The sequence below is a fragment of the Rhopalosiphum maidis genome, chromosome 4 (genome assembly GCF_003676215.2).
Source record: "Rhopalosiphum maidis isolate BTI-1 chromosome 4, ASM367621v3, whole genome shotgun sequence".
Taxonomy (NCBI): Eukaryota; Metazoa; Arthropoda; class Insecta; order Hemiptera; family Aphididae; genus Rhopalosiphum; species Rhopalosiphum maidis.
Window position 1 is genome coordinate 28,345,593 of NC_040880.1, and position 109,443 is coordinate 28,455,035.

Below are 109,443 nucleotides of genomic sequence, written 5' to 3' on the forward strand. Positions count from 1 at the left end.
GTTCTTTGTTATTTATTATTATAGCTGTTGACGAATAAAAGTTCACTTCTATCATATTTCACTCGAAACTAACATATATATCAGAGTTATTTGGACATTATTATTTTAATTTAATATTGGACAGACGACGGTTAACCACCATTTACGAACTGAATTTCAGTCTTTACCCACTAAAAAGGCCACTACTTCGCCCAATGCTTATACCATATTAGCTCATAAACTCATTATATGATGTGAATTTTTTTCTTAAACCTCTTGGTTATTACATGGCATCGTCATCTGAGACCCTGCCAAAGTGCCAAGTGCTCAAATAATATGACAACTATTCAAGCTCTGAACATCTGCCTTTGTGTCATTACCGGAGCAACGGGAGCAACGACATGTACCAATGAAACTTTTAAATCTAATCTTAAAATCATTTCAGTCAATGCAATCGCTTTATACTTTTTTATTTTATAAACGCTACCAAGTAAAACTTTATTCAAATCTCAATCAACTCATCTCACAGCTTGTTACAAACGCGGTTCTCGGAAATCTACTCAGACGACTCAAATGGAACTAGTGTATTGATCTGATTATCTAATATACCGAATTATCAGAAGTCTCTTATTCCTTTCATGGCATTCACAACGATATTTTTTTAATAAACTACTATATCGTACCTACTATATTGTAATTTTTCAAAATAAAATTATTTCTTTAATATGTTTATGTGTACGTATATAAAAAAAATCTTATTTACGATGATTACTGCTATGAATTAATAACTTGAACAATTATGTACGCAACTATTTAATAAATATATATAAAAACTAAAATAATAATTGCCGCATATTATTTAATTAGATACGCGTAATTGGACTCGTGTATACAATTAATTGAGTATGTAGAATAAGTATTTAACTCACTATGAATGAACATTATGCTGCAGTGCACATCTTATAAAAAGCATAATATTATGCATTATGCACTTAATTCCACGATGTTACAAAATATATGCAATATTTTTTAAGCTTCGTGCATGCCGGAAATACTACAATAAGCGTGTATATATATATATATAAGTACATACAACGTTATAACAAACATCATAATGTTTCATTCGTACGACTAGAACGGATGATTTTCAAATGTGTCAATTAAAGAAACCGCTATACCCACTAATAATTATAAATAGAAAACAGAAATATTCCGCATATTTGTCTATACGATAAACGTGGTGTTCCAATATTGGTCAGTCCACTTTCGACACAATATATAGGTATATAGTAATTATAAATATTAATATTTAATATCAATAATAATATTATATAGTACGGCTAATTATAATACGTACATACCGTTATATTATCGTAGTATGTTTAATATATAAGTATTATGTATGACTTCCGAACGGATCCAAGGACGTATTTGAACGAGGATTGCATTCGCGTCCCTCACCTAGTCCACTATTTTTTTTTTTTTTAACTTTTCACTTACGCTGCTATAACTTAAAATTTTGTTTTATTTTGTATGGACGTCTTTCATCAACAATGGCTCGTTTTCTCAAATCGAATACTCCATATCTCAAATTAACGACTGAACGATGATTAATTTATTATTTTTTTAAATTATTTAAGAATAAAAATTAAAAACCTTATTTTGTGCTTTTATACTAACCTGATATCACTTTTAAATACCATTATTTACATTCAATATAACGGACCTACAGATTATGAATTGAGTATGTTAATAAAATTATAAAAAATTAATGACTCTTTTTTTTTTCAGAAGTCAAGTTTCATGATAATTGATTATAGTAATTGTAATATTATTTATTACTGTAGTATTAATCAAAATTTTAATATTGATATAAAAACCATGAACAAAATATATTATCATTTGCAAAAAAAAATCACTTTTTGTGTACGAAAATAATAATATTAATTATTAACTACATTCATTTCTATGAATAGTGGAACTTTCAAGTTTCAAGCATGATAAATCATCCTTACTGCTTATTAGTTGGCTATATGTATATTTTCGCTCATTGTGTATTGGTAAATTTAGTTTTATATGTGTACAACATTATTATAAAAATATTCTACAATTGTATTGCGGTTTTTGAAATATCTATATAAACGTCATTAATGCCAGCTCATATTACTTTCTGTGAATTGTCTGCTCTCCATTCGGGACTTGGGTTTTTCATTTAGAATAATGGTGTGCTCGACTTGCATAAACAGTGGTCAAGGTTTCTAGTCTCTTATCTGGGGTGGCGTATGCTTTGTGTGTGTGTGTGCTGTGGTGGCAAGGGAAGGTGGTGGTGAACAGTGATGACTATAATATAGGAGCAGGAGAGAGGTCGATAAACCCATTTTTTTTTTTGGATTTTTATGCACAGTAACACGCATTGCATCGGCGGTACGCTGTGCATGTGCATGCGCATTTCACGTATAATGTATATAATAAAAATATTATCGGGAGCAATATAGCGTATATATGTGATTACGACGGCGAATACGACGATATTGCTTTCTTGGGCATTTCGTGATCATACACGCCCCTTCCCCGCTTGCGCTACAGCACTCCGCCCTCAAAGTCCGCAACCAGTACCGGAGAAATTAAATTTAAAAATGAATATACATTTTTTTACGGGGGATCTTCAGGTAACACACGTGCGTTTCTGCAGACGGGTTCATCGTACGACCCGCACGGATTACACGAATCGCGCATAATATATAACATTTATTTATATAATAACCTCCGTAGACAGCCGTCGCCCTTATATTATATTGCACTCGTCCCTCTATGTGCACAACACATCGACTCGGTATGCAAGTCGATCTCATTTTAACAGTTAGCACCCAATATCGCGAAGAAGGACTGGTTCAATATATTTTGTACTAATATGTGACTTGCCGTTAAATTACTTATCCATTTAGATACAATCAAGAAGGTTACTATTATTCCAAATGTTTAGTTCAATAGCAAAAATAATGAACTATATATTATAAATTAATCTTATAATAATTGAATTTCTATAAAACATATTGTTTTAAAAATATGATAAGTATATACTACAATGAACGGCTAATAAGAAATTGTATTACAATACACAATATTTAAAAATTATATACTGAATTATGATTGTTAAACGTTATGGTGTACAACCAAATATTGTAGTTTATGTTTATACACACATGACGTATTACTAAAGATTTATAAATCAAAAAGAATTGTATGTATTATTTTTATATAATATATAATAATAAAATTAATAAATATTAAATATTATCGTAAGTAAAAGTGCTTGGAAAACATGTAAAAAATGGCGGAAGTTAGTAGGTCACCTATTATATTGGCCCTGGTGGTAGTTTATTATATATTAGACTAGTCCCGCTAAGAGTATTGATTTTTTTTAGATTTTTTTAGAATAAGAATTTTCTATATGAAAATCCATAATTTGCTAGTAGTCTTATATTTGAATGGACTTTCATAGTCAAAATGATGTTTTAATTTTTTAATATTCATTTTTAATTGCATAATTCAAAGAAAACTAATTTTCTGAAAAAGAAAAAATTAAAAATTTATGCTGTCGTTTAAAAAAGTTAATAAAACATGAATTTTTATACATTTAAAGACGTTAATACGTTTGAGACAGCAAGTGTTTAGTATTAAAATAATCACCCTGAATTATTATAATCACATGTACCGTGATGATAATTATTATAAAATATGACAGGTTAAATAATATACCTACGTCCTACATAATAACATAATATACTATTATAGTGCGTACGAAAATTCAAAAAACACGCAGTAACACGATATTAATTAATAATAAATTAACTATTGGGTTCTTCCGTGTTACTTTGTGCTAAAGCCCTTAACTTCTTTACTAACTCACGCCAAATTAGAATTTATAATTTTGTTAATATTATAATATGTGCACCTACGGATCATCATTATTTTTATGATCGTTTTCAATTACACATAACTACTGCACGTGTCGTTTCTTTGTAATACTAGTAGGTATACGAAATATTATAATATTATGTAGATACTCTAGGTTTATTATTGCATGCATGCATATTTGGAATATTTGACACATCGTCTTATTTTATAATATTTTATGAAGTTTCTAATTACAAAATTTGACATTTTTCAATCGAATCTAAAATAAATCAATCGTCTTGACGATATAAGTCGTAAAATGGAAAGGTTATAAAAATTAGTATCTAATAATTATATATTTAAAAACAAAAACGTGGATTGGATATACTGTATAGATATATAATAGAATATGATTCAATGTAATTGTTATTTTGTTATATTTTATTTTCAACATCATAAAAATACGCTGATTAATTATTGAGTGGATACCTATTACATATACTTATTAAAAATTTGACTGCATCCGAATTGATTCCCAATATTTTAGGTAGACGGCATACAGAGGAATTGGTTCCGGATAAAAACTTTCAAAAAAGGCAAAGTATAATCTAATACAATTTATAGTAATGACACCAAGTTCAACAGTTGCTTCTATTCCGCACATCCAAACATCTTTCAATTCATTGATGTATTAAAAAAAGTATAAATTGAAATATAATATATGTAAAATTGCGAAGTATAGGAAAACTACAAAATCTTAAATCTAAAAATAAGGAAATATATATGTGTGTGTGTGTATAATAAATAGAAATGGACAAATATAAAAACAATAAAATAAATAGATTAGAGTTAAAAATGTTTGTTATACATTTTTACCTCAATATTACACAATACTTATTTAAAAAAAGAAATTGACAAATTGAAAATATATAATGTTCATTATTATTTATTTTATATTTTTAATTAATAAAAAATATTATTATTACTTACTATGTCTACCATGACAAAAAAATTATAAAAATAAAAGTGGAAAAAAATCATAATTTTTAACCTAAATAATATTATGTTAACACTCTTAAGTATAGAATGGGAAGAAAAACTGAAAATGCTTTGATCCGAGAACTCAAGAACTAACTTGGAAATACCCTTTGTAAGTTTGTAACAAACCGGAAACCGATTGGATACACCGAAGAATCTGATAAACATATTTTTAAATTTGTATGCCAAAACGTATCTAAATTTAAAAAATATATTTTAATACAAACTATTAATTTAATCTTTTCAATATATATATATATTAATGGAATATATTAACGTAGACAAATTCTAAGTAATATCACATAGTATAACACAATATTATACGTACTAAATAATGCATTGGTTACATAACATAATATTATATCCATAATTTAAACTTAAAATTATTAATAAAAATATGTAAAATTGATATATAATATTATTTATATTATGTATTTGTGTAACGTGTATTGTTCAAAGATAACTAATAAACATATATATCTAATAAACATACCAACCAACATAATAAAATATGTGTGGTTTAGACTTTGGTTATATCGCAGCTGCTTTATCTAGTACAATATTACATTTGAAACTATTTAATATTGTGCCGTTTACCACTATCAATAAATTGATGATCATGCATAATATTTTATTATACAGAGTGATTCATCAAGCATGATCACCCCTCTTTTCTCCGATAATGTAGTTATTTAAAATCGAATTTTTAGAATTTTCATATGTAGGAAATTTAAGACTCTATTTACAAGTTTTCGAGATTTTTGTATTTTTTTGTGTGTCATGTAGAGATATAAATTTCTGTTTTTTATAAAACTACCCCACTTTTAAACAGTAAATAATTCATTAAATATTTTTTTTTTTTTAATATTTGGTATATCAAACTATTAACAAGTACTTTTTGAGTTATTTTACTTTGTGTAAGAATAATATATTAGGTTCGTTTTGATGGTTTTGGATATGATAATTTATAAAACGTTATTAGTTATATTAATTTATTAATATTTATAATTTATAGATATCATATCTAATGAATACTTTATTGAATATGACATTTATTTTATATTTTTATGAAATTATTTTTTATCCTTATAATCCCAATAAATTTTATCTCATACTCGTATTTGAATATCTGAAAAAAACTACTCGATTGATCTTTAAATTAGACACATCAAAAAAAAAAAAAATCATTCACTAAATGATTAACAGTAAAAAAGGGCGCTATCAATAGAAAAATAGAAGTTAGTATCGCCACAGGACACTCATTAATTAGTACAAAAATCTCAAGAATTTTAAAATATGGTCTTTATAAGTATGCTAAAATATTTCAAAAATCAGAATAAATTAATAAATAAATGAAAAATTGGAGTGATCAGGATTATTGAATTAGCTCGTATGCATGTGTATACAGCAAAGTAATTAATTTATAACAACATTGTCATTGAACATTTTTATGAAAATTAGTGTTCGGACAATGTAGGCCATTAATTATTATTTAAAATAAAAAAATTCTTCAGTGTGTTTGGTATGTATTTTGTTTATGATTTCGAAGGTTCAAATAATAACAACTAATGAGTATTTTATATTAAACAAGTATGCAATTTCAAAGGTATGTGCGCTATTTTCATTGAAACTGCATAAATGAATAAAACATTTAGCATTTTTTGAAAATGAAGTATTATATTTCATTCATAATTACCTATAGATGCACTTATTTTAATAAAATATGTACTCGTATATGCGTATTTTATTTTAATGTTATCATATTGACTTTTATAAAGTTAATAAATCTAATCAAATTAACTGTCTGAAAATGATTACACAACTCTTTAAAATTAAAACCGTCGTCAATATATTATTACTTTTCAAAGTGCATCATAATAATGTTATAATTTTATCTTTGTTTTAGTATTTTATCGATTTTTATGCGTCTCATATTGGTGTTGCATTTAAAAGTAATTCTATTTTATATTTTAATTGAAATAATTTTATAATACTATAATAGTTCAGATATCGATAATGTATACATTATATAATATAATAGCTACAAATTTAATCGGTGTACGTTTTATGTTCGATAATAATAATATTTATATATATAACTATGTATATACTCGTATATACGTAAAGTATATATGTTTAATTATAAACTCAAAATAAATGTCACGAGTGAAAAGTGTTGGGACTTATAAAGATTATTAGCGCTATACACGCGATTGTTTATGTTGGTTTTTAAGTAATTTAGATCACTTCAATTTGATCAAGTGTTTTACGAAATATATAATATAGACAGAATTATGCCACAACCAACTGTGACTACATTATGAATTTATATAAATGGAAAAACGTTTTTTTTTTTTTTGTAAAAATTTTTTTGCAATGTCAGGGGCGTGGCAATTATTATTTTACTCTTAGTTTCACGCGATAATTATATATTTGATATAGTGATATAACATGAACAAACGTTTTTATTAATTGAGAGAGTTTCTTTTGTACGAATGTCAATCACCGCAAAATACAATATTTTTCTCTAGGAAAATAAACATTTTGCCTGATAGGTTAGGACTAAACAGTAAACACGTCCTGTCTTTGTACTAAAATACACATATTATTCAATTGCAAAATACGCGCATAACATAACAACATTTTTATATTTTATTTCTTTTTTTTTTTCAATCACGCCACTAGCGTTTGTGGCTTTCAAGTTGGAGTGTATCAATTATGTGGTTTATTATCAAGATCTTCGAAATGAATAATCCGTCATTGACAAAAAAAAAAAAAAAAAACACTTGTCAATGTTTATTCAAAATCATTTGTATGTGATCACCTATTTGTAGTACAATTAGCATTATGCCACAACTAATCGCTCTACGAGAAGGAGTACTTATTAAATAATGGTTTTAATCTACGTTAATCGCTCCAATTGAATATATTTGGTTACTGTTGTGTTATGTACTCTATACTGCAATAAGTAAATCGATTATTTAGGATAAAATGGTTAAATCCAAAAAATTTAAACTTTTGGGAAATTAAAAAAAAAAAACTATACCAGCACTTAGCAGTTAGCAGTTAACACTAATCGCGCACATAAGTTAAATGTTAGAATATTACCATTGTTTAACATAACGAATTTGACTCCTCTTAAATGTAAACGAACCGTTCATATTTAGCAATAGAACATAAACATATATATGTATATATGTATACATTTGCTTAAAGTCAAATTCTGATAAACCGTGAATATTATCACTTTTCATTGATAAATAATTCTAATAGCTAACTATTTTAAACTAGTACATAAAATTGCAATAAAAATAATTATAAATAACTACAAATGGTTTACAAATAATTCCTAATCAATAATCACTAATCTTCAACTAAATCGTTCACAAATCGTCGATTCGAATAACTCATTAATTGCTTGAATTAAATTTATTTTTTATTAGAAATAATGTATTTAATTTTCATGTACTCGTGTTGTAAGACATAACTTGATTCATAAATTAAAATGCGTGCATACTTGACAGCATAAACACAACAAATGTAACGTTAATAATTATTAGCCATTATGGATAATTTAATTAATCTACACGCATAGTGTAATTGTAAACAGTTATTATTATTCTTACTAATTTATTTTTCTTTAAAATATAGGCTGATCTAAAAAAAAAATTAATGTAATTATGCAAGATATATATTAAAAATGCAGTGGTGCCAAATTCCGAGAAATAAAAAAAAAAGTCTAAAATCCGCCCTTTTGTAAAATCAAACGAAACTAAATAGTAGCTACTACTGTAATAAATTATAGTATTTAAATTCTCGAATACACAACACGACACTGCGGGTCGTATATTTTATTAAATATTAATTTATTATAATTGTATAAATATACACATCAAGTTATATTAAAGAATTCCATATTATGTACAATGATATTTGTCATTTATGAATATCGCAGGTTAGCTTAATTGTTGTTAAATAGTTTGTATACTCAATATCAGGTCGTCTGTTATAAATGGCTATATATTTGATAAGTATGTTGGGCGTTACCCGGAAATTTATTTTTTCAAGATTTCAGTTAATTTTTTAATTTTATAATTTAATAAAATTGTAAATAAACAAAATGTAATATTATACTCATCTGTTTGAATATATAACTAGATTGTATATAATAATAATTACAAATAGTCATAATTTAATATATTTTTTTTTTAAATTTAATTAACACATTTCGAACTAATAGAGCAAAAGAGCGATCAACCAAATGATTTTGTTTAAGATTTTTTTTTTGTATTGTATGTATAATAATAATAGACTTATAATATTAACGAAATAATATAGACAACTTAAATGAAATAAAACGTGTAAGTGAAATAATATATGTATTCTATTTGCATAAGTTTTATCTTGTCTATACATATTTAAACAAATATGATTAATATAAATATATACAATATATAGCAACTATATCTTTGTGGCAATGCGCAACCAAGTTTATGTTCATTGACTATAGATAAATACTCGAGGGTCTTTAAATTTAACATTTTTTTGGTCATTATGTTTTTAATCATATAAATATACCCACATAGATTATATTATAATTTTATTAGAAATGTTTTTTGACTAATCTAATAATACTATGTGTGAAAAAATACACGGATTCGAAGTGATTAGAAATATTCACGATTCAAAAGTAATGGCAATTTCTTGTTATAAGAATCGTATGATCGTACCAACCTTTTCCTAAGTCACATCTTTGATCTCCCCGTAAAATCTTATTAACGGTCTTTTTTTCATAGGCGGAGATTTGATTGAATTTTAGGGGGGCTATACTTGGCAATATTGTTGCAAAATAAACACCTATTTATAAATATTAGTGAGTAATATTATAAATATTTTAATATTTTGAAAAATTTTCATTTTTTTTGGGGGGGAGGGGGGTTAAGTTCCCCCAAACAATATAATTCTATACGCTGATATATAAATTAAGTATCTATCTTTGTTTTATTCAAATTATGATTCTTCTCAATTTTGTGGGTAATTTTTTCATTGACTTTTATGAAAAGGAAACATATAACTAGCTTGCAGCCACCTCCTTCCTTTCATTTAATGGCACACAGAATTTTATGTTTGAAGTAGGTACCTACGAAAGATTGTAGTAAATTACTATTTTAAAGAAATATGATGAATTGATGAGTAATGAAAACAAATATGGTTGATAAAAAAAAAATAAATATATTTAAATTATAAACAAAATGTGACTTATACTTTAATAGTCAGAAGTCATAACTCACAAATGTTTACTGTAGTCAATAAATAAAGTTGTTTACAGACCATCTTTTCTTATCGACTAAAATTACTCTATCAATAATTAATAATATAGACATATAGCATACCTAATATAAACAAATTCATAATAAACCATAAATTATAAACTGAATTTTTTTTTTCATCTAATGAAAAAAAAAAATATTGAAGGTTATATTTTATTTTATTTTAAGCTCTTATAGTTATATATTTTATATTAATATAAGTAGTGGTTATTTGTCAATATAAATCATTTAAAGTAAAATAAAAGTAAATATTATTGTACGTTGAATTTTTAAAATTTAAATTGCTGCAATAATTTTAACTTAACAATAAATATTATTATCCAACTAGTCCCAGGGGCCAGGGTTATTATGCGTATAACGTCAATATTTTTTATTATGAAATATGTATCAATGACTACAGAGCAATAGATATTATGCATATCAAAAGTTTTAAAATTAAAATACAATATTTAAATACCTTGTAAAATTTAACAACATGACTGTCGCATGAACTCATTATGAGTTAAAATTTGTCACTAATTTGATTAATCAGAAATATTATAGCTAAAAGTCCTCCCACAACATACAGTCATATTATTATTATATTAAGAATATTATACATCACAATATATTTTACAATTTTGTTTATAATATCCTCTATCTGTACTTAATTTTATTTATTTATTATTATATTATTATATAAAATGTACATAGTACTTACTTATTAATTATTGTACGATATAGTTATATATTTTCCATTTCCATTTTATTATTTAACTATGTTTTAAGCATTTATTATAGACGCGATATTTAGTTAAATATTTGATATATTTATTATTTAGGTATGCTTTGTTTTGTTATATTTGTAATTCTTAAGTACTTATAAAACAAACATAACCGATCATACATGGTATATTTATTAAATTAACTATTGACTATCGTACCAGTTTAAATTATCTTAGACTTTGTGTGCATTCAATATTAAATAAATATGCTTTAATTATTACGAGTCATATTAGTAATCATATTGCATATTATACAATATACATACAATACAGTTTTATTCTTGGAATACTGACATTTTATTCTGTAATCATATTATTACTCATCAATCCAGTTTTTATATAATAAAATATAACATGATGATTTAGTGTTTAATATTATACCACAAGGACTTATGTTTAATTTTTTTTTTTGTATTGTACAAAAATAGGTACGGATTAAAGTATTTGATCATTATTCTAATAACCAAGAAGTATTTGTGTTTTGTTTAAATTATGATTATTAATAATGAAATACATATTATAGTATTATAGTATAGTATAATAGTATATACTATTAGGTACACCTAGTGTATTAGTTTTTTTTTAAATGTAAGCATGATATATATTTGTTCAACTTCTTCTAACGATAATTTTTTTTTCAAAAAATGTATAAGTACTTATAATATTACACTATTGTAAATAAATTGTGATCTAAATCTTTTACTTTCATTTTTTTAAGTAATGATACTATACAATATTCTGATATTTCTAGTTCTCCTGGTTAAATAATAAAAATATAACTGTGCCAATGCATTATATAATAAAAAAATATATATAAAACATATACAGAGTGATTCACAAAGTATGTTCACCCTTTTATTTTCTCCATTAATGGAGTTACGTCTATTATATATTATTATAGTAGTTGCTATAATTATATTATAATCGATATTACATATACACATACAATTTAAGTTAAGTATACAATAGTATAATACTAAATAATATTATATATGGGTTGAAATAACATAAAGACCATATTTTAAAATTCCTTAAATGACTTTATTATTTAATGAGTATTCTATGAAGATACAAACTTTTATTTTTAAAATAGAAACCACTATTTTTTAAATTAAACCTGAAAATTTTGGCTTATCAAAATTAAAATTCTAATGAGTTATTTAACTTTGTTTACTAAATGATCAAATCCAAAATAAATAAAGGTTTGCATCATTATAAGACATTGCTTAAATAGTATAAAAAATCTCAAGATTTTTAAAACATTTATTATTAGAGGAAAAATGGGGGGGGCATGGCTGATGAATCACTCTGTATGCAGTTATCGCTTAGCAAAAATACATTGGTTCTAAAAATACTGTATACTTTATATATTCTATTCTATAATAAACAGGTTATTAATTATGTCATTAATTTTTTTTTAATTTATGAAAGAATGACAAGTTTTGGAATTTTAACCAATTATTAAAGCTTAAAGCGATCAAAATAAAATAAAAAATACATGAGTGTAATCATGTCAACGGCGAGGATTTTAGATTAGACGTGGATAAATCTTCAACTTTTTTTTTAACATTTTAACTGAAATATTGAAGGTCCAAGACCTCCTATGAATCGAAATTAGCCACAACGTTTGTTATAATGTTTGTTTTACGCACCAGTAAACATCTGTATAAAAAAAGGTGCATGGCGAAAGGAAGTAAAAAATGTTGCTGAAATAATTAGTGATCATTGACTGAAAACAATTTATTCGTGATGCATATCGTTATTAATCGGTTATACGAAAACAGCGATTTAATAAAAAGATATATCATGATAAAATACCTACGTAATCGAAAAGTATAATTATTTTATTTTATATAATTATATAGGCATTAGGCATAAATTTATTTTTTTTTTACTATCAGGGTAGGTCGTATTTTTTCATTTAAAATAAAATAAATTGTTTGAGATTTAATTATATTTATTTTTTGGTTAGAATAATTTCGCTTTTAGATCAACTTTAAAACACAATTAGATTATGTTTTTTGTTTTAATAAAACAAATAATGACAACTAAAACTCAATAAAATATATTAATATTAATAGTATTTACGTATCGGACTTTTCATGCCTTAGAAATTATAAAAAAAAAATATGTTAGTTATACTGAGAGTTATTTAGTTAGTATACGTATAGTTGGTTCACGGTATCACACTATCACGGAGTCTATAAAACTGTTTGATATGCATTTTATTTTTTAAGATGGGTATATTATAAATATAATAATAATAATAATAATAATGTTTTATTGTATTATATAACATATAATACATTCAATAAACGTAGAAATATTTTAAAATACTGTAAATAGTACTTTAATAATTATCTATGACTCAAGTTTAATACAAATTTTGTAGATAACTGATGGATCGTGATAAAAAAAAAAAAAACTTAATATATTATTATAATTAATAATTAATAACTTAAGATATTAATTTTTTATAAAGTGTTAATGGTTTTAAAATTTTAAACACAATATTTACCTACATTTTTTACTGTTTGAAAGTTTTAAACGTAAACGTATTTTTAAGCGTTTTAATACCTGAAAAAGCATTGAAGACAGATGTTTTAAATATTATATATGTTTTTAAACCAAGTTGCTTAGAATATATCATGGTAGATTTGTTTGATATTTTCAACTAGAATATGACTTTTCGTAACCAAGAACTTTTGTTGTGCTGGTGACGATTAATCGTTTGGTAGAAGTTACATACTAATATATTTTGTAAACAGTGTAGTATAGTAACAGAATAGTTTCTATCTCAATATTGCAATATAAGGTTAGTCAATAATAATAATATAATATAACAAACGATTGTTACATAAATAATTATTCTCATGATCAAGACGCTATAACATAGTATTAACCAAATTATTTCGTATCTACAATACTAGGACTGGTAATATTCAACTTTTTGTACAGTATTTACAAAATTTTATTTTTTGAAGTTTGATTTATAATTAGATGTGCGGTGTAATTAATTATTATTTAATTAAATATTATTTAGTGCGTTTTACAGACAATTTTATTAAATTACAGATGCCATTGTATAAGTATTACAACAATGCGTTGTAACTTAAATAATTATTTAGTTGACATTACAATTTGGAATAGTTGTAACAATAGTTTCATGAATACCAAAATTTAATAAAATGTTATCATTTAATTATTTATAGTTTTTTTTTTTAATTTATGTGCAAATAAATTTATAAGTTTAAATTGAAACAATAAAATATAAATCAAATGAAGAGTTTTATAAAAAATACATACAAATATTGTTATAACAACTCTAAATAAAATACATTTTTTACCATTATATACCTAAGATACTATAATATTGTGATTTTAAATTTGTATCTTGAAACTAAAATCGACATTACAATTAAATTGAAAGTTTTTATTACACAGGGAGTGAATAGATAATGGATTATAAATTTGACAATACCTATTTATTTAGAGGCATGGTGTTAACGGGGCGAAACCAAAAATAAAAATTAATGAACAATGTATATTTGTAGCTAAGTACGTGCTAATATAACATGCAATCAGTAAGCTGCTAACCGAGACGATATTTGTCACTAAATTATATGGTATGATAGTATGATACGCATATGGTCATTTGGAAAACTTCAGGTACAATCATTTTAAACCGATTCGGAATGAAAATAATACAATTTAAATTAAATAAGTGCGAAAGTCAAGGCGACCGTCTGTCAGCGTCCGTGAAACGTCCTTGTTGCGCGTGAAAAGTGACAGGTCACATTGAAGATTTTTACTTATTCAGTTCATATTTACGCGTACAGCCATCCATGAACAACTGACATTACTACAAAACACAACAATACCAAAATCGTACGTTGTTGTTATCTAGTTTTGGTTGTAACAGACTCGCTATGATTATGGATTTATTGGTTGTTTTATGATACCTAAAGTAAATGTAAACAAACAAATATTTTCTAAAAAATTCATTTTCAATTTAAATATTGATCATATTATGTTTATTGTTGTTAGTGCATAACTCCCAAGTACCCCTCTATGTGTTCTAGAGTGCGATAACTGCGAAGAAAAGATGTACGTTTTTGCAATGAATGTATAAGTTCTAATTGATTATCACTAATATTCTGAAGGTCACTGTTGTGAAGAATATTGTTAATGTTTACCTCTAGTTAGTTAATACCAAATCAATCAACTATTATGTATAATAATTAGCTACTTAAAGTATTTAAATTATATAAAAAAAAATCTTCTCTTCTTTTAATATCAATTTTTCCTAAGTAAATTACTTAATTTCTAATAACGTACATTTAATTAAGTCTCTTTTATAATTTATCATCAAGGCTTTAAAATTTAAAAACTTAATTAATTTCTTGTAAAAATTAATGGTTGAGATACAACGATTTAAGTTAAGCTTTCATTGAAAAACTAAGTACATTAGGTATGTACTGTGTATACTAATTACTAACATCGTAATACGTTTGTGTGTGCAGATTTTTCCATAATTTCTCGATATTATAATTTTAATATAAATTGAAAAATAGGATTAGATTTTTTTATTTTAGTTCAAACAAATGCATAATGAACTATTTATAATACTGTAAATAATCGTCGGCGGTTCGAGGCAAATTGTTAGTGAGCCATCAATAAAGAACACATTACACCTCTTTATATTTTAAAATGTATGGATTATATTGGAATTGGAAAACAATAAACAAACAATACAATTTTAATTCGATCGCTTTGTACGTAATATTGCTATATTGGATAGTGCAGGACAGTGGTGTCTATTTAATTATATTAAGTATTGTTAATTTGGTAGTAATAATACATTTTAAATGTATTTGTCATGTTAGATTCTGATAAGCGAGGATAGTTGAGTTAGTTTAATATAATTATATATTTTTTATTGTCAAAATAAATGTTATGCAAACATTTTATAGATTCGAAATAAAAATAATTGAGTGATACAAAATAAAGAATTTTAATATTTATTATAATTTATATGCAGGAACGCATGCGGGAAAAAGTTTTGAGGGGTGTTTTTAGAAAATCAATTATTGAAAAGTCGAATTTTTTTTTAAATTAGGTATACTTACAATACTTTTTTCAAATATAAACATTGATATAATAAAATTAACATTAAAATTGAATTAGTAAAAACTATACAAAACCGCAGATATTTCGAGAGGTGTTCATACACCCGAAATACTCCCCTGTGCCTAGCTGTTATATGTAATGGAATGGAAATAGTCTTCACTATCTATCTGTTTTTTCTGCATAATCCCAAGAAATAGAAAATATCCAATATCTTCATATTTGTCTCTTGTTATAAATTACTCAAAAATGAACAAACTTTATAAATTTTCTAAATTTTATATTTTTGATAAAATAATATTATGATTTATATATATATAATTTTATTTTTGGAAAATGTTATTACATTAAATACTTGCATACAATCTTAACATTGTATATTACTCGAACAAGTAAATATTTGTTCGATGTTCAATATATTTTATTAATAACAAGTTTTTGAAAAGTATTATGATACATGCATGCAAAAAATAAAAACACCTATTGACGTATTCAATGTTTATAATATATTGAGTTTGCCAAAAAAATATAAGATGAATACAATATTTTAAAATCGCGTGTGATTTAAACTTAAAAAATATATTAATACTTATTGAAATAATGATTCTAACACTATATTATAAGAATTATATAGTTGTTAAAATGATTTAATAATCACACTGTATAGTAATACATTTCTTCCACGCAAATTCTGATAGTGAATGCAATATTATGGTCGGTGTGACTACAGCCAACGTTGTCACACAAATTTTAACAATAAATATTGATAGAGCATTATTAATTGTTAGGTATGTATTAAAATAATATAATTTATAAATAAATTATACGACTACGTACCTCAAAGTTGTAGTTCTTAAGGTCAAAGTCACTTTGGAACGTTATCAATGTTAATAATAGTAGTTTATAATCTGTCATTTAGTGAACCAGACGAATTTCTTGCAATATTTCTTATGAAATATGTATGGATAGATCCTTTATTGCAACTATAAGTATGAACGGATAAACTCAAGACGGCAGCGAATTTGCGGTCAACTTTTACAGCCAGTATTCTGGCTCCTTCAACTTTTTACATATTTAAACCATAAATAATACATCATTACAGGGGGCGTATTTATGGGATTCCTGAGTGGGGAGCTGCAGCTGAAGGGAGGATTCTAACTTCTGAAATGTCTGCGAACATATTAGATACTGGAGCTATAAATGTATTGATTTTACAATGATTTGTGTTTTTTTTTTTTTGAGTAGCTGTATACGATTTTAAGTAGAAAAAAAGCTTTAATATTTCAACCTTAAAAGTTATTTTTAGTAGCAGACTGATTTATTTCTTACTTTTTAAAGGTAAAAATTTAAAATTCAGTATTTTTCAAAATTATTAGAAAACATTTAAATTAAATAAATTTTTATATAAACTGACAAACAGTTATTGCTCAGAATCATTTTTTATATATGCTTATATATTATACATATATGTGAATAATATATTAACTAATAATAGACCAAAATATACCTAAATACCTAATATACTACCTATTCTAATAATTATCAAATTGAATAATAATATATATATTATCATAATATTTAATAGTTTGAGGAACCGCATGTACATAATATGAAAAAAATGATACGTGAAGGGAAAAATCAGATTATATTATTGATTTTTTTTTTTAGGTATGTTATTATTAAACACAAGAACATAATGAAAATATTATACTAATTAATTATTATCAAACAGCAACCAAGGATCATCGTTGTTGAAAAATTGTAAGTTTGATTACGAAATAAACCATTGGTTGGAAATTCCGAAAAATGGTTTAACAAAACGTTGCAAATTATTGATACCTAATTATTATTATGCATTGGCAAGTTAATACCGGCTGCCCATTTTTATTTCCGGTTTGTAACAAAAACTGGGATGTATCAAATTCTGAAAATAACGCCGGTAAAATCATGCAGATATTTGCAGTTAATTGGACAACGTTGTGTCATCGGTTCTAATGAGCAATATTGACAGGCATACCATACATCGTATTACCATAAAAAAAACACGCGATAACCGTATATATGTAATAATTATGTATAATATGCCACGCAGTTGTCTATTTATCTAACAATATAAAATAATTAAAATTATAACGCCATAATTACAAGTTGATATTAGAGACTAGGGTTTAAATACCTAGCTATTACCAAATTTAAAAAAAGAGAATATTTATAAAATTTAATTTTTGTAAAATATGAACAGTTAATATTGTTCGAAGAAGATTTTACAATACTAATATTATTTGTCATAAGAATACGTAAAATGTTAAAACTTACTATACAATATTTGATAAAAAGTATATCCAATTTCATATTACGTTCTATAAATCTATTTACTATTATATTCATCGTATATAAATAAATTTTTTTCAGCACAACTTCTTTAATGGCTTTTACCTGAGGAAAAAACCTAATATTATAGAACTAATAATATATCAATATTAAGTACCATATTTTTCGTCATCTTGTTCAGTATCTAAAAAAAGCGTTATAAGTGAAGCTAAGCATTAAAAGTTAAAAGGTTAACGATTTATTAATATGGGAAAATACAAGCTAGTATCATAAGACGATTATATTACATAGTTAAGTACGGTCATCATCTTGACCAAACTGTACCATTATTATTTTAATTTGTTGATCTGTAAATAAGGCGGTTACGCTGAATTCTAATGAACAGAAAAAAATGCAAACGTATTACACGGTTTTTAACGCGCATAAACTAAATCGCGAATTTAGTATTATAAACTATAATTTATTTTACTTTGATATATAATATAAATATAACTACATAAGAATAGGAAGCACATAAAAACGGATTTCCTTAATACACACGCCGCATTGTATTTAACGAGAAAATCACAAATTACAATCTTGTATAAATAATTATCACACATGAATTATTAATTAATATTTTATACTTTAATTGTTTAAAAATTTAAATTGTATTGCTCTTTTATATGGTATAACATGTTATCGTTTGTTTATTAAAACTAATTGTAATATAAAAATCATTAACTTATTATATCTACGTACAATATCGCATAACACAATCTTTAGCATTTTAAACTAATTAATGCGGTTCTTTTGTTTTTTCTTAAAATTAGAAAATAATCCTCGTTTTTTATAACTGTAAATAAACCTGAAAATGTAAATAAAATTGTTTTTTCTTCTTTATTATACAATATTATTAGTATGAAAGTACGAAAATATATAGTATATTATTAAATTAAATATAATTCTACATCGAAAATGTATAATATAATAAATTAACAAATTGAGTACAACAATTATTCAATCATCTTTGATATCATTGTTATCATTAATTTATAAGTATTGTGAATGATGTAAGGTTATATGCGTTGTATTTTACGGTTACTGACATCATACTATAAAAATTATGGTTAGAACCTATTAAATAAACACATATACATTGAAAATAGATATATCAATTAACATTATACTGAGAAAATTAAATTAAAAGTAAAATAAATACAAATTATCAAACACAACACAGTGTCACAGTTTAATTATATATAAGCTTCTAAAATAAACGCAGATAAGTCACAAATAGTATTATTATGATGTTTGCTGTGATCAGTTTAATTTCTTTCAGTGAAAATCTTCGTTTTACTGCGAGGGTACGCAAACGAGCTTTTAATCGACAAAATAATTGTACTTTGTAAATAACATTTTGTTGTTTAAATATATTCAATATTTTTTTAAGAATAGAAAACTTAATTAAACTAAGCATACTCGTGTACCGCAAACATATAATAATTATATACTAGAAGAAAAAAACTCGGTGCAATAGTCCATAAATTATAATTAATAAATGTGGTTCGGAAAGAAATGCAAGGGGTATTTACAATAATAGAATATAATTAATTAGATACGTAATATGCTGTACTGAGAGAAAATCTATGTACTAATGATTAACGATTTCTTAATAATCATATTAATGGCAGAATTGTTACCGTGGTTAAACTAAGTGCAAAGTACCTTTATATGTCTAATCTATATCTAATATATTTTTAGCTATCGAAGTATTTTTTGCCAATAACATTTCACAATTTAATTTAAACAGCTAACCACCCCGAGGCCTTCATTTTAAACATAATATAATATAATATATAATAGAATGTGACACGAACGCCATTCTGCAACTCTCGTTCGAGGAACTCCATTATTATTTTTTGTTTGATATTATAGTACATAGGTACCTACGCTGTATATTTCTATACGTGCTTAACATAATCTCCATGGTATAAAGTTCTATTGTTAATGTATGGGCTCCAATATTTGCAGAGATTTGCAAAGTTTTCTCTGTGATTCACTGTTCTGCGTATAAATCCATGTTTCGCGTAGACTGCGTACAAAAGAAAATACAGACTGCAGTTCGCAATGCGTATCCACCATTGATCACCGCAGGCCTAGTCTTACCTTTCTATTTTTGAGAAGTAAAATAGTTTGTCGCTCTATTTTTTACTTTGGCGAAAAAAACCATTGTCGTTAAACAAAAACCAAAATGCTATTTATATAAATATCAGCTATATAGGTTACAATCGATATCATTTCGTTAAGGGTTATTTTACAAGAATTTCGTTTTCAGTCAAATTTCCAGTGGTATGTAATTATTAGGTTGATTTTATCTTAATGGCATAAATATATATTGTTTAAAAGTCCCATGATAGTTAGCGGTAATGTAATGATGTAATCATGTAATTTAGTAGGTATATTGATCGATAACCGTTTGTTTCGCTTTTACCCTGCTTGAAATTATGTGACAAATTCATAAAAATACCATTATAAAGAAAAATAATAATAATTTTAATATGTAAAAGATACATTTTTTCTTCAAAAACTGAAAAATTCACACTATTTTTATATAAACACCATAAACAATGACAAATAGTAAACATTTGTTAATATCATTGTAATTAATATAATTACTTCTACATTTTAATTTTTAAGTAATATCACTCGTGAGAAATATTCACACATAAACAGCAATAGTGGATCTTCAAATGAACAAATCTTGTAAACAATACATAATTTAATTTCAACATTGTTATTTTTTTCGTTACGGTGAGTTATAACTTATAATAGATGCGTGTACACGCTATACACGTTAAACTGTATGATGAAAATTGTTATCATAACTACATCGAAATATAATATGCATGAGTTCATTTTTGTTAATTGAGATTTTAATTATTAATTTTGTCAAAAAAAAAAAATTATTTTTTAAAATTAAAATCATTCATATAGTCTGGAAATCGTATTAAACGTGTTGTATTTTATATTTTTATGTAAAACGTATAGACAGTGTCTATTAGACACGCATTATATAATGTATAAGTGCGTACAATGCTGTACTATGTAAGGCACACCCAAATGGCCTGTAAACATATACCTACAGGGCTACAGCTACCTAATTGTTAAATATTTAATTTTGATATCACTTGGATTAAAAATATTCAAAAATGATTTTACGATATTTGACTAAGGTTTATTAAGTATTTTACACGATTACATTAAAGCGTTTCAAAATCTAATGAAAAAAGTATTAAGCACGATGATTATAATAATAGACGTGTTTATTTATATTAGTATCTGAACGTCGTATATTAGATTTTGTCGTAATCTTACTCGGAGATTGATTGAAGGACATACATTGATGCACTCTGCTTGTTAGGGCGCTTTGCAATCGTCACCATATTACACAGGGGTCCTTTTACTTACCAGTGAGTCGGACCAATTTCGCAAAAAATGCATGATTAATAAGAATGATGTGCATAGCCAATAACAACTAATCATTTTACCGAGGCCACGCTAATCTTATAGTTTTGTAAATAATGTTCTCATTCAATTTGTAATACTGTTATACATTTATTTTATTCCGTTATATTTCTTACGTAATGCTGTTTAAATGCTAAATTACGTTAATTCATATAAATATATACAATCATTGTATTAGTTTATATAAATCAATAATGAAAAAAAAATATTTCTACAATATATTATGAAAATAAATACGCAAATCCGTGTGATAACAAGTGGTTGTGATATAGTGTTTGAAAATATAAAATTTTATGTATATATTCATATATATAGGTATTATTCGCAATCGGTTGACGTTATATAAATGCGCAATGCCGACGAATTGTCGCGTGACGTGCGTTTCGTCAATGTCATTTTCAGATTTACGTGTTTGTGTCACTGTTTAATTTTCGACCGATACGTCATATAATCATAATATTATAAAATATTATATTCATGGATTGCAAACGATTAAAATATCAAATTATATATGTACGACTCACGAATCAAATGTATTTCACTGATTGCTGTTGCAGTAATTTATTATAACGCATATAGTCGTATCTGACTATGATTTGACTATAATATTTACACTATGGCGGTATGGCACTATGCGTATCGGGTGGCAAATTAATTACATTACAATACACAGATATGTCATCGAATTATATTTCACAATAGTTTGAAAAATTGTATATTATTCTGCAGTCTTTTTTTGCTAATCATCAAAACAATAAATAATTTAAATCTTATAAGCCAATCGTCGTCTAATATACTATCTTGTATATAACTTGCTTTTAATTGATAATTGTAATTTATGTACGGCACGAAAAGTATAGTATTAAAAAATAATAATAATTGTAAAAAAAAATCATCTCAACATTAAAATCTTTTTTCAGCGTTTAATATAACAAACCTTTAAACAATGAACTAAATTTAATTTAATATGCATAATAAAAGCAAGAATATTGTTCACAGTTATTCACTATTCATCACAATGTATCTTTTTAAATAGAAAAATTTAAATAACAAAACGGATAGCAGGTAGAATATATTTTTTTAATTTTTATGCATTGAAAAACTATGAAAAATCCATAACTAACTAAGAACTTAGAAGTATTACATACTATGTTTGATTACTAATATTTTCGGGACCCAGTCCTCTTATTTCTATCAAACAAATTAAAATATTAGAAAAAAAATATGATAAAAACAATACATTTATTAAATCATTTAGTAATTAAAATACAAACAAAAATAACGCCAATGAAATTAATTAACTTAAGTTAGTTAAATTAAGTCAATGTTGTAAGAACCTAACTCTATAAGTTATTATTTTAACTATAGTAACTAAACATACAAAAACTAAGTATTTAGAAAAATGTATTAAACATTTCAAATAGATATATAATGTTATTGTATTTAAAATATACGTTTATTATGTGACTAATTCGCCCACCTCTCGTTTCACATGCTGAGTATAGGTTAGTACTAGATGTTAGACTACTAGCTGTTCATATACTTCTTAACCTCATTAACAGTAACAAATATTATTATAACATTGATGTCAAAAAAAATAACGATTGGTGATGCCTATTACATATATACGTACTTAGTATAGGTACAAATGTACAATATACATTGTATTATATTTATTTATTTATTAATTGAAATAAAAACGAGTTGAAGAAATTCAAATATGTTAAAACTTAAAACTAATAACAGACAAACAAAAAATGATGTAAACAACAAAAAAATAGTAAAAATGATAAAAAAATAATTCAAATAATAATAACATTTATAACATAACGTAGAATATTTCTTAGTAACATAGACAAATTAATATTTACATAATTATTTCGTCAAAATAGAAATGACAAAGCCCAAGTAAAGTTTTTTGAAGGATTATTATTCATTAATTTTCCTCGCCCAACCCCGAAATCGCCTAATGAATAACCTACAGATATACATATCAGACTTTAGTAAACAAGCTTAACACACACAAATATATCAGTAAAAAAAAATGTATAGATTGGTACATTACTACGGCATTAAACCCTTAATGTACCTACTCACAATTTTCAGCGGGTTGAGGTATTATGTATTATGTTCTCGTCCTATCATTACATAATATATAAATTGTAATCACCGAGTAAATACCGTAAATAAAACTGTCCCACAAATCCATCCAAATAACCAACCATCATAGCTTTATACTAAATACACACACATAATATTTTTTCGGGCCGGAGAGGGAAGGTGACGCGGACGTTTATTAAATCAATGCTGCAGCACTAAATTTCTAGATATCGACCCTATTCGGCTGCAGTGCCTATACCGCACGATGTGTGACCACTGTGGCCAGGTCCACATACATTGTATAATAATAAATAATGATACCTATATAATATCATACATACGCAGGTATATTATAATATACGACCGTACATTATTATAATATAATGTTTGAGCGGTGACTGTATATAAACACGCCAAAGGGTTGAACGTCGTGACGTCTGATCGGGGGTGAGGTGTTACTATTGCCGCTAGTACATATTATTACATATTATACATTCACGACCGGTGTATCGTCAAAGGGTGTTGCGGAGGCGGCTGCGGCGGCCGGTGAGGAGCAACTGCAGCGCAATCAGCGCAGCCCGAGGACGACGGCGGCGGAACCGTATTCAACACATGGCCGGCGTCCTCGTTCTCCGCCGCCGATGCCGCCGTCGCCGCCGCTGCCGAGTGCCCAAGTGCCGCAGACACTCGACGGTCGACAGTCGCCGACACACCGTCATAGAACGAGCGCGCGTCTCGTTAGCAGTTCTCACACACGACACGCCGCCGCCACCGTCGTTAGCCGTAGTGCGTCGCTATCGAAGACCCGACAACCATCATTGTCGTAGCGCCAATATAATAATAATAATAATAATAATAATTAATAATACAACTTCAAATTATAATAATATTTAAATAGTATTAATAGTATTTTCAGTTCTCGGAAGTGTTGTTTCGATCACGTAGATCGGCGTGAATTTTTTAATCGTTTAATATTTTTTTTTTCAATTTTTGTGATTTTTTTTTTATGTGCTAGAAACGAACGCAGCAATATAATACGTCGTCGGTAAGTTAAAACCTATAATAATTTTCCGAAAATATTTACTGCGATCCCGACATATTATAGGTTTATATTACTATTACTGTTATCATGTAGTTGCTGATTTAAATTCATCTTTAGATGTCCATCATCGCCGTACATAGGGACGTTGTTTTTAGTAGATTTTCGTAATTTATTATATTCATTTCGGATATTATGCTGTTGTATGTCTATTTTTATTTTGTTCGCAAATTACATTCCAACTCTTTTTACGTCTATAATATTATTTGTATCTATTTTTGTTTTCATTCCTATGCTCGCTTTAATTATGGGTACATCGTACATGTCTAAAACGTATTGTTTCGCAATTTTTGTTAGTGTAAAAATTTGAAATCAACTTTTGAACTGATTATATTTGAGCAGATGCAGTGGTGCAAATCACTCAGTTTCACTTGTGTGTTCCAATCTCTCGTTTTTGAATAATATATATATATATATATATAATATATTTTACGTGGTTGCCCTAAAAATATATATTTTGAGCATTGTTTCGGACGATCTACAATTTTGCTTTCATTGGTGAACCGTCATATTTGAATATAAGTTTCGGATTATATTATATCAACGTTTACAGTGCATTTTCATGTATACATTTATATATAAATTTTAAAATTTCGTATTCCGTGATTGACATACCTAATCAAAATGCACTTTAAAGTGAAAATTACACCTAAAACATGGGATTTCGTTTTTTTTATAATAATTTGCTGATGCCTACGGTATTTGTTGGTTAAGTTACCTGGTTTTGTACGCGTAATAAAAAATAATATTGGTTACTTACAATTTGATGTTTTCAACGATTTTTTTAATGTCAATTCTGCGACATCGGGCGTAAAGACTAAAGGGCAAAAGGCCATTTTCTCCCCTACAGCGGATCAACAAATCGCGTGACACCCGACCCTGGTGGCTATTCGGTTCGCACGCGAATTCGTCGACTTTAATTATATCGAGGCGCTGCGTTCGGAATATTAATTGCAACTGTGCGTCTTGATATAATATATAAGTTCTGTGGTAATCGTCCCAGTGATGGTGTGTATTTATAAAAATCCTGTAATCGTCTTAATGTGTTTATTTAGTATTGTGTGTATCTAGTTGTGTATTGCATACAATGCTGTCTGGTTACATACAACGCGATGTTTTGGGAATTTATAAAAGTATAGGTATACACGTGTCGGTAAATACCGCAGAAATTGACAACAGCGGCCGACTGCTAGATCGCTGGACGACACGCACTGCGGACTTATTGCGAGATGTCAGCTGTCGAGTTACTGTTTGCCGTGGCGCCAACATTACTTCTCCGTCAGCTTAGAACCTTGGATATCCTCTCTCCTATCAGCCCATATTGTCGAAGAAAATTACATTAACTCTTTTTTGAGAAATTTGAGTTTTTTTTCATTAAAAATGTACACATTTTTTTTTAACGAACAATAAAGTGCTTCGGTTGAGTTTCCATGCGCGTGCATTAGCGTTTTGCATACAATACCTAGCTATATTTTTACGATTTTACTGCATTTCCATAACGCGTCGCACACAGTATATGGTATATCTACATAAATGAACTCGGTGGATATTATTTACGAGCCTATTGACGTATGTAAATACAAAAATCGACCCCAGTATATATAATATATGTATAACAAACTAGCCACGCGCGGACAACAATCGATCGACTGTATAATACGCACAACCAACCTACCTATGTATTTTAATAATATTACAAACGCGCGTACAACAATCTGTTTGCCATCGGTGGTTGCTATGTATCGTGTAAATGTGTGTGTGTGTGTGTGTGTGTAGTATATTCTTATTTGACGTGTAGCAAGCTGTCACATAGAGGGTGAATTTCATAAGTATTGTCGCATATATACGTATATAAATTTAAGCCCTGTAAACTGTACACGAGTGTATTAGAAAATGATGTGCCTACCTGGTTATTATAATTGAAATGATACAACCTTAGCTATACAAGACCCACATATCTACGAGTGTAGTCTGAGGTAACGTCATTTTTGATGGTATGAAGGAAGGCTGACAACAAAATGACATATTTTTCAATCGATTAATTTTAAATCGAGAAAAAAATAATAAAAATAACGTCACTCAAGTGGGGATACTACCCAGCTATCAGTACAATCTATTGCGAAGAACGTAAAGTAAAATAATACGCAACATATATTATATTATAACTTATCGATCCTATTCATAGGACCCTGCTGCAATATAAGGCGACGAGCAAACAGGCAAAACGCACGTATATATAATACATTAATACATTATTATGCATTAATATTTATTTGGCGGCATGGTGCGTGCGAGAGAGCATTCCGAAACAAATTCATCGCACGAAACTGCAGTAATAATAATATCATATACTTGAGAAAGATGTCGTTCGCAACCCGGATTTCTATGTACATATATATACAATTCTACTGACTTTTCGATGCGGCAGCAAGAACAAATAAAGCGACAGACACACGTATACTGCGTAATACATATACTGTAGTACGTCAGTATACGTATATATATATATAATATGATATAATATCCCTTTCCGGCACGACCAGTCCTCCACTCCAGCGATCGGATCCAAAGACCGCTGGTACATGCGTTATTTTATGGTGCACCGTTCTAAAATAACTCTTCAGTCGTGCGTAATATATTGTGACCGTCTGCCAACATTCGGTATAATATTATTATTATACTGTGTAGATGTTTTGTCAAACGATTCGATCGGTGAATACCACGTGTACACTGTACACATCACTACACGAGCACTCGGCAACAACCCGTCTCGAGCAGCGAGTTCGCCCCGTCACCGCCAACGCCGTTGTCGTTAGTTATTCATATCATGGTGACATTGGTGACCAGACGTGCTTTTTTTTTTATTGAACTGTGTTTTTTTTTACGATTGTCCTCATGTCCTTGACAAGTATTGAGTATATGCAAATACAAAAACTGTACTCCGAACGAGGGGTGATTTTCTAATAAAGGAAACGCACAATTTTTAAATATACATTTAATAATTTATTAGTCTTTACTCTATAGTTTTTTATCTATTCACATAACATAATTTACCAATTTACCATTACAAATATCAAATATGATCGAAATAATCCCATGATTTTGTTTCTAACCCGTAAATATTATATGGGTATTGGGTATACGTTATATTACTTATACTGTGTGTTGTTTAGTGTGTGTATTATAGTGAAAATTAATAACGAAATTGCTGGCAATAGATTAAACGAACTACAATGTCGTTTAAAATATACCGCAATTAACATGAATATGCGAACGTCTCGGCATTTATTAAATGGTGTACAATAATTTATTCCGATACGGTAAAATGTTTGATCGCAGTTATAGTTTTAGTATTTCGCGCGGCCGCCAAGTGTTTTATTCGAGTCTTTTAATAATAAACTATACGTACGGTTTCGGCGTTTGAAGGATATTATCGTCTAATGGCTATTACTGAGAACGCATAATATATTAAATACATTGTATAAACTGCGATGGGTTTCGTTGAATTCTATTTTCTCTTTTCGAAAAGAACAGCAACAATAATTTGTATGGGTCGTCTTTTATCAAATACGAGTTGGCATCCATAGAGTCGGTTTATTTTTTTTTTTTGCACATGGTACACCGAGTATGAAAAGGTTAGATATTCGATATCCAACACTGGTGAAAACCATTTTACAAATAATTTTTCTGGCCGCTGTACCGAGGGTGGACATTTACAATTGTCCGCACCGAGTACGTTCATCCATGACTTCTCAGTTATCGTCTGCTGCTCTGCGCCGAACGGATAGGAAATTCGAAAATACCTTGTCCGGGTGCGCACGCGTAGAAAGTGTATATCACGTGGTCGACATATACCGGTATACACATATATATATATTGTTATATACATAACTTGGGTTGCCTTATAGTGTATATACAGTATACACTAGGTATTTCCGAAAACCGGTTGCCGTATCTCTTTCTAAATAATAATAATAATAATAATAATAATAATAATATCACATAAAATATGATGCACATAAACAAACGTTCTTCTATCCACCGTTTTCATTACAATACACATCATCCATACAATGCATGTATTATAAAACGAAAACATTTCCGTTACATAAGTATATGCGTATTATATTATTATTGGAGTAGACCGCGATGTGCGTATGTTTTCTCGAATCCTACGGGTCTTATTTATTCGGATTTTTGCGTTTCAGCCGTATCCCGCCGCGATTCGGTTGTGTTATTTAGACGACCATCATAATGATATATTAGTATCATCATCGTCATTCGGATATAATAATATATGAACCGGTAAAGCGTACGAAACGGCCTGATTATTATTATTCGTAGACGCGTTATTAAAATTATATCATATTATTAATTATGCGTGTTTATTATATGCCTGCGTTTTTGTTGTATTCTCCATCGCTCTCTTCCCGCTATATACTGTATTGCTGTCTCGTCCGGTCCAGACGTCCAGCTCATTGTTATTGTATTCCGTCCGATTCACGTAATGTATAATACGTGTTTTGTCACCACTGGGCATTCTAACACATACGCACTCGCACAATACCTGATACCAGACTACCGGCGCTATACGCAATATTGTGGTTGTTATAATATTATGTCGTGGAAGGACATTATTTTTCGTTTGAATGGTATTTTATTCGTCGTGCCAGTACATAATTTCATTTCTGTGCCCACTGCCCGGATGTGGCAACCAAATGAATATTATAAATAAGTAATTTTCCAAATAGAAAATCTATAAAAAAAACTGTCTAAAGTTTGTTGTTTTTGAATCATTAATGCAGATATGGTTATTGAATAATGAAATGATATTTCTATAAAATTATCATTTATTAATACTTATTATATATTTTTAGATTGTATGCATTTTTAAAAATTGATTTTATATTAATTTTATTACATATTATAAAAGACATTTTTTTAAATATTTTTTTATAAAGACGTCTATCAAAATAAGGATATTATTTCTGGTTACAGACGATTCAGTGTAATATTAATCATGTTATAATTTTATATTATGTAAATAGTTACCAATAATCCACTACTGCTAAATAAATAAATTAAACATTTACATAAAAATTGGAATATTGATCTTTTGTCCCTTCTTTACAAATCGTTATAGCTGCAGTAATATAATAATAATTGTATATATTATGTATTTCTATTGACCAAATTAAGTTAATTTAAATTAAAGTATATAAACTAACCTCGCAAAACGAACACCTGTCGGCCATGATGATATAGGTCGTGTGGAATACCTATACTTTATTTTCCTAAGCTGAATGTGGAGATATAAAATGTGCGTACTTAATCGTTTGACGAGAATACATTAATTACTTTGTTACATACTCGTGTGTAGTAAAGTTTACATCTTTATTTATTATCTGTTTTTTTTTTTTTTTTTATCAAAATTGAGCGCAGTTTTATAGTACCTGAAATGTATATGACTTGATAAAAATAATGTCATAATACAGCTATTGTCCACATAATCGATGTTCACATAAAAATATATACATATTATATACAATATCTTCCTTTTAATCTTTGTTACTTCAATTCAGGCTTTAAAACAAAAACATTGGCTGGTATAATGCAAATACGATTTGTAATAATATAGATATATTAGTTACACATGAATTAAATTTATTTTGACTTATCCAATAATAACCTATTAATTTATCATACACGCATGTACAAATGAAATAACTATTTCTTTGTAAATATACGTATACAGTATACTTACATTTAATTTACTTTACAAAATGTAGGTATGACTGATAACACTTTTGCAATTAAAATTAACGTCACAAAAGAGTTGCATCTCGCTCGTGTCTAAGAAATTATAACCCTTTTTGACACCTTGACCGTAGGTGTTTGTAATCAAATATATATATACACATTATGCTCCTATAATAAATAATATAAATTGATTACGGTGTATTTCTATGAAATGTAAGAAATAGTACCACATCCCTACCTATGAGCCGCAGGTAATGTTGCCAAGGCAGTGTATCATGTATTTAATCAATTTGCCCAGGCCTTTAAAATAACAATAAACAAGGTTTTTACATTTAAGCCGTCTAGACAGGTTTTTAGTTTTTACTTGCTAAACATGTATAATTATATATATTTATATATAATATGTATTATGTACTACGTAAATTATTTTATTATACATACATATATTATCTGTACGGTCTGATTAAATAATAAATTATAATTTTTTCCTGCCTTGGAACACTAGGAAATAATATTTTAAGTTGATTTGGCGTCTAATGTGTTAATTATAGGTACATACTACATTACAATACTAGGAATATCTTTCATTTTCTAGGAACTATTATATAGGTACGGCCCCATTCAGATATTATAGTATTCTATGTAACATAACTATTCAACTAACCTAAGTTATACCATCTCGTTATTTAATCTCAAGTATGACTTACCAGATTAAACAACAATCTAGATTGAAATATAATAATTTACATAGGTTATAATACAATAAAAAAATAAGACAATATTACAATTGAAGGAAATCGATTAATGTTTTTCTAGGAAAATGAAAATAAGTCCAGGAAAAAAATCTTATAAAAAAAATTAAATAATCAATTTATAATATTATATAAGTTGTGTGTGTATTCATTTGGGGTGCGTTACTGGGTGACTTCCTCACCCATGCGTTTCCTAACTTCTTACATCACATTTATTTTATATGGTATATGTATTGTAATTATTTTTATACAGATTGCAAATTATCATGTATTAAATTTAAAAAAATATAGCCATGTGTCGAAAACTTGTAAACAAAAAGTTAAAATCTACTGTTCACTTAAATATTTAAAATACTACTATATACTATTTCCTTCACTTACATGGAATGTTAACTTCGCGACTTTGTCTAAAAGTCATATAGAATTATAGAACAATTAATAATTTGGGTGAGCATTAAAACATAAGATTTTTAAACATGAATAGAAAAAAGTTATACAACTATTTGGAAATTAATTAAAATAATGTATGAGATAGTTGCAGATCACAAAATTAGATTTAAACAAACTAGGTGAGCATATCGATAAATAAGAAAAAACTATGAAAACCAATTTAAATGCTTTATATAATCGTTTTAGTGAGAAGAAAATTGAGCTAATAAATATACTTAGTATTTTTATAATGATTATGTATAGCTAAAAATATTAAGTGACAAAAACACATAATATTTTTATAAATGGAAGATATTTTTCTTTTCAAGAATTTTCTTCCGTTACTTAATTTCCGGATACTTCTTTTCATTTTTCCTCAATTCTTTGTTTTCCACCATCATTTTTCTACATGATTTGTATCCATTGTTATCCTTATCATGATCACACTCTGTGCGTTAGTTGTGCTCTTAATACTATTATCGTTCAAAGTGGTAACTATTATTATAATATCTACTAATATAATATAATACATTTTAGACTTATGTATATGGCCTACTTTTTACGTTAGAAGATTCATTCAACTAATATATTATTGTTTTGAAAAATTCGATCTTTTATCAAATTTTTAGAAACGCGGATTACAAATCTACCACATATAACATCGTGTTGGATTTCAAATAGGATTTATAACGACGTATTAGGCGTATAAGTATAATACGTTTAAAATGTGAGACGATCTCACAAATCGAATGCGATACGTTTTTATTGTCTAAATCTATATTCTATACCGGAGAATTGATCGCACTATTTTGAATATAAATTATCGAATTTGTTTTTTCACTTTGGATTTATATTTTATACATTTAATATAACGTTATATTGATTGTTTTATTTTCTAAAACTATGGAATGTAAAAACATAGTAAAATATGCGATAATGATACTTACAATTCAAATTTGAAGAACAGTAATTATTAGATTATCAAAACAATTATTATTCTATAACTTTTTAATGGTTGTTACGATTAACAAATTTTTACATTGAAATTAAAACAATATTATGCTAATAGAACAGATACGTCTTTATAGCAGTCATACAGTAACCACTATAACCTGAATTATTATACCTCTATGGTACCGGTGCGGTGGTATATTATAATATATTCCACTACACTTAAAATGCCACTATTATAGGCGTACCGGTTTTAAATAATATTATAAATATACTACGGCTATCATCTTGCTTTATTCCCATGTCCAACTATATTGCCATAGAATATTATAGCCACTTGACTACGCACTGACATATTATATGGAACATTTTGTACATATTTATTTGCAAATACATTTGATATTATATCGCATTATTAAAATGTTGATGTAGACATATATATATATATATGGTATCTATACATATTATACACGTTCACTGTATAAAAGTCAATTTATATACACACAAAACACTGCCATTTTAATGTAAGCCCGCCGAAAGGCTACTGTGTCAAAGCTCAAGGGCTCGACAGTTTTCATGATTTATATAATAAACATAACATCGAATATAACAGGTAAAAACCTAATTAATAAATGGGATATAAAACGGATGTACCTATACATATACTTACATCGATATTGGTCGATTTCAAAAAACGGTAAACGACATTTAAATATACCTAATTTTTTAATTTATGAATATCCTATAAATGTTGACATTATAATATTATAATGTATAACGTAAATTTGACAAAGAATTTATTTTCAAATTTTTATACTCGTATTAAATTTTCGTGGAGTAATTGAGGTGCTTTTTTAATCTGTTATAAATACACTGATAATCAATACGCATAGAATACGTGTAGTCCAATTGACCATGTGTATACTATTTACAGTATACATAGTGCATTATAGATTATCACATATACTCTGTTATAGGTTACCAAAACATATCAGTGTTTAAAAGAAATACTTAATACTCAACACACGTACATACGATAGGAACTTAAGTGTATATTATCTTTTTCTTACAATGTCGGCCCACGGACCACTGTCTGTTATCAATCTATTCCTTGACGGGACGAATCATATAATATGATCATATATATTGCCTACGCAATACGCCGATCACATAAGACTTAACCAAACAATATTATATTTTGTATAATCAATTCTCTTCGACATAGCAATGCAAATAGGATTTTCGTTGTAAGCTAATGCCGTACGGAACTTGTATTTTTTATATGTCCAGTAATGATAATCGTTTTAAATGTGTCACGAAAATCGAAAAGCGGAAGACGCTGGCGGCATCGCGGCGAGCACTAAGTCGTATTGCAATTTATAATGCAACGCGTGCAGTGCGGTTGTCGACACTAGACGGATTTCCGTCAGATTATCCGATACAGCTGAGAATCCTCTAGACGGTATTATATTTTATAAAATATTATTTCTCGTATTTACACACTTATAATGTAAAAGATCTGTTCAAAATTTTTGTATTATCTATGATATAATACTTGAAATACTTCTCAAAAACGTTTCAACGAAGAACTTTCAAATACGTAAATTATATAGTATTGATATTAGATGGTTAAATATACAAATACTTAGAATTACAACATTCAAAGTACACTTATGTATACTATTATTGCATATTATATACCTTACTAGAAATTATATGAGTAATGGGCCGAAAATATAAATACATGATATAGGTTATAGGTTAGGTCGTACATACGTGTAATAGGTATTATTACTCCTGACGAATTTTTGATTTTTCTTGTTGGAAATATATCGTTTGATTTAACTCTGAGATTATCGAATTCACAATTTGGCCTAATTTTCTAAATTTCTGGATTCCTATATACAACTATATAAATTTCATTATAGATTGTGTATGTTATATATATGTGGTCGTTGTAATCCGATATATAACATTATAAATTACTTAATATTGTTAGCATCAAACAAGATAACTATATACTATTTGAAAACTGATCTGGTGGGAACTGTGGATCAGTGCAGTTTAAACACAAAAGTAAAATAAATGTTATGTTATAAACAAACGTGGATGAACTTACATAAATTAGGTATATAATATGAATTGTCGAATTAATTTCGATTGAACTATAATATGTCGAACATCAACGCACTATTTTCACCCGATTGAACACTGTCGATAGAGTATATTCTACTATAGACTACCTCACATTCTGGATTTAAATATTTTTCTACATTTCAATTATAGCAGACATAATATACACATTTATTTTAATGCGTAATAACTACCTACTTAGCGATCTACTCATGGCATGTCTTTTTATATTATGATTAACCTAAAATTACATAGTTATTACCCGAGTTTTTTCTTTAAATATATGCTATTAAAACGTCACAACCGACGTTTCTGATATAGATAGATGCGACGCCAAGCCACAAATCCCCCGAGGGGACGCATCTCATTATTATTTCGTTGAAAAGTATCAAAACGAATTCGCACATATAATACACTCATATATTAAATGATCCACGCAAAAAAATACAGTTACGCTCATATATGTGTGGATATTGTGTATACAATACATCAAGATATATTTCAAAAGTATTATTTGACTTGATTTAAATGGGTTTTTTTTGTATTGCTTATTTATTATACATAATATTGAAATGTCTATAATTTATTCAAAATGTACAATAAATTTAATTTGTTTTATCGTATATTATAGAAAATATCACACGAATGCGTGATTTACATTCTTATTTGATTCGTGCATAACAATTAAGTATACGGTGACGCATTAAAACTTGAATTTCGTGATCAAAAAATTCGAAAATACATTAAATGTTGTTATTCTTGCCTTTCAAATTTGAAGAAAAAATTAAAACCAAAATATTCGTTTTATTGATATTAAGTATGTACGTTTATTATACAAAGTGTAACTTATCGTACATATTTTTTGAATTTTTTTTTTTTAAAGAAATTGCCATCATTGTCATGAACAGAAGAATCGACTATGAAACTTCAAGACTATATAAACCTATAATATGCAAAGCGTCACATTACATTAACCTAACCCAGAATTTCGACGTGTTCGTGAATCTGACGACAGTAGATAATATAATATAATAATATATATATATATATATATATACATTATACAAATTATTATGCATGACGTTTATTGTATTATGAATAAAAATGTTATAATTGAATTTAAACGATTTTTGCTTAGGAATTAATTTGTTCTTGTATTCAAGTTAAAATTAATACACTTTAAAAAAATTTGGTACGCTATTGTTGTGTAATTAGTTTTACCTTGAGGTTTGTCGAGTGTTAATAAACTAATTGCTATAATTTACAATGTGCACATTTTTATGTATAAGGATATCATCCTTATCAATAGAGCATTTTTCTATAGAGCAGGTTCATTAAAACGGTACGATAAACACGTTAAGTTTGATTTTCAAAATTAGTAAGCATTATTTGAACGTCGAAACATACGTAAAGTACAAAAATATATTATAATAATTATTGGGTACTTCATTATATAGTTTGATGTAATCACGATCTTATTTATTCTAAACATTTCTGCAGAGAATACCTACAGCACGACGATGTTCAATGCCGTTTGCAATGAGAATTATTTTATTCTGTATGAATAAGATGCTATGTACAACGTGGGTTATTGATGTATGTATTAAGTAGCGGCTATCGTAGATATTTGCACCGTATTGACCTGATGATCACGACACTTTTATCTGTTGAATAGGCAAAATCCCGATATCGCGAATCCAATTGTAGTGCAAAATCGTCCAAACTTGATTGTACCAATATATTATATATTTAAACATTAGGTATACTTACTATAATAATGGGTACCTACTCTCGCACGCGGAAGTCGAAATTCGAATGTCGTAAAATCGTGTTGTACGTCACGAATCGCATAGTCTCGGCGTACAATACTGAAAATTTCAATTGCGGTAATATTATATTTTTATATACATAACGTCGACTACATCCACAGCGGGAAGCCTTCAAGCGATAATCCTCGCGCACCTAGACCCGTCATTATCGCAATCGTATAATGTACATCACGCAGCAATTTATACACGTGGATTGTATGCAATTTGTGCACGACGTGGATATCCGGTCGTCCGGGGGAATTGTAAGACCATTAGATCGCACTGCTTGTGTTTTTAGGTTATTATTGTTGTACGGCCGTGACGATTTTTTTCTGTTCTTCGAAAATCGAATAATAAACCTCAAAAACTATCATCTACAGCAGTAGCGCGCACGTAGGGTACAATATGAACGCACATGGTACTTCTTTAGAAGACGCAATAGTCTCACACGTGTTGTTTTCGTCTTAATAATTCACAAAATCACAACATATCCAAATTGACGTTCAGAATTGTAGTTTGCTTAAATATATTAGAGTGAATTGACTTATTATCAATCTTAAAATAATGGATAATATAATATGAGTATGACAAATATTAATTTAAACAAAATATACTTATAACTAATTCAAAAATTAAAATAATAAAACTTTAACAAGAGAACACAAATAATATTTATATCTTTAAAACAGATTCAAAAATAATTAATTTGATGATACGATCGATTCATTCTAATTTTAAGCTAACAATACAAAATTGGAAACTTGTAAGATGGAGATAGCACACACGAGTGTGAATAGAACTATAAAAGTGTAAGTACTTCAATTATTGTGAATTGAACCAATCGATCGATATTTGGATATAATAAAATATATCAGTATTCTTCAACTCCATCGATTGACTTTAAAAATAGGTATTTCTGAAAATTGATTTTTGTTTTTATTATTTTATTAGTATGATATCATTTTGAGTTTATCATATTTGGTGACTTTAAGTAAAACTCAAAGTATGCTTTAATTAAGATTTTTTGATTTCCATAGGGTCTTATAAATTGTTGTATACGATGTATAATACACACAACAATATAATACAAAATATTTTTCGATAAAGAAATTTACACCGTTTTTCGGTTTTGTTAATTATAAATAATAATTTATAATATTATTTATTATATTAGATTACTCGGAGATAAAATTATGTTTGGACAAATATGTATCCAAAATTAATATTTGTTCTGTTTTTCGCGTTCTACATGCGTGTGCTTATTTATTAGGTACATCTAGATAACGCATTTTTTTTTTTTTAATTAACGTTAATGGCATTTTCAGAATATAATTGATTTTACTGTATTACACAGACTTTTACTTGATATAAAGTGTAAATCAGATAAATTATACATTTTTAATTTATCACGTTATATTTTTCACAACGAAAATTATGTATACCATTCTAGTAGATAGTCTAAATACTATTCAGTCTACACGATCGATGAATATCAATCACTGATAATACTCAGATAGAAAAGGTAGTTGGATTATCAAATTATTTCAAATCAAATATATACACGGTGTAATCAATGTAATGTATATGTGCTATATATACTCTGTACGTAAAATGGTCACTCGGTTTTTCTTTCTCCCCGAACTAATAACTCTCCCCGTCAAGACTCGCGTGAGTTTAGTATTTATTATAGGCTCTAATTTATTTTCATGAATATTATACATTTTCTACTTCTATTTTGCGCGCGGGCGACTAGACCGCAATATATACGACACGTAGCTAAATTGTAAAATATATATATATATTAATATATGTATTTAAAACACAACGATAGCAACTTATAGTTTGCACGCACGCACATAAAAGCACGCGCATTTTCAACCGCGTTTTGGTCGTCGCGAGTTATTATAAACACAATCATCCCCTGTAATAATGCTTTTTATAGTGGCGATGGCGGTCGACACCACGGCACCGTGCGCATCGAGTGACGGTTTCGCGTGAGCTGTCCGCCGAACGAACGCAGCCGGTTGTTCTCCACACGCGGAACGGAAAATTTACGAACCCTGTCTTGAGCTGCGTGTAATTACAATACATAACCGTAAACAGCGTATATTATACCGGGGGATGTATCTGTACTTGCTCCGATTTTACATTTTTTTTTTCCAAATGTTCCCATGCCAACGTGCCGATCGAGTCAATATAGTATAATATACGTGATACGAAATCGTTATCGCGGCTTAAATCATAATAATATATTATATTATAAGAATTTTCATAGTCTTGACATCATATAACGCATTACAATATAATGTGTTGTTTGTTCTCTTGAAAATTATATTTATAAATTTATAATTATATTAAAATTTCCATAAAATATATTAAAAAATTATTCATTAAAACATATATTTGAAAACCGGTTCAAGTGAATAGAACAAAATATGTAAGCTCTAATACCTCTAACATATATACATTTATTTATTTACAGCGCACTTTTATTGCTTAATGTCAAATAAAAACAGTGTGATTACGCTATCGCAACAAAGATTGTATAAATATGTGTAAGAGTATTCTATACATTATTTATGGTCTTTACAATTTATCGTCCACGTGAATACAGGAATGTGTGAAAAAAATACTTTCCGGAAAAACACCGCAATGGATCTCGGGTTTCATTTATTTGTCACAACGAAAGATACTTTTATTGGAAACTGTGTGTACCTACCTACCCGCCGGAATAGTACCAGAAAATAATTTGAGAATATTTGGTATTTTTGGTAAAAATATCTCATGTCCAACCGCTGCGTCCCGTTAAAATGTCAGCTTCAATAATATTTTTAGTTAGGTATAGGTGACGTGAAGTCACTTGTGCTGTTGGCGTGTTATATTTCTTGGTAATAATATTGGAATTTTGTGCTCCGCTGGTCAAGCTTTTAAAGATATTTGATCACAACACGATATACATCTGCGAAGATATTTTTCAATTGAAAACTATATAGGAAGAAAAATGTACACACTTTTCGTTATCAACACTTTCCTCCGCGGAATAATATAATAGTATTGTGATTTGTGATGCGTATTACTATTGCTCAGTGTGCGTCGATTTATCCATGTGTTAATAATATTATTAACTCGGACAATATTTACTCGTTTGGATCCCATACACTCATTGAAATAATACTTTTCTTCGAACAAAATTATACGAAGCGATGACAAACACGTGTTAGTAAAAAGAAAATACATAACGCATACATTATAGGATACACATTTTGTGTGATTTAGTTGTATATCATACATCAATATATATTATATATATATACTTATAACACAAGGAGAAAAAAGATAAAATGAGACGTGGTAATATTTGAGGGATAGGAAATTATAAGCCTGTAAAATCGGGACAGAAAAAAAATCGCGAAAATCCTTAACAAAGGCGGTTAGAGAGTATATTCCTATAATGTCGTGTCACATAAAAACAATACTGTTGTTTTATATATTTTGTAAAATACACAATATTTTAAAGCACATAAACATATATCACGGGGTGTGTGTTGCGAAGATTTGACGTGTTGTTTAAACGCAATTTTAAAGCGAAATAGTAAAAATCTCCGTGACATACACGACATGTTTACATAATTTTATTATATATTATAACATAAAAGGCGTAAATCACTATTTAAAAATCGTACGTTATCGTCAAGTATACTTACGGGTTACGACGCATAATTTATATAATATGTATTTACGAAATGTATATAACACGCAATCTGCTGAAACCGATAAATCCTCCGAATTGGGTTTAAAATCACACACACGCTGTGGTCATGTAGTGCAGAATACAATATTTCGGAGAAAAAAATTCGAAAAAATGTAATAATGTATGATAAGTCGACCACGTGCTGTAGTTTGACCGACTTGTGTGTGGTGCCCCACACACATATGGTGTTCGCATTTTTATTTTTCCTTATCGGTCTACGTCCGGCGAGGCGACAGACTCCCTTATAGTATAGTATTATTAATAACATCTTCTTGACCGGTTTAATTTGTAATATTCGCAACGATTTATTTTACAATATTAATAGTACTTAAATAATATGTGTTCTCTGACTGTCTATCGGTAATTATATACGCGTGGGCACATTTATGCCGATCGATGCAATATAACCAGAGTTGTATACATAAAATATGAGTAATTATAGGCATTTAAGCTAGAAAGAGCTGAGTTCAAATAAGGTTATGGGGACGGAGTCACCTTCACACATTTATAGCAATATTAAATATTGCAAATTAAATTTAATAGGTATTTTTAAAATTTAAGAGCAAAAATAAAACGTATTGCAGTGTATACGTAATAAAATGTAGTATGTATTTAGCTCGCATTTTACTTAAAATAACAAACGAGCTTTAAACAATTCTGGGCGGACTTCATCCCTTCAAGTCCTCCTAAAAATACACCTAACACGTTATACAGCGATGATGACGTGGTAGTATAGTTAAATTTTTTTTCATTTTATTCATAAATGGCGCAGCCCCGAAGTGTGTTGTGCACGAGGCGAAAACTGTGCTAAACAATGATAATAATTATTATTTTACAAAAACACCATGACGTCTACAACGCGCGTTCGTGAATTTTTTCGAAAACGGACATCTAGCACGCGACGTACACATTGGTTTATTATTTTTAATTAATTTTTTCATTTTCACCGTTACCAAATGTAATATAATTATTAATTTTTCACTGCAGAAATCTCAGCACTTAAGGTAATTGTTGGCCAAACAAAGAGAATTCAGGCGCACATTCAAGGGTAGCCAACGAATGCGATTCGCCTAAAAATCTGAAAAAAAATCGTTTAGTATTATATAATATGACCTAATACGGATGACTATACTGACCGCATTATAATATTAAAGGACGATATTATATGGATTGAGTATCTTATTTGCGAGCCAAAGTCAATGAATTATTTATCGATTTTGGCTGTACTTGTGAAAATCGCGCACAAGTGCACTTCCACTGCATATTGTAGACCACAATCATTGTAGAATTGCATTCCGTTCGAATTGACGAGTGGTTGTCGTTGTCGTCGTAACCGCTACAAGGGTTGTGCGCGTGCCCGAACCCATCGAGACGGTTCGAGCTTTCTCTATTTACGCGCACGCGAAAATTATTTACTGTTGCTTTTTTTTGTGCTATTAATATTATTATTCGTTCTCTCTTACACTCTCTCTCTCTCTCTCTCTCTTTCCGCCGCGCTGTCCGTCCAACAATCTTCGCCGAACACGTAACTGTGTTATTTTGTATATACTGCACGCAAACCGCGCGGTTGTCCGCCGCCAACCTCGCACACCGCACTCCTCACGTAGTCGTCGACGTTCACTTAACCCAGATTTAATTCGATTATACCACACACACACACACACACACACACACTCATTATACCTCCGTATATACCCATACGCGTGTCCGTGCATTATACATATATGCATGTATTATTGGTGTGCACCTCCAGCAATAATGTAACGCTCTGTTCCAGTTCCTCGCGGACACGGTCAAGGTTTTTAGGGTCTCCCCGCTGCAGCACATGACGTGCGTGCTGCAGAAATATTACGGCCAAGCTATACAGAGTGATCCATCTAAGTGTTATAGCTAATTATTTTGAAAAGTTTTTAAAGTTTTTTTTGTAAATATTGTTTTTACATACACATCATGTGATTACAAATACCATTGCAAAACAATATTTTTTGCCGTTATTAATTTTTAAGTTTTTCGCATTTTCTTAACGACAGTACACATTTATATAGGTTTAAGTACACGAGTGTCATAATAATATGATCGCGATTATTGTTTGTTATTACATATTTGACATTATTTCCAAAGGATCGTTATCGTTGCGGCTACGGCGTTCACTAGGTAGGTACATCAAAGGCATGCGCACGAAAAACATAATATACGTATTTTGAGAGAATATACTGTAATAACGTTATTATTATTACTATGTATCATTCGATTATTGTGCTCCCCTTACCTTGCCCTCGAGGCCCAAGCCTTGCCCGTTGTTTATACGCGCGCCAATTATTTGGACGATGTTTGGCACTCGTTGTTCGTTGTTGCAGAGCTTTCACGGCACCTACCGTTGCGCGTTGCTGGTTCGCTCCACTACATTAACTACGTATATATAGCTACTATATAGTCCTACACGATAATATATATATATATATTAAATCTAGTACTAAAACAATATTATAGCTCTCAAATCGCGTTCTTGTGATTACCGGACAGGTGACAGCTGGTTTTAATTGAACTATATACGTATACCGTTTTAGTCACGACCCGGTTTTAAGAAGTCGGAAACGTGAAAAGGTCGAGTCCACCACGCGATCAGCAGTCTCAGTGAAGACCGGCGTTATTTAGGCTTATCCCGCAGAAAATATGGCGCACGTTGTTATGCCGTCATTTTGTAAATTTGCAATATAATGTATTATCTATTATTATTATTACTAATACTATTAATCGTGTTTTATTTTTTTTTCATATTCGCTGCCAGGAAAAACGGTTAGCGTTCGTCCCACTTAATGATTCTTAGTATACACTGCACCAGTTTGGCGGATACGAACGATTCGATATTTTGCCCCATTTTATATACCTGTACGCGGTGGCAGTTTCACTGGAACGTGACTTTTTCTCCCTGAGGTGCTTCTTATAATATAGCAATAATTACAACGCACGCGAGAAGTGTTTGCATATTTTTTTTTTTCACAAAATATTCTCGACATCTTCCGAAATTTTTTTAATTGCGTCTGTAGCTCTTTTATACACGACTTTCGCCCGAGCGGTAATACGCTTCGGTGTATACGTATAACTACCTAGTTTAAAAAAAAAAAAAAACTGTACACGCTCACTCGTAATTCTTCATAATAATATGTCGATAACGGATTATAAAATTTCGAAAACGTACACCGTCAACTGTGGACACTGTTATTTATAATATATTTGATGTTTTATGTTATTGCGTGAAAGCCAACGACTGTTGCGTGTGTTTATTTTTATTAGATTAAGTATTTAAGTGATAATCATTTCCATTTGAGGTGTTGAGGAGGACTTTTGAGAGTTCAGTGATAGGAAGCTAATACGTCTTTTTCGATAGAAGCATTTGTGTAGACTTGGAAGTTGAAGTGATTTAAGATTTTTTTATTTTAATAACGTATAATATTATGATTATTTAATTATATCGTACAGAGTTGTATTCAATAAATCGAATATTATTCTGATAAAAAATAAAATAAATTATCACCTTATTATTGCACATAAATTATTAATTTAAATTTATAATTGATAAGGCTAGAACGTGCGCATTGCGACAAAACATTTTTCACTGTGTTCTGTGCGAATGTATAAAGATACTAATTACTATTTTATTACGAAATCTGTGAAAATAGGGCGTATACCGAGATAATAAAATTCCCCATTGTATCTACGTGCGATTTACGGCCCATATCTCCATATAGCCATGTCACAATTATTCAAATATTATCTTTCCGCGCTGATGTTTATACACTCCGTGTACATTATACATATGTCGACGTACGCAGATATTATTTCAACGCGATCCAATATAATATTATAGTGCATATATTATTATATCGATATTATTAATATAGGTATACACTATAAACTATAAAGTGCAATTATTTTAGTCGTTTAACTGCAATATATAGATACAATAGCAACACAATGCATGTAAATTATAGATAATACAATGTAAATTAGGTGGAGTGGAAAATGGGAATATTTTTTCTGTTTTTTTTTCTCTACAAAACCTGCGAATACATTTTTTTTTTAAATAAGGAATGACCGTAGCGCGAGTAACTGGGGAAAGTGATTTTTTTATAATGTTCACGTTCGATTATTGGTTAAGAAAGATCTGAACAACGTGCCTGCAGGATACTAGCTGGGCGCAGGATTAACGGCTCTAATTTTAAATTAACTCTGTGTTACCCTATACGACGGAACCAGTTCGAGTTGGTGTATAATATGTGCAGAACAACTGCGACGATGACGATGAAGACTGATGTCGGGTCTTATCTGGGTCGACAAGCGGCGAATGTGATGAATGAAATAACAACAATAACCGTCCGTATGTGACTACAGAGGTTACACCGTAAATCGGCTACAGATTGAACGAAGGAACTTATGTTTAGAGATTATATTATGAACTCGTATTCTACTATAATGGTGAATCGTCGTGGTGTGTGTAATAACTAATAATCATTCGTGTCAGAAAATTCGATTAAAACTGAGCCGCAAGCTCACATGCGTTAAAAAAATCCATTTCCGGTGATATCTTATCAGTATCCCAATGCTCGAGTACCCACCCTACTAAAATATTATGACTATGTATAATAGTCATGATGCTGATGGTAATTGCAATAATTTATAACATTACAATATTATGCTACGACGTCATCGAAGCATTAATTGACCTGACATGTTTTCCTCGTTGATGTATCGCAGTAAAACTCTAATTAACTTCCATATTACCTGAGTTTATTCGAAACACAGCCAGACGTATACAGTGGTAATAATCTTCGAATTTAAAATGGCTACGGTGTGGTGGTTTTGTTTTTTTTACCGCGAATCGTCAGAAAACACTAATTTTATTTTAAACATTTAACTACCTATATGTATTCAGTAATTCTATTGTGTTTAAAATAATATTTACTGAAGCAATAGTGTTAAGTAATACGCACTTAGGTGTAATACCTGTTCATGATTTTTAAAATACAGGTAAACTGATATATATTAACGTCGGTATTATTATGAGGCACAGTTTAACGATGATTTGATTTTAATGAGCCGTTTAAATTTTAGTGCCCCAAAATATATAACCTCTGGCTTAATGATGCGTTTAACGATGGTTTTAAGAACCTACAGTAGCCGTTACAGTCGATTGTCGTGAAGCTATATAATAAACATTTATTTCGTTTTTCAGATTATTATGGTTTAATAACATTTGACCCCGATTTTAAAAATATACACAATTTCGGAATGTATTATGAATACAACTCGTGACTGTGATTGTGATAAAAATGTTCGTATATTATGATATATCGTCGGGTTGATGTATGTTTATCCGCGTCGGTTCCGTTAAAGCAATAATTTTTTTGATTCCCTGTAATCAACACGTCATATTATACAGTAAATTATCACAAATCGTACGCGCCTTTATAAAATTATGCTGATAATTTATATTTATATAATTTTTATTCATTTTTATAATAGTATATAGAACCCTAATTAGTAACTTAATATGAAACCTAATGAATCGACAGCGTAATGCATACAATACACATATTTTTAGTAAATAACATTTATTATATATATATCACTTAAAGTAGTAATAATTATTAACGATTTGTAAATAATAATAACCATTAACGCGAATACACAACAAAATCATAATAATTGTTTGAAATATATAATATGTGCCTTATGTTACATTTTATATACCTATAAAGTCGAGTCATTGTGAGTATTTAATTTCAGCCCTTTAAATTACACGAGCTGGTCAAGGGTAGACTGCGAAAACTTTATGGTTATAACTTATAATAATGAATCGACATTTGTAAAAATCCCTAAAAGACATTTATGAATAGCCCACGCTATTATAATATATAAAATACGAGTAGTAGGTAACTCCTACCTATCTAATATATTTTTTACGTATCTATACAGAATACAGATCGATAATAAAAATGGGACAAAATGATTATATCAAACACGTAAAATAATTATGCAAATACGGTATACATAATATCATTACATAGGTATATGAATCATCATTATATATTTATATTATATTCCATTAACTATTCATTATTTTACGGTTTTTGAAACGCTCCGAATTCTAAATTGTTTTTATTATTTATTTTTATTATAAATAAAGGCTTTACTACGTTTACATTATATCTACATTTACAATAATACTACCGTATTTTAACTTAAATATGTTATTATTTTTTGTTTTAACTCTTCTGACAGTATATTGCGTTATTACAGCTATTTCACTTTTCACTGACGAATCAACGAGCTTATAGATGTTTGTACTCTCGTTTATTTTTGGCACGTTTCTGATCACTTGGACAAACTGCTCAGTGTGCCTAGAGTCACACTTTTACAAATTTTTTGTTGACTTAATTTACAAGTAAAAAGTAGAGGAGTGTGGCCCCGAATTATAACCACAACGATCATATTATTCTTCTGTTTCTTCCATGGCTTAATATAAAAGGTCAATTTGGCCACAACAATTTTGGCACTCGGTTTTCCTGAACCGCGACGCAGGGGAGCCGATGTTAAATACACAATGTATTTAAATAAAGTAAAAAAATATATGCGCGCGTGTGTGTGACTTAGTGTAGAATACGATGGTACGACAACACAAACTATCATTGTATTTTAATATGCGGAAGCTTACGGGACACCGGAAGTGTTGGCGCGACAGCAAATCAAATCGCGGTCATATCGCATGGTTTGACGAATTTTTGGGGAAAATCCAAAGAGCTAACAGTTTTTGAACGACGTTATTCAATTAAATGGATTTTATACAATTTGTTTCCTCACAAATACTAATAGATAATGTAATTGTACTTATGTAGTACGTATGAATTATGAATAATTTAAATGTGTGAAGTTGAGGGGCTAACTTCACACACATTATATACCTCTATACGAAACTCACGTTAACGATAAATTCTTTAAATTATTAATGAATATATATACTATAATATTGATAAACGTAATTAAAGTAAATAAGACTGCATATACATATGGTTTGGACTAGGTATTGATACAACACATGTGAGACGGTTGATCAGAGAATGTGATCGTGACAGTATATTTTGTAAGACTACGTTCCTTTCACGGTTGCTAAATTAAATTATCTACCTATACAATTAGTATAACGTCAAAAAAAAAATAAAAAAATATTTGCAGCGAGGTAATATTCGACGTAATAATATATCGGTTGATGGTAAATTCAAATTACGATCGAAATAATAATAAATACGCAATATAAATGTGTTTGATATTTTAGACTATATGCGTATGCCTTATACCTATGTTGTGTTGTATTGGTATATGTTTGCAAGGAAAAAAATCTGACACATAATCGCTTATACCTACCGTTATATCGCTGATTCATTACAGGTACCAGATACTGGTTTTTATAGGTATGCGCCAAATACGGCTTATGTATGCTGTATACTCATTATATAGTTAACTCTTTGTTTACATACATATATATATATATATATATATTATTGCCTTGTACGCGAATCAGACGACCGCGAGACGTATTAATCTATGAGCAGTCGGTCATCAATTTCACCGTTCACAAGCCGCTTTGAGATTAAAAATAAATAATAATATAATACCGCTTCGTAATGCGCGCGTGGTCGTTTCCTATTCCTGTTGCCGATGTATCTACAAGGCTGTGATTTGAAGAGGATGTTACCCGTATGTGCGGTGTGTGGACTTGGTCTAACTAACTCATAACACAGCAAATTTTACACTCAAAATAATACGTTTTACTCAATCATTTTTAATATTAGAGTAAATTTATTTATAATGGCATTTAAAAGTATGGATTGTATAGAGTCCCGAGCTGTATTTTTTTGATATTTTAATTTCGAAACAACTTATGTGAGCATTTCAAATTTCACGAAAATTTGTATCCGTAATAAAGGTTGTTTCCCTGTACCTACAACTGCACCAACGCGTAACGATGTTATGTTGACATCGCATCGGACAGAGACTGGATTATAGTATTGTTCCACACAATAGGCTCTGAAATGAAGTCGATCAATGAAAGTAAGAAATACACGTTTCGTGCGCGACAAGAACTGCAGGAGTATATAATATACAAAATAACAAACAAATGTCGCTCGGGCTTGTATTTAAATTCGTTATAATATTCCGATAACGCGTGTCGTTTTAAGCGCCGACCTTGCAATGGAAACCCACCCACGCACACACACGCATGCACGAGCAATAGTTCATTGTATGGTAATTTTTCGAACCTGTTTAAAGCAGGCGAGCATAAACATATAAATAATAAATAGAATGTCATGTATTTAAAAAAAAAAAAAAGTAATCCGTCGTCTGAGGGTGGTGGTGGTTGTGGTAGAGTTATAGCAAGAGTTTACGAAAAACAAATAGACCGTACAAATATTTTATGAAATAAAATAATATATTCATTCATGCGAGAATCATTTGTGTGTTGTCGATGAAAGAAAAGAACGAACGTTGCTGCGTCCGCCGCAGTCGTTTTCAATCCCAAGTACCGGAAAATTGAAAAACCCTGTTTAAATGATCTCGAATAGTATATCGAAAAAAGAAACATTACTTTAAATGATAACTTTTTACTTTGCTTAATTTGTCAATCATTATTTTACCATATTATAGACACAATTATTATGATTATGTATTGTGTATTAAAAAAAACCGATGCCCCCCAACTCGGGTGGAAGGTCGGAACAGTGGAGTCCATCGTTGATCTCAGGTACGCCACTGCTGCTGAGATGTTGTTGTATTAATATAATATTATACAATATGATTATTATTCATCTATTGTTGATATTTTAGGCAATTTAATCTGCCCGAAAACGATTATAATTAACTATATAAATCACTATTATAGATCTATATACCTACCGTCGTACTTTATAATATTGTACTACATTAATATAGTGGCAGAGGTCCGCTCCATACGAAATTAATTCGATTAAATCCCGCGTGCATGTGCGTGTGAGGTCTCGGCTCAGTGGCAGCAGTGGTGCTGCTCATTGATGCATTATTATTTGATGTATTTTCTCCGATATTTACAATATTTTTAATTACTACCTATATTGTATTAGTGTGTAATACGACGTATTCCTAACTACATATATATATATATATACTGCGACTGCGCTGCAGTTAAATACTTTAGTGTGATTTAGAAAGCTGTTGACATAACTTAAGAAAATCGAAACGTTTTTTTAAAAAACCTCCAATTAATTGGACAAACAATTTTCTCCCTGGGCTACATAACTGACATAGACGTGGATACGAACAATCGCATTAAAAAAAAAAAAAAATTGTCTACTATACTTAACGCATTCATTATAAAATATTGTCAAAAACACGCAGCTGCACCAACGCCCAGTAGCGGTTCAAATACCTTTTACCGTATTTCTTGTTGTTGTGATGAAAATTATGCAAACTCCATTCGATTAAATGTGACGCGGCGGCGTTGCGTGGGTGGCCGGGTGGGATATAACTAGTTTTAAATATGGTCCAAGGTTTTACTGTTCTAGTCAACGCGGTATTACGATAATAATTAATACCGTAATATGTTGGTACTGTATATGTTTTATATTTAGCTGTTGTATAATATTATAAAATATTGTCATTTCGACTCGACGGTTGCCAAAAATATTAACTATAATAATCATCATATGGTATACATACAAGTATATTATCCTATAATATACACACACATGAATGAATGAATAACCTATACTTGTATTATAATAGTGTATACAAACCGAATAGTGCAGTAATTGTCTCGTCCTTACCGGCCCGAGGGTGAATGCTGCGTGTATACCCTGGTTCAGTCATAAGCCTGTTGTACCTATACCGGACGTATTATAATATAATACTGTGATTAATACAATAATAATATAATTGTGTGTATGTCTAATTAATATGGGTATTCATCGGTGTGAATATCAAGCGAATCATTTCATTGTTCATCAGGATTCGCTCGAATAGCTTACCATCCGTCCGAGTCTTCAATAGTGTATGTAGGTAGGTAGGTAGGTATAATAAAATCAATCGTTCGTCTTCGCACTCGCGGGGTGTCCCCTATATAATATAATAATGTCCTATTTCGTTGTTTCTTTTTCATAATGGTAAAAACGATAAAAATCTATCCGGCGGGTATTAATGTATTATAATGTGCCTATATCATCAGTCTTATAAAACGCGTTTTGGGACACGCACAGACAGTGGTCTATCTGTCTCTCTGTCTCTGTCTCTGTCTCTCTCTCTCTTTCTTTAAATCAATTTGCGCGTCTGCACAAGCCAATAAAAGCGTAACTATTATTAGAGATTTTATATCGATTGGGGCAATTGATTTATACCTGAATGAAAAATTGTTTTTATTATTTTACATTTATTAATTATTATCATACTATAGTTGTTATCTGTTATATTATGTTATATATACACACACACACACACACACACATATATATATATGTATAGTTCTATTATTTATTGAGTTTGCAATTTAACAATTTAAATAAAAACTAATTATAATGTTAAAACGAGGTCTATGTATATACGTAATTTATCATGTTATTTAATTTAGGAAATTTATTGGTATCAAGTTCAAAATGTACCCAGTACCTACCCACTATAAAGTTACGCGAGACAATAATATACTATACAATAAGCACTAAAACAACAATAAGTTAAACTGCAAACTTAATTAAAAAAAAATAGTCTACTACGTTTTATTCATACGATTTTATATCTATGTGCGTCTGGTATTTGTATACATTCCACAGTAATATTTTTGCGCTCGCTTTTTTACATAAACGTGATTGCATCAAATGATTTTTTTCTGTGAAGACGATAGTTAAAAAAAAAAATATGCTAACGTCCTTACAAAAATGGGTAAAAAGCAATAGCTGCTGATATTGACAAGAATATCTCAAGGCTGGACACTGCAGCCATAAAGAGGAGACTAAATATTCCCGGGGTACTCGCATCGTTTTCTATATATTAACTATATGACTTATTCGAGGCGAAGGATTCACTTGAGCTCTACGATGCTGGTGATACAAATAAAGAATTTTTTTTCTCTATAAAACCTCAGAAAATGCGGAACATTCCGTATCCGGCGTCAATTATATTTCTTCAAACTAATAATTAGAGCGTTTATTTAATATATACGAAATATTTGAGTTTGATCAATAACTCAAGGAGAAAAGAAACAATAGGTATAAAAAATAATTATAAAATACCAGATAGACAGATAGGTCGCGTAGCTATTTATTTTTTCTTTGTTTCGTTTACGTTGACTTGCACTTGTCGTCGAGTTATCGACATCTATTGATTTTGTTTACTCGTATTCGACAGTCGGTTCAAAATCTCATAGCGACCATTGCGACCGATACCATCCGTGACAACTGTAGGGAATCCGAGTGTCTTGTGTTCTCGGGAAATTTTTTTATTTTTACTTTTATTTCCATCATTATAATTTATCGTACACAGTAAGTTTATATTCACTCATCTCGGGCGCGTGTTGGATACGCAACGAAATATATAAGTAGATTTTACGATATACCTACATATCATTATATAATATACAACATAATATTATCTGTTATTGAAGATATAATATCCTAGTTATATATATGCAATAGTGTATAATAGTAATAAACTAATCATATTAATAATTGTTATTTAATAACTATGTTTTTTACTTGCATACTATGTCTAATGGATTTAACCATTTAAAATTATAATTTTTTAATAATGTGTATTGTTATATAATACATTATATAGTTATATGACGTGTGATCGACTCATGTATTTTGATCGTAAAGCATTTGTATTAATATTCGATTATTTAGTGTATTTTATCGAGATTCACAACTCGGTGTATAAATATAATTAAGACATGACATGACCATTTATGCAATTGTATTATTAAAACTAATTAGTATAAACTATAAAGTATTTTTCTTTTCGTACGCACGCGCTTCTGTTGACACTGTAGAGCTCACACCAAACGCTCTTGGACGCTAGAAAGCTATATATAGGTACGTACTATAATTATTATGATATACATCACGGACGACAACTGCGACATATATTCACGCTCGGCAGCGAAACTTCCAACTTTGTCACCGACTGCAACAGGAATCATAATATTATTATTATCGTAATTACTATTTATACACAATGGTTATAATAACTTCAGCACAAACTCGCGCGTTTAAACACGCCAAGTTGTTTTATAAATTTAACGTAATAATAACGAGTGATATATACGGTATAATGTGTTTCATTAGCCCCGAACGGTGCACACATTTCGCACCGGAAACGTTCTATTTATGCTAATCGAACTACGTGGAAAAGGTAAAAAGAAACTTTACGGTTTTCGTATTGATATTATTTTATATTTCAATGATTCGACTAGATCCGATCCGACCCGACCCAATCGGTCAAGGCGTACATATAGGTACATATCGTCCAAGCGCTGGAAGGATACAAGACAAGGCACTTGTCTCTCTTGCTTCAAATATAATTTTAAAAATTGTTTAAATAAAAATTTCATTGATTTTTTAATTCAAGTATAGATTTTTTTTTACATATTTCATTTTATCATGCCCCTCACTGCAAATAAATTTCCCGCGGGCGTTCATGATACCGTCTTTACAATATGCACCGAAACCAACAAGGCGGTTATGGTATTGCAATGTGTCAAATTATACCTGTTTTCGCGTGATAAGTGATAACACGTATATCATAGATAGGATAGGTACACTGTTTATGTTTACCGACCGTTGCGAAGTAGTAGACGAAGGCGCGTATATCACGAATTTCCGTGACGAGAACAGTGAAAAGCTATATTATCGTCGTCTACAGCTAACTATATATACTTCTTGACGTGCATCTGATAGGTATCCGACGAGCGACACCATACGTATATTATTATAACAGCTGTGGTCGAGGTGGTAATAATGCGATAATCAAATTCTTCACGCACTTTCCTATACGAGTGGAATGCTCGGCGTTCGGTTGCATTAAATAATTTTGGCCTGCGGGGGCGCGCGACCGCGACACGTAGAAAGCTGACCCTGGTCTAGAAGAAATCGAGAGCAGTTGTTCAAGCCATGGGCACGGCCAAGGCAAACTTTTTTCTCCCTCCCTTCGCCTATCTCTTCTCGCCGTCCGTATTTACTATATCTATGGCGCTAAAATATACCTATATCATATTATTATTACCGGGATTTTACCGTTGCACGAGAAGTACGAACTCGGAGGAAATTTACTGCCGTGAATATGATTTCGATTTGAGTTAGACTAACCTTAGTAAGGTTACTCATCACAACACAATAAGTCTACTACTATACCTAGACACGTAGGTACCAAAATACCAAATAACGTACCGTGTTCTTCGATAAAAGACCCACCAATCCCGTGTACTATACAATATATATATATATATATATATAATTAATAATTTAAAATTATATATGTAACGTATATTGTTACGTGATTGAGTGCCGCGGCGCCGGCGAATCACACGCGTTTCGTTATGGTGTGATGTCGGGACAAGAGAACGACGAGAATGGGCAGGAGGACATCGCGTGGTCAATTCGTCGCGCTGCCCCCGCCGCCCCTCCCGCATAGAGTTTTGTGTATGAATAGAAAGAGACGCGACGAATGCGTTAGAAAATCGACTGCGATAATGTAGTACCAAAACGTAATCGACCTCCAGCGGACGAGGAACACCGCCGCCGCCGCCTCGGCCGATGGTAATGAACCGCCGCTGACCAGTGTTATTACAATATAATATATATTCGTGTTTATTCCATAATATATACAATATAGTCATGTATATTTTGTTCATACGTGTGGGTGGGTGGGTATGTGTGTATGTGTGCGAAATCGGCTCACGTACCGTAGATACACTGCTATATAAAATTAGATAATATACTGTACACGCTACAGCAAACCGCCGGTCATTTTCCCGCACATGATATTTTACACATCAGGATAATTCACCAAACACGGTTACCTCCTTTTTATTCTTCTTTAATAACGCAGTTATTCAAAATTTAAGTTTTGAAATTTTAAAATATACTTAAAATACATATTTTTAAATTCTCGACATTTTTTTGTACCACCCAAGAAGTTTCCTGTGAAGAAAACTTCTATTTTTAAATGGCGATCCGTTTTTAAACAATAAATTATTTAGCAGGTAGTTTTATCGTGACTATTGACGTATCAAAATCAACGTTATAAAGAGACTCTTGTTTTTAATATAGTAATTAGTATAGCTGAAAAACTACGTATTCGAATTTTAAGCTAGGTAAATCAACATTTTTAAAAAAATTGTCCACTAAACAATTTATAATAAAAAAGGAGGGTTCTTATTTGAAAAACATAATTGTACATTATCACATAATACCTACTCCTAAGTAGTACAAAAAAATCTCAAGGATTCCAAAATAATAGTCTTGATATGTATTTGAAAATCTTAAAAATCATTATTTGAATAAATTCATTATTAAATGTAAAATAGGGGTGAGCAATGAGCATGCCTGGTGAATCGCTTGGTACACAATATCATGTAGTAGTATTGTATGCTAAATGCTTTGCTCGGACGTTGCATCTTGCATGTATACAATATCTATTATAATGTGATGGTATATAGTAGAGATCGCTATATTTAATAACATACAACTTACACCGTTTACCTACGGCACGACAAAGTAGAAAATACTACGCGAGCAATTAATGGTTATACTAATATAGGCAGTGACGTGCACTGTTGAGAGAGGACTATAGAGGAGCACACGACGACGCGCATTAAGCAAACGCAATAACAGCTTAATAACAATGATAATAAGTATAATAACTATGTACAAATAAGACGACGTGTTTATTATATGCAATAGCGGGTAAACATGAGGCTGGATCTAATGTATTCAGCGGAGATCAAAGCAATGTAATAATGTTCGAACTGTCACATTATTTTATGTCCTGCAATATATCGTCGGCTTGTAACAAAAACTATCACCGTTCAACATCTAAAAAAAATTGTTTACCATTTTTAAAGATCGTGAAGTCGATATCATATTGATGTTATTAAGCCAAAAACAAAATACAAGAATGTTAAGATAAATAAATTCATCGTGGACCAACAATAGTCACTTCTTACGAATTGAATAAAATTTAAATTACTAATAATGTTAAAGATCGATTACGATCTAACTTTGTGTTAAAGTTGCAGTGTTTGCTTCGACTAAATGTTATATTTGAATACACTCGGACCGATCAGTTGACGCCGGACGAGAATTTCAATATTTTTAAAAGTGGATTAAAAATGCAAATTAATATATATGTACTTATACGCATATTTTTTCAAACTCTCGGAGATATCCGAATAATTCGATGATTTCTATTTAGCTAAAAGTAGAATAATTATTCTTCAACCAACTCCATTTGGTCGTCGCTAACTGAACACGTATTATATCGTATGGTACATAAATATGTCGATAGAAAAGAATAGAGTAAGAGAAAGAGAGTGAGAGAAAAGGGGGGGGGAGATAACAAATACAATATTTACGACGCATGAATTTTATTTTTCTGGCGGAAAAATCCTATACTTTGTGTAATATTATGCGTTTATTTATTATAATACTTTGTTTTTATAACTTTGTTGTTTGTTTTTCCGTTAAATAGGATTATGCGACTGCCGTTTTACGCGGAATTAACATAATATTTATCGATCGGGCGACCGCCCGCACGAAAACCATTAGAGCGGAACGGACTACTTTGTTTTTTAGCGGACAGGTCACGCGTAGGATTTGCGACTGTATAGGATCGTACATGACGAGGGAGATAGAACCGTTCGTCGTCAGAATTTGATACAGCCGCGGTGACGAAGACGTGGCGGCGTCAGCGTGGCTTGGGATTTTCAGAGTGTTTTATCATTCTTTATTTGCTTTCAATTCGGAACGTCGAACCGGTCCACGTATTAGAATGGGCGGGGACAGACGGTGGCGCCCGCACGTCCTTGGCCGGCCTCTGTGCCGGATGTGCGTGGAAGCTCCGCGGGAATATCCGCAACCGATTATTTACGACAATTATTAGATTATAATAATATATGTCATATAAGTATACATTTTCTAGACTACGAAACGCTATTTTTGATTTCTTCTGCATAATATTCCACTTCGAAAAAACGAGATTTTTTTTTTATCGACATGTTGTTTAAAAAAAAAAAATCGTCAGCGTTTAACAATTAACACAGCACACGTTTAACAAATTTATTAATTAGATTTTAGCAGTTTTTTTATTTTTCTTTGACATTTTATTTTATTATATCATATATACCTGATATGTTATGCAACTATGTTTTGTGTTAAAACAAAGAAATGACATTTACATTTATGTTTATATGATAAATTTATACACTTGATTTTAGGCATAATATTTTATACAGTTGCATAACACTATAACAGGATATTTTGAAGATTCGTAATAAAAAAAAAAGAAAAACCGATAGTTAGGTATATTATAATGTTATTACATCCGATCTAGCTCTACAACAACGATAGTTTTCGTTCTTTATACCCAATGAGTATAGGTATCATATAATAATTTATGCGTCAAAACTATCGTATCAAATGCGTTTGTATTCGTCGACTACAACAACAGTCAATGATAATTACCACTGCATTGCGCAACAACTATCCAATTGATTATGTGAACGCTTTGAGAAAGGTAGTCGATCGTGTGGTTGCGGATGACTCGTGTCATCGTCTAAGCCATCGAGAAAATATTTAGCTTAATATAACATACTCGTGTCTAACTATTGTAACAGCTCCCTACATACATCATAGCAGATATTTCCGAGTATACCGGAATGACTTCAACATCACTGCTGCAATATGTTTCGATAGTTTGGCCTTTGTGGTAGATCTGAGACAAATGAACCTTTTGTGACCGCATAGCTATACAACATTGTTATAACACATTATGTACGTACGACAAGGGAGTAACGAGACTGCCCTTGATTAACGTTACCTAATAGAGTCGTACACTTGTATACGAAAAACATCAAACAACAATCATAATGTGGTTGGTCATCTTTGTCATGATCGATGACAAGGTCTCGTCCATAATACGGTGTACTATATATCATAGGTTGGTAGGTATAAACTTCAAGTACTTAGTTATTTTCAAACGTATATAATGTCATGTTCTCAAACAATTCACTATAAACACAAACAATATATATATATATGTATACACGTATAATATTTTACGCACTTAATTTTGTTTGCGTACCAATGATGTAATTTCTAAACCGATAATGTTAGAAAATAGGTTTGAATGGTGCATATATTATACCGCAGTGATAATTGTTGTCTAAAACAACATTACCATTGCCTAACTGTAGTAATAATTGTTTATTTCAAAAGTCAACTGCTGCATGGTATTTGAGGTTAATCACCGAGTTAAAAAGTTATCGGAAAAAAAGCATAAACGTGATGTATACATGGACTGAATTTCGCAACTCGGACCTATTGTATACGTACTATATTTTATTATGTGGGTACCTACCGCCTACATTTGCTTTATTGGTTCGCGGTGTCTACGACTTTTGTTGCGTTTATTATTGCAGATGGATTGTGTTTGTCGCATTAAAACCTTGTAACCGGCGTATTATGCGCGTGTTGTAATCCGCCGTCGGATCGAGTGCAGACAAATTCGCTCAGACCTCCTCTCGCATACCCGGACGATAAATGTGTAATAAAATTATGTAGTGAGAAAAATAATAATATAACAAGTACGCCTGCCTCGGTGTACGACATTCGCGCGCGTCGTACACTGTATAATTCATACATATTTCATACTGCATTCAACTGTTATGACTTCGACTTTATAATAATAATATATTATTACACAGTGTTTTTTCGTATTTTTTTTTATTAACGTATATTGGTATTGTTTCTGTTACAGCCGGTAGACGTCGAGGACTCGAAGCTAATGATCAATGAAGTAAGTGCACACGTGACGTGACGAAAACTCATGCAATTATTATATTACATTTAGACGTACCAGTTTTATAATAACATATCGAAACTGGCTCGGAGAACAATATAATAATTTGTGGATTGCGTATTGGGTAACTAATAATATATATTCTTAAAATCCGAATCCGCGCGTTATAATGATAATAATGTATATTATATTGTATGTATACAATATACTACACAATAATATACGGTAGTACTATTAACGCATTTTAAAACTATGTAATGATGTTATACGCATACGTTCACGTATTCGACATCGCCTATTTGGCTATGTATAATATACAACGCGTGCCACTGGAGTTATGAAATCTATACATTATAATACCATCATACACCATGCACGGCATTATAATATTATTATATTATACAATGGCGTTGTTAATATTTTGTTTTGGGTGGAGAGGGGGGCTAATAATTCGTTATGTGTAGAAGGGACTTAATTAGGATCCCGCACAAGTTTGGTAAGCTGATGCCGTGCAAGGTATATAAGTATAACGTTTTAGTCTTGTGCAGTGTTATCTTCGAACAAATTACAATTGTATAGGTATACGATGGGTACGTCTTACGTATTACGTTCACGGAACGCTGAGAGCGTTTTTAAATTTTCTCGAAATTTCCGGGAGGGATGTGTTCTATTCAATCCCCCGAAGTTTACGACACTAATATTATACACTAACGGGGTCGAATCGATATGCCTATATAATACCGCGGTCGTGAACGTGCGAACGAAAACAATGCGCACTGCACAGCACAGCGTGGACCGGCTGGTTATTATGTGATAATTTAGCAGTCACCTCGGCAAAACTATACTTATAAACGCTACTCGCCCCCGCTCCATAAATGTACGGTGCACCATATTAATCGACATAGCGCATACACATAATAGTAGGTATAATAATAATTATTATTATTATATTGTACACATAATTAACTATGCCGCCGACCTGTCGCCACTCTCCGGTACGTATTTTATTCTAATTTATAGTTTCGCAACGACTTTTGTGTTCACGCGACAAACGCTCTATGTACAATGCGAATATTATAACACTGTACGCATATTAGCGCGGAGACCTTCGGCCCGCTGCAGCAGACGGCTTCGTACGAGTAGTCGTCGTCGCAGCTGAGTGGACACGGTCGTCGTTGCGATTCGTCGTATACACCTAAACTAAAAACGAAAATATCTTACAAAAACTTCGACGTTAATGATCACTTTACACGGAGACAGAGATAATTAAATAATATCTGGAGGGATGGGAAGGAGATAAAAGAAATACCGTATCCGATAATCACGTCAGACCTAAACAGCTAGTGTGATAGTGGTGCGAATAAAAAGTGTCTCGGGTCTCTAATCCTGCAGTAAATAAATAACATAAGCACGCCTGCCACGTAATATTGTAAAATATATACGTACACGTCGTACAATATACTGCACGGTTTGTGCACAAAATCGCTGTAACGGCTGACCTTAAACAATTTAAACGCGCGCGTATTTCACTGCTGCGGGTCTGTTTTTTTTCTTCTACTGCAGTTCCCAAGTCCACCGTCGTTATTTTAGTTTAATCCACATTGTTTTTTTATTATTATTATTATTATTGTTGTTGTTCGTCAGACCGAGGTACTTGACCGAAAACGTATGCATATACACACACACGCGCGCGCGCGCGCGCACACACACACACACACACACACTGCACACGTAGGTATATACGCGACGACGACGAACGGCTCGTCCTCAATTATCCGCGTGTAAACGAAGATGACGACTACAATATTATGTATAATATTATACGTATGTAATTTATGTATACGATACGACCACGTCGGATGTCAATACGACGCAGCAACGAATTTACGACGATGATAATAATAATCACCCTGATATACGCTGACGCGTGTGTTAGACGTCTCACATCTGTACGTAATTTAATAATAATAATAATTTAAAAATATTATGCCGTCGCGTTTTTTCTGCACAGATTGCTCGAACATAACGTTTTTAATACATCGTGGGCTATGACGCGAGTAGTAATAATAGAATCGACGTAACTAATACGTTTCCGTCGTTTCCAGATAATAACCAAATATTTTTTTATTATTTTTTTTAATTAACTACTTTTCAATGTACGGATATACTTTTTAGAATAAAAGGAACTAATTATTCACAATATAAATAATAATGTATAATATATGAATACATTATACATATATTTTTAGTAATTAATATACATTTAAAATGCATTTTATTGTAATTCCAAAGACGTTTTTGTTATTTGTATTCTAGTGGATCTATTGTGCCAATAAATACCCAGTCCTAATAATAATAATTATTATTATGTACATATATTTTAGTTTTCATTGCCATGCGAATAATATTAGTGCATTGACACGACGAATTGATTTGTCTTGGCATAACTTTTATTTATTTTTTCGACAGTCATTATTTGAAGATAGCATTATCGTGTGATTTTGTTTCGACGTCGACCGTGGTTGTTTTGGACGAAAAAAACGTACCATCGGTCGATCGCGTCACTACAATTATTATATTATGATACGTCGTCGACGTCAGTTCGATTTAAACGCCACTGCGCACCGTTGGCAATAATGCTCAACTTATTATACATTTTGAATTATGATATTATATACTATATAATACGTGTAAGACGACTAAGACGTTTACGACACAATAGAGACGTGTAGTAGTGGTAATTTGATCTGTCTGTTATCAGCGGTAATGTCATTCAAAATATGATTCGTGGGTACTTTACATCCTACACATAATACTGCAGCAGTGGCGTGTTCAGGATTTTGATTTGTCAAAGCTTATAATTTGTTGTGAGGGGGAGGCTTGACTAGATATTGTCTAGGATTGCTCGTAAGTTAAGTTTGGCGATTTGAATACATGATCACATTTTACGTAATACGTAATTCGCAGAACGCTGAAAGCATATAACCCTCCCCCTCAGTCGTATATTCGGTCATATAGCGTATACACAAGCTGCGACTGTTATCGGCGGTATAATGTCATTAAAATAACGATTTCTATACATTATATCCTACACGGGTTGTTGCAAGCGCACTAATATTATATAGCTGTCGGCCATCGCCACTGTTGCGGTAATTCGCAACGGCGAAGTCTATGGATGACCCGGCGCGACGGAGTCTTTGCCGCGTGGAAACGCGTTGTGTCGTGATCGTCTGCTTGCAGTGCTGCGGTTGTCGTTTCTCTTCCTCTTCTTCCGCGTCTATAATACTGTTTTACCACGCAGATATACCGCACAATCTATGTATCGTATATACTCTCAGACCCGACGGCGACTTTCATGTGTACGCGCCTCCCATTCACGTTCGTCGTGCATTTAGGACACACGAAGTTTGTTCTTTACAAGAAAGAAAAACGAATCGCATACACTATTGTCGAATTTTTTCACGGCCATCTGAAAAATTTTTTACTGTAAATTCCGTTATAATTTAGACACTTGTATAACATATAGGCAAAGTACTTTTATGGTTCGGTGTAACGAAGGCCAATGTCACTATGTTGTGATATTTAGATATAGATATATGTTTAAAAATTATTAAATACGATGAGCAACTTAACATACACGACTTACCATTTTAATTTTAACAAATAGTAAATGACGTTATTAAAAAAATAAAAAATTATAATAAGACTTTTTGATTTTGCTCTTTTTTCACTAAGCCACAGCCATGTGTTGTATCTTTGATACTGTGATCAGTCCATAATCGCGGGGCAATTCAATGAAAACAACGTTAAATGGTGTAATTTTATGTAGTCTGTAATCGTTTGTTATCTGTTTATCATTACCGATAACAAATTATACATTACACAAACTTCTTTATATTGCAGATGGTACAATAATATCATTCGTTAAGTGATAACAATTATTACCTAATACAGATCAAGTTTTACGGAACGCTAATAAAATTATTGTTTTATAAAAATGTCTTTCTTTCCCACATTTAACACGAATTTTCTGAACATTATTTTTACGCACAATTCCGACGTTATGCGTATCAAGATGCAATTATAATAAATTACCACTGTAAAAATAATGTACCAGCTGCAGTAATCTCTGTGCATAGCTGTTTCTTGAGCTCCCGAGTAGATAATACACACGTGCGAAGTATATTTGGAGCAGAAAAACAATCCGGCAAAACGCCTATCTATAATTATAATAGAATATCGTGTATATATACTATTATTATATCATCATTATGTTACTTAGACTTAATTGATTGTAGCTATATAGATATAGGTTATAAAATATTAGCGGACAATTTGGTATTTGATTCGAAATGATTAAAAATTAGTTCAAGTTATGCTTTGCAGGTTTATCCCAATTGAATCTTCAATTAAAAACGAACGGGAATTAACATCTTTTGGATGTCTCAAAGTAGGAGCTATTCGTGCACTTAGCGGATTTGCAATAGGTTCAGATTATAGGCCCAAATAGCATAGGCTACCCGTGTCGACTCTGATTTAAATTTATAAATTAGTTGTAGAATAAAATATAAAAGTAGCTGGTGTAATTGATCACGTTGTTTTATACACTATAAATTATTACCAACTGTAGTTACGCTTTAAACCCAGAAAAAAAACCAATTCAATTTCTGAAATGTATACACCGTCTATTTAATAGTTTAATACATATTGTTATAATAATAATTAACAATTTATTTTTCCTTGATAAAAATGTGTGCACAGATACTACGTATCTAGAAAGTTTGTAAACGTTCTGTGCATACAGACGAACATGCAGTAAATAAACCTATATTTCAACTTTCTAGACACACTATACAATATTATACAATATACATAATACACACGTACATATATAGGACATTGTTATATTAATTCGAATCCATTCGTTTAGAATGATTTATTTTAAGTAAACCTATACAAATTCAACAGTTTATCAGTGTATAATTTACAACTATACGTAAACCGACTACCGACAGTCAATTATAATTATATTTACACATTTTAAAATGAAACTATACCTATATCTTATAAACATCATATTATTGGTATTAAATAAAATAATTAATAGTATTGCAAATCATAATGAAATATAAAATGTTTTTTCGAAATAATTTCGATATAATATAATTAAATATATAAAAATATATGGTTCTAATCATACGTTTAAAATAAATTGTATTTTGCATACATTTACACTATATTATTGTTAGTTCAAAAACGAATGTCGGGATACCCTATAAATTGCCAACGGAGAACGATAAACTGATGCCAAAAACCATTTAATTCAGATTTTAGCATAAGAGTACAATATTGTTTTGTACGTTTATGTATGTATATGTGATTGTGAGGTGTCTGCATTGCAGTGTGTCCTTTGGCATAAAATCGAACAACATTTATAGAAAATTAAATTTGCATCAGATGGACGGCACAATAAATAATGCACGACAACATTTTGGAGGGAAAAAGTATGTTGCAGTGGTGTCAACGAATCGTGTCATTTTCTCGTCGGCAGTCCGAACGGTATACATATTTAAACGCGTAATTTTCTATATTTTTATTTTTTATTTTTTGGTATTCATCGTGGACAAAAGTTCAAACAGATCGATGCGATCTGAAATGCTCAGTCTGAAACATTTCTCGAAGTATCAAATCTGGATGGAAATAACGTATATGGCCGTTTAAGGACGGTAAAAAACCTGACGTGGTACATATTACATATACTCACGTAGGTTAGGTTGTGACGACAGCCGCGCTCAGGACGTGCAGATATTGTTAGGAGTTAATATTTTTCTCTCCCCCGTACACGTGAGTTTACTGTCACATTTTCCCGCTGTATTCGGACGGGACTGAAAATCGGGTTAAATTGCGTTTTCGAAAGAGGAAAAAAGGAAATAGAATACACATTATATAATATATTTCAAACGTCACATAACCGTCTCGGTGGACCTTTGGGCGCGCAGTTAGCTGATCACATCGATGTCACGGCGGTATAATGTATATTATAATATTCACCGGTTTCTCCTTTCTGTAATTTGTGAAAAAAAAACACGAAATTGTCACAAACGAGACAACACTACCCAATGGTTACCCGAAATAACATCTAGTTGTTAAGGGAGAGAGGGGTAGAGATCGTTTAGGGGCCAAAAAAACCGTGACATCCAACACACGCCCCTCTAAAAAAAAAAATCATCACGAACATCAAATATTGATCACGTCTCCTCCCCCCCATATATTTGTACGCCTTTAATATACGCGTATGACTGAATAGTGTATACGCATTGATGCCGTTTATTGTACACATTACACGATCGTTGTACCTGAATTATTGTTATTATTATTATTATTATTCAACCGGTAAACGGTTTTAGTTTCGTGTGCGCGTTGAGTAACGACACGGCGATTATACGTATAACGTATTAATAGCTATTAATGTTATATTATATAGCAGTGGCGAAGACGCGTTTGATTTTGCATTTTACGTGCCGTAGCTTTTTTTGCCGCGGACTACTACCTAAAATACGCAGTAATACGCGTCGCGCGAGTACCTATACAATATAGGCAGTAGGTACGAGTTTTCTCTCCGACAGCCGCCGAGTTTTACATAACGTCGTTATTACGCAAATTTGATAAAATATACACATTTATTTTGTGTATATATATATAAATATACATTTGTGATATTATTTCGTTTTACCAAACGAGTCGGACAAGTGACAAAAAAAAAAAATAATAATAATAATAATAATAAAAACTAAACGTAATACATACGACTAATGCAGTTAGATTTTTTAACGGAAAAGAAATATCCGGTCCGTGACATTAAGCGCGTAGGTGCCTATAACCGCAGTATATTATAACCGCTGCGTTTAAAGGTTGTCGGATGAAAGTGATGATGTTCCTCTCGAATTCGCAGCAAATAACAATGACCAACTGTAAGACCATCTAACCTAATTGCAGTACATGACTTGTACGCGCGAATAATGTATATATAGTGTGCGTGTATGAGAGAGTGTGTTTACTTTGTCATGTATTAAATGAACCCTTTTTTATATTTGTGAATCATTCTGATTAACATGGAAATCATTTTTCCACACAGACTAGAAACCATATATTATATTGTCATTAACACGCACGCCAATGTTTTCCCTGAATAATGAGAAAAATACCGCTTTTCTAGTTCAAGGCAATCGTTGAACCGAGTGACTGCATTTATATTTATGAATATTTGACTTTAAATATTAAAATATGAAATATATATATATATATATATTATAAAAAATGGGGAAAACGTAAGCGTATCGAATTTAACAAACGAGTCTTTAAATATATATATATATGTTTTGTTGATATATAAATAAAATCTCATTAATTGGAACGTATTACCATTAGATTATGTTTAGAAGACCTATAATACTTTTATTTAATGAAAGCAATTATGAAGGTCCCATTAGAAGTCATAATATAAGTCACAAACTAATTTGTATATAAATATCAACTTGTAATAATATTAGTATAAGAATCAAACTAAATTAATACTTACTAAAAATATCTATTAAAGTATATATTATCCGAAAAAAATGGCTTATACGACAATAATACCTTTATGTTTAAAATGGTCAATGAAATAAACTTCAATGCACAATATAGTCAAAAAAGAAAGCATAGTTATTTATAAACAGCTGATTAACTGGTATGTGTATGTTTGAAAACTAATCAAATTTTAGTATGTCAGTGTCTTGGAGTTTTAAATGACAATCGCTTACTGTTACCAGTATACACACGATGATCACCAGCTATATTTAAATATTATTTTAAGAGAATCGTAAATTCCATTGATCCGTGAAAACATATTGATTAAAATACGTATAATTATTCGTTTCAGTTGAAATGTGTTGACGTATTGTTTTGATCAATTAATTTATTCTGAACACAGTTTTTTTTTTTTTTTTGATAATGGGTTTTTGAAGAATTCTGATTGTATTAGTCATCAAATTACCTTCGGAATATTTGCAATGTTAGGGTGACTAATTTGAATACGGAATTCAGTTTTTAATTGAATACCATTGCTCGTGTTTTGTTTTGCTTTTTTCTATTCTCGTAGTTATATTCTACACTTGTAAGAAAAATTAAGCCTATATATATTGGATATCTTAAGTAGACGCTTTATTATTTGATAATTTCTATTTACAAATGAGTTAAAAATTAACATAATGCACTTTATAATAAAATAGAAAAATTACCTTAGCATATTATTAACAGCTGTTATTGTAACACGTTTAAAATAAATTAAAAATGATTGTCTATAAGAAATATTTAAATTAGGTGGTAAAAAAGTATTTAACACGACCTTAAATGGGCTAAATTATTTGAAAAAAAAAACAAAATATTATAATGTACAGCATACCGTGTACACGTGTATATTATTATATATTATAGTGTTATGGATCTATAAAAATGAAAAATACCCATTTTAATAATTAACCATGATTCATGAATGACCCTCTACAGAACATTTAAATCAGCTATAACATTTAAAATTCAACTTAATACCTGTAATACTTCATTATAATATATATATATTATATGAATAAGTATCTTTTTATATTTCATATTTAGGTAAGAGCATCATACAAATAAACTATTTTAATTTTATTTTCTTTGATAGAATAATAGCCGATCGACAAAGTATAATAGTGGGAGGGGGAGAAAGTCGTGACTACCCAAGTGGCGTCTGGCGTATGGCGTATTGCGCATACTGCAATTATTTGGCACTGTGATCGTGCGCAATGTATTTTCCACCATTCCGACTTAACGGTACACTTATTAAAAAAAAAAATTAGATGGATAACCTCTGTAAACTAAGGTGAATAGAAAACGATTCTCGCAAAAGTGTGTAGATCTCAGGTACGCATTTCTAAATGAATCGTAATAATTGTATTAACTCTCAACAGAGCTTATAGAAAACCTATTATATTAGCTAACATTTTTAATACAATTTTAGAAATAGTTTGTTAAAATTTTATTGAAAACAAAATATATTGTCACCGTTACTTGGTTGTTTTACGTATAATCACTAAAGCCCATTTTTTACTGGATAATTTTTATACATAAATACTAACTAAATAATAAATAGTACTAATTCATAATATACCGTTAATTTAATATTGAAACGCAAATTTTTGTTTGTATTGGGTCACGTATAATTATTCTTATAGGGATAGACACCTCTGCTGAATAAATAATTAAAATTTATTTTGAAAATTTAATAGAAAATGAACAAAAAAATAAGTCATTTAAGACATTTTAGGTTTAAAAGCTAGGTATTTGGTTTAAAGTTTGAGTTACTAATCATTGATATAAAATGTGGCATAATAGTAGATGGTTTGAGCAAACATAGACAAAATAACTAAACATCGTGTATACATAATTAATAATAAGTAAACACGAGAGAAACGCGAATATACACAAGTCGATTAGTCAATCGTGAAGTTAGTGAGCCCTGAAAGGCAAATTTTTTTTTTGTGTGGACTTATAATTATATGTTTGCGTGGTATAGCGGACATGCGATTTCTGATTCAAACACTTTACACTTTTAACCCTTATGCGCCGCGTGTCGGATAATGGTGTGAAAAAAAAAACAAACACGTGAGGAGAAATCTCCTCAGCAATACGGTACTGTCTAAATGGATAGACAACCTAACTCGGACGAGATCAGAATATAATTCAATGCAAATGACATGGCACAGAGGCGTAGACAATCGACATAAATGTAAACCGGCCCCATCGTGTAATGTACGCATGTGCTATTTAGCTGAATCGATATTATATTGTTATTTCGATCGGGATTTATACAGGTCGCATTCGATCTATACACACGGCGCATGGCATTATTATTATATACCGCGCATAATATGTATAATAATATATTATTATGATTTGTATCACTTTTAGGAGAAATATTTGGCACGTGGGCTTAATATAATATCGCTGTACACTATAACGATCGGTATAATTCAGTCGTTAAATATGTATCGACGACAAACGAACATTCTAATCTCTAGGTCACGCGTAAATAATAATAACACTATTAATAAAAATATATTGTGTACGAGAACATCGAATGTTGCCATACAATTACGAGTATGCCATCCAATATTGACAACCTATTTGTTAAGTATACATGCAATACACATGCAATATAATATCATAAATTATTATCATAAAATCCGAATACGTGAATTTACTCGTACGCTCATTTTTTGTCTAAATATTGAATCTATTAGTTTTGTCTAATTTTAATCACTATAAATCTTTCTGAAATCGATTAATTGATAACATGGTACCCGTGGATCGTACATTATCCGCGTGATACGCTGTGCAGTTTAGCGTAACGCCTCGCGAGACCAAAACTCTTCGTAAACCGACACGATCATCGGAAGTCAAACGACGCCCACAAGTGCCGGATCGGCGTACGAACGCGTTTTAGTGACTGCAGCTGACCGTTATATGCATATAATATATTAAGTCACCATACCAGCTCCTTAGTTCCACCGGGACGTGATACATAAGACGTTATATCGTCATCACACCGACGTCCCGGAAACGATTGTTATTACCATGAGGTTTTGGCGTCACGCGCGCGTGTGATTCGGAGATTCGCTATCCCCTCCCCCCGTCGGAACATAATAAAATATTATACACGTCGTCTGTAATCGGGTATTTATGTAAATATTGTCGTATGTTTCAGGTTCGGTAATGGTGTACAAGACGTCGTGGCTAGAGAGCAGTTTAGATTATGCTGACAAGACGCAACTGGCTACTACGACTCAGTGTCGTTTTGAATGTAGCCGTATTGTTCTATTTCGGGTCCTACTTGACCATCGGGTATGTGAAACGATGACAACGGCGATGACGATACCCTTCGCTATCGTCCTACGTCAAGTGTTATACTGAATCTATTCAATCCGTTAATCATCGAGTGTATTATACATGTATTATAATACTCTACGATTAACTGTTTATCATTGTATTATTATATAATAACCGTTATGTAATGTTTCGAAACGGTTTTGTTCTTATAGAAATGGAAACTCGGAAATTGTGGAGGAGGTGCAGATGTCCGGAAGGAACTTGGCCTCCTTCGCCGAAATCCCTCAAAACGGGGAAAAAGAAACGGCGGCGTATTACTACCAGAGCGCGTCCGGCGGATCAGCCAACTATCCTGAGTTAGCGCTTTTGGCCAGCATACAGCCAATCGCCGGACAACCACAGCAACAACAACAACAGGGTTCATCCGTCCAAACACCAGTCCAAGGTACGTCATACAAAAAAAAATGTATAATAATAAAAGTTGTACAATGTACAATGTTAATAATTTCTATATTTCCGTATTTACCCGCGAGAACGCAACTGAATGCCATTCCTTATTCGGTTTTAGAGTAGGTATGCCCGTCGTGTTGAATCGTTTATTTAAACATTTATTTTAACATCCACTTCACTCGCATCCACTTGAAAAGTGTATTATGTACAGTACACAACATGGTTGATATTATATTATTATTATAGACACTATCAAACCTCCTCCCCTCATTACGTCCACTTATAACCTGCTCTTTCCGCACAACAAAAAACAAACTCGCAAACTCATGGCAAATACACTAACCTCCCACCTGACCCGACGTGGGGTTTCCCGTAGACGGCAAATATATATGTATATATATATATATATACATAGCTGCTGCCCACGATGACACGCTTTAGTATTATATAATATTATTAGTATCATATGTACGCATGTATCCCCGACCGTAGCAACTGTAGGTAGATGCTCTAAAGATGTCAATATATCATTTAGATTTTCTTTTTTAACACGCAACTTTAACGAACGCGATAAATTTATGGTGGATGATACTACGCGATTCTGGGTGGCATACTGCGTTATAACGAGTGTCGGAGTTTGTTTTCTTAACAACATAATGTATAAGATAAATAATAATTCTCGATATACTTGTATAGTGTTCGCCGCACACCCACAATACATATTATGATATTCGTATGAATACTCCAATCCTCTTAAATATTGCATTCACCTTGGAATTTAATTATAAATTAATGGATAAAAAAACGATACAAGAAAACCTTGTCAAAACTAAAAATAAATTACATACATTTTTCAGCATGTATAATACGTATCATACGTATCTTCGCTATTTTCTACGTTGGTATACGATTATTATTGGATAGAATAGTATTCAATTTCCTTTGCTCCTCATAACAAATCATACACGTGTACAAAGGGATGCGCGTGTGATGATGGGGGGAGGACGTTTTACTTACACTGTATTGGTTATAATTTATGAAGACTTGTTCTCCGTAATTTTTACCTGGTACCACGCACACAAGTAGTGTTTGGGTTTTTGATTTTGTATTTTTATCGTAATATCAAACAAGTACCGAGTACCTATATGCTCCGAAATATCGTTCACATAATACACGATTTTTCAAAATAAAATGATTTGCGTTTGCAGTGTTCCCTATACCCTCTGGGGACAGAAGCGCAGATGTTATGCGAAAAAAATAAGTCTTTGTTCAATTAGACCGACCCAACACTGCGGGTGTTAAACGCCGTACCTTTGCGGGCGCGCACAATGACGAAAACGCAACGGACGGACGGCCATCGTTGTTATATGCGTTGTGCCGTTGTCGTAATACACACAATGCGAGGGGAAAATATCTGAAACGAAGGAACGCGTTTGTTTTAGAATTGCGTTTATTGTCGAATTACCTCGTGCTAATAAAACTTGCTACTGACCAGAGGTCGGCCTTCGCAAAAAAAAAAAAAAAAACATTACAGCTATAGGATGGTGAGCGCGCGCTTCTCAGTGCGCTCTGTACAGACGCATTCATCCGCCAAGGCAACGGCCGGGAGATAAGATATTTTGTTTTTAAAAGATTGATGTGCTGCAAAGTCGAATAATTCGATTCTGAATAGGAAGTATAATTTTATACAAGGTTAGGTGAAAATAGATGACATCACTTATGCGAGAAAACCAAAACGGCGATATGCATCATAATATAATAGTAATAGAGGAATAATATGCTATACCTATATTAGTATGATGTAATAGACAACCATTAACCATATGACAGTAACAGACCCTCTTTAATACGACAATTTAGATCAAAATTTCGATTGATTAAAATATATTAGCTGGTTAGAATATTCAGTTGCACAGTTTATCCATAGAAAACCTATCGTATACATATAATATGAACATAAAATAATGTCTGATTTTTTTTTCATCAATAAACCGTTATCATTTACGACGCTGCAATAAAATTATTACACCAAGAAGTGAAATTATGCATTTATACCATATAAAATCTATATATACTTAGGTACATATAACCTTCTACGATAGTCTAGATAAAATTGGGTTATATTTAAATTAGTTTATTATCAATTAAAAAAAAACCTTAAATAAATAAACCTACATAAGAAAATAAAACTTAGTCGTTATAATTTAATACTGATAAATCATGAATGCGCCTATCTATTTAATTATTATAACGTACTCTTGAGGATTATGATTCGGCTACAGTAACTACAGATTTCTGAAGATAAAGCATACCTGCAGTTCTATCGACACTATAATCGTACTAATATATAAAGTCATATTTAATTTTAATTAGCTGATATTTAACTTTTAAGTTGGACAACATGTATAAATAGCTTAACTGCAAAAGGAAAAAAATAATTGGGTAAACTTCTCAAGGATTTCGTACGAGTGGCCAAATAATTCCCGAGAGAAGTAGGTATATACTTGCATCATCAGTGCGTCCGTCCCAGTAAACTCTCGACGTTCTAAAACACTACTTTACATTAAAAATGAGTAAAAATAAATAAATACACTCGTCGATCATCTATGATAAGCTATTACATCCAATAAGCTATATTGATTTAGTTTTTAAAGAACTAATTTTGTCCATGCAGTTTGCACAATACACAACATTAAAACTGTAAATATAATAAATACATTACTGGCGCATTGTGATTTGTAACACTAATACACATATCATAAACACTAGAATATAATAAATAAAAAACATGTTTACAAAAAATCATAACTAGTTTAAACAAATTAAAATTGAACTTCAAGGCGATCCACAATCACTGTACTAAATGGGCGAGGTGATAAAAATAATATGTACTTTTTATACGAATTTACTCTCGCCCGTTGCTATTTTCACCGTGGTTAATTGAAGAAAAAAAACCGCATCTTCGAAAATAAATTACTTATACTATGGAACAGTTCCCCGATAATGTAAATTGGATTCCATTGCACGGCAGTCTATCATTATTCCTTAAATTGCACGGCGGCAGAGTAGTAGTTTAAAGTTATATATACATATATAATATATTATATAATATTAAAGTGTTACCGTGTTAGGTACATCATGTACGCGTCTTGTACTTCTCGATATAGCCTTATAGTTTATTTTTAGCGTAAAATTATGCGTACCAGATTCTAACGGTGCAATTCACCCGATTAAACCGACTATGTACACACATACACATATATTATATATATATATTCTTATCGAAAACGAAAATCAAGAAATTTCGTCGTCTCGTAATGTGGATTAACCAAAAAATCTCGTCTCTCTAAAAATCTGCAATCACGGACCGAAGAAAAAAATGTACATCGCTCATTGCTTATCACGGACGCGCGATGTTTATACCTATTTATTATTTATGTTCGTGAACCGCGTTCGCTACCGCGCCGCGGGTATAATATAATAATATAAACGCCACCGTTTTAGCGATATACATAAAACTATGTATACGTATTACGCATATTATAGGTGCATATAATGTAACGCACATAGCTAGGAGGTACGAGTTATGTGTTTACGTTTAATCAAAGTAAAACCATCGTCGTCATTGTATTGTGTTTTTCTCGTGGGCCCCGGCCGCAGGGTTAAATATTTCCCTCTCAAATTAAAAATAATAAATAAAAAACACTCGTAGTTTTGTCTACATAATATAATATTGTATAAACGTTTCGTGCCGTTTTGACTGACTATTCAATGTGCTTACATTGTGTGTGCTCACGATATAATATATTCCACGCTACTATAAATTATTTCGTACTGTATAAATACATGACGTATAATGATCTGTATAGCATTTTCCCTCCGCGTGCTTGGACGACGTTCGTGCGGTGCTAATAGTAATCGAGATCATCGTTTAAAGGCGCAGTACCAAAAAGCAACAAAAAAAGTGACTGAATGCGACTTGTCACGCGGCAGTCGTTGTCGAGGGCGACCCCCCCCCCCCAAAAAAAAAACAAGCAAAACTCGGCACTAAAATTATATTCGGTTTTCGCGCGCGCGTTATCTCGGCCGCGTAGTCGTCGAAATCCTGCTACTCGGACATGAATATATAATATAATATTATTACGGACATAGTCGCGTATTATATAGGTATAGTGTTTAATTACGTATAATACGTGTGCCGCGCGTAAAACAAAATCATTGTTCTTAGCGTTGAAGGTTCGTGTCATTATCATTATTTAATATACATAATATTGTAATTTCGTATAATTATATCTCTGGTAACATCACACACGTGTTGGTGGCGTATTTCGAGGCGCTATTATACGTTACATTACACATTATTACGTCGCGCTTCCGAATCGCACGCGTTCTCGTCAGACCGACTTACGAGACAAATCGAAAAATTACGTTGTCGCCGACGACGATTGTTCGCGGTGCACTCGCCCGATCTCGCCGCGGTCTCGCGTTCACGGCACAACTTTCCCGCCGCTCGGCATCCACACTCGGACGACCGACGATTTATAATTACAGTGCACACTTGCCGACCGCCACAGCGACGGAATCGCACAATATACAACGTAACGAGCGCATAATTAAAACGAAAACCGCACGCGGAGGAATTCGATTGTGACGCGTGTCCTGATTCACCGATTTCCCTTACGTCGAAAAACCACATGACCTTCTCGCGCATTACCCCGCGATGATTGTTATTCATTATAGGCGCTATACCTATATGCGTTCACTGGTAACACTGCCATTACTATGTATAGTCATTACACGATATTATCACGACCTTGCGAAAAACGTTTTGATATTTTTATGCGTTCGATCGTGAGTCTGTGTGCACCGTCGTCGACGACCCCACATCCGTTGTTGATGTTGCGGTTGTTTAGTGGTAGTCTTGGTGGCGATGGTGGCGTTGTTGGTAACGATGCGGGGAAAAAGTTCAAATCGACAAGCGGTTGTACAAACTATTTTCGGAGACGACAATGATTCAATTCAGGCTGCTCGTTTACCGTACCAGCACGTCCGATTATTGATGGCTGCTCATTAATAATATGGTACCCAAATAAAACCAAACACGCGACACAATAATAATCTGCAGGCCGCCCCGTGACCCGAATCTGTAAAGAGTGTATTTAAGTCTTATAAAACACAATATTGTAAACCGTACTTTTCGTTATTAAAGAATAAACCATATATCTAGTTTTACTTACGGAAAACGACAAAAATCGATAATACTAATAATATAACCATTAACTAATAACATAATTTTCCGCGCCGGGGAAAAATTTTCGGATTTTCAATAAAATAATGGTTTTATAATATAACCACACACATAATAGGTATTAATAGGTATCTTTTACTCAAATATGAGTAAAATATTTTAGCGCGTAGAGTCGGGACAGCTTAACAAAAACTAATATTTTAGAAAATATTTTTTAGACTCCTCCGGAACTAATTATTCGTATTTTTGGTGTCAAGACACGTTGCGTTGCGTTACCACCAAGTAGACAATTTTCTCAACGAGTTTGACCCATTCGATTTTAAAATATTTAAATTGTAATGAAATCGGTTTGAATGTTTTCTCAGTCGTGTTTTTCTAGCATATCAATATACCATTATAATGCCAGTATATCTATATATTGTTATAAAAGTATTCGTTGTTTACAGGGACAACGTTGCGAGATGACGGCCATGTAATGCGCATCAAACCCAAGTCAGTGGTCGCGGCCGAATCGTTGGATGCCGCCGACACTTCGGCCGCTTCGGGCAGCGGTGGATCAGCCGCGGCCGGACCGGCGGAATCGTGGACGCCCGAGAAAAAAGACGCGCCCACCCAACAACAGCAAACGTCGACCACGACCACCACGACCACCACGTCGGCCACGACTACCGCCGGCACGTCCTTCGTGGCCCAAGTTGCCATGGCGATGGCCAACTCTGCCGTACAGGTGAGGCCGCTCCGTGAGCTACTCGGTTGCCAGGATAAATCCAACCACCGGCGGATCGCCCAGCGTGGCGATTATTGGGTGCTGTACAACTACGTGCCGGCCCGCCGGTGGTTCCGGTGCGACGAGTCCATCACGTACACGACGCACGCCGACTTCACGTTCCTCGACAATCTAGAACCTTTGTTGGACAGGTAAATATATACGTGATATAATACATAAGAAGAATTAATATTGACTCCTAAATACCATAGCTATTTGTGTCTTTGGTTCTGCCTCATTAAAAAATAACTGAAGGGCTTATGACTTATATGAGATAACGTTTTTTCTTATTAAACATGCCTCTGAATCCACCTTTTTTGGTGATTTTTTTTACTTATTCTTTAAAAACTACATTTTTAAAATTAAAATTAAAAAGTATTATTATAAATCAAAAAAAAGACCACCTTTATAAAATGATTTAGAAATAAATTGCCAAATTAGTTTATTATTATTTTTTTTTTTTTTGTATGTATACATAGAATGTCGTGTGCTCATGTAATTTAGATATCAAATTGTGGACATTCACTCATTGTAAATATCGTATACATTTATCAATCGTATTTATAATATTATTAATGCGGAATAAACGTGAATTTTAAACATATCGAATACACATAATGTATAGGCACGCTATAAAAGAGCGTTACATATAGTAGGTACCATATGAATGGCCCACCGATAAGTGTAGAAAATAACATGTCCCCTTCTAATTTTTTGATCGCCGCGTATTATAGAAACGCGGCTACTTAATACACCGAAACACATCCCAAAAATACTATAAACCATGATTTGGCGACATCATTATAATATCGTATACCCCCGATCCGCAGGTGGCGAGGACCGATATCGGTGGCGCTGTACACGCCGGGCAACGACTTCGTGCCCACGCTGGCCTCGATCCGGTACTTGCGGCAGTGCGGTTCGCCGCTGGTGGCCGAGTACGTCACGTTCCACATGTACTTCGGGTCGGGGCACGTGCCCAAGTCCGTGCCGCACTCGGACCACGACATCGACGCTCCGGTGGCCAACTGCTCGGCACCGCCGCCGTGGACGAACGCGTCGGCCGCGTACAAGGGCCAGAAGAAGCTGCTGTACCCGGTGAACGTGGGCCGGAACGTGGCCCGCGAGTCGGCCACCACCCACTACGTGCTGCCGTCCGACATCGAGCTGTACCCCAGCCCGGGCGTCATCGAGGGGTTCATGGACCTGGTCCGGAGGCAGGACCCGCCGCTCCGGCGCCCGAAACCAATGGTGTTCCCGTTACCGATATTCGAGCTGGCGTCCCACATGAAATTGCCGGCCGACAAAAAGGAACTGGTGAGTTGAAAAACGCGCAGATATTATTACAACTCGCCGTATCATCGTCCCGATAGTATTATCGTATGTGTAATATATGCGTATGACCGTGTCGTTGTCATCGCGTACTGTTGTATTCGACGACGACGAATCACTGCCGCTGTGTTATCTCACAAAAATATTTTCAACTCCAATACATATTATAATGATATGTATCGACGGTATACGACAGCCATCGGTCGCCGCCGTCTTTTCATGCGTATATGCGTAACATATTATTATTATTATGTTCATCTGAAAATCGTTTAAGACCCTACAATATAACGTGAGAATTTATTATTTTTCTTTGCGCAACAGCTTACGGTTTTAAACGAGTTTTTAAATCATTGAAAGACCTAAAAAGTATAAGTTTTCTGCTATTCAATGGAAATCTCGTTAAAATAACTTAACTTTTTCTTTGCATCGTGTGTCGAACAATAAAAATACGCTCCGTTATAATATTATAATATACGCAGTGCACTGGCACCGAGGAGAAAAATAATTTTATAATGTAAATATAGTACTTTGGTGGTAGCAGCGGTAGGTAGTTATACAGCAACAACGGCGTCGGTAGCAAAAAAAAAAAAAAGAAATTATAGTGTAATCAAACATTTCAAATCGCCCGAGTTTTATGATAAATAACATGTATTAAGGAGTTAAATTAAAATTTCAAGGCGACAATTATTATTACATACAATACGTTTTCGAGATATATTTAAAATAGACACAATCGTGTGCATATTGTGCGTTTACACAAATGAAATAACCTTAACAATTTCTACTTACCAATTATCGCATAATATTTAGAATTATTGTGCATTATTACAGTTACATCACCAGTAACAATTATATTGGGTGAAAGCAAATGTAAGTAACTACGGTCAAATTTTAAATGCAATCCGCCGTCCTGATGACGACGTTGTTTAACGACATGTTATTATTTTACATTTCAATATTCAGTATGATAATCTCTGGTCTGCGGCTGCAGCGTTAAACGTTGAATGGGTACAGAACATTATAAGCGTTTCGGCGTTGTAATCACTGACTACCGATCGCTGATCACTAATCGGCGAGTCACACCAGGTCGGAATAAATAGTGTAAGGAACGTCCGCAGTGGTAATTAATCAATATATCACCCGGTTTGTCTGAAAATTAAAACGTTTTGTTTTAAAATTTGTGCGTTTAAGTTAAGATTCCGAATAGCTGCCAAGGTATAATAATAAACATTGCACACCTATACTCGCTTTCGCGAGAGTTAGATTCGAATAAATTAAAAATAACGCACAGAAGATCTTTATTATTCAAACAGTGTTCATACGTCTGCGTACAAAACTACACTGTGAGCACATTAAATATCGCTGAGTACAAACTAGCTGTGGTCGCACTTAAATTTCAAACGTTTCTGTTTTTCCTGTAAATTACGCGCATAATAATAATAATTGAAGTTACGAAATAGCTGTATATATGATATTTATAGTATTTTGTTGAATCACATTTAAATTTAGCCTGCTCAAAAAGACATAATCATTGCTCAATCACAAGTCCCGGCGATTCCGTGGACAACAGTATAATATACCTATATAATAATTATTGTCATCTCGGACTGGTAAAACATTAATTTGGGTTTTCTCCAAATAGCGTAAGTTATAAATAGGTTAAAATTTTTTTTGATTACCGTGTGGTTTTTTACTAATTAAATTTATTGCTATAGGTGATCTATACATAAATACATTTCAATTCTACTAATACTTACCGATGCAATATTAAAAGCTGTAGGCGCATATTTATACTCATTCAGGCTTTTTAATTCCAAGTACTTGTGTTTTATTATTTTAACACATAGGTGGTATCTAAAATAGAAATATACAGACTTAAAACTTCGCAAATATATTGATTTGAAATTTTTATCTTACTGCGGTGACATGAATTCATGAGCTCATGACTAACAATATTTATGATATTATAATATGTACATATAAAAGCCCGTGGCTGTTTTTATAATGCAACGTATCTATATTGTACATCGATTGTTGATTTTAAAAGTAGAGAATTCAATTATTTATGTTAAAATTTTAAAATCCAAACTTAAAATAAACTCAATATAATTTTAAAAGAAAAAATATGAAAGTTTGAAAAAAAATTTAAATGCATATTTTTTGCTTCATATTTAATCGCATAACTTCTCTTACATATTATTTAAAACATTTTTATGGCATTTAAGTCCCCTAAGATCAGAGATAGTTATATTATTCAATAAAAGTTAGATACAATATTTATTTCTAGTCGTGTGCTATCAAAGAAATGACATAATAGGACTGCGTTTAATATATATTAAGCTATTACACAAAAATTAATGATTTTTCCCTTAACGATAAAACAAATACCAAAGAATACGACCGTGATATGCACTTTAATGCGTTTTATAGAGTTGTACTCACGGTAACAAACCAGGCATATCATTCGATATATATACTTGTACGTGCGTTATACATTATAATTTTTATAAGCTCGTGGGTGTTAAGTTAAACCAATACACGGGAAAAAAGTTGTCATCCATCGTCCTGAATGTTTTGGATTATACCTTAATAATATATCATTATGGGTGTGAAATACCTAACCTAATACGCGCATACTAAATGATAAATTTCAACACTTAACATCAACACGCAATAAACATAAAATCAAAAAATCAAATATAATATAGAAATGTATTTAAAACAACATTTTAAAATATAGACAATGATTATGTTGTATATATTTTTGATTAAATTAGAAAACCTGAATAAAAATGATTTTTTTAAATTTCACCAATAGTCAGTAGTTCATACCTGTACTATCATCTTACTACTTTCTCAATAATTATAAACATATTAGTTATATTATTAATTTACATATTTTTAAAACGACCGATGCAATATTCATGATCACGAATATTAATTAATTAATACCATCGAACATCGTTTAACTCGATAGATGATTAACTTTTTTTAATCCCGTATTCTTTTTTTTTCTGGTTATGTTACATACAATATGAATCGTAAGCTTCCAAAAAACAAATATTCAAATAATCCCAATTGAAGTCGGACTAAAATTATAAAATATCATACGTCTAAAACATCTTACATCCATACTAACATCATTATTACTTATTATCATTATTATTATTATTATTATGTCACGTAATTGCTGTAATATACAAAACGCAAAACGGCCGGGGTTTTGGCTCGTACAATATAATATATTATTGTAATTTATATGCTGTATTGCTGTATATTATTATAGCATAGCTATTGTTCGGCCGTTTTACAACGCGCAATGCACCGGATTGGCAGTAAAACTTGGTGCAGCATATCTATAAACACGTATAATATTAAATTATGCCTTCGGTGTTTCATGTGAATTTGCGCACAAACCGCGCACATTGCATTATAATGATTTATCCGAGTCTTTGGTGTTTTGCTGACATAGGTAGCTTTTCTGTGCAACGACGTTTGAGACTGACAAAATATATCTAAGACTTACTGCAGCAATGGTAGTTTTTAATAAGGTTATATGTTGAGGACCTTCTTACGACTTACCTACCAATAATACGTTCACTATGAGTACAATGTTTTCGACAAAATATTCGATAAAAGTGGTGGGAAGTAAAATCGGAAATATTATTTTTTATAATTTAATGTCAATAAAATGTAATCGAGTCAACTGTACTTGAAAGAGAAAAAGTGTTATCCTGGAAACATTATATATTTTGCATACAATTACATTATATATTTTTTTTTTTTATATAAAAAAACGATCTTAGATCGTTGAGCCGATTGGGCTAATTCGGATATAACATATAACATCAATATAACATATATTATAATATTATATATATCATACAATATTGGTATCACTAGTTTGAAAACTTGGTTTTAATTCTTAATTTTTTTCTCGCCCAAAACATTTTTATATTCGTAAAAACTCTTTGTATGCGAGTATCGAGCGTTTTCTTTGCGCGAAAATTTCCGTCTCGGTAAAATATACAATTTTGTATACAATGCACGATTATTTTTTTATTATTATTATTATTCGGAAAACGCCGCGGTGTATATTAATAAAATCCAGAGTCGGTCATAAAACTTGAACGAGAACCTAATAATTAACTAGAAAAAAAAATACCTTAACGGCGGGAAAAACTAATTTCGGTTTTACTACCCAACATACAACCAGCTGCAACGGCCGGCGGGGTAATTCCTGTTTGTCGGGTAGGTGCATTATTAAAAGTCGCCGGAGCAGAGGCGGCAGCATTTATTTTACGATTTTCCGGAAAAACCACGCGTAGACATAGCGCCTATAGTACATGATATATTTATATATCATTATATCAAGGCCTCCTTCGCCATGGTGAAACGCGACCGACCGCGACGAGGACGGCGATGACGATGACGACGACGACGTCGATATTCTCGTCTTCAATTCGAATCTAAAGTTCAAGTTCAAAGAAACGAAACCCAACGACGAACAATGCCTAAAATATTATAATATTACACGATGTACGCGCATATAATGTATATTTTCACGGTTCGTCTATTGGCGGCGTCCAACTACAACAGGAAATATGTTTTTATAAAAAAAAAATTAAAAAAAATTATCCGTTAACGGTATAAAAACGACGATGGCTAAATATTATACATTAAATGAGTAGGTACGTAAAATACACGGTAGTATGGTTTAGTGTTTATTACATTACATATTATTATATGTACATATTATACAGGGTGGTGATTCACCAAACTTGTTTACTCATTACACATCTTTTAATCACTAATTTATTTGATTTCTACTTTTCGAAATTTCAAATTGTAGAGGTACCTACTAAAAGATCATATTTTCGAGTACTTAATTTTTTTTCAATGGAAGGTGTTCAGTGAGAATGATAATAATACAATTTTTTTCAAAGATATAACACTCCTTTTTTACTGTAAATTGTTTAGCTGATGGAGTTTTTATAATAATATATATACATTAATCTAAATCCAAACGAATGGTTTCTGATTTATTAAACCTCACGAACCAAGAAAATTCATGAAGTAATCAGAATTTGAATAATTAAAATAATAAAATGGTGGTGAACGTGTCTGACGAATCACTCTGTATAATCAAAATACCTAGTAGCGCATAATCCGATCGTTATCGCGTCATCGTCGTCTTCACGCGGATATATTATCTCGGCCGCGGGTAAATCAACGTAATAATATTATAAGTATAGGTATATTATAATATTATGCATTTGTATTGTAATAATAATAATAATAATGTGTACTACTGCAGCAGTAGGTACCAAATACACTTGTCCACCGAACAATAGGAATTTTAAAAACAAATACGTTTGAATTATGGTTCCATTGACGAACCGCAAGGTTGTAGCTCGGCAGGTACACAATAGAATGTAAGAGCGAAAAATAAAGAAAAGGATGCTATAATATATTATTATTATTATTATTATTATTATTGTACCATTTCGGGCGAACGCCGCGACGATGCAGGTATCCGCCGGTGTCTGCTGGCATAGACGTTTTGAAATACCCGTAAAAAACCGTATTTATATTTCGCAATAAATCTGTCGGTTCACTTCAGTCGTTGTATACGCTGACCTTTTGGTTTTCCATTTGCCGACACTGTCGAGATATACGAAAGAAAAACTGCACCTTGCAGATGTCCTGCTCCACGCTGATGCGAACCCCGATGACGCGGTCATTATCTAGTTAAAAATATTTTTTTTAAACTTTTCAACTTGCGGGATTGATTTTGTGACTTAATTTAACTTTTAAGTTTTAGAGTAAAATATAAAATATATATTATTTTTTGTTTTTTAACTATTATTATCTGACTTCGTCTATGAAATTACACAAGTATAATGTACTATGTATACATATAGGTGATATACGAGAAAAAATGTATATTATATTATTAATATATTAGTACCTACGATACCATAGCGAATGTTCTCTGGAATCGGTCGCCTTGAGATTCGTCGCGGGTCCGGTTGGAGGGACGACGACGATGACCTGTAAGAGCCAAATGACAAGTGTATAATTTACTTGTCATCATTTGTATTATCTAGTTTTAAGTAGACAAAAATAACCTGTTTGGAAATGTTTGATCATACAATATTTACAAAGCCGAGTAACTAATACGTTTTTCGCATTACAATAATTTCTCACTTAAAGAAATTTGATTTTAATAAGACTATATAAAATATTTGAATAATAATATTCTGAGTATTATGCTGACCGACGGGAACCGATTCAGTTCAAACATTTCGGATCCGATACGAAACTATTCCGACGTAATAACGGGGCGAGGAAAACTTTTTACTAAAACGTATATTTATTATAGTTATACGATCGTCGACGGGTAGGCAGCACAAAACTATACATCGCACAATGCGAACGTATTGTACGTATGTATACTACATTGGTAGTGTCATGAATCACGATCTTTAGTGTTTTCTACGTCTAGGTGTGAAACGGTTGTCCCCCGAAAAAAAAAACGGAACAATACTAAAATATAATTTATACGATTTAAATAATAATATATTATAACAACACTATTTATAATGGTTCAGGGCTGTACAGTGTTAGATACACCTAAATAGTTGACAAACACGCCGCCGTTTGTGAAACCCATTCCAAGGTCGAAGAATAATATACTATATCGTTAGCAAACGCGTGTAGGTAATTATAACATAGATATCGTCGCGCCGTAATCATACAGTATTATTTTTTGTATTTGTTATTCACACCCTCTCCCACACTTGCAGTGGACATTTCGATCGATATAGATGTACTCCGCCGCGTGACTATAATATGTACATGAGTAAAAAACCGTATTATAATATCATGTTTTTCGTATGTTATAAATAAATCGTATGTATAATAAGTGACTCGCATAACGGAAATTAAAATCATCTTTCGACATTCGAAACGATTATCTTGACGTCTATCGCGTCCTATTATTTATTAGTCGTTTTTTTTTTTTCTTTCGTCTTCTGGTGTACAGGCCGATAGTGCGGGATAATACCCGACTATTAACTACATTATATTGTCGTAATGGATTCCTCTCCGGCACAGAATTTACCGCTTAATACACGGAAAATACGCGTTTCCGGAGCGTAATTGATTCCGTCGTAAATTACGAAGTCCCGTAATAATGAGACGACGGCAATTATTATATTATTATTATTATATATTATAACAAGCGGTCGAACTCGTATAACGAAAATAATATCTAAAACGCGTATGATTTATTTATGAATGTCTTTACATATGTATTGCGTACGGTGTGCCTACGTGTGTGTTACGTTATAAAAATTATCCGTTTTACCCGAATCCGCCGCGGCAGTCATAAATATTATATGAGCTGCGCAGCCGACGGTCACGAGCGGCGGGTAACCCGTTTGTGTCTGTATATTATAGTGCAGTTCTCGATAAAACCGCGCGCGCGTGGAAAATACATAAAGAAAAATAACTAGTTTGGACTATTTTATTTACAACACGGCAAACGCACAGTAATCGTTGTGGCGTTTGTCTGCGCTACGATATTATTATTTTATTTTATACGAATAATAATAATAATAATAATAATGATGATAAAAATTAAAACTGTTATCGCGAGTACACCGCCGCGACGCAGAACACAAAAACGCGAATGCCAAATGACTCTACACGCCGCACTACGTATTATACAGTGCGAAATTCTCAGGGCGTAATAATCCTTATAAAACGCTTTTTAATACGCCAACGGTCGGCTGTCGGCGGACGGTGGTTAGCGAACCCCTCATCCCCCCCAAGTATTGTAAAAGTTTGTCCCCCCCCCCCGCTCGCGCCCCTCATCAACTCGTCACCATTACCGTTATTATAATAATATTAATGGTACGGCGAGAGGTGAAGAGACGAGCCGACGACGCGCGGATGGAAAAAAACAAAAGCCGAGCCGCAATAATAATAATAATAATAATAATAATGGCGACGACGGCGGTGTGCGTCGTTAATCCGTGACATTGTTCGTCGCCGGGTATTACTAAATAATATTGTTAATGAAATAATAGTTCGCGGCATTCGGCTTTTATCGAGATTACATCATTACGTTATAATTCCGTTGCGTGTGATGGGAATTAATTTGACGACGAAACGACCAGAAGAGAATGTTTTTAAAATGTACATTTCGACAATCGCGATAGGAATTTGTTTTATTTTTTTCGAGCGAGAATCGTTCTTTTTCTGTTAAATAAAAAGTGTCGATCGGATGAATATTTCATGATCGTTTTGACGCGTCTAAATCGAAAACGATAAACGAAATATGTTTACTCATTTTACCGAGGAGATCCGTGCGATAATGGGGTTTGGCAAACACAGGCACTACGATAATTGGAAAATCTGAGTATATTTATATTAATGTGTCGACATTTTACAACTTAAATCCAACATTACGACTACTTCGTTTTTATAATTTTTCCAAACCATCGTGAAGGATTACTGTCCTCAGTGTACACATTTTAATGACTCAGAAACAATACTATAAGTGTACCTATATAAAAGTATACTAACGTTGCGTGTTATAGTTTATGAACTTCATCACGAAAACATGATCGTATAGCCACGGAGTCTAAATTATGACCGTATCTTCGGTACCGGATACAAGGCGTGATTAAAAACTAAACAAAACAGATTTCTATTTTATACTGATCTCGTCCCGATGGCGGATACATAACTTATTCAAGTGGAGCAGGGGCCATTGTTCAATTGATGAAGCTATAAACATTTTCAACGTGTCTCCTCACACCAAATAAAAATAATTCATACGAAATTAATATCAAAATTATTTATCAGTTAATTTTTAATCAATAATGTTTAGTGCCTACTATATTGTCACTCTTAAATTGTTATCAAATAATACGTACCTACTTAGTTTAAAAAATGTATTTAAAACCTACAATACCTATTAAACCGATACATGATATCTTTTTCTCCGGAACTCAGCTCAACAGAGTGGAGTAGACGATCACAATCCTCCTCGTAACTGCTACTATCTCGTAGGCTACTGGCTTCATCCGATACACGTATTTCGTACTTCTATGTTCATATAGACGTTGCGATATTATAAGCTTTCAATCAGTCTTTGCAAGATTTTGGTTTTCGCTGGCATCGTCTACCGATTCGCGTTTCATCCGATACAATCATAATCATATATAATAACATTTCTAAATACTATACACATCAAAATATATTGCGATAATTTTATTTTTTACACACAAGAGACGACCTTTGCAAATTTTGATTTATTCATTTTTTTTTTTCCTACAACAGGTATCGATGCTTAAAAACGGTTCGGCCATCACTTTCCACAAAAAAGTGTGCCCCGACTGTCACACGGTACCCAAATTCAAGGAATGGGCTAGCGCCAAGCCCAAGCCCGGCGTCAGCGTATTCCACACGGGCAAGCGGACCGGGTACCATTTGCATTGGGAGCCGATATTCATCGGCACACACAACGATCCGTTGTATGACGAGAGACTGAGCTGGGAGGGTAAAATGGACAAAATGACTCAGGTATGTGTGTATATGACCATCGTTATGATCAATAATAATAATTATTATAATTTATATAGTAATGAGTAGGGTTCGGGTTTGTACATGCCAATGCATATACATCTATATTAAACTTGTAATAATTCTGATTAAATATGTCAACGTTTTATAATGCATTTATAGTTTATACACGAAAGTTAAGTTTTTTTCATACTCAATTAAACATGAATATAACTTATATACTTCAAAACAAAATTATATATTTTATAAACATTAAAAAATATATAAATTTAAATTGTGCCTGAAGTTTGATTACATTTTTAGTTGTGATGGGCTTTGAGACTAAAATAATCGAACAATCGACCGAATAAATTTATAATTTTTAAAATGTCTTACACAAAACTAAATCTATAATTTATTATTATTTCTATTTAAATTAATTCATAATTAATCGATAAAAAAAACTGAAAATTGTTACCTTTTAAGTTACAATTTGTAAATCTCTTTAAACTATGCTATTTTTAGAGTATTTGTGTATTTAGGCTATAAAAGTTTAATCAAATCGTGCATATTATATTGTCGATTTCCCGATGGACGTCTGCAAGAAAATAATAACAATAATCGATCATTGTCCCTTAATAATAATATAATGTATGCTAATTCGCCGTCATAAAAATATAATATTCGTATACGCACATTATACATATATCGAATAATAATTTATACTGCATGGTTATAATGCCCTCGGGATCGTAATATTCCGACCGTGGTCCGGGTAATACGCGTATTCGTTTAATAGAGCTTTCCTTTTATGCATAATCGATTGTTGTAGAAAGGGGGGGGGAGGAAGGTAATAATCATGATAATTATGATTATGATTAGTGCAATAATCGGTACTTATTTTTGTTTACAGGGTTACACGCTGTGCGTGCTCGACTACGAGTTCCACATACTGGACAACGCTTTTCTAACGCACAAGCCGGGCATCAAGACGTTGAAAAAAGACCCGGCTCGACAGGTGCTCGCGTCCAAAACGTACAGTCTTATCAAAAAAGTCATACTCCCCGAGCTGAAGGTCCTTTACGGCGTGAAAAAAGGATGCGCCGTATAGTGATAATAAAACATACATACGTATTGTATATATATATAAATATACACACACACACATTTATTATAAGGATGCACGGTCGCGCCGAGGACACTCGTGCGCGTTAGGGACCACAGGTCAGTAAAACATCCATCAGGACTTTAAATAGTTTTTATTTTCATATAATATATTTTAATAATGTATAGATATATGTACAAATAAGTGATTATTTAGGTATACTCGGCCCATTTTTGCGATTAATATATAATGCGTTTAAATATATTCTTTAAAAATGATCATTTTTAGTGTAAGAAATTCTTTTTTTGCTAATATTAACTTATCCTTTCTACTAAATAAATTATTTGAACTTTTAATTTTGACATTGATATATGTATCAAAATCAAAATACGAACTACTATTATAGTTGCCGTGTTATTAAAGATACCAGTGTTTCTCAATCAGTATGTCGCAATACACTGGTGTGTCACCAGATAAATCAAATACTTCATCATTTTTATGAAGAAAAAAATTAAAGTTATTAAATAAATGAAAAAATAAAATTATATCACCTTTAACACGGTCCCTAATATAGCCATAAAAATCTTAACAAGCAAAATAATGAGTTTTATGAGCGAATATTCGAAAATTTTAAAAATCATAATTTTAATAATATTTTACAACACCATAAACGAACCATAAAAATGGGTTGTGAATATTTAATAAATTGCCTTGTACCTATATTATTGCAACAAAAATGATCAAATAACAAAAAATAATTCCACTTAAATCTGTTACAAAAAAGTTAAAGATTTATTATTTTATTACTACCTAGGTGTTTTACAATGATATTAAAAACCTTCATGTTCTTTTAAATAATAACAACTTAATATTTTGTTAAAAATACATCTTATTTTTAGACACTAAAACTGGTTTAGGCAATTACACATTTGTATAATTATTAAATAAAGAAATATTAATTTGTTTATTTATATTTAAAATCATTCTATATGTTATAGTGTTATTATGCAAGAATTAATTAGTTTTATCTATAGGAACATATTTATAAATAATATGTATAAATATAATTTTAATTTAACGTATTATTTTTCAAATTAACTGTAAAAAGCTAAATTGTCACACAATGGATTCTTTTTTAATCAGTTAACACCCATTACCTCTGATAAAAAGTACATCTCATATATTAATACTATACATATATTATATACTATGTAGATATACCTACTCAATTTTAAACCAGTTTAATTTTTCTAATTTATTTATTTCTTTTTCAGATAGACTCATCGACTGATAGATTAAATGTATACGCTTCCTTTATTATTTTCCCCCGGACATCAGCCAACGTACAATCACGTGGTGGTTGTGTATATGTGTGTGGGTTGGTGTACAGTACTTATTGGGACGAGTGTTTCATTTCCGACAGCGACAGTCGTGTTATCTCTCGCGTCACTTTTTTTTTATTATATTAATATTATATCGTAAAACTATCGTGTAAAATAAGTTTATGTACATGTTTTAATTATAACATAGCCCATATACGTATAAAAATGCGCGATTTATATAATATTATCTACTACATATGTATCGCGTGTGTTCTCATCGAGAACCAAAAAAATTAAGTTGTATTTTTTTTTATTTTTTTTTTTTGACGCCTGTACAAAATAGATGCCAATTTTTAGTTTTATACGTGTACATTTGAAGCCTTCAATCAAACGGAATTGTTATTCTTTTCTTACGACTCGACACGCTAAAGCTCTACATAATAGTATTTTTCACTTTTATTCTTCTTCTACATTATGTTGATTTCTCTATCATGTATCTTCTTTAACGCGCAATACTTATATTTCCTTTTTTATTGTTGTATTTTCATCGTTTTGGTGTTCGGGATATTTTCAAAGGGACAAAAAAAAGATCGCCTCCAATTGCAAACGTTTAGACAATCTTCCATTGACATCGAACCGTTCACCCTTCCTTCTTCTCCCTCCACGCACACTTAATTGTCAGAATCTATTTATTTACTTAATAGATATTTTTTTTTTTTTTTTTGTAGTCAATTTTTGTGTATCAAAACGTTTATGCTATTCGATGCGATCATAAGTATTGTTTTAAATCCTTCTTGTAAACAATATTATCATTTTATTATTATTATTATTATTATTATTATACTATCATAAGTAGTTTGTGATTTAATATCTATGCCATTATATAAAGTTATAATTTGCCAATCGATCGCTGATCTATTATTATATATTTATATTTTATATGCATACGTATTGATGATATCAAACAAATACGTAGACATATTAAGTTAACCTAACTAGCATATAAGAAAAATATGAACGATAAATAGTTATTAAATACACACGAAAATAATATATACAGTCATTATATTAAACTATTATTATTTGTATTCGTATTATTATTATTATTATTATTATTATTATTAGTACATGTCTATCGTTGATGCCAGATCAAATTTTGATTATAAAATATATTAGTACACTTACCTTTATGTTTATAAAAACTATAAAAAATGTTTACGAAAAAATCAGTGTAACGATATAAAATATATTATAACGTTTTACTGTGATCTCTCGTATGCTTGTAAGATTATTTTTTATAGACTAATCAATGTTGGCAACGATATAACCAAAACGATTATATTTGTAACGATTTTCCATATTATATAATATATTTTAGATCTATGTATAATATATAATATATACATTTATGACATTATATGCGTTGTACGTGAATATCGCAATAGTATAAAAAGTAATAAATATTTGATAATTTAAAACGATAATTATCAATATTCAATGTCGTACCATTTTATTATTATACGGAATAACGTGCAGATAAATAATATTTTTATGGATAGGATTACTTTTTATAGCTTCAGTCAAAAAAAAAAAAAAAATTTGCTTGTAAGAATTAATTGCCAATACAATATAATAATATATAATACAGGCATGATATTTTTAATTTATTTGAAAAGTAATAAAGTTATATATGTTGTAACGTTTAGTATTTGTCTTTTCTTGCCATCACTTTCCACAACACGTTTAAATGCAGAATGCCATTTCCAAGCATTTTGTTGATAATTTAATATTGTTGTTGTATTTTTACAAAAACAAATGCACATAATACATGTAAATACCACATAGTTTTTTATTGAAGGCAAAGTTATATATTTATTTTACGGGATCGTTGAGATGATAACCGAAAGATTATTTTTATTATTATTGATCTCGATTACAATAGTACTATAGTATGTCGACTATCAATAAATAATTTACTCCAATTAAAGTAAAAAAAATAACGTATTTTCCATAATAAATTAAATTAATTATTGATTAATGTTTCGATCTAACGATACCATTCCACCATGTACAGTATACACCACTTTAAACCAGTTACTGTAGATATTTTTCAAACTCTAACGCTTTTATCTATTCTAAACGACACGACTATTAACTTAATATTGATGACAATACATAACATTTATCAGAGATTTTCAGTACTTAAGTAATATTATCTCCCGTTTGATTTATATTAACTAAAATACTTAATGTGTCATTCAAACATTTATGATTTTATGTACTCTTTTCACTATTATGTTTTGTTGGCGAATTCACTATCCGCTATTTATTATTTAATTTTTAACAGCACTTTTATTTATTCTAATAATGATTTATTTATAATTATATCGAATATTGAACAAATATTGTTTGACTGATAAGCATTAAAAACGTGGGAACTATAAGAGTGAAAAGACTGAAGACCATAGAAAAAGATAAAATCGCATGCGTCTTAAATATCAGAAAGTGTATAGGAAAAAACATTATAATTTTTGAAACATTCAGTAGATAATAACTCTTTATATATCTACTATTAAAACGGTCATGTTTTGTACGTATCTATACATTTTTTTGGACGATGTATATTGCTCTGTTAACGCACTGTGAATGCACTATATTCCGTATAATGTGGTAGCGTTGCAGCAATAGGGTTGCACAACGATTATGTTTATACATCAAAAACGTAAACTAACATATTATGATAATTAATACACTACCCAAAACGCGTTTTCGCGTATACGGATCTTATGTTTTCTGTCAAATATTGTTTTTTTGAATAACACATAACGTTCGACGCAATAATTACATTACTGTGTATTATATACGTGTGCTGAGCAATCGCGATAGGTACCTGAAGTATAATAATATTGCACCACACGCAAAAATTGTTTTTTTTTTGGTGATTATGTAAACAAATCGTGACGAAATCGCGAGGGTTTTAAATCCAACAAATCTGAAGTGTCTACGCGGAGTATCGCGGATAGTGGATGAACCACTCGAACATTTTTAAAACGAAGAACGTGCGCGCGCGTATAATTGCTCGCGTCGCGGGGCCATCGGAGCTTTATGCGCGAAGGCGAGTGACGCGTGACGTGTATTCGCCGGTCGGCGTCGCGGGAGTCTTTGCGGGAAGTGATAAATTCGCTTTTATATTCGAGACACCGTTTTTGGCATATCGATAGCTCGTATCAGTCACGCGAACGAGTACAGAAGTCGTCGTCGTCGCTATACCATTGGCCTAATAAATCAGTCTATATATCATATCGTTACGGGTTTTTCCATGTATTTGGCTTTGGTGTGGGTATACTTCGCCTGTATCTCGAAGGCACCTAAATCGTTGACAGGTTTTAATCGTCGATTGCGTTGTTGTGACGGTTCAGCAATAGTAATAATTATAAAACACCGAAACCGGTATAAGTCACCGACACATGATATTATTTTTAAAATGTTGAGTACTCGCCTAGAATATGAAAAAGTCAATATTAATATTATTATTATTATTATTATTATTATTATTATATAAATCAATTAATTTTTATACGACTGAAAATATCATTAATAAGTCATATTGAAGCACACAAAATGAACGATTCGTACAAAAGTATCTACCTAGGTCATAGTTCTTGGCGGTCTTGATCTAATTGCTTTTAATCTCTTTAGACGACGAAAAAGTATTACCATGATTCGGATCAGTGGCAATAAGCAGTAATGACAAACGAAGAAATAATCCGATTACTACAGATTAATAATATAAGAAACATAACTCATTGTCGACGAATGCTCAAAACAAATTGGGTAGCTTATAAAAATACTATTTACTTGAAATATTCTCTTTTATATAGGTTAGGTTATTTAACATTTATCTGCCATATTTACTGGTGGTTATAAACTGAAATAATTATTAAAAAGTAAAACAAACGATAAAATCACAATTACCTTTGCCATCAAACAGTGTAAATAACTGAATAAAAATACAAATTCTTAAAATATCAGGTTTACCATATTATGTGTTTTATTCGCAGTAGTTTTTTTTAGTTTTAAAAAAACCAATTTGAATTTAAATTAAATAAATAAAATAATAATTTATACTAATACAACATTTATTGAACAGTTATTATTTTACTATTTAGATTAAATATTAATTTTTTTTTAAAGACGTTTTTACTTTATTATAATGCAAGTAAACACACTATTTAAAACATTTTACATTTTTTTAAATGGGAATTTTAATCTTTTAAATATTTAAGACAGTTATTTGAAAACGTTCTCGGCCAAACTGATCCGAGTTTTCAACTACTACTATAGTTTACACGGGATATTATGTAATACACAACTTGCGTCGACACGGCGTAATATATAGGCAATATAGGTACTTTACTGTGTCGAAAACATTTTTAAATATTTACTAACTTTGCACTTTTTGTATACTTAATAATTTATATTATACTGCAGAATGCCTCGTCCTGTTTATCCTGGAACACACCCGCCTACCTACTTAAATGTAATCTTTTCAGGCCTGAAACTTTAAAACTTACACAACTATTTGAATACCCAATGAAAATTAATAATTTAGCTTTTTAAATATTTATACCAATTAGCTATATGTATAATTATAGCTGTTAAAGATTTTAAAAGTTGAGATAAAACCAAGAAAATCTTTAAACTTCACTACATCACTGTGGCTCTTTAATACAGTAATAATTAAAAAAAAAAAAAAATTATTAACTAAGAAAAATATTGTTGACGAAAAATTAATATTGTAACTATATTTTATTATTTTGGTTTAATATAATTTTTTGAATTGTGGGCTGTCTTGGGGTCTGAAATGAACTGAAGTTTTCCCACAAATTATATATTTTATTCATTGAAATTAACAAATGGTCGCATTGAAATGATTAAATTCGAAATCGAAAATTGAATAATAGATTTTTGCCTCATGTACAGTCCATAAATATCCAACATTATAGGAACTTAAAATCGAAAGTTAGAAGAACGGAGACCAAACAAAACTCCAGTTTAAATAGTAAGTACATCAAAAAGTTTCAATTTATGTAAAAAAAATGATTACGGACTCGTCTTCTGATTAATTAAATAATTGGTTTAATTTATACAGATGTTTTATATTAAATTTAAACAATTAATAACGTTGTGAAATAATTTTCCAATATAAAATATATCTATGTATAATTAATTTTAACATAATTAGATACATATTACATATCATTATACTTGCTTATTTTTTAAAGTTAAAAGCTATAAATGATTCGATATTTTAACTTATTTATCGATAATTCTTAAGATAAATAAAAAAAATATTTATACAACTATGAATAATTATTTTTATTGAAGTATGATAAGAATTTGCAATAGAATGGATTTGACACGCGATCATGATAGGTATATGGCGTGGAGGGCAAACCTCTTACGGTTCTGGGCAAATAAAATACGTATGTGGGTGGTGTAACTCAAATTATCTTTTCTCAAAAAGTTTGTGCCGCCACTGCATGTGAATATATAGTTGTAGGCTACCTAATTTGTACCGTGACGTTCTTTCGGGGATATTATTTTTTTAATGGTGTAATTTGGCATGGGTGCCAAACTGGCGAACGGCGATGATGCAACTGAACAAACGACCGTTGCATTATTTTGCTGTAATTCTTTTTACGGGGTTTTGTTCTTTTAAATTAACGAGTCCAAAAAAAAAAAAAACAAAATAAAAAAAAAATAAAGCTAATCTTTTTGTACTAAGCGGATCGATTGCCACCGTAGTCGTCGCAGAATGTTCTATTTTATCGACGCATTTACACACACGACCTGGTAGAGTGCCAAGCAATTCTTTTTTCCGACTTCCGAAAATATTTATATCGCAAAACCTAGCGCAAAAAGTATGAAAAAATATATCAACATTATTATGCGATGTGGATTTTTTTCAGTCGCTTTCCGACCACAAAATGACTGCGGAGGTATATACATAATACATTATACGTGTATAATATGTACATAGAATAAAAATGCGTTCAGAGTAGCCCGCGGAAACGGTTCATTCGATTTCACCGAGAAAAAAGGCAACGGGGTGGCAACATTGGGTAAATACGTTTTTAAAAGTAAAACAGCACTTTTAAGAAGGCGTCGCACGATGTGCGAAAAAAGTCTACCGACATATTAATTTGTCATATAAATCACGTAAGATACTCTTGAAATCACTCGTATACCGTCAAACGTTCCTCGCGTTTATTACATCGTAATTAGACAGTATCCATTGTTCGATCACTGTCAGAAGAAGGTCATATAGTATTATATACATAATAATATTATAACTTAACTTAATACGAGTACATCCTTATTCCTATATGCGACGCATAGAAATTAGAAACAAAATATTCACTTTTAATTTTGTACTGTATATTTAAAAGTTTGTATTTTGTAATATCGTGTGTTGATAATTATTTCGCAGACGACTTTTTTATTTTTATTAAATATCGAAATGGAACAAACATTCTCTTATAGATTTTTTGATATATCTATCTCCTTTAACCGGTGCTGTTGTCGGCTAAAAAAGAGTTTTACAAATGTAAATACGATTGTGATTTAAATATAAATAATATTCAATACTTACACACAATAAATATATAACCAGTAGTAAAAATAATAAAACAAAACAAAACAACAATTATAATCTTATAACTACACAGAAATGTATATATACAAGGTAGTTTGCGTACTTTTGTTTATTCAAATTTTGATTTTTGGAATCTTTAAATAAACTTAAATACCACATTTTCAATTTTCAATTTTTATGATTTTTTTTTTTTTATTCTACTCAAGTATTTTGTGACACTAAAAACTTTTGTTTTTAAAATAATAATCTCTATTTTTTGCTGTAAACTATTTGGTGAATAATTATTTTTAAACATTTTGATAAACGAGTACCTAATTTAAAATTCAAACGAGTAGTTTTTCAGTTAATAAAATGTTTAAAATAATATAAAATCTTTATAAATGGTTTTACACAAATACAAAATAAATATAATAGTAAAAATAGTATTCACTATATATTTAAACCATTGTTACATGTCATAAATGTTGATAGATTAATATTAATTGATGATATTTTCAAATCATCATAGCTCCATAAATATTGAACTTATTCATATACACCTTTTATTTTGAGTACACAAATTTGAATATAAGAAATTCAAAAACTATTCGTTAAAGTTTTGATTTTGATACGAATACGTTTTCAGAAAAATTATTCTCTAAATAATTTAAGTATAAAAGGATGATTCTAATTTGAAAAAAAAGTTTTCCTCTCCATAGGATACTCTCGTGTTAGTACAAATAATTTCAAGAATTTTAAAATATAGTCACTAAGTATTTTTACAAATTCCAAAAATCATATTTTTAATATCTGGAATATTAAAAAAAGGTGAAGAGTATGTTTAATGAATCACCCTGTACATTAATATTTATATTAATTATTACTTATTTAGAATTATAATTATAATAAATTCTTAAACCTTTACGATATTATTATGTATATATATAACTATTTATTTACAATTGTTTAGCATATTTATCGTTATCATGGGTAATATGCAGCCATGCAGGAATCTTTTATCAAAATATGTATTTGTATATCGTAATGGCAAGTATGGTTGGTAAATCACTCTGTATAATATATTCCATTTAATGCAACTACTAAACAATTAGATCATATATGGTTAGGTTAAGAAAAATGTCTCAAAATTAATATTTGTCAGAATAATCTACTATTTATCTCCCGGCAAAATAGGTTTATATTATTCATAATATCATTATTCATTACATATAAGATACTCAATCGTAAATCGTATCACGAAGATCGGTAATTTTTATAAATTATAGGTTATACGATATAGTATACATATTTCTAGTTTTTGATTAAATCTATAGACTGCTTTTCCTGTTTAACATATCAATCATTTTTGATATTTAAGTAATGATTTGCAACTTTATAATATTACTATGTAATTATTGTAAACCAATTTTAATAATTGTTTCACCTTGTAATACGAATACGGAATATACTTATAAACGTGTTAATTACATTCGTAGATTCATACATATATGCTATATACATATAATACGTTATTATTTACCAATTTAGCCCATGCGCGATTGTAACTGTCAGTTAGATTTTATAATTATATTGTACTTAACATATTATATTTTTGAGTTTTGATTTATCGATTTTTGACGTACATAATATTCGTTTTATCATCGATATTAAGTGATTATTATAATATATTTAACGATTTAATTTAATGTATTTTAGTATAAACTCTGAAACAAAATATACCTAATAATTTACAAATAAGATTTCATATTATTAGATAGAGAATCGAAAGGTTACGTGATTGAAATTATATTTTATATTTATTTATTTTCATCAATATTTATCCTCGACGTAATATTCTATGAACGCAAAACCAATACTAACTATATGTTTAATACATACACCAACTCACACTTGGATTATAATAATATGCAATCATGTAAAAATAACTACATTGAGCGACACCGCGAAATCATTCAAAGTCATCACGCCAATATTATATAGTTTACACCTTTTCAAAACTGGTGATTTTTTGAAAATGAAATTAACGATTTTCTATATAATATTATCACCGCCCACTTTTATATATGACGTGTAGTTTACAATATAATCTCGAAACACATTAAGATACAAAACACGAATTTATAAGCCTTATCATAATATATAATATTATTATCTCAAAAGTCATTATATAACACTATAATATCGAACTGCATCGGTACTACTCGTATTATTATTTGATTAGTTTTGTATCCAAACAATGCAATGTTTTTTTCAAAACACAATATAGATACAATAATTATAAATCTAAAGTATAGAATGAGTAATATGACAAATTTTAAATTAAAAAATGTACATTTATACACGTACACAGAGATATCTCAACTGTCTGATAGTGATTATTTATGAAAACACGATAAATTAACTGCTGGCTCATTAATCAAATTATCAGTGTTGTATTATAAAATTAAGTTAGTAAATTTGAAAAGAAAAAATATAAATATTCAAAAGGATAAAAACCGTATTTATAAGGGTGAAATCGTAAAAGAATGCTTAATTAATTGCGACGGTCATTAAGGTCGGAAATAAAAAAAATTGTGAAACGCATACAAAAATAGGTATATAATATTATAAGCATATTTATTGTGTAGTCAATTAAAGTATACTCGTGGAGAAATTGTATTTAAATATATTTATAATTAAATATTTATTTAATATTATATGGCATATCATTATTTTATTCGATTTTGTTTGCACAACAACATTTGTTTCATTGTAATATATTATGTGCTTTATTTGTATCGTCAGTAATAGATTTTAATTTCATTAGTTAGAATACGAAAATACACAGTTGAAAATGAAAAAAAAACAAATCCAAGTTAAGTTATAAACATTTACTAAAAAAAAAATGTATTTATGCACACGGATTACAAATGTATATAGAACTGATTTATGCGTTCGCCTGACTGACTATAAATTTAATTTGAAAAAAAAAACATTCAAAATACTTAACGACATTCGAGCCATAGCCGTTAAGATTCACTTAACAGTAAACTTTATAGTTTATATATTATACATTTATATTTATGTATGTAATTATTCTTTGTGTGAAATGCATAACGTTTGAATAATTTAACGTACTAAAAAAAAAATAGTGGTTAAATTAAATTATTAATTATCAATAGGTCCAAATTTCGTCGACATAAAATAATATATTTATTGTTCAACCAAAACAAAATAATTATAATAAGAGTAAATGAATTGTTAAATTTATAGATTGTATATTTTATATGAAAATATATCCGGTCGCAATAAACCACAATAACTAAACCATCACTGAAGTCTTATGATAAATACGATAGATCGAACATTAAGAAAACTACATGTCTTCCCGCGGTCAAGTTAACCATAAGTAAATATATTTACTTATATATTGCTACATAATGTTTGCTATATTTGCATTACTCGCCATCGATTCGATGAACTAACTTCACTAAGTAATTTCTTATATACTATACGTATTGTTGTCACAATTATAAAAATTCGATTATATTGATAGATCTAAAAAAAATGTTCAAAATCATATTAGTTTAGTTACGTTTAAATAAACGACTTAACGTCTAATAATACATTCAAAAGTAAAACACAAACCCAAAAACACGCATAGATTGTATTATATATAAGGTTAGTTTATTGTTTTGATCATACATTATACTAAAAATTGGTTTAACATTTTCGGATGGACAAAACAATCGATAGAACGTTATTCAAATAGTAAATAATAGTATATTATAACACAATAAGTTGGTTTTCAAAATCTGTGAATAAATATTAAATCAGATTAATACCACGACTACTTGTCTTGCTTTATTACCTTATTCTTTCTAGAACACCATGCAAGGACTAACCATGATAACTAATAAATTAGGTATTTCTCAATGTGTAATTTGTAAGATTTGTATTATTACATTGTAAACAACACTAAGTTTATTGAGTGTCGTTGACACAATTAATTAAATAACGATTATAAAAAATGTATACATTTATATATTACCTACATTAAATACCTTACACTCGTTTACTAACCTAATGACTAATGTCTACCATCTCCAATCAGCGTTTGTTTCTCTTTTAATTATTTTACTATTTATTTCCAAACGCGCCGCGCGTGTTCGTTTAAAGACGAGCGGTATCGACAATAAAAATAATATGTTCGACACCATTTATAAAATGATATTATACCAATACATACGTACTTATACCTTTTATACAACAGACGGACAGCCCGTACTACGGTGACCTTCAACAATTGCACTTAGAAAAGTGTTGTTATCAATAATTGTTCAGTGAAAGTGAAGATCCTTGGTTAACAACCATTAGGGTAAACAAACATTTCAAGAACTATAATAATAACGATTTCTGTGTATATAATAGCAAGTATTAACGATCTATAATAGCGGTGCTGGGGGAGTTTATCGAGTTTCTTATCATAGCTTAAAAATCTTCATAAGTCACGAGTCATCTCGCTCGTTCAATTTCATTCAATACGCCAATAGGCAATAAGTACCTTCATATCTAGATAATATACGTGCCTACTTTGTATGCGTGTATAATACTGACGCACTACACACATATTATAATACGTGTAGATTATTATCAAGAAGACCTGAGATACAATGAATAGAAGTAATATAATATATTGTGATGTTTCACTTTCTCACTTTTTGAAATATCCAACTATGTCAATAATATTAATATAACCATAGAGTAGAGTCCAATTCTTGTAATATTTATTTCACGGAATGTTTGATTTGGCACTCGTGCCGTCTACAGTTATTTTATATACAATGTGATTCACCGAGCATGCTCTCCCTTTTCTTCTTCAATAATGCAATTGTACAAAATATTTTTTTTTTTTTAAATTTTCAAATATACTTGAAGTTTGCATTTTAAAATAATTGAGTTTTTTCGTACTAATTAAGAGGGGCTTCCGATGATGATACGAAATTCTGTTTTTCAAATGAAAACTCCTCTTTTTTACTGTACATTATTTGACAGATAATTTTTTTCAACATTTTATCGTATCAAAATCAAAATTTGAATAAATAGTTTTCGGTACTAAGGATAAATGATCTAAGTATAATAAACATCAAGTCCAATATTAAATCTAATTTGTATTTTTATAAAACTAATTTTTATTATCTTTTTTATGAACATTTTAACAACTGAGAGACTAATCATTTTAATTTTGAATTAAATACATTAACATTTTCAAAATTATGATCCATTAATTAATTATAAATAAAAAGAAGGTTCTCAATTGAAAAACAGAAATTTTTATCACCATAGGATACTTTTTAAGTAATGTGATACCATCATAAGCAACTAAAACTGTCTAAAAATATAATTTTTAAGTATGTTTAAAAATTAATAATATCAGAATTTGAATAAATACATTATTAATTGAGGTAAGCATTCTTGGTGAATCACTCTGTATACAAGTAGCTAATAACTCTAATAGTAGTGTACTGGGTCTGGGACGAGTCCCGTCAAACAGACTCGACTAATAAATCATCATTATACCTACAGAGTTATTTTGTTTTCTATAAATCTATTACGTGCTAACCTCGGCGTTGAATAATTTTACACTGAAATGCACTCATCGCAAATGTAATAAAACTAGGCTATCATACACATACATCCGTCTCTCGAATTCAGTCATATTTATATATATTGTTCATTTATAATACGAGCAATATCGAGTGAGTGGCACACACGCTACGAACACAATTTCCAAGGATCGCGATTTGAATAAGTAGACAACATATTATAAATGGATCGTCCGGATCGAATAAACTACGCATATTTTATACATTTCATACGTTACTCGCCATCTTCAAATCGAGTATATTATTATTATTTATCATAACCACAATAATTAAAATAACTAAAATGAAAAATAAACCTAAATGGTAAAATAATATAATGTTATATATTTTCTCTAGTGTCTTATGCATAATAATAGCCGAACTACGGATGATGCATTTACTAGCTTACAGCATAATATATTAATATTACGTACTTTGCAGTTTTCATTAATCAAATGACGACGACGACAATAATAATTATTGTAGTTATAATGTAAGCCTTATAATAATAGTAATAATATAATTATTATGTGCTGGTACTTTTACAACAACATCGATAAAAAAAAACTACTACCACTTGCTACGTATTACTGCTACTGTACTAATACCACTGCAATTGTGGGCAATTATATCATTGTCAAACAAAACGTTTTCGATTGACCCATAAGCAGATGTGTAATTTTCTCATATTCTAGTATTTATAGAACTAAACAAAAATTTCAACATACTTCTCGAGGAGAAACAGGTGTACACAAACACACAATTCATAAACGTTGCACGTTGACAGATTGAATTTCTTTCGGCACTGTTAGATGAAAAAAAATGTAGGATGAATCTGTATGAGACACCTACATATAAAAATATTGTTTAGAGCACATATTATAATATAGGAACTGCGACCCATAATACTAATTTTACCGTAAAAATACCGTATTTTTGTTTTATATCGAATATTTTTAAGGTTATTAAGACTCCAAACCGAAGTACTAACAATATCTAATTTGTTATACAAGAAACCCTTAAACTACCCACAAATTTGTAGATTAACGTATTTTTACTGATCCAAAACGTAATGATAGACAAAAAATATTTTATCGTTATAAAAAGAAATCCATTTATCGATTCACTAAGAATCTAAAATCGGAGCCCAGTTTACATAAAATAAACGAATTTCATTTATCCTCATTCGCAACTATAGACAGGCTGGATGACTCGTCGTGGTGGCCTATAACACACAATGTCAGTATAGATCAGCGGTTCTCGACCTTTTTATACTCGCGTACCACCCACACAGTTTGAAAATTTTTACGTACCACCTGACCATTTGTTTTACTTATTAATAATGTATACGTTTATGTTATATGTATAGAATTATATTTTATTAGGAATTAAAAAATGACGGGAATTAAGTATTTAATGTACAAAAAGAAATTAAATTAAATATGTACAATTATTATTATTATTATTATTACGATTACAAGCAACCTTCACACCACCAAATAAACCAAATAATATTTAATGTTAATAATGATTCATTCCAATTTTTTTTATAAATTTTTTTTTCTTCGCGTACCACTTATGAGCTTTCCACGTACCACTAATGGTACGCGTATCACAAGTTGAAAAGTGCTGGTGTACATAGTTATTTTGACGACAACATATAATATTTCATTACAATAATAAATTATTAATAATTACATTATAATGTGTTGCTTTGCTTTGCCATACCTCAGAGACACGCACTAATAAGTAATAATATTATATTTGATTTATTATTTTCGATAAACAATATCCTTTAACTCCCCGAGTTAGTGCACCACAGCGTCCCTCAAAGTTTCCATAGTAGTCGATATCTGTGCTATGTATCTATTGCCAAGCAATAGTATTACTTACTATAATATATTATACAATATACGCGAGACTGAACGCAACCAATCACATTGCGGATCCTATAAACAACGTGAAGTCTGCAATATAATAATAATATATTATCGGATATACGCGGCCCGGGCACGTAAGTTTTACGTCGTGCGACGGTGAAAGTCGCAATATAAAACGCGTGTTCAATCGGTCAATCAGGACTGCTGCAAATGTGAGCGGGTGGACGGAAGAAACAGAAGAAAAAAAAATATAAAAAACCGATAAAAAAAAACCCCGATATATACGCGGTACCGACGACGTTCGAATACTACTGAGTGATTATTTTTTCATGAATCCAGTCAATTTCCTGGAAAACGGACGTGATTGGTGAAACTATTATTAAAACCAACCGGACATTTTCGTAAAAAATAATTACAAAAATATAAATAAAAAACATTATTTATCAAATTATAGAAATATTATAACTTATATAATTATTATTTATGATCGTTAAAATTGTTCACATTTTATTTTAGCTTTTTGAAGACAATACAAGCACGGCACGTTTTCTAAGCAGGATATTATTACTTAATAAGATTTATAGAGTATAAACATAATCAAACTTTAAACAAGTGTACCTATTATGCCACTAATTAACATTATAGGTTATAAGCATCTACGTTTTAATTGAGGCCGAATGAAATGGCATTGCAGGAGAGTAATAGCAGTAATACTTTTAAACGATAATGCACTAAAGCTATAGGTACTAAAGTTTATTTTATAGTCGTTAAGTCATAAAAATTAAGTAATGATTTGATAATCGATTTTTATGTACCAAAATGCTCAGAAAATTCTATGATGGTTCATAATAAAAAAAAAAATCACAAAATAATCTTGTACAGCGAGGTGCCCTGATCCAGTCGCCCATATTTTTTAATTTTTATCAAATAATAAGATTCTTCAAATTCTGATTCTTAGATCTTTTGAATATACTGAAGAACCATATTATCAACTAATTCAATTATTTATACCAATTCATATCCTGTGATAAATGATGATACAATTTATTTTTTAATGAGAATTAACCTTTAATTTGAATTAGGGATTAATATTTGAGTTGAGTTTCATGTGGAATCACTTATACTAAAATCTTTTGATTTCAATAACGATGTCGAATTTCAAGACTCGAAGATTTTAGATACATTATTTGTACCGACTATACAGTCATCTACCTAAATAAAATCTCAAACTATTAGTTTCCGAGTTATTAAAATGTAGATCGGAACTTACTAAGAAAAATAGTCTTTAAAAATGATTTTACAAAAATATCAAATATAGTGTTCATTACCATTATTATACTCGTCAATTTAATAATTTTTATTTGAAAAATAAAAGTGGTTTCGCCAGTGGTGGTTGGAGAATACCGTTTTCGTGGTATACAAATCATCTCCCTTTATGTATTTTAAAATATAGTCATTAACTTTACTGGAAAATCAAAAAATTTAAAAACAGTTGTTATTAAAAGAAACATTGGGAGTGAATGTGCTCATGGTATATCACTCTGTAACTGTATACCTAGTCTGTATATTATTTTACTTTTATGATAATAATATCATCGTCGTAACGTGCTGCAGGCGATAACGCCGACAGCGCCGCGATCTGCAGGTGCGCTTCACGGACGGAAAACAAACACATAATAATAATAATAATAATATTATATAGGTAGATAGCCCATAATAATAATTATATTATTACACGGTTTATGTGGGTAGGTACAGTGACACATATTGGATACATAATATATAATAATAAATATGTACCTATGGACGCCGACACCGGGCGATCCGTCGTCGTGACAGCCGCGGACTCGATCGTAACGAAACTCACAACTGCACCGACGCGGCCCCGATGGAAATTCATTATTCGTATCATTAAATCATAGCCGCAGCGTGCAGCGTAGTTATCCGCGGTATACCTATGCAGATAGGCGTGTTTGTCTATAATATGTCCGCTTTATGAAATGGATCTTCGGCACCGCTGCTGCTGCTGTTGCCGCTACAGCACCGAGGGCGGTAAAACTCACGAATTCATGTCGAACGAAACGTATCTGTACCTGCCTACGCGTGTACGTCGAACGCGCGCGCGCACACACACACACACACACACACAACCGTCGAAATGACGATCGGCGGAGGACGCGCGCGACCGTGTAACGTTTCGATTGTTTCGCGCGGAGGAGGCGGCTGCGAATCCCGACGGGATGATAATAATAATAATAATAATAATGATGATGCCGACGACGACGACGACGACGGTAATAATAATAATAGCTATTACGAGAAAAAAAAATAGTTTATATAGGAATACGATGAGTATTACAACTCGTGCTCGCATAACGCGTCGAGTGTAATAATATTGTGAAATGTGCGTGTATTTGTTGCCTTTTTACCGTGGAACGGTGCACAGGTCCTCGTCGCCCGCGGTCCACGTGTGCCTCTGCAAAGGTACTCTGTGCGGCCCATTGCAGATTTCTAGAATATATAACATCGAAATCACACGGTTTAATGTCAACTCATTAGCGTACACTATTATAACAGCGTACCGGTGATTAGACCTGCAAATAACAACTACAACTCATATATTTCTATTAAAATATATCCGATCTGCGCGATCTTAATGAAGTCAACAATAGTTAAGAAGAACAAGTCTGATTTAATTTTACAGTATTTATGATTATACGTAATTTTATACTTGGTGGCGCGTCGAAGAAAAAGGTTGGGCATCACTGCTGTAGACGGACACAATTTATATATCATAATATATTGTCGTAACATTACCTACTTATTGAAATTGCTTTTGAAATATATTTTAATACAATAATAAATAAAGTATTCAAGTATAATATTTCCCAATAACTATATAAATAATAATATAAATACATTTAGAACAATTTTAAATACCTACTTGAGTTTAGTCTATACAAGAGCTCGTCAATACCGAAATGTATTTAGTTTCTTTCTTTATTAATATAATAATATGTTTTTATGAGTATGGAATATTTTTAAAATTGAATGGAAACAAAACCACATAAAACTATACTTGGACTAGTATTCCCTAACCTTTGTATAAGTGTTTTGTATTTATAAAAAATAACCATTTAAAATATATTTTTTACGAATAAGTTTTCAGTCCAAACTTTAAATAATGCACGTGTCTCCGTAATCAGTTGAATAACTCGAGATATTAAATATTCGTTTGACTTTGTATATATTATAATAAACACACATTAATAATATATAAATCATATTTTTGGGTCACTGCTTTCGACATCATATTTAGTAGTAGAATAATAATAATAAAATTATATTTTATTACTCGTGAGTGATGGCTAAATAGCATATAATATTATTAACCATATTTTATCTAACTTTCTCGATATACTTCAGTGATTAACAATTTTTTATTCTGTAAGAACGTGTTCGAATTTTTTCGTTCAAAATGTCAAAACAAACAGAAAAATGATCGTATCTTATATAATAAACCTTTGAAATTATCCTTCTTCCTTATGGTAACCTATTAAAAATAAAATTTAAATAATTAACGTTTATAATTAACCTTAATGCGTAATATTTTTATTTACTTCGATGTTTAAATTTCAAAACCACGGTGATAATACATTTTACTGTAACAATCATCTCAGTGTGATGAAAACCACAACTTTATATCTTATGCCGAAATCTGCAATACCCCTGCCAAATATTCCCTCTGATATAATAATTAAATTATTGTGAATGCGTCGTCAACAAAAACTTTTGATTTTTAAAAAATGTTATAACTAATCACAATCTCAACGTAAAAATACAATTATTAATCAAAACAATTTAAATTTCAATAGTAATGTTAGAAACGAGCAAATTTCTGACAGCACTCAAATTTGAATGATAATAATATTTCGGACCAAAATTAGCTACGAGCTACCATATCAAATACTAAAACATTCATCCAATATAAATAATAAGAGTATTAGAGCATAATAAATACATCTAAACAAAGAATTAATTGTTCAATTAACTTCTTTCATAAACGAATAACCCTTATCAATACACTTATCCATTTCACATCTGACAACTGTCATTGCCAAATTCATTTTTAAAATTATCAACTAACCGTAATATTATATTATATTCTTTATAAAAATTAGTAATTAGTATGGGACATAAATTGATTACTTAAAATAAAAGTTAACTTTAATATTTGACGAAGTTTCGTCAATGGGTAGGTTCTTCATTCAAATTGTTCATGTTTTCTTTCTTTTTTTTTTCACATAGCTCATACTTGTATTGTGCTTGCTGGTACAGATCGTGTATAACTTAAAACAAATAAAATATATATAACTTTAATATTTAATGAGGGATAAAAATAAATTAATATCACGTTAATTACAGAAACTCATTTAGCACAAACAAAAAGATTAATCAAAAACAAAATTAAGATGCTGTACGTGACGGAATCACCATTTAACTGTTCAATTCTTTATTTATATTCTTTCTGTTATTCTTAAATTTACCTAAAAATAAGAAAATATTTTTAATAATTATAAAAATGCGTAATTTTATGGTATTATATTTTTAAATAACAAAATAAATAATATGCATGTTATTATTTAAGAATTATTTAGTTACCTAATAAAAAATTTAAAAAACTTATACTAAAACAAGTACTGGGACATCCTTGAAGGTTAGTTCAAATCAAGTAAGTTTTAGAAAGTAGTAATACTAACATTTACATTTTCATTTATTTTTATTATATCGTAGCTATGTTGTTTTTTTTGAGTGCATTACAATAAGTCCAATTATTGTGACTTTAAGACATTTTAATAATTTATAAAATATAGAAACATATCCAACCAGATTAATTATTTTTATTTAAAAATGTTCATACTGCCACAAATATCGAGTTATTGTTTTAGATTCATAAAATGAGGTATAATTTACTTACCGTTTCAAAATATATTAGTTAAATGAGTTAAATGAGTTATTACAAAATGTTTCGATTTGAGTTGTAAATAAAATATGACATCAGCATCGGATCATGACGAAAATTATTTTTAACTTTTCAAAAACAATTTAATTTATTTATGTTGTAAAGAAGATAAATAATTTTTGAAGAAATAAGGCGGGAGAAGTGTCAATAATTTTAAGAGTATCTATTACATTGATTAAAAATATATTTTATAGAAACATATTCATACAACACTCAGAAGTAGAATAATATTTATTTTTACGTGTTTACCTTGATTTGTTTCATTATTTTATAATCACAGATTTTTAAAATAAATTGTTACATAAATCTATATTTATAATATAAAGAAAGAGTTTACGTATAACACGGTGATTTTAGAAGTATAATAGACAAACCATAGAGTGCAGAATTGAACCTATACATTTATTTATAGTTGTAAATTTTCAATCCCTTTCATTATTATTTTACAATAATACTTTTCAATCGATATCGCCATAATTTGTTTTATACAAAAGGAAATAATTTTAAAATATTTAAATAATTTATGTATAAAAAAAAAAACCAGAATCATAAACTTAACGACAAGGTGAAATAATACGGATCTAACATATACCGGTTCCACATAATATAATATGATCATCTTAGAGAATCACTACACAATGACTGGATCAGTCTGGTTAGCGTTCTCGTTGGTTGGTATCGATTCGTTGAGTTTTCGTT

General features: G+C 30.6%; 1 protein-coding gene across 2 annotated transcripts; it reads left to right on the forward strand.

The window, feature by feature from the left end:
• The first annotated feature begins 24,757 nt into the window (after positions 1 to 24,757).
• LOC113548011 (beta-1,4-glucuronyltransferase 1) lies at positions 24,758 to 90,625 on the forward strand. 2 transcript variants are annotated; one of them, XM_026948643.1, is made up of 9 exons: positions 24,758 to 25,118; positions 58,811 to 58,849; positions 69,639 to 69,775; positions 69,973 to 70,205; positions 75,905 to 76,376; positions 77,055 to 77,541; positions 86,911 to 87,153; positions 88,046 to 88,356; positions 89,512 to 90,625. In XM_026948643.1, the coding sequence occupies exons 3-8, from the start codon at positions 69,687 to 69,689 to the stop codon at positions 88,241 to 88,243; spliced, it is 1,722 nt and encodes a 573-aa protein (XP_026804444.1). In that variant the 5' UTR covers positions 24,758 to 25,118; positions 58,811 to 58,849; positions 69,639 to 69,686; the 3' UTR covers positions 88,244 to 88,356; positions 89,512 to 90,625. The 2 variants fall into 2 exon arrangements, with proteins under 2 accessions (XP_026804444.1, XP_026804445.1); XM_026948644.1 differs by lacking the exon at positions 89,512 to 90,625 and having other exon boundaries at positions 58,811 to 58,976; positions 88,046 to 88,243.
• The last annotated feature ends 18,818 nt before the right edge of the window (positions 90,626 to 109,443 follow it).

Excerpts from the sequence above, each read along its gene's own strand:
- LOC113548011 (XM_026948643.1), top strand. The coding sequence starts at position 69,687 with ATGCTGACAAGACGCAACTGGCTACTACGACTCAGTGTCGTTTTGAAT. Across the intron at positions 69,776-69,972 it reads GGGTCCTACTTGACCATCGG|AAATGGAAACTCGGAAATTG; the intron begins GTATGTGAAACG and ends TTGTTCTTATAG. Across the intron at positions 77,542-86,910 it reads CGGCCGACAAAAAGGAACTG|GTATCGATGCTTAAAAACGG; the intron begins GTGAGTTGAAAA and ends TTCCTACAACAG.